A 144,179-nucleotide genomic window follows, 5' to 3' on the forward strand; every position below is an offset into this window, starting at 1 on the left:
AAAAAAATTAGTGGCTGAGACCTAGACAAACAATTTTTTAAACACTATGGCTATGGTGGACAGTTCTGGAAAACTCACAGGCGCACTGGATTTATGGTTTGTTGTTTACACCCTATGTGAAGAGGGTTGAGTTCTAAATTGTAGGTAAAGATGTTAAAAAGGTTAAATTGGGCAACAATGTGGGAGAACAAATTAAAAGGTGGTGCTTCTCCTCAGCCCTTCCCTTTGGTTAGCACAATTGCAAAATGCGGATGACTTCGTCATCTTCCAGAATGCCACCTCTCTGTGAGTATTTGTATTTCTGGAACATTCACCCCAAGCAGTATGATTGTATTTTCCCCCTAGTGTTAATTCAAGGTTGTTTAGGAAGCCAAAGTGTACTTTCTCTCTCTCTCTCTCTCTCTCTCTCTCTCTCTCTCTCTCTCTCTCTCTCTCTCTCTCTCTCTCTCTCTCTCTCTTTCTCTCTCTCTCTTTCTCCCTCTCTCTCGACTTTGTGGGGTGAGCAGAGATGTTTTCAAATAGGGGTGCTGTTCCTTTAAATTCTGAAAGTAAACTTGGCTCAGGGAAGGCCAGCAGCTCAAGGTCCAGCCCCTAGAAAAGAGAATAGCTACAGATTGTCCATCCTCAGTCTGTGGAAGGGGCCAGCTGTGCCAGCTGGGTTGTGCCAGGCTCCTGGCAAGCATGGAAGTAAAGCTTGGGACTGCCTTGCTGGCCTTGTGGCTCAGCCTGGCTCAGCCAGCTTTTGCCCGCAGGAAGCTCCTAGTGTTTCTACTGGATGGTTTTCGCTCAGACTATATCAGTGATGAGGCCCTGGAATCCTTGCCTGGCTTCAAAGAGATCGTGAGCAGGGGAGTAAAAGTGGATTACTTGACGCCCGACTTTCCTAGTCTCTCCTACCCCAATTACTACACCTTAATGACTGGTGAGTACTGGCCCCGCTTCTTGGAGTTGAGGCTAGAACCAAGCAGGGAACATGGGAGACAAACTAGCATGGGAGATTTACCTGTTTCGGTTTCCATAATTCCTCAGGACTCTAAAACAGGCCCGCCCCCCCCCCCCCCGCCCCCCACGTACTCCAGTTGTATTGTTTCCCAATATTTCTCACAAGGTCCTCTTTCAGATTCTTAGTATGGAGAAGAGAGAACTATAGCAATGGATGATTGCTGATGCTTTTGCAAGTGATTGTTGACAAGTGACAAATCCTGGCTAACTCTATGTTGTGTAGCTTCAAGTATAAAACATGGACCAGTGTCCACGTGATCACATCAAATTTCCCGTGTCTCTTTCTTCTGTGTTCCCCTATTGTCTTGGAGTGGTGCTCCTTGGTTTTTCAATGTAGTGGACTGTTACGGTTTCTCATGGGAGTCCTCAGATAGGAGGCTCCTTCCTGGAGGGCCAGGAGAGGAATTTTAGGCCACACCCTTTGGTGTTCATTCAGTAATGCTGTTTTCCCTTCTTTTGCTTATTTTGGAGTTCAGCAAAATGATGTAGAGATGAAAAGTACTGTGTAGTTCAGGTTCCCTATTTTCACTTCTAACCTCTATAAAGAGCAATCAGACAAAAACTAACAACAGGCTCTGAGTTCAAGCCCCAGGACTGACAAAAACCAAACAATAACAACAAAAAACAAACAATAACAACAACAAAAAGTCCTCTAACAAAACAAAGGAAAGTCCAGCTAACCATGCTACATGCTTTGGGGTAAGTGGACTTGCCTAGGAATGCCCTTCACCTGGAATTACTGCAACTGGAACCACAAGCCTCCAGCCTGGTCCTCCAGCCTGCCCCTTCTCTGTGCAATTATATATGCACATTGTGTGGCCCACACAATGGGATTCCCAGCTTTTGGTGTGCTTTTCACTCACCTTTATAAGAGCCAGCAGGAGACTCAAAGAATTTAGCAAGGTATCCAGTTTAGCAAGGCTATTCCAGTTCACTGTTATTGAGGGTTATGCAGGCCTTAACTATGTGTTCTGAGGCCAGGGAGAACTTTGTCAATTATGTTAGCAAATCAGGCATGAGAACTCTGGTATCTCATTACAGATAGCTCCAGAACACCAAAGCTAAAAGAGTCTGAAAAAATAGACTGATCTCTTCACCTGTGTGCTCTGAGCACAAGGAGAGCCTAATAGATGATAGGAACAGGAAAAAAAAAGATGAGAATTCTGAAATCTCTTACTTCATGTATGGGTACTGTAGACAGGTACACATAAAAATGTTCTTAACTGATGTTCAACATTACAGGAAGAGATAGTTGTGTTGCTCTTGGAGGAAGAGGGGGGTAAAAAGGCAGAATGCACACAAACATCACATATATTATTTATTTATTGTTCCCCAACAGACAAAAAACTCCCAGTATCTAAGATAAACAGAATTAACAAAAGCGTCTCTGGTCCTTGCTTGGCATGCCTCTCCCTTGCAGGGAAGCAGTTTGTAGGCTGCTAGGCCACACATAGAAGTTATTGTATGGTCCAGCCTGACTTCAGCTCTTTACAGCAAGTTTCACACACATGGATTACCCCCTCTCCGCTTGTCCTCCAGGGCCTTGCTGGGAGACACAATTCATAAACTGCCACGTGCAGCTTTCTCAATAACAGTGGAAAATGAACAAAATCTATTTTAGAAAGACTCTAGTAAATTAAAACAAAACAAAACAAGACGGGGTGGGGGAGGACCCTTATAAGCTCCACAGAGGCTCCCAGTCAGTGACATGGTCTTTTGTTTGTCAGATCCACATTCCCAACACTGGCACAAAGCCTCTGCCACACTGAGACACACTTACTTTTCAGGCAATGGGTGTTTTCATTTCTGGCCTTCTGATGGGGAGAAGGTCCAGCTCCATTGAATTTCACCCTTACTTTCAAACTGAGACTGGCTATAAAAATCTCCATACACATTATTTCTGTAGATCTTGTAAATGCAAAATATATGATGTGATTCGAAAGTTCTGTTTGGGATACAAGTTGACCTTTCCACTTTTTGTAGAAGCAATACTACATACAAGACCTGTCTAGCAATGCTCATGTTTATGTACAAATGTCTTCGGGTGTGATTTGTGTATATCTGCTGAGCAAATACACAATTCAGGGGCAGAATTTGGAGGCTTTGGAAGTTACCTCACTTCTGCTGTCCTAGACCTGACTCAGCGATCAATTTGAACTGTTTTCTTCAATCACCCTGCTTATTTTCCACCTGATGTTGAAAAATGATTTTTTTCTTAAGTAAAAAAACTATAATTCCATTGAGAATGATACTTAAACTATTGGTTTAAACATTTGAGCATTTTATGAACCATCCAGATCTTTTGGGTTCTAAAAGAGAGAGGCTGTTTTAGGATTTCTCGTCATGCACAAGAGAATGCATTACCATCTCACTTCATTATATGAAGTATTGTATGAAAGACATAAAGCCCTTGATATTCTTCCTCTTTACATCATCAGGTTACTGGGTGGGGAGGTGCTTGGAGTCCACACAACTTACTTGGGCATCGGTCTTTGCAGGAAAGACTTCAGCAGGCCTTTGTCTTGCATTTGGCCTCTGTTTCCTCAGCTGTAAAATAAAGTGAGATGAACTGCAAGATCTGAATCAGGCAGAGGTTGCAGGGTCTGTCAGATGCAGACATAAAGTAAGCAATGCAGAGAAAATTACAAATGCTTCCAGGTGCTGGTGGCTCACGCCTGTAATCCTAGCTATTCAGGAGGCTGAGATCTGAGGATCCCAGCTGGAAGCCAGAGCAGGCAGGAAAGTCTGTGAGATTTTTTTTTTTCATTTAACAAGTTCTTATGTTTATTTATTTATTTTTTAGTGTGTGTATTTTCTTTTTTTTTAATTGTGAAAATACTGTACAGAGGAGTTACAATTACATGGACAAGATAATGAGTACATTTCTTATCAAACATTGTAGCCTCCTCCTTTGTTTCCCCTTCCCATCCCTTCCCATCCTCCCCGCCCCCCGGCCCCCCCCTCAGGAAAGTTGTAAAGTTCGTTTTCAACATAATGACTTGTACATCTCATTGTTGCAATGGGTCCACCTGAATCCCTATTTAAACAATTTGTTTTTCCCCTTCCCCTCCATAAATTATACCGACATCAAATACAGTGAGGGAGGGACATACAAAGCAACAAAGAAATAATCTTATAAATGTGTTAGTCTGTGAGATATTTTTTAATCTCCAATTCACTACCAGTAAGCCAGAAGTCTTGCTGCAACTCAAAGTGGTAGATTGCTAGCCTTGAGCAATAGAGCTCAGGGACAGTGTCCAGGCTCTGAGTTCAAGCCCTATGACCACCAAAAAAAAAGTTAGAGAATTACGAATGTTAGGTAGGACTTCTTGCTCTTTCTTATAGGTTAGATGTGGTTTGTGCCTCAAGAATCCATGTATTACAGGATTGGTCCTTGATGTTGAGAAACAGTGTGGGTCCTAGTGGGAGGTCTTTAGGTCATTGGGGGCTCAGCCCAAATAAAAACAACTCTCATAGGGCTGCTAACTTCTTAGGAGAGTGAGCCTGAATTCTCTCTGGCTTCCTGTTTCAGGCTGTGATTTCTTCCTTCCACACGCATTCCACCATGACAACTTTCTGCCATCAAGCCTTTGCCCAAGACCAAACCAAAAGAATTACTTAATCTGGGACTTTCAGCTTCCAGAAATGTGCCACTTTTCTTTATGAAGTTACCCAGCCTTAGATATTTTTCTATAGCAACAGACAAACACACTACTCTGAGAGGCCATTGTGTAGAAATTAAGCAAATGTCTAAAACTCCTTAGAGAAGGAGAATTTCATAGGGAAGTCATGTGGTTGAGTGGTGAGAAATTCAGCAGTCATATTTGTAAGGAGTCTTGGAAAACCTCTAGCCCAGTCACTGACATGAATACACTATGGCAGAATTGTTTGGTTTTCAAAAATGTGTTTATAAAGCTAGGAACTGGTAGCTCATGACTGTAATCCTATCTACTCAGGAGGCTGAGATTTGAGGCTCACGGTTCAAAGCCAGCCCAGGCAAGAAAACTCTGAGATTCTTATCTCCAAATAACCACAAAAAGACAGAAGTGGAGCTGTGGCTCAAGTGGTAGAGAGCCAGCCTTGAGCAAAACTTCTCAGGGACAGTGCCCAGACCCTGAGTTCAAGCCCCAGTACCAGCACAAAAATAAAGTGTTTGCTGTATTAAAAAAAAATTCCATGAATTTGATCAAGAATGTCAATCCAACAATTAATTGCTGGGAGCACTGATTTCAAGCCAGTAAAATGGTTTAAATTTTGAAAGCTCACCTTTTTACCCAAGGAGTTTACATTCAAGTTAAGGGAGAAAGACTCTCAGAGAACGGGTACTCAGTAATAAGTTAAAATGAATGACAAGGGCTGGGAAGGTGGCTCAGTGGTAGAGCGCTTGCCTTGCATGCCTGAGGCCCTGGGTTCGATTCCTCAGCACCACATAAGCAAAAAGAAAAAAGCCGGAAGTAGCACTGTGGCTTAAGTGGTAGAGTGCTAGCCTTGAGCTGAAGAGCTGAGGGACAGCGCCCAGGCCCAGAGTTCAAGCCCCACAACCGGACCCCCCCCCCAAAAAAAAGAATGACAAGGTGTGAGGAGCAGAATTGTGCCTTGCGCTCTTCCCCATCTCTAGTTGACATTTTCAATACCTAGTCAGGATGTAGCTGTACTTGTAGATAAGATCTTTAAAGAGAAGATTCATATAAGGTTGTTACAGTGGACTTTATTCCAATATAACTGTTTGTAGAAGGAAAGAAGAGACTCCAGGGTTATCTGTGCCCAGAGAAAGGCCAAGTTTTGAGTTATAACACAGTAAGAAGAGGCCATCTGCTAACCAAGAAGAGAGGCCTCAGAAGAAACTAAGTCAGTCAACACATTCACCTTGGACTTTTAGCTTCCAGATGCTGAAAACAAAATTTCTGTTGTTTAAGTCATTCAACCTGTGGTTGTTTGTTATGGCAACCCAAGCTAACTCAAGCAAATAATAGTTGCCTAATACACTATAGAAAACAGAGGAAAGGAGAATGACCTTCCAGTTGGAGTAGCATGAGGAAGCATTTTGAAGATGGGATCTGAGCTAGGGTAGCCATGAGCATGAAATCACTAGCTATTTTTTTTTAACGCATAAGCTTTCTGAAGAGCTGTTTGTAAATAAACTTAAGGTTAGTTGGTATACAACAATAGTTTAAATGCCATTGAAATGCTGTCTTACTTTATCTTACTGTGGACCTTTGTGAAAAACTAGTCTCTTTTTGAGGATGAACCTACATTGGAAGGAAAATAATGATTTATTCAATCCAGATCATGGTTAAGAGAACATACTACATATGTTTTAAGGCAGCATAAATTAGTTTTGTTTTGCTAAGGCTGATGGCAACATTTGTTTGTAATTCTTGCATATTTCTTGCTAAGAAATTGGAGAAAGTGACCCAGAAATGCCCCAAGTAGCAGGGAAGCCGTTGTAGAGCTTTGTTTTCTGTTTGTGCCAGTACTGGGCCTTGAACTCAGAGCCTGAATGTTGATTCTTTAGTTCTTTTGTCATTTTATCACTTGAGCCACACCTCCACTTCGGTTTTTTGATAGATAATTGGAGATAAGAATCTCACTGACTTTCCTGCCTGTGTTAGCTTTCAGTCATGATTCTCAGGTCTCAGCTTTCTTAGTAGCTAGAATTACAGGCATGGCTGCTGGTACCTGGCTACAGTGTAGAATTGTCTCTTTACTGCCCCAATCTACAGGACATGAAAATATGCTGAAATTTGGTATGTATTATCATCTTAACACTTAAAATTAGTAAGTAAAGTGCTATGAGGTTGTATGTTTGCTTCTGAGCACTCAGAATGCCAGCAACAACTGAGACAGGAGGACCAGCTTCAGAGGCCAGGTTTTCAGCCCTAGAGCAGGGCCTTGGCCCTGAGTCTCGAGGCAGCTAGGAAGTCATGCATGGGACTGAGACCCAGGCCAGACATCTTCCAGAACCGGCTCAGGAGGCAGCCTAAGAAATAATGGCTCTTCATTAATCCTCTGTGAGTTTCAAAGCAAACACCAGGATGTGAATGGCTTAGAATTCCTGTTTGTGCCAGTGCATTTCCCATTTCATGTTCAGAAATTACGTGTGACACAAGTTCTTACCAGATATTAGTCTGACGTCACAGACTGCAAGGGGGAAAGGTATGCTTTCCTCTCACTTTAAAGAAAATGTCGGACTTAAATGAAAACCAGCCATCCCTAGAAGCAAAGGAAATCAACGTGGAAAAGACTTGAATGCTCACATGTTGAAAATAAACCCACATTCTCAGACCTTCTGTGGAATTCAGGCTCCACAAGCCTCTACTCACCCACAGCGCCAGAGAGGAGAGAGACAGCGTTTCTGGTTCCTTCTCCTCTCAGTCTTCCAAATCAGCACTGACATATAGAGACATTCACCCTGAATGTCAGCTTCCTTAGGCTCCAATAAATGAGCTGTGTTTGGAATGCATACATCCTCTCTTCCCTTCTCTTGGGTACCAATTCCAATTTGCACTGCTTTCATAGGTGACCTTCTAATGGTCTGCAGTCCATCCTCAACTTCCATATCCTTGCCCATGGTCAGCATAGGGTACAGTTTAGACTCCTCCATTTTGATTTCCTTGTTGGGTTCTGAGACTCAATCCCTATTCTCCATTTCCTCTTAGTTCATTGACCCCCCCCCCCACCTTCCTTGCTTCCTTCTGGTGGTCTGCCTCATCTTATTTTTCTGTCTGTATCAGGACTTGAACTTGGGCCCTCAAAGTTATTTGGCTTTTTTTTGTTCGGCTGGTGTGCTACCATTTGAGTTATACCTTACTTAAATTTTGTCACTTATTTTCCTAGTACGCCTAATAACATCCACATTCCTACTTAAAAACCACAGTCTCTGTAATGAGCCTTGATGAAGCTGCCTGAAGAAACAAGCTGGTTGGTGATGTCTAAGGCAATAGAAGTCATAAAGAGCTCAAACCAGCACGCTCTGAGGGAAAAAAAGATGTGCTGAAACATCTAGAAAAACCAAGTCTTTGGGCACATCATTATTGAAACTCCCATCAACCAACTTCTCCCCACTGAAGTGCCACTGTTCAAAAAGTATGTTGCTTTTGGCTTCCGCGGTGATGAGGAATTCTTATTATATGGAATTTTACTTCTAGGCGCTTGGTCCCTAAAGGAAATAGTGGTTAAAGTAGAAGGTAAAGCTTTAAAACGTGGTGAAAGTTTTTCATTACTGTAACAGTGAACCCCTTTCCAGAAAGTTCTTCCACACAGAGCCCTTGCAGTCTACCCACTATGGCCAATTTCATCCTACTCTTTCCAAAGCTTCTGGGAATTAGCTTGGACCCTACTGCTCTCAGAACCTGCTTCCTCATGGATGCTGTGCCAAAAATGGGTTAAAGCCATTTAAAATTAATTTGGAGGGAGCCTGACTCAGCACGTGAACATTTCTTTCAGACTCTTTAAACAACACCTACTCAGGTTTCGGCGTCCCCTTCTGTGAATACAACTATTGTGTCCACAGTTCAGCCAGGTGGGGACTTGGGGCAGGTCAGGGCTTCCTGCACGTCTTGTGTTAAGCACTTGGCTCTGGCTGGAGACTTTGCTTGATCTTAATCAACTCCTGTCTTCAGCCCAAGAAGAAAAACAATCCACCAGCCTGAGTCTTGAAGAAGTGATACAATATCATAAATGGATTTGTGGCTCGGAATACTGCACATAGTTCATTCTTGGAGGAAGCCATTTCCCTCAGTGTCTTCGGGAGGAAGTGCTCCTGTGCTTGCTTAGTCTAAGGCAGGGTGTGTGGGGTCATTTGAGAACATAAACAAGTGTCTGCCACAAAGTGACCCAACCTGTGCTTTGTGGGTCATCAGTGGGTTGGGCCAGGCAGGTCCCACTTTGGTGATAGGTAACTTTGTCCACAAATCCCAGAGTGCATAGTCGGTGTTCACTGGTGAACTAGAAAGGACCTGAGATGAGGAAGCAGGGAACCTGATTATATCATGATCAGCTAGGACTTTGCATAAGTGATACTGTCTTTCTAGTCCTGAGTTCTTGTTGCTTTAAAATGCATGATTGGACTGGATAGGGGGAAGCTGGGGGTTAATTTTTCCCTAGAGAGTGTGACATGTGTGCTGGAGATGCACCGGGTATTGAGGATCCAGTTGTGAGGGGATTGTTAGGAGGAAGCAGAAGGGGAGAATAAGCAAAAGCCCTCTCCCCCCCTTCCCATGACTTTATCTCTTATCCGGGAGGATCATTTGTTAGGGTGACCTACTTCTCACATTTGACCCCACAAAGATGCCAGTGGTACAGGACAAGGACTGTGGCCTGAAGAAGGTTGATGGGGGGAGTGCAGGTCTGATCCCCATGTTTCTAGATGTGGTGATCAAGACATGCATTGAGTTTGCCCAAGAAGCTTCTGGGCCTCAGCTTCTTCTTTGAGATTCTACAAATCAAATCAAAGAAGTTAAGCAGGCATACTGTATAGCACATGTAGTTTTCCCTGAAAGCTTTATCTGTATATAAATATGTTAAGCTTTGGATTTCATGATTGAAGGCAAAATCCTTCAACAAATAACCGGTTTGGGAGGCAAACCTCCGCTACTATGTTCTGCAATCTGTGGGTCTGGCGTGGGATGGGCTGCCCAGTCTCTTCATCCCTCCCTCTACCCTTGCAACTCAGACTAATGAAAAAATGGCAAAGGATGACTCTTCAGAAGTGCTATGTGAACGTGGACACCCTCTTACTTCGCTGGGGGTTGTTTTTCTCCTATCAAAAGTAGATGGCCTGCAAGATACCCTATCACTGAGTTTAGCAAAGAGAAAGGTGTGAGCTTGAGGTCAGCAGAGGCAGCCTCTCTTCCACCCTCTGGGTAGCCAGACTTTGCTATAAGACAAGAAGCACTGAGCAGCTCCTGACATTCCCTGGTTCAGAGGCATCAAGACCCAGCAGAAGATTTATGCCAATTGGAGGCAAGCAAATATGCCTTTAAAAACGCATACAAAATTAGGAATCTTGGTGACTGTTTGAACAATATCTTTTTTGAACAATATCTGTCTTTTGGAACAGTCTGAAATATTAAATTGAAAACATATCTATATCCAAAGCAGACTTGGGGTGGGGAAAGCAGTTCTGGGTTTGAACTCAAGGCCTTGTGCTTTGTAGGCTGGTTCGAAGCCAGCCCAGGCAAGGAAGCCCACAGGACTTTTATCTCTAATTAACCACCAGAAAACTGGAAGTGGCACTGTGGTTCAAAGTGGTAGAGCACTAGCTTTGGGCATAAATGTTCAGGGACAGCAGTCAGGCCCTGAGTTCAAGCCCCACAACTGAGAAAAATAATAGCTTTTGAAAAAGATGTTTCTCTGCCTAGTGGGGATACAGAAACGTTTTGTGTCTTAGTTGGTCTGTATTGAAGACTGCTGAACAGCAACAAGACAGAGCTCAGGAGAGCGTGGCTAAGACTGCCATCAGCCCTTGGACACCACTACCACCCTTCTGAAGAGAAAGAGAATCTACAAAACTCCATCTTGTGTGCAGCCTCTGAAGGGCTTCCATCTTCCAATGGGCTTCTGGAGCTACCCTGGCAGGCTAGACGAGTCTACATAGTAACTACCCTGGTATTGGCTCAGCTCCTTCAAAGACATCAGAAGGGGATGGGAAATGGCCATATCTGAATCTTAAGCTTGTTCAAAAGCTTTGATTGGTTGGTTACATTTTCCTGGCTTGGTGCCAGTCACTAGACATCTATCTGACCTCTTGGAGGAAGGTTTAAATTATGTATTTTTCTAAATAGATTCTGCAGTTTTGTTGCTGAGGCCCAACTCTGTGGGTTGAAATTATCCTTTTTATTTTCTTCTACTAAACAATCCAGTGCACTCATCTGTTTTGACACTGGATTCTGTATTCCTCTGGTCACACTCCCTAGACCTTTAGATTCTCTCTCACATCTTCACAGTGGCTATCCTTCTCTTCCCTAGGACCCAAAGCAACACCAGCCCAGTGTTCTGTCTGTCATCTCAAACTTTCTACCACTCCAGGGTCTCCCTGGTTTTTGCTGGATGCTGTGGGTGGATCAGCTGTCAGTTTGCAGTTACTCCCAGTCTGGCCCTTTCCCCTGCAGTTGGCCTTCCCCCAAACCATGATATCCTTTTCTGAACATATCTGTGGGGAACTCTCATAGTCCATTGTTCCATGCATTTGTCTGTGTAATATATGACACTCAAACTACAGGAATGAGCTTGGGAATACATAATACAATCCATTCTACTCCTGTCCAGTTGCCCCCAAAGACATCCAGAATTACAAAATGTAAAAAGCAGAAAATACTTTGGGCATGCTAATGTATTTTTCTCATTGAGAAAAACCTGACACCCAGGTCTGAGATTCAGATCCAAGAGCTAGCTTAGGTCTGCCTCTGTGAGCAGGTATGATGCCCAAGAATTCTTTCCCAGAGTTTCTAATCTGTTTGACAGACTGGCTCCTTCACTTAAGCTCTCAACTTTTGCTCTGCCTCTTTTCTCATTTCCATACACAGCTCCCAGAATATGCAAGTACAAATGGAGATGAAATTCAAAGCAGTGTGTGTGTGTGTGTGTGTGTGTGTGTGTGTGTGTGTGTGTGTGTGTATTGTGTAGATTTCATCAAAGGTCTGGTCAGAGCTGGGCACCAGTGGCTCATGCCTATAATCCTAGCTACTCAGGAGGGTGAGGTCTGAAGATCACAGCCTGGGTAAGAAAGTCCATGAAATTTTTATCTCCAGTTAACTACCCAATAACCAGAAATGATGCTGTGGCTCAAAGTGGTAGAGCACTAGCCTTGAGCACAAAAACTTAGAGACAGTGCCCAGGCCCTGAGTTCAAACCCCAGGACCAGAACAACAAAAGAAGGAGGTCAGGGAAGAGATGGAACCACCGCCTAGAAGGTTGTAAATAGTGTTCTTAGCCCCCCGTCCCTCCCTCCTCGTGCGATGGATAATAATAATAGCTGAAAGCTGGGCTGTAATTTCTCTCACTCCTTACATAACCTCACCAAGTTCCAATGGAACAGATGAGAACTCACTCCCAATCTGTGTCCTAACATCTTGCTAAAAGCTGGAAGGATGTAACGAAAGCAAATGTGACTTAATTTACCCAATTCCCAACCACCTGTTCTTTTACTCTTTTGTATTCTGTGTTTTGAAAATCCACCCCAGCAGTGGATTTGCAGTGGCCATCAGCCTTATTCTTAACCTTCATCCAAGGCCAGATGTGAAATTCCCAATAGGACTAGACTTTAATAATGACCTCTCCCTCTCCTGCTCCCTCCTCTGTTTCTATTGGAGGCCTTCCTAGAGCCCTCAGTACTACCCTTTGCTGATACTACCTATTACCTCAGGAGCCATCTCCTCCTTCTGCCCCCAAACAGCCCAAGCCAGCCAGCTTCTTACCACATACCTTGCTCTTTGAATCCAAAGTAAGACGTCCTTCTTGCAGGAGGCTTTGACCAATAGATTTGCAGAGTTGATGAATGTTTTACTTTATTTATTTGTTCATGCCATTATCATTTTCTTTCTGAGCCATAGATATTGCTAGTTAATTCCATCACCATATAGAGTGGAGATGTGTTGATACAGTTGATTCGTTTATAAATTTAACCCCTTGAAGGTTGTACTGGCCATCTACTATGTAAGCATGATTGCCAATATAATGAGGACATAGTCTCTATTTCAGACAAGTTTTGGATTAAGTTGGAATAATTAAATATATGTTGAAAAAATATGACCAAAAGACACAGGGGAAGCAGAGATAATTTCTGAGAGTCTGGTGTGTGGGGAAGGTTTGCTGAGTTTCGGTAAGTCCAGGAGGATTTGAACAGATTGAAACCTGAGGGAAAGACCTTGCAGGTGGATCACAAAACACAAGCCAAGGGACAGAGATGGGAAAAATTCAGACCAGATCTGGTCTTAACACCATTACTCTCCCAGCTCTAAGCAGTGTAGGTTTGAGGATCAAGAGATTGGCTGCTTCAATCTAGGATGAAAAGGCTTCGAGTTTAAGTCCCCAGTGCCAGAACAAACCCGAGGTAAAGAATTTGCTAGACCCCCGTGGAGAGGAAACTGGGGCACTGATTGGATTTGGAGAATTAGAAAAACATCTCAGGATCAGATAAGAATTCCAGCTGGTCTGAAGGTAATGTCAATGAATCACTCTGTGTATAAATTAGATCCAAGTTCACAAACTGGGCACATAAGAAATACATTTTACGTATCTCATATCTACAAATACCTATGACTGATTCTGGAAAACATTTTGCTAGGTGAAACAAGCCAGACATTTTGTATCAAACAGATACTGTATGACTCTATTTATATGCAATTGCCTAGAATGGTCAAATTCACAGAGGCCAAAGGGAGAGCTCTGAGTGCCAGGATTACGGGGGAGACTGGATGGAGAGCTGGCATTTTGTGGGCTCACAGAGTTTGGGGTGGGGTAATAAAATGTTCTGGAAGTGGTCAGCAAGCATGCTGAAACGGCAGTGGGAATATACAAAGTCACTAAAATGTGTACCTCACGTGGTGAACCTGGTAACTGTATGTATATGTCACCACAATGGAAACATTAACCTCTCTAGTGAGATGTGTAGTGACATTTTACTGTGGTTTGTGTTTGTGTTTCCCTAATGACAAATGGTGTTCACAATCTTTCCATGTGTTTTCTGGCAAGCTGGTAACTTCTTTGGAGAAAGGTCTCTTTAAAAACCCTTTTGCTTGTTTTTAAAATGGATTTTTTATTGTTGGTCGGTTGTGGGGCTTGAACTCAGGGTCTGGGTGCTGTCCTGAGCTTCTTTTGTTCAAGGCGAATGCTCTACCACTTGAACCTCAGCACCACTTCTGGCTTTTTCTGTTCATGTGGAAGGGAATGAGGAATGGAACCAAGGTTTCATGTGTGCTAGGCAAGCACTCTATCACTAAGCCATTCCCAGCCTCTTGTAGGAGTTCTTTAGATATTCTAAGTTTAAATTCTTAATGCGATATATGATTTGGAATCTGGGCTGTGGTTAGTCTTTTGACTTTCTTGATGGAGTATCTGGAAATACCAAAGCACTTAATGTTACTGAAGTCTATTTATCATTTTGTTCTATTAGCACTTGCACTGTGTCTGTCATATCTGAGAAATAATTGCCTAACTCATCATCCTAAAAACTTATCCATAGTTTTCTTCTAAAAGTTTCAGACTTTTAGGAGGTGTGTGTGTGTGTGTGTGTGTGTGTGTGTGTGTGTGTGTGTGTGTGTTTGTGTATAGTGTGATGTAGTATCACAGCACCATTTGTTCAAAATACTATTCTATTTCCATGGATGAAAACATACATACTTATCTATTTCAACTGCATATATAAATGTTAGTTTCTTCTTGGGTTCTCAATTTTATTCCACTGCTTTATGTTCTCATATAGATATAGATAATGTGTCCATGTATATATTTTTCCTTTTCTTGTGCAAGAATTGTATTGTCATGAATAATACAGTTCTGTAGTGAGTATTGAAATTAGGACATATGAGTTCCCCAACTTATTTTTCTGTGAGATTGCTTTGGCTATGCTGAGTTGATGATATCCTCAGAGGAAATTTAGCATAAGCTCTTTGATTTATGCAAAAGAGCTGAAATTTTGGTAGGGATTGTGTTGAATCTGTAGTTTAGGAGAAACATTACTATCTTAATGATATTAACTCTTCCGATCCTTGCATATGGGATGTCATTCGGTTCATCTCAGTTTTAATTTCCATGCATAATTCTTGCATTTTATTAAATAATTCCAAATATTTTCTTCTTAGAGTTATGAACGGAACAAGTTTTCTAATGTCATTTTTACAGTATGTAAAACACAACTGATTATCTTGTGTTTTGTTACCTTAATTTTTAATTAACTCTAATATTTTAATGGATTTCTTAGGATTGCCTAAATACAAGAATATACACAAACCTATTTCCTCCAAGTAACAACTTCTTCCTTTCTAATCTTGATGCCTTCAGTTGATCTATATAATCTTCTTAGCAGCTATGGGAGATCTTCCTAGGATCTGTGTGAAGATATTTTACAGATGGGCGAATTTAACTCTTGAGAGGTTAAGTACCTTTTGAGATCATTTGCCAGGAGGTGAGTGAACTGGGTTCAGAACAGAGAACTCTGTCACTGTGTCCCTGCGTTTTACCACACCACCTCTGGCTGGCTGACAGAATGAGAAGACAATGGATGGTCTATATTTCTGCAACAGTCCTACTGTCTTCCTTTGTTACATGAAGCCAGCTTCAGTCAAGCAGGGAGCAGAAAGTTCACTTCCCAAATGTCTACCACACTTTGTTCCATGCTCAGTGTGAGGCACATTCACACGTAACCCTCCCAAAGGCCTGTACGGCAGTCACAATAGTCAAGTCACCAATGAGGGAAACAAGGCTGGAAGATATTCAATCAGTGAAAGAACTGTGGCAAGTATGAAATCCTGTGCTTCTTCTAAGTCATCATGCTACCTTTTCCTGATTCCAGGAAAGTGATTCTCGGGGCAGCATAGTCCTGTGTATTCAACTCAGCATTTATCCCACAGACAGTGATCTTGTAGCTGTATCACGCACAGAGCACACGCCTGCACACAGATCCCCAGCGTGCATGAGTCCCTGCCTTTCCAGGCTTCCTCCAGACTAAGAAGCCTCATGGATAACTATTTTTTAAACCCTCCTTTGTGTGCCTCAATGGACAATGTGAACAATAAGTGCCTCTGGAGTTGAGGACAAAGGAGAGAATTCAACCTTAGACACTCAGCCTCTTATTTCAAATGGTGGAGGCTGCACAGTTCTGAGGAGTGTGAACACAAGTGGTTTTTTGATAAGTCACATCTGGGATCCTGCCCTAGACCACCAAGATGCAACTCTGAGCTAGCTGCGTCTAATCACACTTGGTTATGGAGCAGGCATGTGGAGCGCAGGGAGTCTGAGTGGATCTAGGACAGCACCCAATGAGGGGAGGGTTGACTCCGCCCATATCCCCTCCCCCAACCTGCCTCAAGCTCTCTGCAGCTTAACAGAGGTCTTTCCTTTTGTTTGATTTACTTGTAACTTTACATCCTAAATATCCAATTTCCTTCTTAGCTATTCTCTGCTCCATCCTCCCCCCACCTCTGCCTGCGGCCCCCCTTCCCCCCCCACCGTCCCCCTTAGCAGAAAGCTACATGCCAGCTTCCTGTCAAATGGATGATGATCTCTTTAGTGTGACAGCACATGAAAACTCTAATAAGATGACAAAGCTCACCACAGATACAGCTCTATCATTTTTAGAGGTGATACACACACACACACACACACACACACACACACACACACACACACACACACACACCTTTACATACTTGAGGTAATAAGCACATTTCCTTCCTTTTCCATAGTATCATCTGTTTCCTCATTTTCTCCCGTTCCTCCCTCCCATCTCTGCCCACGAGTTGCATGGTTCACTTTCATCAGTGTCCAGTGCAGCCAGTGGGCTCTGCTGCTGTACTTTTTCACCTATTTTCCATTGATTCTGTGCCCCCCTTCCCTCAGATGCACATGTGTATTCATCATATATGAGGTAAAGAATAGAGTCATCTGAAAATGAAAAGAGAAATTAAGAAAAAGTCCTTTGTTTCCAAGTTTGTTTCAGTATGTATCTTATTCCATATACATATGAAGAGGTACTTGGGTATTACCACTTGATGATTTTCTCCTAAGACTATCTTCTTTTGGTCTCCCTGCATGTGAGTGTTCAGAATCCTGTATAATTTGTCATATCTTGTGTTTTAAATCTAACTTCTACATATCAGGGAGAACATGTGCCATTTGTCTCTCTGATCTTGGCTTACCTCTCTCAATATGATTTGTTCTAGTTCTATCTGTTTCCCTGCAAATGACATCATTTTTATCCTTTCTAATAGCTGGGTAAAATTCCATTGTATATAGGTACCAAAGTTTTTGGATCCATTCATCTATTGTGGGGCATCTGGGTTGTCTCCATATTTTGGCTATTGTGAATAGTGCGGCAGTGAACATGGGTGCGCAAGCGTCCTTGGAATATCCTGGTTTACAATACAGCTTTGTCATTTTCTTTGTCCTCTTTTCCCAATGGCCAGTCTATACTCAACCCAGGATATGTTCTGGGATCACAAAGCAGAAATCGGTCTAATTATGTATTTTATAAATGCAGGTATGATAAGAGGCAAATAGGCAGCAAAGACCGGTGACTGGTACCAGTATTCTGGTGTCTTAAAACCACTTCTTGCATTTCACTCAAGAGATTTTAGGTTTTGGAGTTTAAGCCATTCATCACCAAAAGTCTGGAAAAGTCCTCAGAAATGTCAGCTCCCTGAGGTGTCTCGGTGTGAGGTAGAAGGGCTTCTGATTTAACGCTGCTCTTACTTCCAGGTGGCTTCGTGGTCATCGGGAGAATATGAACCTTTAATAACATGAAATAAAAAGTCAGTGCATCTGCCAGAATAAGATTGCCTTGTATTTTACGTAGCCATAGTTTATATTCTCTCAGCTCATTGCCAAATCCTCATCCTTCTTATACATCCCCTTCCTAACATTCACATGTGGATCATAAGCTTTGGCCTGGCTCTTCTCTGTCTCTTGATATTCCTGAGAGGAGAGTCTTGCTAGAAACATGGGTCTGGTCTGGGTTATGAAGATAACTCAGACTTGGTTTCTTGAGATGAACCTATTCTTGATTCAGTTTTCCCTTCCCTTTCCTTCCCTCCCTCCCTCTCTCCCTCCCTCTCTCCCTCCCTTCCTCCCCCCTCCCTCCTCCCTTCTTCCCTCCCTCCTTCCTTCCTTCCTTCCCTCCTTCCCTCCCTCCCTCCCTCCCTCCCTCTTTCCTTCCTTCCTTCCTTCCTTCCTTCCTTCCATCCTTCCTTCCTTCTGTCCTTCCTCCTTTCCTTTCTCCTTCCCTACCTCCCTTCCTCTCTTCTTTCCTCCTCCTCTTCCTCCTCCTCCTCTTCTTCCTCCTCCTCCTCTTCCTTCTCCTCTCTCTTCCTATCAATATTGGGGTTTGTACTCCAAGCCTCATTTTTTTGCTAAGAAGGCAATCTACCACTGAACCACGCCTCAAGCCCTTTTTACTTCAATTATTTTTCAGACAAAGTTTCAAGTTTTTCCAGGGGCCAGCCTTAAACTGTGATGCTTGTACTTTCACCTCTTGAATAGCTAGGATTACTGGCTTTCCACACCATACCCAGCCCTTCAATTTCTCTTCTAAAATACCCAAGGGAGTAAAGACTTTATGGAATGAGTTCAGATGCTTCTGCAAGGTCTTTAGTTTCTGCTCTTTTGCTATCTTGTCATCTGTTTCCACTGAAAATCTTCTGACCTTTTCTCATGGGCACAGAAAGGCAAGGTTTCTATCTGATACCATGGCCCTGTCCACTGCTATTCCACGGAACTGAACTGGGAACTTGGTTTAGTATAGCACAAGCAGGCCCATGTTTGTACCTCAATTCAGTTTTCATGTACGTCCTTCTTCTAGTGGCCTGGCTTGAAGTGGGATTTGAAGGGGGCTGGCTAGAAACCTAGGCCAGATATTTCTGTTTAAAATCACATCTTTCACTCCCAATTTCCCTGAGAAGCAAAGTTGAAGTTGGGGGGTGGAGGGCTATCTAATGGGTTCCATCCCCCTCTGTGTGCAATAGAATACCTCTCACTTAGAGCTGTGGCATTGAAGTGAGGGCATCCCCTGTGTAAACATGAGGAACTGTTTATTACATCAACGCCAAGCCACCTCCCAGCTCAGCCCTGCTCACTCAGCATGGGAAGCTAGCTGCTCAGCCCCACAGCAGCCTCAGACCAAGCGGCCACTCCAGCGGGGAGCCAGGGGAGAATGGCAGGTACTCAGTCACCTCCTCCCTCATTTTGTTCCTTTAGCAATCTTCCACGATCTGTCTGCTTCCCCTAGTGTCCTCAAGGCCAGACTGACTGCGCCATGGGAATCCGAACCGCTTCTATTGCAAAAAAGACACAAGTAAAATGCAACTCTAGCTGTCTCCATGGGACCAGGCGACTGACAATCCCACGTGTGGATGTATGAAGCCTTTATTATGAAAGATCTTGCCTTGTGCCATGGGCAAGGCATTTTTTTCAGTCTTTTCAAGCTAAACTCTCCCTAACTTTTTCAGACCTCCAGCGTGATTTGGCACCAGTGTTTACTCTGACTTGCTCTACCTCTTCCATGCGATGCTACTTGCACAGACATGGAGGTGATGTTGAGTAACCACTAACAAACACAAAGTGGCCAGACAGTGGCATTCCTTTCTGGAAGCTTCTAGTCTGTGCTGACCTATGACGCAAGTGGCACACAGAACTTCAGGTTCTATAGCTTGAAACATACACCCAGGACAATACTTATTGGGTTGAGATTTTAAGGAGAATGTTTGCTCTCCCAAGTCTTGGAATTTACCACACTGAAGGCAGCCTTTGATAATATTTTCTTGAGGAGACACCACTAGGAAAGGCTTAAGATGCAATGTAAACTGAGATTTGACTTCTAGAATTGAAACATAAACACAAGAATAAAAACAAAGCACCCTTGGGTTTCTCCGGCCATGGTCATGTTACAGTCTTTTCTGGGATGGTGCTCTGTCAGACCTGCTTCTTTACACTTAGCTGGACTGTACTATAAATGACTTTCTATGACTCTAGTATCCAATAATCTTACTTTCAGAAAAGTGTTTAATGTCTTGTTCACTGCTGGACCCCAGTTCCTAAATGAATTGTGACTCCTTCATTCATTTGTTAGACAACCATCTCAGAGTGCTTGCTGCAGACATAATGACTAGTCATCATTCATGCTTTTTAAAATAATCTATTGCCCTTGGGCACTGGTGGCTCACTCTTGTAATCCAAGCTCCTCGGGAGGCTGAGATTTGAGGATCAAGGTTCAAAGCCAGCCTGGACAGGAAAACCTGTGAGAACCTTATCTCCAATGAACTAGCAAAAAGCCAGAAATGAAAGTGTGACTCAAGGGGTAGAGCTCCAGCCTTGAGTGAAAAAAGCCATGTGAAAGTCTGAAGCCTTGGGTTCACAACCTAAGGCTGGCCATAAATACATGAATAAATAACTAAAATATTTGCCTTCTGTAGGACTTGAAGAGAACCAAGAAGAGCCAAGTTTCTACACTTCTGAAAGTAGTTATTTGCTCTGATACTGTTGTGCAATGCTATAGACAAATAAATGAATAAAAATCCAAGGCGGGGGCAATGCATCTTATGATGCATTGAGTTGGGAAAGATGAAACTCATGAACAATGATAGCACAGTGCCATGTTTTAGAGGGCGTCTGGAAATGCCTTCCTCGTAAGATGAGCTTTGCGTAGAGCCGGATGAAACTGAGGTGCTGGCACGTGGGTGACTAAGGCCAGTGTGTCTCACAGAGTGGACGACAGTGCAGAGGCTTCCAGAATATTGACAAAACAGCCAGGAGCCAGCACGGCTACGGCAGAAAGGAGGGCTTGGAGGTCTGAGGTCTTAGGGTGATCTTGTGTTGGGGGAGCACTGTTAATTACTACTCGCCGGAGGCGGTCACAAAGATGGCTTGACTTGCTGAACCTGACTGAGCATAGGCAAGAAGTCCAGAGAGGGTCTAGCACAGATCCTCTTCCTCTGAGGAGTCACTTTGGCTGGAGGACTCCATCCACCTGGTTGAAATGTCCTTAGAATTATAGAGGTCCTTTTCCCCCAGGCCTTTCCCTTCCCACCTCCTTAACAAATGTATATCTTCTCAAATGCAGGCTTTTGCTGCCTACTCTTGATTCCCCTCCTTTATCGATAGCAAGTGTAATACATGTATTATGGGTCTCATCTTGTCTTGATGCATTTTTCTCAAAAGACTTGATCTTGTCCTTCCTTGTAAGTTATGCTGCAAATTTTCATACATATGTACATGCATGCATGTACATATGAAACCAAAGGTTTCACCAGGCTAGGCAACCACTCTACCACTTGAACTACACCCTATTCCACCCCACTCTCTGATATTGCTTCCCAGTAGAAGTAGGAGAAAATACATTGGTTGACAACTAGCCATCGATGCCTTAGAACAGATTTCTCTGTGTGTTTAGTAATTTGTTAGCTTAACTTAGTCTGTGGGAAATCTGGGGATTTTCCTTGAGTGAAATCTTCATTTGCGTTCTCCAAGTTGTGTTTTCTTTTTCTGCACTTTTTTTTTTTTAGTTCATCACAATATTTTAATTTCAATGAAGGTCTGATTTTTTTTTTTTTTTTTTTGTCGGCCGTGGGGCTTGAACTCTGGGCCTGGGCACTGTCCCTCAGCTCTTCAGCTCAAGGTGAGCGCTCTACCACTTGAGCTACAGCGCCATTTCCGGTTTTCTGGTGGTTTATTGGAGATAGGAGTCTCACGGTCTCTCCTGCCCGGGCTGGCTTTGAACCGCGATCCTCAGATCTCAGCCTCCTGAGTAGCTAGGATTACAGGCGTGAGCCACCAGCGCCCGGCTGAAGGTCTGATTTTTAATATCTCAAATTCCGTTTCTTTCCAAATCCTTTCTGATTATTTTTGATACTCTCCCAATCTACACTAATCTCGATTCTTTTATTTTTAACATATTATAAAATTTATTATACATTTTTTTTTTGTCAGTCGTGGGGCCTGAACTCCGGGCCTGGGCACTGCCCCTCAGCTCTTCAGCTCAAGGCTAGCTCTCTACCACTTGAGCCATAGCTCCACTTCCAGCTTTTTCTGCTTATGTGGTGCTGAGGAATCGAACCCAGGGCCTTACGCATGCAAGGCAAGCACTCTACTACTGAGCCACCTTCCCAGACCTATTATACATTCTTGGTATCATCATTTCAAACTGTAAAGCCCTTGGTGTTGCATAATGTGGTTTATTGTGTCTGCTGACACTCGCAATGATAGGATTCGTTAAAGGTGACGTGTACAGCTTTACACTTAACTCTCAAAACTTAATGGCTAAACACTGAACATTTTCTCACTTTTATAATGTCAAGTTGGTGGACTGAGGTGTGCTTGATCCATGTGGTCCTTCAGGGATCTTGGCTGATGAACACAGAGTCATATAAATGCTCTGAGCATCAACATCCTGCTAGTAGACAAGGGACAGAGGATGCCTGTGTGCCTTAGGGGAGGATTGGGTACTGGGCCAAGAAATGCAAATGATATACACTCTGCCTTTTTTCCATTGGCCAGATTCAGCTCAAGGTTCCACCTTCACAGAAAGGTGGGAAATGTGATGGCCAACTGAGCAGTTGCTTCACTACAGAAGAGACAATTACTACTTATAGAAGGAAACAAGAGACACTGACTGAGAACTAGGCATATGTATCTCATGACATGTCTCTGAGTATCCGGTAATTCTTTTATATCTTATACTTGGTTGAGCTTAGTCTGTAGGAAATCTGAGAACATTTCTTGAGGGAATATTCATTTACTTTCTCCAAGAAAGAAGGAATACTACTAAGGATTACAACTAGCAATCTTTTAAAATCTCATGTATGTGCATTTATTCAGGATGGAGCTTTGCTATGAAATCCCCTCATGAGTATTTAGTCTGCCAGGTTCTACAGTAGTGTTGTTAATTGTGTGTGTCATTGGTGGAAAGTATTTCATTGGCTATACAACAGGTGACAAGTGTGTTTTTGTTTTTTGTTTTGGTTTAAGACAAGGTGTTGCTATGGCTGGCTTTGCACTTGCCGTCCTCCTACCTCTGTCTCCAAAGTGTTGGGATTAGCTCACAGAACTGGGGCACAATTGTTAACAGAGAGTTACTCCTCTGTTCTGTGTTCATACTATATCTCTAACATTGCATTTAATGTTTGTATTCATAAAACCACTTTTGAATTTTTAAACCAAAAGAAAATTTGACAATACTGAGGGCCCTGTGCTTGCCAGACAGATATTCTATCATTTGAGCCACACTCTCAGCCCTTTTAGAGGTGTTAATTTATTTTATTATATTATATATGTATATATTTTTTGATGTAGATCCTGGGGCTTGAACTCTGGGCCTGGCTACTGTTCCTGAGTTTCTTTTGCTCAAGCCTAGCACTCTCCTACTTCAGCCACTTATTGTTTTTTTGGGGGGTTGGTGGTGGTAGTGGTAGTTTTTAGTGGAGATAAGAGTCTCACAGACTTTTCTGCCTGGGCTGGCTTCAAATTGTGATCCTCAGATCTCAGCCTCCTGAGATTTGGATTACAGGGGTGAGCCACCAGCGCCCAGCTTCCTTTTTGAGTTTTAATTTCTTTATTGAATAGGGCTTGCATTCAAATTAGGGTGAGCAGGGACTGCAATCATCCTATTTATGCTTCCCATCCTAGCTCGAATGGCAGGTGTATACTCCTAGGTCCAGCTTTTTCTGTTAAGATTTGGTCTCATTAACTGCCTTTTGCATGGGCTGACCTGGGAATAACATTCCTTTCCATCTCAGCCTTCCATCCTCCAAAACAGAGGAGAGCCACTATAGGTGATAGGAGACTGAGGGACATGACAAAAGACAACATGTGGGTTTTATTTGAAAGCTGACCCAAGGAGCATAACTGTGTAGAGGCGCTGTCTCTGAGGGTCTGGGAAAAGTGAGCACAGAATGTTGTGGGATGACATTAAGGAATTCATGCTGTGGACAGTTGATAGCAAAGGTGTGCTCTTGTTTTTCGTTGTTCTTGTTTTTGTTTCATGGCAAAGTCCTTCAGTGTTGGAAGTAGGCACAGATGTATTTGTGATTACAGGGTGATATGCACATGGATGGAAACATATTAACTGAGCTATTATATATCTGTATATGGATAAATGTGCAGAGGGGAATTCAAATGGTCTAGCTTCTTTGAACAACTAACTCACAGACTAACAAAATGAATACCAGGTGGAATGAACGCTTGAGGTGTGTGGGATACCAAGAAAAGAGGGGGAGGCAATAGAGAAAGAAAGGGGAGGGAGAGAATGAAGTCATAATATTCAGGGCATATCCTCTGAAAGTAGAAAAGTTGAAGGAATGAGTTAGGGAGGATGGGGAGAAAGCTGAGGAGGGTGAATATAGATCGAGATGCATTATCTCATAAACTGCCATGTTGAATTGGAACCCTTTGTCCAGTGAATTGAGAACATAAAAATATAACTTTGTTTTTGTCAGGCATGGGGCTTGACCTCTAGGCCTGGGTACTGTCCCTCAGCTCTTCAGCTCAAGGCTAATGCTCTACCACTTGAGCCACAGTACTACTTCCAGCCTTTTCTGTTTATGTGGTGTGGAGGAATCAAACCCAGGGCCTCATACCTGTGAGACAAGCACTCTACCACTGAGCCACCTTCCCAGCAAAAATATAACTTTTTAAAACATTGAGTAGAAAAAAGATGTATCTAGGATTTACAACAACAGGCCAGTGTGGGGAGAAAGACATATGAAACCAGAGTAGGGTATTGTTGATCATATTCATCGTGGTTTTGTACACTTGAAAATAGCTATAAAATAAAGAATTTGTAAGCTGTGTCAAAGCTTCAGGAGATTGAAGTTAGGCTGCTGGCACATCTGATATAGATGAATGTGTGAGATTTTCCTTGGGAAAGTGAGCTTTGGAGACAGACCCAAACTAGGCTGGTTAGACCTGGTCTTCAGAAGCCATGCACAGTTGAGGGGCAGGGCCATGGTTTTCAATGATTCTAATTGGCCCCTCAATCACAGGGTCCAGCCCAGGCACTATGAACTCAGAAGGAGGAGGGAAGAGCAGGTAGAAGATGTTAGCTACAGGCTAACATTTTTTTTGTGATGGTTACAGGCAGATGAGCCCAGGAAATGAGAAAGGACGTAGGTGAAAGAAAGCCAATGATTTTGGGAGGAGAGAAGGCACCAATGGCTTTCACCCACGGGATCCTTCTCTCCTTCCCATTGCCTTCCTCTGCCTCCCCAATAGCCAGAGTTTCTTTCCAAGGCCAGTGTCTATATTGGGGAATACAAATGCAGAGTTCTGACCCACCCAGCCAAGACCCTGGCATAATTTTCACTGTGCCAGTGTGGTAAGGCCCCTTTCTTGGCTCAGTTTGGCATGGGTTATTGAAGTGGAAGAATGTAGATGTGGAATTAGGACATGAGAGTCCAGAGTTAAGTCTGGACAGGGCCATGGGTCCTCATTTCTCAAGGGAAGCTTCATTTGCTGTAGTAACTAAGTAGGACGAGCTTGGTCCTTCTTCTCCTGGTGTCATGGCATGGTTAGCTCAGAGGTTCCTGTGGATACTTTGGAGCCCTCGAAACCAGAGTTGGGAGGAATGAGGGCTGACACAGCTAGCTGGGCTCCTGGTCAGGACTCTTGGGAAAGGCTGCTAGTGGTGGAGATTATTTTAACTACCAGTAGAGGGCAGTAATGGGCCAAGTATTCCCTAGACTCTAGGCAACTTCTTTGTTAGCCCCTCTCTGAATGCCTTGGTCAATTTCCCAGTCCAGTCTACAAGCTCTGCAATCTTTCTAGTTTACTTGGTCCTGGAAAGAAAGAAGCAGATTCTATTAGTATTGCTGCTTTGCCCTTCTTTCTAGGGATGTGAAGGTTTGCATCAGAAGATGGTGTGTAAATACCATGTAAGAAATACTTGGGGCTAGCCATATCCCTCTCCAGGAGCCATCAAAAAGGACGTATTTGATAAGATTGTCCTTTGAGGAGAATCTAGGTGCTTGTGTGTATTTAGCACCAATCTACCATGACCCAGATGCTGTGTTAAGGTATTAGCTACCTCAAATCATTTATTCTTCCCAGAACATATAGTGGTATTCGTTTTTCAAATGAGGAGCCAGAGCTGGAGGTATTGCTCAGTGGCAGCTCACATGCTTAGCATGTGCAGAGCCCTGGATTCCATCCCCAACACTGCAAATAAAAGAAAAAGGAAAAAGAGAACTTCTCAAATAAGGAAATGAAGGGTCAATAAAACTTAGTGGATTGCTAGTAAGGCCACATCTTTCCCATAGGCTTGAATTCTTGTCAACTCTCAGCCTGCCTGATGCTTCTAATTTGAACTCAAAAAGCTTCTCTTGCCTGATGGTGTCTACTGCTTGTACTGGAAAACTATCAATACATCAAGAAGATATTTCTCACACCTAACCAATTGACGAGTTGCTCATTTGGGTTACTCTTTTCTCCCTCAGGCAAATTGTCTCTCAACACCTTTTATTATATACAAAGAACACCCAAGAAGAGTGATAAACACAAACCATTAAGCAAAGCACATTTCTACTCAAGTTCATTTCTCTACCTGGTGGCAGCTGGTGATTGTTGATTGGTTAATTCCCCCATCATGAGAGGCTGGGTTTACTTCTTTTTGTGCACATCTCCCATGAACTCAGGCAGGCTAGTATCCTATCTACCCTACACAGTCTAGTGGCCATAAACAAAACCAATCATATGGACAAATGAATTTTCTTAAAAATATGTATGATGCAGCAGTAATTGGAGTTCTAAATGATCTTCCAGATTATGTGTTTATAAGGTGTTTTTTCTTCTACTTGTTTCTTACTTCAACAACCTCCCCCAACCAAAAGGAGTTTTGATTCTTTGCCTGTTCACACCAGATCAAGCAATTGAACTTACTGTGAGTTCACTCCTAAATAACTGGTATTGAGAATTCTTATCAATTCCTAGCATGAATGAGTGGTCCAGTAATAGTGTGGTATCTGGCTTCCATTTTTTTAGAGACCACCCCATTATCCATTTCAGGTTTTTAAATTTTTTTATTGTAGAAATACTGTACAGAGGGGTTACAGTTACATGAACAAGGTAATGAATACATTTCCTATCAAGCATTGTTACCTCCTCCTTTGTTTTCTCCCTACCATCCTTTTCCTCCCAACCTCCCCAGCTCCTCCCTCCCATCCCAAAGTTGTAAAGTTTGTTTTCAACATAGTGTCTTGTACATCTCATGGTTACAATGGGTCAACCTGTATCCTTATTTCAGTATTTTGTTATTTCCCTTCCCCTCCCCAAATTAGAAAAAATGTATACCCAAGATGCAGGGCACCAAGATAAAATACAGTGAAAACAAGCATTTTACACCGTGGGGAAGAACAGACAAAAGAAACAAAAAAAAATCACATAGTACATTTTAAATATGTTAAAAACAATAGGGAGCAAGAAAAAACCAGTTGTGTCCCTGTCTTGGTGTTCATTTCACTTCCAGGTTTTTTAATAATTGAAAAGCTTGATGGGGAAAAGTGGCTTGAGTTGAAACCCTAACTCTGCCTTTTGTTTCATTGAATTAAATGCCGCCATTCCTTCTTGCTCCTATCCGGCACTTGAGGAACACTTGAAGTTCTGTCTTGGTGTGAGGACTCCCGTCCTGGAAGAATTCATTGTGGAATGGGAATGGTTGGGACTTATTTTCTGCCCATTGCCACCTCTGATCCTCTGAAGAATTTGGTCAGCCTGATGCTCTCGGGTGAGAGGAGGTTGGGCCAACTTGGAGATGGATACTTATCAAGGAAGGGGCCCAGGAGGAGAGGTGTGGGCTGAATTTCACATGCTGAGATAGCCATTCTCCAAATAAGAAACCTCTTCCTCCAAACATCCATCGTGTTTGGAGATATCCTGAAAAGAACTCAGTAAAAATCAGAGCACGACTCTAAAGAAACACTATTAAACAATATTTAGTAATTAATGCAGCTATTTTCCCAGCTCTTTGCACAGAGGTGAAGAGAGGTCAAATTGTCTGGAAACTTCTTTGAGCTTTTCCTTTTACTTTCTTTCAGTGTTAGAGATGATACCTAGGTCCTCACGCATATTAGGCAAGTGCTCTGCTACTAAGTCACCCTCAGTCCTTCTTTGAGTGTTTCAATCAAAGCTCCAAAACTTTTGTTTTTATTTCTCTTACTGTGTTCTAATCGTTAAGGAATTGTACCAAGCTAGTAGGAACAGCAGAAAAAGTGAACAGTACATTTTCTTTAGTCAAGTGACCTCAAAACTAGGAGCAACAATGTCTGCTATCAAAAATCTCCTGCACCCCACCCTCACTCCCTTAGCTAGGCACTGTTGGCTCACATCTTCACTACTTAAGTGGCTAAGATCTGAGGATCAAAGTTCAAAGCCAGCCCAGGGAAGAAAAGTCTGAGTTTCTCATCTTCAATTAAACAGCAAAAAGTTAGGATAGAGGTGTGGCTCAAGTGGTAGAGTGCCAGCCTTGAGCAGAAAAAGATAAGGGGCAGTGCCCAGACCCTGAGTTCAAGTTCTAGTACTGGTGCACATGCACACACACTCACTCACACACACACACACACACACACACACACACACAGATACACAGACACACAGACACACACAGATACACAGACACACAGACATCTTTAACTTTTTTTTTTTAAAGAAAATAATTTTAGGATTATTGTTGCTTCAATCCTTACACTTCATAGTATAATGAAAGCCTGTTACCTCAGCCTTGCAATATTTGTGACTCAGACACTAATCACGACTGTGTCTGCCGCGTATATTAGTAGTTGCTTTTAAAGATGTGTAAATTGTGGGCTGGGAAGGTGGCTCAGTGGTAGAGCACTTGCCTTGCATGAATGAGGCCCTGGGTTCGATTCCTCAGCACCACATAAGCAAAAAGAAAAAAAGCCGGAAGTGGCACTGTGGCTCAAGTGGTAGAGCACTAGCCATGAGCTGAAGAGCTGAGGGACAGCGCCCAGGCCCAGAGTTCAGGCCCCATGACCGGACCCCCCCCCCAAAAAAAAGATGTGTAAATTGTGAAACTTTTCTTTCTACGTGATTTTGCCAGTTTCATTTGAAACCCCTTCTTTAACATATCAAGATCTGTCAGTGAACAAGTGAAGAAAATAAAATCTATTTCTCAACAAAGATGACCTACAAACAATTTTTGATTTATTAAGTTAGATCTTTTGAGCCATACACTGTTAATTCTTCCACATTTCTTGGATGAAAAGTAGTGATTGGAAAGTTCCCTAATATAAACAGAATCTAACCTAATCCTTAGGCTCTCTAAACACTCACAAAAAACGTAGTCAGAGGAGACTAATTGCGTGAATGTTAGACTTACTTAACATCCTCAGGATGCCTGATTGTAGGTTGGATATATAGACTTCTTGGAGTCCTGACAATTTGAGGTGATGTATATGCACGCAGTCTCTAAATCGCACGCATTAATCTGCAATCCCAGAACTCAAACTTTTGGAGCCTCTTTCTCCAACACTTGGACTCTTTTCAGAGGAAAGGGAAACCTAAGATTACCGTCTCCTCTTCTGACAGCATCTCCTCCTTTGGAGGTATTTATGGCAATGCTTCGGAGCGCTAGTGAATTGCAAGAGATAAGAATAAGTTTGGCATTCTGGAGATCCAGAACCACTTCCATGGGGTTACTTTGCTGACCTCTGAGGTAATTGCTGATCCAAGGCTTAGCAGGCCTGGAGCAGGTGGGAGGAGCCAGCAAGTTGTGCTGGGTGAGTCAGACACTGGCTTTGCCCAGAGGCTCTGCCCCCTCACTAGCCGTGGCCCCTCCTGGTGATGTCTGTCATTACAGACACAATTAAATCCTAGTGTACTATGTTACTTTCCTATATACATACTGATGAGATACTTTAGTTTATAAACTAGGCATAGTGAAAGATCAACAACAATAAGTAATAAAATAGAACAACATAATTTTACAAGGCCAATGTGGCCTTTGGTGTGCTCTCTCTCTCTCTCTCTCTTTCTGTGTGTGTGTGTGTGTGTGTGTGTGTGTGTGTGTGTTGTGCTCAGCCCTCTTCTTGTGAGGATGTAGGATGTGTAATGCCTAGGTGATGTTTGGAGTGAAGTGAAGGATACAGCATGGTGATATATAAGGAGGGTACTGTACACCATCTTCACAGATCCTTAGGAAGTTGTTTTGAGTCATCTGATGAAACTCCCACCATCTGCCAAATCATCCCTTTGTCCATTGGCACAGTGCTGTATATGCTATGTGCTTGCTAGTCACTTGTAGTGTCTCATTGATCAGAGACATGGTCACTGTATCTCAGTGTGGTGTTCACCTATTGAAGCTCCTGAAGAGGAAAGCAAACAGTGTTTAAGCTATTCCTTGCTAAGTCCTTTCCTAGGACAGAATGCCTCTTCATTCTCAATGCTTCTCATGTTTTAAATTAAAATATGCTCACACATGGTCCCTTTACAATTTTCTTCATTTTCCTATATAGTTTTAACTGGATAGAAGAGAATCTTTAATATCTTGACCAAATTCAAATGGTCCTAGAACAATAACCTTTTCTTAAAAATATTACTGATGATAAAGATAGCTCTCCGTGGTTTCAGTTTGTGTGGCTATTTTTATGGTCCTCTAAGGACTAGATCACTTCTAGAAAGCTTTCTTTAACTCATAATTCTGGAGTCTGGAAATTCTAAATGATAGGACTCTAGTGTCGAGAGGCAGAAAGGGAGAAGTCTTGTCACAGAAGGGGCCAAGCAGGTGGGCTGACGTCTTAGAGCTAACTTGTCTGAGGGGAACTAAATGACTCCCTTCCAAGGGCTGTATTACCTCCCACTGGGACCAACATTTTAAAGGTTACACTCCCCATCCCCACCCCCAACACTGCTACTCTGAAGACAGAGCATGCGTGTTGAGTGAACTGAAAACCAAAGACTAAACAAAGAAAGAAACGACAGAAGGAATGAACATTGAATGTTCAAAAAGAATGAGAAAAAGAAGAGTTAGTCACCGTAACCTTACAGATCTGATGGATAAAGAAAGACAAACTGTGCCTGGTACTTGGTGGAGCTGGTAAGGAGTTTTTTATTCAAGGGGAAGTCTCTCTGAAGGCGATGGGGACCCCCACAGTGGTATCTTGCATGGGGGAGAGAAATTGGACTCAACTGTAAGAACAGCAAGAATGAGTGGGGATTCTTAGCCAGAGAGCAGGTTGGGGGTCAGTAGATGAAAAATTACTAAGAATAAAGACCAGGGCGAAAGGGAATTGTAACTAGGCCAACTCACCGGAACTGTGGCTGAAGGCAGGCAGGACTGACAAGATATAAAGGAGGTTAGATACCAACGGGTGGAGAGTGTCCCTGAACCAACTTAATAGAATTCTGGCTCAGACTGGTCTCTGCTGGCCACAGAGAGAAACTCCAGGTCAAGTCCAGTTGTCCAGACTCCAATGAATCTGATTAGACTTAAGAAAAAACTCTCATTAAATGAGGTGCAGGAGAAGGCCTTTTCAATTACAGTCACAATGGAAATGTGCTCTATTTACTTCTGTGTTATGAAGGCTAGCCATTTTGGAGGCAGTGGAAACACATAATACCTCACAGTTTATGCAGCTGTGCTGACAGAATACACTCGGATAAGACCTTATGGAATATGACATGGAAATGTCACATCCCATTCCTTTTGTACAGCAGGTGTAGGTGTGGGAACTGTTCATGAGCTCTCTCTGAGAAAGACAAGCGTGGATGTGGATGTGAAAGCCCCACAAAGTCATCCTTTGAAGGGGAAGAACAGACGTGGACATTGTTTACATCAGATCTGAAAACCAGTTCAGATCTGTGGTGTGAAGAAGTCAGGAACATTGCTCCTACCATCTTGAGCAAATGTCCCAAATGACCAAACCATAGCAGAGCTCTGTTTAGAAAGCACATACTAGAGAAAGACTAAGAGGAGTTACAGACATATCAAAATAGATATGGGCCAGGCAGGAATATGAAAATGAACGCCAGTGGGCTGTAGAAATGAGTATATTGTTTTGTTCTGTTTATTTTTTTAGCCACCACTTTTACCCAAGATATAAAGAATGAGAGCAAGAGAGAACAAGAAAGAGAGAAAGGGAGAAAAAGAGAGAAAGAGAGTGAGAGAGGGGGTGGAGGGAGAGGGAGAGAGAGGGGGGGGGGAAATGAGTGTGAGGAGAGAAAGAGAAGATAGACAAGGAAAGTAAAGAGTTAAAGAACACGCACAGACTTCCAGTCTAACTATATTAATGGAAAGAAGCCCAGCTCAGCTAAGAGAGAAGATCCTGGACAGACAGGATGAGAAATATGTGTCTTCTTGCTGACTTCCAGAAAGGAAGCTCTTCCCAGAACAAACAATGTCTCTGAAGATTGGCGCAGTGTCTACTATTTAGCCTTTGAAGAAGACATCATCATAATTTCAACTGAAGGTCAACTTTCGAAATAGGAGTCTGAGTGACTTTCTTATTGAAAGAGCTCCACTCTATAAATTCAGAATATTTTCTCTTCCTCTCTCTCTCATCATATACATACTCATACACACAAATACACACACAAACTAGTCATCTACAGTTCTACAATTTACAGAAGGATCCTTATCATTTTTTTGCGGGGGGTCATGGGGCTTGAACTCAGGACTTGGGTACTGTTCTTAAAACCTAGGAAACAACAGAGGAGCAGAAGACAGTTTCACAACGCCATTTCTGGCTTTTTGGTGTTTGATGGGAGATCAGTCTGACAAGCTTTTCTTCCCCAGGGTAGCTTTGAACTGCAGTTCTTAGACATCAATCTCCTAAGTAGCTAAGGTTACAGGTGTGAGCCACCAGCATGCAACTGATACGTATATTTTTGGCCATTATTTTTGGTGGCTTTGTACTTCTTTGGATGTGGTATCTTGTGAAAACAATACTACATGGGGATTCTTTGTCTATTTTGTCTAAAAATGGTCCAAGCAGTTCAAATTTGAAAGCAGATCTTCCCTGTAGCTGAAAGCCAAAGACTAAACAAAGGAAGAAATGACAGAAGGAGTGAACATGGAAAATGTTCAAAAAGAATGAACAAAAAGAAGAGTCACCGTAACCTTATAGATTCGATGGACAGAGAAAGAAAAATCATGCCTGGCCCTTGGGGAAGCTGGTCAGGAATGTTTTATTCAAGGCTCTTGGTGAAGCTGGTCAGGAGTGTTTTATTCAAGGGGAGTCACCCTGAAGGTGATGGGGATCTTCACAGTGGGAACTTGCACTGGGGAGAGACACTGGACTCAACTACAAGAACAGCAAGGACAAGTATGACAATGATGATGGGATTGAGTATTTCTCCTTGTCATGGTCATACTTGTCATCCCTAGGCCTTCTGGTCCTTACCTGGTGATTCATTTAGAGGCTCTTTGGTCATTGACCTCTTTAGTCACCTCTTTCCAGTTTTTGTACTCTCCCTGAGTCTCTGTGCACACCAGGTCCATGTGAAATGCATTTCTTGCCCTTAGGAGGGCAGCCTGTCCAGGAGACTGTATCCAGTGCATTACCTTGCTGAGTGAAAGGGTCAGGAAAGCAGCATTATCAGGATGATAAAAGTTGTTTTTTTGTTTTTTTTTTCCCTAAGACTTTGAATAAAGGACTTTGAATAAAGGAAAGAGATAAAGACTTTTACTTATAAGAGCGGCTCCCTTAGTGTTACGTGATCAAATTTTCATAGGCAAAATAAGGTAATGTAGTTAGACCAAAAAGAAGTGTAGCCCTAAGGATGTTCTAACTAAATCATCAGCTAGAACATTCTATGTTCAGCAACATGGTGGTGCAGATGGGCATGAATGACATGATCAACCACTCAGCAATATAGTAGGTGAGATTCTCAAATTACAGCTGCAACCAGATTCCCTTCCTAGCCTTAGCCCTAGGTGGCCTATATCTTTGGGGCAGAAAATTGCCCAGGTGAGTATTAAATCACAAGCTACTTGAGGAATGGAATCATTTATTCAGATTTGAACCTCTGTGTTAATCACAGAACAAAGTGGATAGGGATGTGTGTGTGTGTGTGTGTGTGTGTGTGTGTTTAGTAAAAGTGAATTCAATTTCCTTTACCACTAGAGAAACTGTTAGATATTTTAATTTAATTTCATTTGTTAAATCTAAGTAGTACTCATGGAAAAGCTTCAACCAAGATAAAAACAAAACACTAGTCTTAACAGCTTTGAGTAAGAACTATTTTGTTTACCTCTTTGGGCTTTAAACTTAAACCATGGTTCATGGAATGCCTGGCTTTTGAAATATAATATTTTTTTTCCTTATGTTATTTTTGGTGCCCAAATCTTCCAAATTGTATTTCATAGTTTTTCTTTTGTTGTTGTTTAAAATGAAGTGTTGGAAGGTGTGGAGACAAGAAGAAACAGCAGTAAACAAACAACAACCACAACAACAAAGCCCCTTTGATTAAGCCTGGTTAGGGAGCCCAGCAAAGTGGTTTCATTCTGGTGCAAAATGACACACACTAAAATTGCAGCAATTTTTGATGTACTTGCCAAGGTTGGTGTTATTTTTACTTTAAAGATGTAACAGATTGCTCCATAATAAATAATTGAAGCCTAATGTTTCAAAAGGGTCCAAGGGTTTGGGTATTTTACTTCTGCCTTCTCTTCTGAGACTAAGCTGTGTCCAGCAGATCCACTCCTTGTTTCAATGCAACTCCATTTGGGTGATTGTTTTTCTGCAAAAGCGAATCTTTTTATTTTAAACCATCCTGTTCCAAATGTCATAGGTTCTATCATTATTCAGTACTGAAGCAATAACTGCACTTATCCAAGAAGGGGGAGAATGAACTTCAGAACAGCTGGATTTCTGAGCTCGTGGGAGAAAGTGTTTAGAGAAGGAGGTCTGGGGTGAGAATCTGTAATTTCCTTGCTGACTTGTATTTAGACCTAAAGCTAGGAACAGAAGGCTAAACTGTACAAGCTGTCCTCCGTGTTTAGCACAGTCCAGACTGGGCAGGTTAGCTTCATACCAAATGGCACTGTGAGGGTTGATTGGATTGTTGGCTTTTACGATTTAATCTAAGGAAGAAGTATCCAATACAAAAAAAAAAGAATTAAAGGTGTATTTCATGTTGTTCTAAGAATATCTTTTATAATCTGAAAATTAGTAAAAGGAACCCAACCATGAACTGACAGCTTTCCCCTCTCACTGATCTAGGCCGCCATTGTGAAGTTCATCAGATGATCGGGAATTACATGTGGGATCCCAGCACCAACAAGTCATTTGATATTGGTGTCAATAGAGACAGTCTGATGCCTCTCTGGTGGAATGGCTCAGAACCTCTGTGGATCACTTTGACCAAGGCCAGAAGGAAGGTCTACATGTACTACTGGCCAGGTGAGTTTGTTGGCCTCTGAGCTTCTCCACTCATTCAAATCTCCAAACACTATGGAATATGTGAGGAAAAGCAGTGGGATAGTCCTGCTGGAAGACCAAAGATCCCCAAAATGGGATCTTTATGTAACAACTACATCTTATGGGCCCATTTTTAATGATCTTTGTTTTGAAGTCTCTAACATCAGATCAGAAATAATACCATTTCCTGATTCCTCTGGTTCAAAAATACTGTTGTGATATATCCTGTTTTTTTTTCTGTGGTTCATGGGCAAAATTTTGGATATGTGAGAGATAATATGGAAAAGAGAATTCAAACTACTCACGTCATGGAAATTTGTTTAATGAAGTCCCTTATGCAAATCTTGTATACACGAGGTCATTAAGAAGTAGAATTCTTTTTCTTACTGTAATGAGGTAAGTAGTAAACTTACCCTATGCAACTGTATTGGCTCCTTTGAGAAGTTCATGGGATACTCTCATCCTGATTGAATTCCTTCAATCAGAAGGACTCAGTGCTAACAGAATAATCAATTTACCATTCTCCCCCCATTTCTGGGATTTACTCATTTGACAGGTATAAGCAATTTGACTTTTCCATGTGCATAGCTACAGGCACTTTCCCCCTAATTATTAAGGCTCTAATACTAATGATCATCATTGTTGACAAAGCTGTCAGGGGAGGGGGGATGGCTAGAAGAAATGAAAGGAAAAACCGAACAGCAGCCTGATAGGAGATAGGAAGCAGCAGCTGATGGGATCTCACTGGCTTGGCTGAAAGGGCAGCAACAGCTGAGAAAATCTTGAGGGCATGGTGGGTTATGGAATAGGGTAGCTGGCAGGGATGGGGGAGAGTGAAGAGAATGAATAAGCCAAGGCTGAGTCACAGATGGCTCACATGGACGGTTTGAGCCTTCAGCAGGAGTTTGGAGGATGCTGTCTGGAGATAGCCACCTGGAGAGTTGCTTAGGGCATGCCAGGGTGTGCCAGCCCAGAACATAGACAGATGGAGACCACAGTAAGCAGTCCTGTGGCCCGGCTGTGGCGAGGGTATGAAATCTGCCTCAGCGCCGCTACGGGCATCTGACAGGTGAGCTCAGGAAGGTAAGCGTAGGCTGTGTTAAGTCAGAAATGGGCAAGAACAGACACAGGCTTGTTCTACCAGCAGAGATACATTCAGTGGACATTTGGGATTGTGTCCACAGTGGTCACCTAGGCTGACATGAGAAGGTTTTGACTAAGGGAATCATTCAGGGGGCTTCCTTATCTCAAAGGAGGCTGTCTTTTATGGAGTTGGATGTTAGATGAAAGATGCAAATCTAATGACTTATACAGAGGGATGAAGCCTATTGGGGAACTCATTGACTAAGGCTAAAAAACTTAGCTGTGCTTTGTGGTTATTCTCAGAAGCATGAGGAGCATATGTGTATCAGAACAGGAAAGCACTAGATGGGGCACATGGCCTTAGAGATCAACCTTAAAACAAATTTAAATACCATTGAGACTATTATCATAACGAAATAGGGGCCACCTTCCACTGTATCTAATTCGTTCTATTTTATTTATCACAAACCACTATGTATCACCAAGTATCTAATAGATCTCAAAGCTATTTCACATGTAAAATATCTCATTGCTCTTCCAAAACAGCTCCTAAGGGCAAGAAAAGCCATTCACTTCCTTTGATTCACAGTTCAGCAGCTAATATGATGTGATAAAACTGTCCTGAAATCAGTTATCAGTTCTTCTACTAACAATTAGGAGGAAAGGAGCTAAAATGATAGCCTCCTCCAATTTCCTCAGTGACCTAAATGAAGATTAGATCAAGGTCTGGATGTGTTGAAGTTCTGGTAGAAACTGGATGACAAGTCTCTTGTTTCTTAGACTATGCCTAGTCCTTCAAGACTGGATTTCTCAGACAAAGCTCCTCTGAGAGTTGGCTCTCAGCTGCCCAGCTGTGCCTGGTAGCCTCTATTTCTCCTGCTGGGATTAATGGTCATTGCTGTCCTTTCTCTCTTGACTTTGGTCCCCTCTGGCCTCAGCCAATAGCCCAGTATGTGCTCATTTGTCTACATGATTAAGTGAAATGTAATGGCATTGCTTCTTAACATGACTTCATTTTAGTTTTCTTCTTCAATCCTCCTCTTCATTCTTTATTCCCCATGGGACACTGTGCAGACTCCTTGATGAGTCCTGGAAAGGTTCATTTCTCCAGTGAGCTGTGTTATGACAATCCAAGTCTCACCATTAAGTCAATATTTAGAAGTGCAATTTAGAAATGGCAGTAGTTCAAGTCTTCCTGTCAGGGCTAAAGCAACAGACTGACAAATTGAGCAGTGGTAAAGAGTTCAACCTGCCCCACCTCAGATCTTGAGACATTTCATGTCCTGTCCAATGGTACTATCAAATTGCAAAAGGAAAAATAGGTGCTTCAGCAAATGATTGCAGACTGTAAATCAGTCGGGAATTGGTGCCTAGTAGTGTTCTACAAAGGATTAAAGCTAAGGATGTCCGGGTATTGGTGGTTCGTGCCTGTAATCCTACTCAGCTATTCAGGAAACAGATCTGAGGACTGTGGTTCAAAGCCAGCCTGGGCAGGAAAGTCACTCCATTTGATCACAGAAAAATCTGGAAGTGGTGATGTGGCTCAAGTGATAGGGTGCTAGCCTTGAGAACAAAAAGGCTCAGAGACAGCCCCCAGGCCTTGAGCTCACAAGTCCTAGGGCTAGGAGAAAACACACACACACACACACACACACACACACACACACACACACACACACACACACACACACACACACACACACACACACACACACAAAGTGAAGTATGTGATGTTTGCAAACTTTATTCCTCTATCCCATTCCTTCAGCGAGATGTCAAAGAAATTTTCTTTGCAGATAAAATGAAATGATTCCAGTATCCACTTCATATTAAAGAGCAACTCAGCACTAAAGGATATCTTGAGGACTGAGGATCCAGGGACCTAGTCTTGGGAGGATGCTAACATGATGAGTGGAAAGAGTTTGCGCTCCTCACATGATCAGTGCTACTTTAGATGGTGGCAGTAGTTTTTAAGTTCATTCTGGCAGCTCTCACAAAACATCAAATATTAATTCCAATATGAATACCAAAATATTAATAAAAATGTAGTCACTTCTTAAAAACTCTGTGGTTAAGATTCTGGTATTCCAATTTTACATCTATCCTATATATTGCTGTATTACTCCTGACATCAAGTGGTCATATAAACTTGGCTGTGACCATTCATCAGCTTCTGGGATGGTATTGGCCATGAGTTGGAGCTTCTTCTACCTCTTTCCATCCTATGCAGGTTTTGGAGCAACACTAATACTTCCTATGCAGAGAAATATGTATGTCATTGGTCTTTACTCTCTCCCTTTTTGAAGTTGAGTTGGGAGGGAAATTGGCAACTCAATAGGCACTTAATTCAACTCCTACATGGCTTTAGCTGTTACAATCCATGTGATTCATTTGGGTAAGTGAAAGACATATTGATGATTGGTCAAAACCTCTAGATTATATACAACTTCTTCTTTCTTCCATAGTGGGTTATTGAAGCCAGTGTGGCAGGCTGACCTTGGATGCATACACCCCGCTGTAGTGCAAATCAGAAGTCCAGCATCTATCCCATAAGGGTGTGAGTTAAGATTAATGCTCAGCCATTGTCTTTATATACATGATTATCAAACATTTAGATAAAAGCTGGATTTTTAAAAACCTGGAATTGTTGGCACTGCAAATAAAAACAATCTGTTGTAGTCAATACATTTCTCAATAAGATCATTCATTTGGCATTGGACTTTGGGATTTATGTAATCTTAGCTCTGGAAGACACCTTAATGTTTGTACTTCTGGTCCTAACACTCTTGAATTAAGAGCCTGTTTAGGGAACTGACCAAAACTAGTCTCAGTGGTAGAGAGCTCGCTTAACATCTGTGAAACCCTGAGTTTTATCCCCAGCACCTCAAAAACAATACAGATCTCATTTCAAGAAAATTAAACCTAGGGCTGGGAAGGTGGCTCAGTGGTAGAGTGCTTGCCTTGTATGCATGAGGCCCTAGGTTCAGCAACACATAAGCAAAAAGAAAAAAGCTGTAAGTGGTACTGTGGCTTAAGTGGTAGAGCACTAGCCTTGAGCTGAAGAGCTGAGGGACAGCGCCCAGGCTCAGAGTTCAGGCCCCACAACCGGACCCCCCCCCCCAAAAAAAAGAAAATTAAACCCAAACATGCTACATTTACTGTACTCACGTATTACAATGATCAGGACTGCAAGAAATTTTTTGTTGTGGTAACATATTTATACCCATGATACCTAATTGATTTTATTTATCATAGAAAGTGAATGCATTAAAATTTTATCACCGTATCAGAGGAACCCTAAGTTGCTGCAATTACTGTTGTCCAGCCAGGCTAGGTCTGAGTCAGAATTTATTAAGACTCTTTGGGTAGAAAGCACATTGCATCATTTCCTTTGTCAGTAACTTTGGCAAGCTGTGCATCACTGGTGTTGTCTGTCTGTGTCAGCAAGAAAAAGATTACGAATTCACATTTCAAATGTGAGATTGTCTCTGAAGAAAAGAAAAAGATCTTCCCAAGCATTCTGCAAGATTTCTAGGCGACAACCATTTCTGTTACAGAGACACCAAGGAGGTGTTGACTCTGGATTGCTGCCCGAAGAAGCAATTGCTCCGGCATACAAAGTTTTCATAGCTTCCAACCACACCCAGTCTTCTTTTGCAAGATGGTACCATGGCCAAAAGTGCTCACAGTTTTTTCAGCAGCATGCATTGTGGTGATTGGAAGGTCTTGAAGGAAATCTGGGGATATACTTGTATGGCTTACAAATCATGGCAAATGAACTTCTTCATGAAACATCTTTGAAGAGTGTGATTTGAGGCTATGGGATAGACTCTCAGAAGATGACATAAGGAGAATGGGGAGAGAGGGGGAGAATGCATCAAAAATTCAATGCATATCTTACAAAATTAAGGAGCGTGAGGGAAGGTGTAGGTTGGGAGGGGTGGTTGAGAGTGTTTGAAGGGATGACATTGACCAAGCTGCACTGTATTTATAAACTGCTTTGTTGAGTGGCAACTCCTTTGTACAATGAAAGATAATACAAAATGAATTAAAAAGACAGCCATAAGCTAAAACAGATATGGGCTTTCTTCATCTTCCACCCTTATCCCTAAGAACATACCACTCAGTGAAGGAGACAGATAACAATCTAATACTTAATCCAAATGCATGTAAAAGCACAATTATGGAAAGTATAACAGTGAAAAGTGTACTTCACTATGACATCATCTAATGAGGGAGCTGTTGTGGCCTGAGAGGGTTGCTTGCCAAAGGTTTTCCTGGAGAAGGTCATGAGCTCATGCCCCAGAGGTTGGGTAAGGTGCCAGCAGGGATGACTAAAAAAGCAGCATGTGTTAATGTCCTTGAAAAGATGATAAGAAACATGGAATGTTCAAGCAAATGCAGGCAGAGATGAGGGGTGTGATGTGAGAGAGGCAGAGAGGCTGAGGAGTCAAGATGAAGAACGTGTAAGTTACATAAGGATGCCTCAAGAGGCTTAGAAGTCACTGGAAGATGTTTAAGCAAGAAGTGACAGCATCATAGTTCATGTCAGAAAGACTATCATGGCTGCAATGTGGAGAAGGAATGGAGGCATCGGAATGGATGGATGAGGAGTGGCTGGCTGGGCAACACATTATTGAGATGAGCGTAGCTTGGACTGCAGTAGTAGACTTGGTGAGAAACTGCTGATTGGAGACAAATTTAGGTATTAAAATTACCAGGATCTGGTGATGCATTGGATTTAGGATTAAGGGATTGGTAAATGATAGGCATGATATTTATTTTCTGGTTTTGGATGGATGATGATTTTCACTACCAGGTGATTAAAGAAATTGGAAGAGAAGCAATTAGGGGCAGAGGAGTATGAAGATTGAGTTGATTCAGTCATGAGGCACATAGAGAGCTGGAGATAAAAATAGGACTTGTTTAAGCCATGGATGTGGAGAAGTTGGATCGTGTGAGGAGAAGAGTCCTAAATACTCCCTTAAGGAAATCACATGTTTAAATAGCCAGATAAAGGAAGATGATTCTGTAACAGAACCAAAGAGAAGAGACTTGAGAGACAAGAGGAGGGATCAGGAGAAAGTAGAAAGTACAGTATATGGAAGTAGAATTATTTTTATCTGATAGCACAGGAAAGTTTCACTAGTTTAAATCTGGTGACACACACTATTATAGAAATAAAAGAATACAATGACTTCTTGAGGGGAGTGGGCACCCTTGTGTTAAATGTCAGTGAGCTTTGTGGTAACTATAAAGGGAGCATTAGATTTATTAGCTGTGACATTGCTGGTGAGCTCAGAACTTCATAGCTGTTAAATTTCTGTTTCACAAACTAGATTAAAGAAATATCCATAATAATAACTCCAGGATTTCCATTAGTATCCTTATGTTGCAATGAAGTCTTACCTTCAATAGAAGCAATGATAATTATACATCATGCTGTAGATGTTTAGAAGAAAGAAAAATAGAAATAATATATATCATGTAAATATATTTCTATATTTATATAAGTGTAATACCTAAATAATAAAATTTGCACAATGTTTTCTACAAAGGCAATTTTCAATGAAACAAGAAAAAATATGAAAAAAACTTTTGTTTATTTGTTTGTTTTGTTTTGTTCTAGCTAGTGAATCCCCTAAATCCCATTAAATATTTGTACATTCCAATGCTACACAGGACATCTCCCCTCAGGCAGGAAAGATAGCTAAAAAATAAGCATTTGTTACCCAATATGGATGATATTGTGAGTATGAGAGACATTATGATAGATTAGCTTCTATATATTGCAGATTTGTATAACATATTCTACAATATTTTTTATTTGCAATGAGCCATATACTTAGATTGTATATGCACCCTGTACCATATACCTATTATATACATTGTAACCCAGTGTTTAGTGTACATGTTGTAGTGATTCGTAGGAGTTACTGGGGCAGAGGAAAGTAACATTTGTTAAGATTCAGAGACAAGCTGGGATACTTCATATTTGTGAATGTACAAGGAGTAAGTCAGTCTCCGGCTAACCAACTGAGGCAGAAATTGGTCTACATAAAACTAGAAAAATGTCCAGACTTTTAAGTTTATCTCTGTGCTATGGAAAGGTACTTGTATTCAAGGGACAGTGGTTTGATCAATAGCTAAAACAAGCCTCAGAACCTTGGGTCTACGATGGGATAGTTGACTCTCCTTCAAATAATGATATAAGCACTCAGGTATCTTGTGGCTTAGCCATCATCAATGCATGACTTCCTTGGTCCCACAGAAGATGAAGGGCCTGAGAGATCACATGTGAAGGATTTTGTGAACTAGCACTGATCCACGTCACTTCTGCTCCCATTCTATTGGCTGGAACATTATACACGGCCACATCTAATCACCAGGAAGGATGAGAACCAGGTCTAAGAGGACACATATTTGGCAATTGGTTCGGTCTTAGGTGCCACAGAGGATTTACTGAAATGAATTATGACATCCTTAAGTGTATTCTGATAAATTATCCCATACCGTGAAGAGAACTATTCTGTTTCAGGATAGGCAGCAGTTGTGTACATAAAAATATAGAAAAGGATGGGACAAGATGCACACTGAAGTAGTAGCCACCGGGTACAATTTTAAAGGCTCATGTACTTTTTGCTTGTCTATATTTTTCTGACTTATCTTACAACTAGGATGTGTTGGTTTTATAGCAAAAAAAAAAAAAGTGATGCAGGTTGTTACCATTTTCTAAACATTTCTAAACCTCAATAGTCAACCCTTGAGACCGTGTGCATTTACATTGTGTTAGGTATAACTAATTATAAGTAATCAAAATAGGACATGAAGCATCCAGGAAGATGTGTGTGGTTCATACACAAATGCTATGCCATTTCCTATCAGGATGTAAGCCTGTGTCTTGGCATCCTCAGGGGTCCTCGAACAAATCCCCTGAGAATACCAAAGGGGCCACAGACATAGTATTTGTTTGATTACATTGTGTGTTGATGGAATTATTTTCAGGCGAATTGCTTTGTTTCAAGTTTATTTCAACTCACCTATGCAAACTATTTAGTATATTCTTGGGGGAGCGAGTTGATTCCCTTGGGTCTTCAATGAAGAACATCAAGACATGCTTGCAGAATATCTACAACGTGTTTTCCTACTGCCTTCAAGTGCCCTCAGCTTACCCAGTCATGCCTCCGGGCTCATGTGCTGGAGTGGCAGGAGACAGTAAGGACTCCTTTAGTGAAAGTGATTCTCTGAAAACAGTCAGCTGGTGACGCTGTTCACTGATGTAGTTATTCTGTGACCATGTTCTTGTGTAGCTTGTGTTCCAGACACATAAGGCTCAGACTGAATACGCCATAGCCTCACACCCTGAAGCATAGAACCTGCTGCTGCAGCCATGCCCGTGTGAAATGTGACTATATCACAGCAGGACACATACAGTGCAAATCGCCCTCGGAGGTTTAGTACATCTCTTCGCACTTTTGTTTGTTTGTTTGTTTGTTTTCCCCAGGGCTGAGAACCAAACCCAGGGCCTTGTGCGCACCAGGCGGGCGCCCTTCCACTGGGCTAAACCCCTAGCCTCTCTTTGCACTTTTGTAAGGTCACACTTTCCTATAATCAATTGAGTTCCTCATCCGGAATAGAAACCAAAATATTATTTAATTTAATATTGAAATAAAACGGAAAGAAGAAAACTGAAGAGGATGGAAAACAAGGGAAAGAAGAGAGAAAAGGCTGGGTACAGATGGCTCATGCCTGCAGTTCTAGCTACTGAGGAGGCAGAGATCTAAGAATTGCAGTTTTTCAGCCTAGGCAGAAGACTGGGAGACTTCTTATCTCTAATTAACCAGCAAAAAGCCAGAAGTAGTGGTGTGGCTTAATTGATAGAGCACTTGAGTGGAAAAGACAAGAGAGAGCAAATGGTCTTAGTTCAATTGCTAGTACTATCACATACAAAAAAAGAGGAGGAGGAAGGGGAGGAGGAGGAAACAAAGGACGAAGAGGAGGAAAAGGAAGAGGAGGAGAAAGAAGAGGAGTAAAGAGGAGGAGGAAGAGGGAGGAGGAGGAGGAGGAGGAGGAGGAGGAGGAGGAGGAGGAGGAGGAGGAGGAGGAGGAGGAGGAGGAGGAGGAGGAGGAGGAGGAGGAGAAGAAGAAGAAGAAGAAGAAGAAGAAGAAGAAGAAGAAGAAGAAGAAGAAGAAGAAGAAGAAGAAGAAGAAGAAGAAGAAGGAGAAGGAGAAGGAGGAGGAGAAGAACAGGAGGAGGAGGAGGAGGAGGAGGAGGAGGAGGAGGAGGAGGAGGAGGTAGGAGGAGGAGGAGGTAGGAGGAGGAGGAGGAGGAGGAAAGAGGAAAGGGAAGAACTTGTGAGTCCATGGAGGAGGGGAAGGTAGAGAAGGAAATAAGGAAGGCAGGAAGTAGGAAGAGGGAGTGGTCAGTATGTGGCGTTAATAGTTTCAAACTCCAGCCAAGAGGTTGCTGCAGGGTTCTGCAGGCTTACTCCCCTTCTCCTGATTGCTGCTCCAGGTCTCCCCTACAAAGCAGCCTTCAGCCTTGAAGCTCTGAGCCATCCTCTGCCACACCACTGGGTTTCACCCTCCACTTCCATGATACCTCTACTCTCACCTGACCTGAGCCAGAGATTTCAACAGGAACCGATGACACCATATCCCAGGCCTTGCAATATTTCATCACAGCAGGCCTCAGACCTTATAAACCAAAGGAAAAGCCACCTTGGGAATCTCAGCCTTTGTGTGCTGCAAGGCCAAGTGCCACCCACAGATCCGATAGCTTTTCAATGGGCTGATTTGAGGTTCCAGGCATTCTTCCAGGTTGGGAGCTTGTGGAGGGCCAAGGGTCATTTCTAGCAAAGGCTCTCTCTCACTCAAAGCAGATGCTGATGTGGAAGGCTCAGGAACTCAGTGAGGTGGCCCATCATCTTCATCTGCTTGAGAATAGACACTGGACTCTGACCTTCAGCGTCCCTGGAGCGCTCCAGTGAGAACTCCTCTTCCTGTCTGAGTATCTGCAGAGGTCTCAGTAAAAGACTTCTTTCTGCCTACCTGTCCCCCCCCCCCCCCAACTCACAGGATAGTGGAGGAAATGGAAGTTCAGTGTTTATACAACTAGGAAGTTTGTGAATTAGGCCACCATCCATGGCTGTCTGAGTCCAAATTCCACAGAAAGACATCTGCTGTGGCACCTGAGTTCTAGCTAAGTCCACAGAAGTCTTGGCACGGCTAGAATATCAGCAGCCTTCAAGACTTGAGTTGCCCAAAGGTGAAGAAACACATTTGAAGTTCCTATTTTCTGTATTAAATTAGTCATCAGAAGAGGATACAGGGTCTTGGGCTTTGGGTGATTGAAGGCAGCCCACATGGTCTAGATTCCTCCTAGGCCTCCACCTTACTCTTTGTTGGAACCAAATATCTCCGGGAACAAGAAGCAGGGCTGGTGGGCAGTGGTACCCAACCAGCCACTGCTGTGCCAGTGCTAAGTAGACCTGTGGGCTCCCTGCACATAATCCAACATTTTACAGGGATTTTGCTGTGGTGGGAGAGAGAGCTTTGCCCCCTCCCTTTCTAGTCCCCTGTTCTCCTAACACTCTGCTAGAGTCCTTGGGGGAGCTGTAGGAAAGAAATGGAGAGGAAAGAGGCAGAGCATGGGCTCTAATTCAACTTAGCCATTTAGTTAATGTAAGCACTGGGGACAGTCACTTAACCTCTCCATGGTCTCCTTTCATCACCTTTCCACAAAATCACAGATATGCACCTCGCAGGCTTGTTGAATGAAATAACGTAAGTGCTCAGTGGATCAGCTGGAATATATTGTCAATGGCTGTAATCTGCCCTCAATGGCTGGGAAGGTACTTTGGTTTGAGCCCATTTGATTAACTTTATATGGCAATCTGACCTCAAAAACAAAGCTGCAAAGTCATACCAAGAACTCAAAAATTTGTACAAGAGCTCAAAGTTGGCTGAGTAAATCTCAAGCCCTTTAGAGTGTCAGGAGAATTCTGAGGTAAGACATGAAGACCAGTGATGGACTGTAAAGGGGAGTTCCAGGGAAGAGAGGGATGGAGGCTCCAGGTACCAGCTCCATGGAGAAAGAAAAACAGATCGTGAATGTTTGATGTCTCAGGGTGCAGGTCCAGGAAGCAATGGACAAAGGCACTACACTGCCTAACATAGCAGAATTGACCTCCAAGAAGCTTACCTAAGGGATGCAGAAAGGAGACTAGAGGTACAGCACTCACCCACAGCCTCTTCCTGGCTCAGAACTGTTGACATGCCTAGAAACCAAAAGACTTCTCCTTACACATGGGATGAGACGTTTTAAGGCCTTGGAGTTCGCAGGCCAGAGCTCAGCAACCCAAGTAAGTTTTACTAGAAAAGGTTTGGCAGCCTCTTGCATACTCAGTAAATCCTGTGTGCTGTGATTAGAAGACCAGTTTAATGAATGACCTCTTCAGGGAAGGAGTTTTTTTGCCAAGGACTATCATGTGATACAGGAAGACACGCTGACATCCTTGGTGGTTTCTTCAAGCATATGTTTGGACCTGAAGATTTAGTAAGAGACATCTCAGAGCCACAATTCCAGGCGTGGTCCGAGGGTGGACTCGTGAACTGGAGATTTTTTTTTTCTGATCCAAAGATAATTAACAAAGACAGAATGAAATGAAAACTCTACCTTTGGCCTCATTCAGCAGACCTCAAAGCTGAGTGCGACATTCTCTCTTTCTCTCACCTTTGTTTCCTAGGATCCACTTTCTGTGCGTACTGGGTGATGTTCCACAGAGTTTCAAGACTCGGCTCTAACGGATGAGCTGCTTCTCATCTAATTTGTCCTTCCCACCTCATCGCTCTCTGTGTATAAGGCCAGTCTTCAGCATTGAGCTGCAGGCTAGCTCCCCTCCCTCCCTCACCCTTCTCTCTATCTGAGGAGAATCACTACCACAGTCCTGCTCACCCCATGAGCCAGGCTCACCCTGGGGAAAAGGCCTCGGAGATCAAAGGCCATCCTCCCCCCCCACCCCCCAGAGACTTGTTCCCACAAGCTCTGTGCCTCAGATGTAGTTTCCTGGAAAAGGTTACATGTTTCTATGAGAGTTAATTGGCTTAGCTGTTTTAATAAGCTCTCCTGAGACATGTATTCAACAGTTGCACACCTGTCTCCCATCACATAAAACACAACTCATAGGAGTTATTGTTACAAGATGTGTCGAAGTTGGCAAGCAGGAGACACATTTAGAAGGTGAGACCTGGCCTCTAGGAAATGGAAAGAAATGTGATTTTTTTTTTATGGTTTCAACTTGGTGGTCCTAAGAAAACAAGGCACATTAGGGAAACACTAGTCCCAGTAGAACCTTACCAGAGCTCAGAGATGTGATGGGTTGGCAAAGAGGGAGACCTAAGGACATTGCCTTCTCTCAGCCTCGACCCTTGTCAAAAGAATGGGATTCATGGAAGACGGCTGGCTGTGGACGTGAGATCTGGTTATTGCACAGAGATGCCCTATCTATGGGACATCAAACACAGTGTATTTGTCTTGATGCATTTTTCTCCATGGAAGTAAAGTCTTGTAGAAAAAGAATCTATTAAAATGATTTTCTGATGGGTAAAAATTGTCTGGAAGAAGAAATGCATTCAGGTATTCAGATTTCTTGCATGTTTGCACCAAGGTGTATGGGCACCATGATGAGTCTAGTTGGTTTGCCTTTATGCTCTCTCTCACTATATTTCCTACTATTTATTTATTGCCTTGTTGGAGAGCATAAGGTGGGAATAGCCGGTATGAAAGGTAGACTCTACAGTAATAAGTGGTAATTATGGACAATTCCTTTCCAAGCTCCCTGGGAATGATGAAGAACAGAATGGGGTAAAGAGAAAACATACCCTCACGGTTATCAGGAAGCCCAAATCTCATTCTCAGATTACCATTGTCTTCGTTGGCTTCAGAAACTCATGCTTCTCTGTGGTGTTGGGCTGATCTGTAATGCTCTCATTGGACCAAACTGCATGTTCTCTGTGAAGCCTTGGAAGTGGCCTGGAGGCAGGAGCCTAGAGGTTGAGCAATGCTCACCCACATTCATGTTCACAGGGGGAACGTGTGGCAAATCCAGAAAAGGAGCCCACAGACTACTGATTATAGAACAGCTCATGAATCCACAGCTCTACCCCCTCATTTCTACCCTGCTCATTTCTATCAGATAAAGACAAAACAAAACTAAATGCCCACACAAATCCATCAAGAATAATTAACTTTTCTATCTCTGAAACCAACAACTCCATTGACTTCACAGTCCATTACATCTCCAGGGTAATTTTTTGCTGGCCTTCTTTTGCCAGTCACTTATGCATGCTAGGTTGTAATGTTAATTATGAGATGAAAGGGTTTTCTTTTGAGAATCCACTTAGGAGAGACCAATAGAGCAGAAGTATACTTGCCTCAGTCTTTGTCTAGTTGTTTGCTCATTCTGTTCCTCATGGCAGTCCATCCCTTCCATCCAAATTAATGATGCCTACAGGACTTATATTCAGAACATCTCTCCTGGGTTAGGGTAGGATCATTGCTTGGTTAAGATAGGCTCATTGGCTCTTGCATCATCTGAATAAATAGTAAAGGATAATGCCCTATTGGCTTTGTATTGAAGTTTCTTTTTCTTTCAAGTTTGATGTTTTCTGGACATTACAGTTCCCATACAATGCACCTGCTTGGCATCTTTTCCTAACTGCAAAGTCTTCCAACTGAGATCTCAAGTATTTCCAAGAGCCAGGTGTGGGCGCTCACACCTGCAAACCTAGATACTTAGGAGGCTGAGATCTGAGGATCAAGGTTTGAAGTCAGCCTAGGGGCAACAAGTACAAGTGGAAATGTGGCTCAAATGGTAGAGCACCGGCCTGAGCAACAAAGCCAAGAAAGAGCATAAAGGCCTTGAGTTCAAGGCCTAGTACCAGCATAAAAAAAAAGATCTCCAAGAGCAAGAATGGTTTTTAGGGAATAGTTTAAAGGCTCCTAGCTTTCATATTTATTGCTAAAATAATCCTGACTGAAAGGTGCTGCTACATTCCTTTATATAAAAGAAGATGACTCTCATTCACCCATCTCACAAATATGCATTGCTTCTGTCATTCTGGCAGTATGTAAAAGCCCCCAGCACCAAACAGATGGCAAAAACCTTGGAAAAAATGAATAAACCTAGTGACAATGTAACAAAACTTTTAAAAAGGTAGCCTATAATGTTCACTTTTAAATTATTTAAGAAAAATTTAATTATCAGTTGAGATATTTCAAATTTTATTATAGGTTAACTAAGGGAATTTTGACATTCAAGGAATTAAATGATATTAGTAATTCTATTTTCATCAGCTTTCTTAGGACTTTTCTTTCCCCATTTTTGCTGGACTGGGGATTGAACCTAAGGCCTTAAGCATGCTAGGCAAATATGCTACCACTTGAATTATACTCCCAGCTCTGTGTTTTTATTTTGTTTTTGAGATAGGATCTCAATAACTTTGCTAAGGCTAGCTTCAAACTTATAATTCTCCTACCTTCATCTCTCAAATAATAGAGATTATAGGTGCATACCACCATGTCTAGCTTCTATTTAAGATATATTAAAATTGACTCTAGTCTTATCTCATTCTAAAGAGCTTTGTATTTGTCCATGGACACATGAATTAATTTTTAAAGAATATCTCTGTTCCTATCATTAATAGGCTAACTTCTAATAAAGCATAATTTTTACATGAAAAATTATTTGCCAAAACTTGGAGTTCTACTTGATATAGCAACAGGCTAAGCTATTTGAAGCTATATGTCTGTATTCATGTACATACGACAGAGATGTTGAAAGAGGTAGATTTGGCAGTCAGTAACACATCTGTAGTCCAGGCAAATGCTAACCTCAAAAGTAAGAGTTGAGAGGCTTAACTGAATACACTTTTGCCAGAATCATAGGCTAGGAAAAAAATAAAACATGGAGTTCAGGACCCTTCAAGAAGAAGAGAACTTGTAAACATTCCACACCTTCAATTGTGACAGTAAATGACATCATCCTAGAGATAAGAATGAGCTACATGTAGACAAGGGAGGGAAGCCTTCATAAAGACAAAACTGGGCTTTGAGACATCTTAATCCATGAATCCACTATGAGTGAAAGTGGTCTGTCCTCAATCTAAGTGACCACTATAAGCAAAGACTGCTTATAGTGATGGTAACAAGATATAGCTATTAAATGATAGCTAAAATTTTCAGAGAGAATAGGAAGTAACCCCAAATAGAAAGCAAGGCCTAACCTTTCCAAATCAAGAGAAACAAAGCAGACAATAGATTCAAATCTATGGGTACTTTGATATGAGACATTCAAGAAGTATGAAGAAAGAACTAAGGGAAAATGGAGACTTGCATTAGTAAATTAAAATCTTTCTTGGAACAAATTTCTAGGACTACCAGAGCTAGGATGAACAGAGCTATCCAGGCAAATGTGGAGGGACAAAGAGAATTAAAAGGCAGAAAAGCATACAAAACACATATGAAACACAGTGGAAAGACCATAGAAGAAGAGAAATGGAATGAGACAGAGTCAATATTTGAGAGAGAATAAGAATTCTAAAATTAACAGCTACATCAAAGCTAGTTTTATTAGCTAGGTGCTGGTGGCTCATGTCTGTAATCCTAGATACTCAGGAGGGTGAGATCTGAAGATCAGGGTTCAAAGGCAACCCAAGCAGAAAAGTCCATGAGACTCTTAGCTCCAATTAACTACCAGCAAACCAGAAGAGGAGGTGTAACTCAAAGTGGTCTTGAGCAAAAAGAGCTCAGGGACAGTGCACAGACCCTGAGTTCAAGACCCACAACTGACAAAAAAAATAAGTGCTATGAAACCCAAGAAAAAAATTATGAATTTTGAAGCTGTTAAAATGCAAAGATAATGCAAAAATCTTAAAAATAGCTAGAGAGAAAAGTATTCAAAAGGGCAATAAGAGTTACAGTGACGTTGTAACAGAACTATTGAGATCTAAAATACAATGGGATTGTACCAAAATGCTAAGAGGAAACAATTATCCACCTAAAACTATCCACTTATATCATGAAGAGGAAAGAGATGCAGGAAACAAAAAGCTGAAAATAATAGAAAATATGCTCAGAAAATCTCAAGGAAGTTATTTATGTCATGTAGGAACTTTTATTTTCTTTCCATCCATGTATCCCTCCCTCCCTCCCTCCCTTCCTCCCTTCCTTTCTCCCTTCCTCCCTTCCTTCCTTCCTTTTCTTCTTCCTTTCAGTACTGGAGATTGATTCCAGGGCCTCCTACTTGCAGGCAAGTTCTCTATCAATTGTGCTATGCCCCTAGACCTTTCATTTGCATTTTGTTTTTGAGATAAGTTCTTACTTTTTCTTGGTTTGCCTCACACTCATGATCCTCCTGTCTCCATCTGAATAGCTGGGATTATGTGCACTATTATGTCCCATTTATCAGTGTCATTTGTAGACCCCCGCCTCTCCTAATCCTTCTGCTCTTTTAACATGATGCCTTTTCATATTAATAGTTGTTACCTCACAATTTCAAGGTGGCTGCCACAGGTCCGGAGGTCATGTCTTCATTATCTGAATTCCAAACTGTAAAAGATGGAGCGACAGTGCCAATAGTACAACTTTATCTTTCATAAGGAAGCAAAGCTTTCCACCACAAGTTCTTCAGTAGATCTCAGTGGATACTAAGTTCAGTTCCTCAGTAGATCCCAGAACATGGCTACATGAGCATTCCTAGCCATAAGGAAATCTTGAGAATGAAAAGCTTATTGTTTCTGTAGTAATAAGAGATGGAGGATAAGTTCAGCATGGTTTTAGTTTAGTTCTCCACCCCACAAGTCTACTACACAAACCACTAAAAAATAAATCTTTCTTACCTTTTGTTGTACTTACTTTTCTTCTTTTGAGGACATAAATATGCACTAAATATTTACAAAAAGGAATTGCCTTTGGTGATATTATTTTAGTCTTTTTTTTCTACTTACAATATTATCTCAATACCTATAATTGGCATCATTTTCATCCCTTTGGGGTATTTTGCTCTATGTATGTGCCACAACCAAACTATACTGTAGTTTTTTAGACTATGTTCTCAGAAGTGTTTTGTTAGGCAAAGCATGTATATAATAAAAATTATCTTAATACTGCCTAACAACCTTATCCCAGGTTATGGTAGTGACACAAGAATCCACCCCAAGATGTGTGCCTCCTACAGCAGCCCCCACTCACCCAATTTTCCTTTCCATGATTTTAGTTTTCTGTGGTCAACTGCTGTTTGCAATAAATAATTCATAAGCTTTCAGTTATACACCATTCTCAGTCGTGCGATAAAAATCTTGTGCTGTCCTATTCTGGCTCACAGGAGACATGAACTACTTCTTTGTTTAATGCGTCCACACTGTGTATGACTCCTTCCTCCATCCTGCTGCTCGACTTCTGAGAATAAGAGAAGACTGGGGCAGAGAGACTGAACCCACTTATATCCGAATGCCCCTGGTTCATGTCAAAGCCATGGCTCAGAATTCTTGTGTTAAACTTGGTGATGTTTGCGCACTCATCTACTGGAATGTTAGGTCCAGTTTGTCTTTGTGTGCCACAGGATACCAAAATGCCTATTTCATAAATATCTCACAAATCAGATTCTACCAATGCTGGATTCCAAAATAGGCATGGTGTACTAGAGATTTAATAGGTTCTTTTGGTCATATTTCATTTATTTTAACTTTTTGTTATAAAGGTGATGTATAGAAGTGTTACAGTTATGTAATTCAGGTAAAGAATACATTTATTTTTGGACAATGCTACCCTTCCTTTCCTCTCTCCCAGTCAAGACTTCATAGTTTTGAAAAGTACATAGAAAACAATCCGTAAAGAAGGCATTTCTGTGTGTTCATTAATTTTTACTTTGTTTCCATTATCAAATTATTGCTGTTTCTGCCATGGGCCACCACTGTTGCACAGGGATGACATTTAAGATCCTCTGCTTCAAGGAGGCAAAAAGCATCATCTAGAAGTCATTTTTTGGTGTCAGTAATGATACTTGAACTCACAGCTTCCATATTCTCACTGGGCTTTTTTTATTCTTAGTTGATTCTCTGTCACTTGAGCCACCAAATCTCTAGTCTGGCATTTTGCTGGTTAATGGAAACAAAAGTCTGGGATTTGTCAGCCCAGTCTGATTTTGAACTGAGATTCTCAGATCCCCCAACATACACCGAGTTACTAGGATTATAGACACGAGCCATCAATGCTGGCTTACCAGTTTGTTTGTTTGTTTGTTTTATCAGTCATGGGGCCTGAACTCTGGGCCTGGGCGCTGTCCCTCAGCTCTTCAGCTCAAGGCTAGCCTCTACCACTTAAACCACAGCTCCACTTCCAGCTTTTTCTGCTTATGTGGTGCTAAGGAATCAAACCCAGGGCCTCATGCATGCAAGGCAAGCATTCTACTACTGAGCCACCTTCCCAGGCCTTACCAGTTCTTTTAGTTTGTGAAAATGAACATAAATTTATTTTGACTAATAATATCTGGTCTCTGAGGTCAGCTTCAAACCCTACCTTAAAGACTGGCACCAGAGTAACCATTTGCCTTCTGTTTCCTTCCTAGGCTGTGAGGTTGAGATTCTCGGGGTCAGACCTAAATACTGCTTGGAATATAAAAACGTCCCAACGGATATCAACTTTGCCAATGCTGTCAGTGATGCTCTAGACTCACTCAGGTAAGTGTCCCAAATCCTCGGTGATACTATTGCTCCCATTCCCAGAACCAATAATGGGAACTGAAGTGTGTTAATAGGCCCTGACATAGGTGAAATAAGGTCTTGTATAGTTGGTTTTTTTTTTATGGTGACTGTTGGCTAGTACTAGGGTATAAGTTTAAGGAAGTAATTTTACGCAGGGTACTCTTTAAAAGTGTTGAATCGAAAGGCAATTGCCAAGATTTTAGGATTTTTTTTGTGCTATTGGACAACAATGACATAAGTATCAACATTTTCCTTAATGATTTAGTAAGAAATTACATTTCTAAGACATTAGGATTAGGCAAAAAGGTGACATCTGTGAATAATGAATTTGGAGAAATTGCTGATTTTTACCCCTCCTTGGAGAGGTACAAGACATATTCACATATTACAACATGGAAGTTTTCTCTCTTCTCACATGGAACAATGGCACAGGATTTGAAAAATGAAGAAATTAATAATGCTGCTCTGAACAGCACACATGAATCTGTCAGAGAAACCGATTACAAAATAACTCAAGATAAAGTCTTAAGTGACTACCAGAAATCACTGGAAAAGGTAATAAAAAAGGCAGACCAGCTCAGCATGGTGGTTCATTTTTGTAATCTTAGATACTTCAAAGGCTAAGACCAGTAGTATCATGGTTTAAAGTCCAGAGGGGAAAAAAAAAAAGCTTTTGAATTTCCCCATCCAAACCAATAAACAGGAGTGGAGCCGCATGCCTGTCATCCCAGCCATGTGGGAGGCTGAGAGCAGGAAGATGGCGATTCTAGGCTATCCTGGGTAAAAAAGTTGGTAAGATGCTATCTCAACAGAAAAATCAGGTGTGCTGGTAGAGACCTGTCCTCTCAGCTACACAGCAGGAAGTGGAAAGCGGTTGGACCACAGTCCCGATGGGCCAAGGCAAACTATAAGAACCTATCTCAAAAAATAACCAGAGTAAAAGGGATTAGATTGCATGGCCCAAGTAGTAGAATATCTTCCTAGCTGATGCAAATCTCTCAATTCAAATGCTAGTACTACCATCAAAAACAAAGCAAAAGCAAACAAAAGACAACCAGCTGAAAACCTGCATGAGAGATTAGAGGCTGAGCATATTGCCAGGTCTCTATTTTCCAGGGTTGTACTTGAGGTCATCTTGGCTGCTGAATTCATTTCCTGGTGAAGTTGGAGTAGAAGACTCATAGTGATCTGAGTATAGACACCTGGGTAGGACCTTCATCCTCCAAAACATGGAGGATGGCTTGTAGCTGGTACAGGGAGAGCTAACCCATGCTAAACACAGTGGGCAGATCACTAGCCCTAGTCACATGAACTAGCCCTAACTGAGGTCACATGGCCATTGTGAATCCCATTTCACTTCCTTTATACTTCAAGATACAAGGTAAGTGGCAGCTGTCAAGGGAAAAAGGAAGCCTTGCTCCACTGACTCTAGAACACTCCATGTCTATGAAATAAAGGGCAGATTCCAGGAGAAATACTCTTTTTATTTTTTGTGCCAGTCCTGGGGCTTGAACTCAGAGCCTGGGTGCTGTCTCCGAGCTTCTTTTGCTCAAAGCTAGTGCTTTACCACTTGAGCCACAGCTCCACTTGGGGAATACTTTTTAAATGTTCCTTGTATGCTTATAAAATACATGTTCCATGTGATCTTGCCTCTTAGTTACACTCCCTTCCTTCCTCCCTCCCTTCCTCCCTCCCTTCCTTCCTTCCTTCCTTCCTTCCTTCCTTCCTTCCTTCCTTCCTTCCTTCCTTCCTTCCTTCCTTCCTTCCTTCCTTCCTCCCTTCCATCCTATTGCACTACTTGGACATCAACTCAAAGTCCCACCCTTGCTCAACTTTCTGGCTTGACCGGCACTTGAGCCATGCCTCCAACCTGGCATTTTGCTGATTATTTTGGAGATAGAGTCTTTTGGACTTTTCTGCCTGAGCTGACCTCAAACCCTAGTCCTCCAGATCTCAGCCTCCTTAGTAGCTAGGGTTACAGACTTGAGCCATTAGCTCCAGGCTTACATTGCTTTCTTTTTCTTGCCATATGACAGGAAAAAAGCATACAAGTGATGCACTAGAATATTGTGCTGCCATCTAGTTTGCACAAGCCAGACAGAATAGTACAACATGAACAGCAGATGCTCAGAGCTGGGAGTTTGGAATAACTCAATGTCTAACCAATGCTGTTTCCAACATATATACAATGTTACAGTTCTCTGCAGCCTACTGTATGCCAATAGGAAAGTTTGGAACTTAGTTGCCATACAAATACCATCAAATTACCCACCAATCTGTTGTCAGCATGATCTCTTTTCCATTCATCTTGTCTTGGAACTGAATGGACTCTTACAGCTACAGCAGAATAATTCACAGGTAGAAAGCAGGGGAGAAAGAAAGAAAGAAAGAAAGAAGGAAAGAAAGAAAGAAAGAAAGAAAGAAAGAAAGAAAGAAAGAAAGAAAGAAAGAAAGAAAAGAAGAAGGAAGGAATGGAGAGAAAGAAAGAAAGAAAGAAAGAGAGAGAGAAAGAGAGAGAGAAAGAAGGAAGGAAAGAAAAAAGGAAAGAGAAAAGAAAGAAAGAAAGAAAGAAAGAAAGAGCGAACTTACAGCCATGAGAATCTCCGGTCAACACAGGCTGAGATGCTTCCCACCGTACACATGCTTCAGGAACAGTGGAATGCTGGGGGAATAAATAAATGCTTGGCTCTACTTCCTCCTCAGAAATATTGCTATTTTGCACAGGGGGTTTTTTTGGTTTGGTTTTCCTTTACAAGCCACATGACAAGTAATAGAATGGCATCTTTATCTTGGTTATTGGGAGGGTTTGTGGTAGTTGTTGTCGTTGGTAGTGATGCATGTGCTCAGTAGCCAAGACATTGGTCTCTTTTAGAGAAAAAGGCTGAGACGGGTTGGAGATGTGGTCCCAGGCCATGTCTCAACATGGAGCTAGAGCCCTGCCGCCCAATCAGAACTATTCATGTTTACTTCCATGTACATGGCCATGAGCTCTGTGGATATCATTAATAGTACACAACAGGAGTACGGCCCTGGAGTTGGACAGTGAAGGCCTGGGCAGGACTGAGTCAGGCTGATGCAATTGCCTTAAGGGTCATGCACATTGACAAAGTTAATGGGGCCACCAGAAACAGCCCCTTTGAATAGTATGTGTGAAGAAGGAAGGCCTTCATCTCAAAAGCTAGATAGTACTTCAGATGAAAGAGGAAAGCCAAGAGGAAACTGAATAGGCCAGCTGTACTACTATGGCAGCAGTAAGATGTTTCCAGCCCTCCCACAAGGAAAAGTACTTTCTTCAACCAAACTTACCTTATCATATTTCTCATTACTTTCTTAAAAAACAAACTAAAAACTAGAGGTTGTGGGTCCATATTTGTTTTCTAACCTAAGCTCTTCTGAAGTTTAAGTCTTCTAGAGTTTTTAAGTCTAGTCCTCTTCAGGAGTGAAGTAAATATGACAAAGATGCACAGTCCAAGACAGGCTGACACAATCAAGAACTCTATCTGTGGCAGCTTGTGCTTGCAATGACGTGGCTCAAAGGAATCATTAGTTCTCATGGAAGGTGTGCCTAGGCAAAGTCCTGTAATTAGTTATCTTTCCATCAGATAGTCCTGAGTGAAGAAGCATGAAAAGAATTCCCTAGCCTACCTCCTGGTTTCTGTTCAGCTCTAGCTCAGATTCCTAGCTGGGATTTGAAGAGCCCTTAGGAGTTTCCACATCAATGTCCAAACTTGAGTACTCATTTCTTTAAGTCAGTACTATCTACCACGTGTACACATTTTTGCCAGGAGACTGGGACATGTGCATAATCTTTGATAGAAAGTAGGAGAGGCTGTTAACATCTTGGACATGGTGACCAATGTCTGTGATGCAAAGCACTGAGGAGACAGATAAAAATCAAAGTTTGAGGCCAGCGCAAGTAAAAATTTCTCAAGAACTTATCTCAACAGATAAGCTGAACTTGACGGCTCAGCTCTGTCATCCCAGCTACCTAGGAGACATAGAAAGAAAGACTGCAGTCCCAGGCTGGCCTTGAGGAAAAAATAAGACCCTAGCTGAAAACTAAAGCAAAATGGGTTAGGGGTGTGGTTCAAGTGGTAGAGTGCCTGGCTAGCAATCATGAAGACCTAGGTTCAAAAACTATTACTATCGAAACAAAAGAACAACAACAACAAAATCCTAAACATGGAGTCTTATCCAGGGACATTTCAACGGGGCCCACATAGGTCTGGAAATCATCCATATCTGGATAGGAAGGAATAACCCAGTACCCACGTTTGACCTGGGCATACCTTCCAATGCTCATAAAGCTTTTTAGAAACTGGTCAGATCTTTTTGAGATGCTACTTTGAACTTAGACCACTTTTCAGCACAGAGAAAAAAGAAGGGATGAGAACTGATGTTTTTAATACCACTATCGGTGGGCCTAAAGATTTTGTTTCCGTTCACCCATTTCTTTTCTCTCTCACCCACCCAATGACATAGATGCTACTCTTCCCATCTTACAGGAGAAGAAACTAACTGTCTGAAAGTTAAATACTGTGCCTTGGATCTCACAAGGTAGTGGGTTTGGGGTGGGGGACAGCACTCAGCAATTTCCAGAAGGGCCTAGTCCCTAGTCTTCTGGGCGTTGCTTGCCTGTGAAGCCATCAGTTCACCTACAAAGACTGTCTGCAGCAGTCAGACAGCGAGGGAAAATGGAGAGATACCTGTTTGGAATTGGCTTCTCTGGGAATATCCAGGGCCTGGGCTTTTGTAGAGCTGGGGTGAACTGGGGTCTCTAGAGCCTGCTCAATACCTAATGTAACCAGCAGCAGCCGCCCCTTATGCTGTCTGTCCTCTGCCCACCCCTGCTCCACACACAGGGACTCAACACTTAGCACCTTAGCCTGTGCTACTGTCCTATCTGACAAAAAAAGAGAGCTGTTTGTGATGCATGACTGGGGACCCATCCTCCCGGGGAACTCTGTTTTCAGGACTTTCGTGGCTCAGTGAGCAGGAAAAGATGCCTGCTAAAGCCACACTAAGCTATAAGTAGCTCCTGGGTGGTAAGGAAGGTGCTAGCTAGTGAGGCAGCCAGAGGACCCTGCCAGCCTCTTCCATCCTGGCCCAGAGTGTTGACCATGACGCCTCCTCACCAGTGGTTGGGAGCTGTGCGGCAGGACTGCAGGCACAGCTGTGGAACACAGCTCCAGAGGAATTCACTCATCATCCAGAACCTCTGTGGCTGCTGCGGGGTAAAGACTGGATGGATGATAAGTCAGCTGGGTCGACAGGGAACGTGGCTCAGCTGTCTTGGTCTGGGAACTTCCCTTTTCTGGACTACAAAAGGAGGGGTGAGAATGTAGTTTAGGCTCAGTTGAGCCTGGGTTCCTCTCATTCTTCCTTCTCCTGTGGCAGGAAGGAGAAAGAGAAGGCATTCCTTTCCCCTTCCTTCTCTTTTCCTGTGTAGCAAGCAAGCCCTCTGAAGACATCACCCCTCCAATGCCCAGTATAGGCACTGGGTAGTCTTTTTGGGTGGAGTAACTAAGATTTAGAGATTTTTCTTTGCCATTCATTTGAGACGTGTTTGTTAGTGAGAAGAAAGAATCGGAATCAAGATTTGTGCTGTTCTAACGCCCATCCAAAAGTAATTTTCAAGCTGGGTGTACAGGCATGTACCTATAGGAAGATCAAGAGCTTAAGGCCAGCCCTGGCAAAGTTATGGAGACTTTATCTCAAAAGAAAAGGACTGGGAGCTCAAGAGGTAAAGCATTTGCCTAGCATGCCCAAGGCCTTGAGTTAAATCCCTAATACCACTAAATAAACAAATAAAAACTATACTAAATAGGGGCTGGGAACGTGGCTCAGTGGTAGAGAGCTTGCCTTGCATGCATGAGGCCCTGGGTTCGATTCCTTAGCACCACATAAGCAAAAAGAAAAAAAGCCGGAAGTGGCTCAAGTGGTAGAGCGCTAGCCTTGAGCTGAAGAGCTGAGGGACAGCGCCCAGGCCCAGAGTTCAGGCCCCATGACCGGACCCCCCTCCCCCCAAAAAAAGCTATAGTAAATAAATGAGAGAGGAAGGGATAGAGAGAAAGGAAAGATGGAGGAAGGGAATGAAAGAAGGAATTTTTCAAAACAAAAGTTTCATCTTTTTATGGAATTATACCAAGGTCCAGGCTATTTTACTACTGGAGGAGTGGGGAGAGTGGCAGGCCTGGTTAGAAGAACATGAGAATCCACACCCAGTCTATGGAATGATGGAGCATGAGAGGACATGAGTATTGTTACAGAAAGAAATGCTTAATTGTACAGAGGATAATAAGACTATAATTTGGGTTCTGGGTGATGGTGTCTCAAGTCTGTAATACTAGTCAATCCTAGTTACTCAAGCGGTCGAGATCTGGGTATCATGGTTTGAAGCCAGCCTGATAAGGAAAGCCCATGAGATTCTCATCACTGATTAACTTAGCCAAGGACTGGCAGAAAAAGACTATAGTTTGGGGATTGCTTTCTCTATTAGGTCAAATACTTTTGATCTTATCAGGTTCCTAGCAGGTAGCACCTAAGTTTACAAAGTCTGAACGCTCATTGGTAGTTAGATCTGGCATCTTTTGAGCAAGCTTTACAGGCAGTGCTTGTATGGCACTGAAAAGACACAAATAATTTTAGGGCCTTTTTTTTTTTTTTTTTGTCGGTCGTGGGGCTTGAACTCTGGGCCTGGGCGTTGTCCCTCAGCTCTTCAGCTCAAGGCGAGTGCTCTACCACTTGAGCTACAGCGCCACTTCCGGTTTTCTGGTGGTTTATTGGAGATAGGAGACTCATGGTCTCTCCTGCCCGGGCTGGCTTTGAACCGAGATCATAAGATCTCAGCCTCCTGAGTAGCTAGGATTACAGGCATGAGCCACCAGCGCCCGGCATTAGGGCCTTATTTTTAAGTTTGGCTTTATGTTCTAGCATCGTTAGTATTCACGTAGTGCTGATTTATACAATATGTTACCTGACTAGGTGGCCATACTTCCAGCATTAGGCTTGTTTGTGGTGAAAACCTTGTTTAATACAAAGATGGCTTACCACATTGAGACCTCTTCAAAACAAGTCAATAGTAATTCCTTTAACTTGCTTCCCTTCTCTAATTCTTCTTCCTTCCCAACTCATTCCTGTAAGCAAATCCTGGGGTCTGAACTTAGCCTGGGTATTGTCCTTGAGCTTTTATGCTCAAGACTGGCTGGCACTCTACCACTTGAGCCACAGTTCCACTTCTGATTTTCTTTTTGGTGGTTAATTGGAGAATCTCATACACTTTTCTTGCCTGGGCTGGATGCAAACTACAATCCTCAGTTCTCAGCCACCTGAGTAGCTAGGATTATCGGAGCCACCAGTACCCAGTCATTATACACTTTTTATATTGCAAAGCAACCTGGAGAGAATCCTAAGGTGACGGGAGACATGGGTGGCCCTGAAGTCTCAGAGCCAATGGACACATGAAGCTTGCAGGGAACTGGGTAGATGGCCTCAGGCCCTTCTGGCTGGATCCTGGGCCTTAAAGCTGTCAATGGCCAATAGCAGCCCTCACAGCTTCCACTTACCTCTCCCGACCTGACCAAGCTGACCTGCGATGAAGACCAGGCCCTAGTGGGAAACAGCTGGCTACCAAAGATTTGTCTGCAAAACTCCCAACAGGCAAAAGCTCTTAGCTCTTGGAGACTTCGATCCTTTAACGAACCAATGAAACTTGAGTATAAAAACCTTTCACATGAGCAATCCCCAAATGGCCAGCCTTCCATACCAAGTGTTCCTGGCCTGTGGGGTTGACAGTTTCCCCAAACCCAGCTATGAGGTAAACTGGGATTCTTAACAGTGTTCTGATCTCATAGGGATTTATAAAATCAGCCGGGTGACAGCTACCTCATGGAGAAGGTTTAAAATGAAGAGCTCTTTCTGGTGCTGGTGGCTTATGTCTGTAATTCTCACCACTCAGGATGCCAAGATCTGAGGATTATAGTTGGAAGCTGGCCTGGGTAGACTCTTATCTCCAATTTACCACCAAAAAGACCTAAGTAGAGCTGTGGCTCAACTGGTAGGGTGCCAGCCCAGAGTAAAAAAGTCAAGTGAGAGCACAGGCCCTGAGTTCGAGCTTCAGTACTGGTGCGCACACACACACACACACACACACACACACACACACACACAATGAATAACATACAATAAGTGGACAGACTTAGAAATAGTCATCAGATTTTAATTGCACATTAAACCTTGTTTTTGAAGATGCCTCATTTTAGTAAGTCTCCACTGTGTGAAAGATAATTTTCCCCACAAATAAGCCAAGTGTGGACCCTGTTTAGACAGATGGTATAGTCCAAATCAGTATGTCTGAATGCCCCAGATGCTAAAACATGAAGGGGATTAACAGTAAGACTTACCTGCAGGACAGATTTTCTTTTTGTAGGCTTCCACCATGTTCAGAGACAGCAGTGGAGGGAATACCATGGGCCTCAAACAAGTCTTAGGCTGTGGATGAAAGTGAAATTACCTAATTCAAACTTTCCCCTACTGCCTACACACTGGTGGGACCCTAAAGTGACTTTTTGTGCTCAACTGAGCTAGAGATGCGGAGGGGATTTGGATTAGTCATTCACACATTAGCAAGTATGAATAATGCTAATATCATTGGTGAGAAACAACTGAATAGTAACCGAGGCCCATCTACACTGTGGAGGAGGGTGGTAATGGAGCTTGTTAGGAAAGGGTCAGTTTGTTTTGTTCTAAAAAGGGAACATTTGACTAACAATTTCACTTCACTTGAGATCAGTGCATTCTTACAACTGTTCCCAAAGAACCTGGTAGAACATGAGAGAAGATTCCAGGCAGAATGTACTTGAGAATTTGCCTTCTAGTTGAGAGGTTAGTGTAGAAGGCTTGGTTTAGGAGAGGGAAAGGTATTTGGCCTTTGGAGGTGAGAGGTTTGCATTTCCAGTTCTAGCTGCATTCTACAGATCTATGAGAATCCCTTCTAAAACATTCCAGAACCTTCACAGGTCTGTTTCTTCATCTACAGATCAGGACGCGCCCTTCAGTGAGGACAGAATCCACTGTAGCTCCCCACTCTGGAGACAGAGCCAACCCCCAGACGCAGAGTTCTGTGTATGGAGAAGTGAGGGACCCCATTTCCCTGTGACTCTTCACCCCATATCACACCCAGCTCTCTAGGGTTTGGGGGGAGTCTGTGAGGCAGTAGGGGACATGTCCACAGATCACTGAGGCTAAACAGACATTCCCCTTAGTGTGGGCTACCGAGTTCCTCTGAATCTAGGGGTTACATTCTAGACACCCCAGTTTGAATTCTTGCTCCTGCTTTAACAGCTCTGTAGTGCTAGCAATGGTCTTGAACCCTCTGAACTCTTTTAGGGTTGTTTTGATGATCCAACAAGAAAATGAATGTAACCGCCCCCCCCCCAACCCAAAACCCCACAGCACAGTGTTTGACTCACAGTAGCTACCATTTACAGAACACTTACTATTATTCATTCAGTTGATAGTTGCAGAGTTCCAGTGAGCCCAAGGCTGAACTAGAGCTGCAACACAAGAGAGAATGAATCACCCTTCCTAGGGAGAAAGAAGCTCACAATTTAACAGAGAGAAAAGGACACATAAGTGGGCAATTATGGCACAGCGTGGAAATTCAGAGCTCAGAAGTGAGCTTTGAATAGTCCTAAGAGCCTGTGGCCACCCAACCCAGTCTTGGAACACCAGAAGAAACTTCCTGGAAGAGGTAATATCTGCTCTAGACCTGCTATGGGAGAAAGCCTAGGCTGTGTGACTCTGATTATGTTGAGTTCTCTGAACAGCCATGAAGCTGCTCCCCTCCTTGTGGATGGCAAGATCAAAGGCCTTGCAAGCTCTGAGCGATAGTCTTTCATTCTTCATGTTTACAGTGCAAGGAAAACCATGCTCTGTGTGTGTGTGTGTGTGTGTGTGTGTTTGTGTGTGTGTGTGTGTGTGTGTGTGTGTGCGTGCGTGTTTAAAATACAGTTTTTCAGAAGAAATACAACAATCTGCCAAGAGTTTTATTGTCTCCTGGTACTGTGAAAAAGTAGCTTGAATTTCTTTTCTATTGCTTCATCTTTTGTCAATTCTTGTTATGTCATCCTCATCAAAGCCAGCACCAGCATTACCACCATCACCATCATCATCATCATCATCATCATCATCATCATCATCATCATCATCATCATCATCATCATCATTCTGGTCTCTTTCAGGTGCTTTGTGGGTAGGGTTTGGGCACAGCCTGACCTGGGAAGGGGAGTCACAGAGGTAGTGTGTGAGGACAGGGAGAACATTTTCCAGAGTCCTTCTCCCTCTTCAGTCTTCCAGCCTCCTACTCCCATTTATGTGACTAGCTTCCTTTAAGTCATTCTTAGCCAAGCACGGAGGGTTAAATAGCTTCGCTTTCTACCACTTACTGATGGATGGCCAAAAGGGGGAGTTTGAGGCTTTTGAAAGTGAGGTTACCACTGGAATCCATTCCATGTCCAAATTGGAATAGAACAAGTGTCCTGGTTTGTGTGCTGACGTTCGGCCTGAAGCACTAACTGCTATGCCCTCTACAAGCTTGTTGTGGGACTGCTCATGTCACTGCCAGACGGACCCATAATCTACTGCTGTATTTAGAGACGCCCTAAAAGTACAGAGTACTGTAACAGTTGCCTCAGCCGGGCACCGGTGGCTCACATCAGGATTATAATCCTTAGTTACACAGGAGGCTCAGATCTGAGGATCATGGTTCAAAGCCAACCTAGGTAGGAAAGTCCATCAGACTCTTACATTCAGTTATCCACCAGAAAACTGGAAGCGGCACTGTGACTCCAAGTGGCTCCTGCCTTGAACAAAACAGCTCAAGGTCAGCACCCAGGCCCTGAGTTCCAGCCCCACAACTGAAAAACAGCAAACCAAACCAATAAAACAAAACAACAACAAAACCACAGTTACCTCCTTCCCTGTTGCCTCCTTCCCCATTTTCTGATCTTCCAATGATAGTGAAGACATTACATTATTTACCTGGGCCTGTTAGCACACTTTCCAACTCTTAGAACATGATGAACACTGTCAGGTGGCCAGACTAAGGTGCCCAAGGTGCTTGGTACTAGTCACTCTACACTGGGTGTTCATCCACCTTGCTCATTTTTGAAGTTTTGAGTTTGGGCCTTGGTCTCCAGGACTGGGTTCGGGGCGGTGGGGGGGGGGTGTTATCTAGCACCTTTAGAAGGGCTGGTGGGTCAAGAGACCTCCCTCCCCTGTGCCCCTCTCCTTCTGCTTCTTCTAGGAGTGGCCGCGCGGACCTAGCAGCCATATACCACGAGCGCATTGATGTGGAAGGCCACCACTACGGCCCTTCGTCACCGCAGAGAAAGGATGCCCTCAAGGCTGTGGATACTGTCCTCAAGTACATGACCCAGTGGATCCAGGTGACCTAAAGCACAGACGGCTCCTTCCTGTCACCCTCTTCCTCTCCATCGCTGACTCCATTGCTCCTCTCAGCACCTCCCTTCTTACTGGGCCTTTTCTTCTCACACCACATCCTGAGGGTCCAAGAGACTCTTCATTCCACGGCAGGGGCCCGTGGGGTTGAGATGGCCTAGGTGTGCCTTATCGACCACATTGGCTGGACAGCCGACCCAGGTCTTTAAAAGCCCAGGAAGTCTGGTCATGCGCTGCCCGGGAACATGGAAGCCAGACCTGGGTTCTAGTTGAATGACTTTATAGCAAGTGTTTGTTTGTTCCTTTGGTTTTATTGTTTGTTTATTTTTCCCTAGCTTTAATTTTTAAATCTGTCTTGGGAGCCAGGGATCTGCCTCACATTACCACCTGAGTTTGTTGAAAGAGTAGAAGAAATAAAAACGGCAAGGGTGCTCTAAATGCTAAAGAGTGTGTGCTCTTGTGGTCAAGCTTTGAGGTGGGGGCTGTGCTGTCCCCTGCCCCTCTCTCAGATTCTTCTGTCATGACTTTGAAACGTCATTTTTTTTGTTGTTGGTGGTGGCAGTGAGACTTGAACTCAGGGCCTAAGCGCTGTTCATTAGCCTCTTTGTGCTCAAGGCTAGCACTTGAGCCACAGTGCCACTTCTGGCTTTTTGAGTGGCTATTGGCGATAAGAGTCTCATGGCGGCTTTTATGCCCAAGATGGCCTCAAACCACGATCCTCAGATCTCAGCCTGCTGAGTAGGTAGCATTACAGGCATGAGCCACTGGTGCCTGGCTTTTGAACCATCTTTTCAGGACAGATGGGTAGATCATTACGTTCAGAGCAAAGAAACTATCTTGGCACCGATGATTTCTGGCTAACATGATGTCTTAAGGAGACTTCCCGCTGGTGAGTAGTGACGTCTTCTGCCCGCCCCACAGGAGCGGGGCCTACAGGACCTCCTGAATGTCGTCATTTTCTCAGATCATGGGATGACGGACATCTTCTGGATGGACAAAGTGATTGAGCTGAGCAAGTACATCAGCCTGGATGACCTACAGCAAATGAAGGACCGAGGGCCAGTCGTGAGCTTGTGGCCAGCCCCTGGAAAGCACTCTGAGGCAAGAGACGCCATGATGGGAGGAGGGGCATCTGCATCAGCCTGTGTGTATCCTCTCCTGGGTCTTTTCCTGTAGCTTTAATGCTGCAATCTAGAGTCATGATAGGAGCGCTCATGATCACCTGGTTCCTCATTTGCTTACAAGAATTCACTCATGTCCCCCACTCTGTCTTTCTCTATAAAGATATCTGGCCCACTGAACTTTATGCAAATCAAAATGAGATAAAATATATACAAAGTCTAGATGTATTTCCCCCCACCCCCAGCCCAACATACACGTAAGGCCCCTATTAAAGTTCTCTTCTTTCATGATTGGCTTCAATATAACATCGAGGAAACAGGTGTTGATATAGAAACACAGAAAGTTCTTTCTGTGGGAGGGAACCACCACTCTGATCTGTTTTCACCAAAGGACTGAAGGTAATGAACAAGAAGCCTGTGTTCAATGGGGTAGCGTCTTTTCTCATAGCCAAACATGATAGGTTCAAATCCCAGCTCTACCAAATTGCTGGGAACTGGCCCCTCTGCTTCTCCTTGCAGAATTGTGGCCGTGTAGTAACAGCTGCCCTCTGGCTGCTATAAAATGAAGGCCCCCAGAAGCAAGGCAGGCCACTGGAAAGATTGTATGTCTCTTATTGAGACTATCACCATCAAAGGGAAAAGTTCCTGCTGGCTTTAGGACTATCACCTTAGCTACTTAGGAGGCTGAGATCTGAGGGTTATTGCTCTAAGCCAGGCCCAGCAAGAAAATCTATGAGACGCTTATCTCCAAGTAACCAACAAAATGCTGGAAGTGGAGCTGTGCCTTAAATGATTGAGTGCTATCCTTAAGCAAAAAAAAAAAAACACAACAAAACAAAACAAAACAAAAAGCTCATAGTGCTTAGGCCCTGAGTTCTAGCCCTAGGACCAACAAAAACAAAACCGGGTAGGGAGGGATCCCAAGTAGGTGTGGTTGAGTTCCCACAGTATGAGGAGGAGGACAAAACTTGACCTTGCCTCCAGGAACTCATCTACCCTGAGATGATTAGACTTCTACTTATCTTCTCTCAAAGTAGTAATTATAGCTGGCTGTATGCGGTAAACCACCCTGAGGACTGACTGCTTAGCTCTGAAGTTACCTCCTCACCTCCCCGTGCAGGTTGGCTAACTTCTGCCCTTGCTTAGCTGAAGCTGAACTGGCCAGGAGGCATCTGGGGGAGGTGAGGCTGCTGTTGGGGGAGGGTGGCCAGCCACAGGGAAGTCTGGAGGCTGCGGAGCTATGGTCTCTGTCCATCATCACAGCAGTGATGCAGTTGGCTCTGGAAAGCTGTTCTTAACCACGGAGCATGGGCAAAGGCCAGAATCCCATTGGCTTGGCCCTCCCTCCTCTCGCCCCCCTACCTGCCCTGTATAGTGTCTCTGTGGGGCTAACGACCAACAACGCCACTATTCCCAATCTTGCTCCACTCCTCAGGGGGAACTCCTTTTTTTCTTTGGCCTCATCGACAGAAAAGGAAGGTACTAAGTACGTTTGCACAGTAAACTCTCTAAATATAAAATTGGAAAGAACGTTTGCACAGGTTCTTGAGGACAAGTGGTGTCTTCCTGGCAAGGAAGAGGGTCTTTGTCTCCAGTTTGGCACTTAGGAAGGTGATATCTCCAGAGTGTTTGGCCATTGACAGCTTAGGAGTGGGGAAGAGCTTCTCCTCATGCAATGTTTAAGTCCGGCTTGGCCTACAGCCTACAGCGGTTGCTAGATCATTCAAAAGTAGGGGTTGTGCTTGGGTGATAGTTTGTCATGCAATGGACACAATACTTTGTAAGACCTGTCACCACGGCTTTTTGTTGCATGGGGTTCCTGGAGCTTCAACTCAGGGCATTGCTACCCTTGAGCATGAGCCTTTTTTGCTCAAGGCTAGCACTCTACCACATGAGCCACAGCAGCTTTCTGCTTTCCACTTCCAGCTTTCTGCTCGTTAATTGGAGATAAGAACCTCACACTTTCCTGTCTGGGCTGGCTTTGAACCTTGATCCTCTGATCTCAGACCTCTGAGTAGCTAGGATTACAAGCATAAGCCAGGCTTTCACAGGGTTTTGTAACTTCTCTAAAACCAGCCTGCCAATGCATCCTACTTTTTTTTTTTTTTTTTGAAGAAACCTGGTTCTATCAAATAGGATCCCTAACTTTTGGGGCTAAAAGAAGCTTTCCACTAGCCAGCCTAAAGACTATTTTTCTGGGTTGATAAACACAATTTTAAATCCCTGTAGCCCTAGAAATATATCCTAGTTTGGTTAAATGCTTGCAAGTCAACATTAGCTACTTGATTTTATTCATAGCCACAAATATTTAAGTTGCTGGTAGATATTAGAAGAATGTACAATGTTACATGTCTGTTATGAGATTAGCAATAAGAAGCAATTACTAGTGCTTGTAAGATTTTCATAGGCAAGAGACACTTTCCAGGATGAGTTAAAGTACACATACATCCTTTCTCTTTGATCATTGTGGTATTTAACATTAAGAAGACCAGTTGTTCATTTGCCTTTTTTTTTTGTCAGTCATGGGGCTTGAACTCTGGGCCTGGGCTCTGTCCCTCAGCTCTTCAGCTCAAAGCTAGAGCTCTACCACTTGAGCCACAGCGCCACTTCCTGTTTTCTGTGTGGTTTATTGGAAATAAGAATCTCACAGACTTTTCCTGCCCCGGCTGGCTTTGAACTGTGATTCTCAGATCTCAGTCTCCTGACTATCTAGGATTATAGGCAAGAGCCACTGGCCTCTGTCTCATATGCCTTTTAATTTAAATAGTAATAGAACATTACAAAACAAGAGGTCTTTATAATATGTTTCTTCATTATTGTGCATATACAAAAGAATTATTATAAGATATGTAGAGTATAAAAACTAATGTAGAAATCATCACTGAAGGTTCCCAAACCATTCAAGAAACAAGACATGAAAATTACCTGTGACATCTTCTCTGTCTCCTTCCCAGATCCTATCACCTTTTCTGCCCTGCCCAAGAAGATCCACTTTCCTAAATTTTATGGTACCATGTTTGTCATTCTCTTTATAGTTTTACAATATATATGATTTATTTTTGTCATGACTTGAACTTCCTATAACAGGAATAATCATCTTGTCTGTATTTTTCTGTAGCTTGCACTATTTTTCTTTAAACTAAGATCCCTAAATTTTTTTTTGTTGGTCATGAGGCTTGAACTCAGGACCTGAGTGCTATCCCTTGAGCTCTTTTTGCTCAAGGCTCTACTACTTTGAGCCATAGCTCCATTTCTGGTTTTCTGGGGGTTAATTGGAGATAAGAATCTCATGGACTTTCCTGCTTTGGTTGGCTTTGAACCACCATCCTTAGATCGCAGCCTCCTGAGTAGTTAGGATTATAGGCATGAGCCACCCGTGCCCCGTGTCTCTGAGATTCTTTCATGTATCTCTGTTGCTGTAATTCATTCATCTTCACTGTTGTATAGTATTCCATTAAACAACCATTTCAGTGATTATTTTACTCCTTTTACTGGGCTATACTTTATGTCACAGGGCACATATAAAGGAATTTATTTTTCAGTATTCTTAGAGGTTTCCTGCTTAGGTTAGAGGGTATGTAGATCTTTAAAACCAGCTTGATTTCCAAGTTATATAAAAGCTTTTCACTTTTATGTACTCAGATCTAGCAGATGTTTGATAATCTACTTCAAGTCTAATATTTATTCATTATATTTAAGAACTAGATTGCAAACCTGGTCGTCCTTGGTTGTCTTTGCAGATCTATAACAAACTCCGCACTGTGGAACACATGACGGTCTACAAGAAAGAAGCCATACCCAGCAGGTTCTATTATAAGAAAGGGAAATTTGTTTCCCCTCTGACTTTAGTGGCTGACAAAGGATGGTTCATAACTGAGGTAATTATAAAATGACTACCAATTTGCTCGTTACACAAATTTTGATCAAAAATCATTCCAAAGGCAAATAATAATTATTTAGCTTCTTTACACTCAAGAGATAAGTCCCATCTAGCTGTCATTCATTGTAGTGTTTCCCTCTTTCCAAAGACTGGGTCAGGTGACTTTACAGACACAAACAACAGACATGAACCCAGAGTCACGGTATAGACTTCATGGCTCCAACCCCAGTATTGTAATAAATGGGGCTTAACTCAATTATCTTGACTTCCAATAGAACCTGTTCAGTTTAAAGCGGAATAATTACTGTGAACCAAAGTAATTGCTTTAGGGCAATGGAAAAGCAAAAGAGAGGCCTGGCTTTGCTTTCACCTCTCAGAGAAATGTTTGACAAACAGAATACCGCAGATCCAGAGCCCTCGTCTGCCAGCTTGATTTTACAGAGGAGATTGTCTTGCATTTTTGGTCCAAACCCTGATTGTGTCATGCTTGAGTGATTTCAACAGCCTCATCCTTGTCTGCTTGAACTCAGAGTTCACCAGGCTCTTGAATCAGCTCAGGATGTGGGCCACCGTGGGAAGATTTCCCTTAGGGGGAATCCGTGGTAATACCATGTTTAGAATCATTCTTTAGGACAACATGGGTTCTCATAGATACAAGTCTGAAGGTGGATTGTGTTTAGATCTGACTACAGGGTAAGGCCAACGATGTTTAAGACCCAGAAATAGAGTGGGTGGTAATGAGAGGAATATCCATAAGGCTAATGAGTGCACGTACGGGGCTCTGTGTGTGAAAAATTGAGCTTCTAGACAGCAATTTCAGTTATTCATCAGGACTGAGTTTTTCCTATGTATTCAAGCTGTCACTCAGGACTTTGTGGACAACAAAGCAGATCTGGTTAGCCATGCTTGTTAGTACGTTATATAGGCCAGCTAGGTTATTCTATGATATAATCTAAAGAATGCTTGAAGATCAGAGGTGGAGAAAGGAAGATCATGAATCCTGAGCAGCCTGAACCACATAACAAGTTCCTGTCCCAAATGGTAGAGCACTTGCCAACCCCCCCCCCCCCGTGAGACCTGAGTTCAATTTCCAGTGCTGCCTAAAGAAATGGTCTCCAAGAGAGTCCATTCCCTTTAAATGCCAACTTTCTGCACCAATAGAATGTTTGCAGACTTCCCTTAATAAGAACCCTTAACTGAGTTTATTCCTTCTTTTAGAGAGCTGTCACAAGAAAAGGTAAAGAACCAGGAACTGGTGGCTTGTGCTTATAATCTAGTTACAAAGGAAGCTGCTCTCTGAGGATTGCATGGGCAAGAAAGTCTATGAAACCCTTATCATCCATTAACCAAGCAAAAGCCAGAAATAGTAGAATGGCTCAAGTGGTGGAGTGTCAGCTTTGAGTGAAAAAACAAAAACAAAAACAAAAACTCAGGACAGCACCCAGGCTTTGAGTTCAAGCCTCAGTATTGGCACAAAAGAAACAAAGAAAGAATGAAAGAAAAAAGAAAGACAAGGAAGCCATTTCATTTGTCACCTGGAATTGCGTTGGTGTCGAGAGGGACTTCTGGTGCCCAATCAGTGTCCAGAGCACTTCTGGTAGTTTAACATACAGGCTGGTTTAGCAACTGTTGTTAGTCCTTCCTCTGGCCTCCTTTCTAAGGACAGGCAGATATCTGAAGGTATTTGTGTTCTCCCAGGAATGGATAGGAAAACAAAACAAAACAAAATGTCACTGACAGAGGTCAAGCTTAAGCCTGTGCCACCAGCCAAGTGTGATTATTCTTCTAAGACTGGAAATGGGGTGTTTAGCTGATGTCCACCACCTCCCCTGCCTCCCTAAGGCCTGGCCACACCCTCTGGAAAGGCTTTCCATTGCTTCTTTCTGCAAGAGGATGAAAGCCACCCTCTTCGCTCTCCATGAGGCTGTGGAGCCTGCTTAAATTGGCTCATTGACACCTGACTTTTGTTCCCTGGTCCTCAGTTTGCCACATTGCCTCTCACTCTTCCAGAAGGTGTTTGTTAATGGGCTGGAGAAGAACTGTGGTGATCTAAGGACTCTCAAGAGATAAATCTGGGGCTGGGAAGGCGGCTTAGTGGTAGAGAGCTTGTCTAGCATGCATGAAGCCCTGGATTCGATTCCTCAGTACCACATACACAGAAAAAGCTCGAAGTGGCACTGTGGCTCAAGTGGTAGAGTGTTAGCCTTGAGCAAAAGAAGCTCAGGGACAGTGCCCAGGCCCTGAGTTCAAGCCCCAGGAGTAGCAAAGAAAAAGAGATGAATCTGGTGGTGCTAAATATCGTTTGCATATGTTATCATCAGGTACAACCCAACAACATGCAAATTAGGGAAACACTGTGATTCGTTTCCACCAGATTGGAATATACTCTTCCATCCTTATCCACCAAGACCAGCAATAATCCACCTATCAAACTCAGCCAAGCATTTGTTGAGAGCCTACTACATATACTGTGCTATGGGAGGTTGTAGCTGCACAGAGGGGAGACAGCTCCTTGCCTGAGGTATACAGCCTTGCGGAGGCAATAATACTGTTCACCCTTCGTTCCACCATTTTTGGTGCTTCCCGAACCCTCTCCAAATCAGATAAACTTACATACAAGACAAAAGATACAGAAATCAAACACAGAAAAAAGAAAAATAAACACAAAGAGTAAAAATGGAAAACCTCTTGCTTTCATTTCTTGGAGATCATTTCCATAAGCATCATTTTATATGATCATATGCACATAGCTATTGAGCCTTTGTGATCTCCTAAGACTATCCTCCTTTGGTTTCACTGTGTGAATTTTTACAGTCCTGTTTAACTTATCATGTCCAAGTGTAATTTCTTTTTTCTCATGCTTGGACCACTAAAACTTGAATGAGCTTCTCACAAAAGTGTTGCAGTGACATTTGCAAGTTATTTTACATTTTTAAGATAGTATTTCAGTAAAATTGTATTTTTAAATTTTAGTTCAGAGAGCAAGCATAGTGATAGTGGTCTTGAAGTCAGCACCCGAGTCTGCATTCATCCTTCATGGATATTATTCTCCCAGTGATCCTGAGTTCATGGAAACTCAGAGTGTTCCCTGTTCTGCTTGAGGCTACAAGGAGCAGCAAAAGTCAGGACCTGCATCCAAGTGTAACCATGATACTCCAAACACTTCATCAAAATGCTCCATGTGATGTCCCAGCAGGCGCCCCCTGCTGGCTCCTCATGGGATGGAAGGGTGTTTTAGCTCTTTCCGGCCAGCAGCATCTTCCTTTATTTTCTTTTATGTTCATGTCACACTGCAGAGACCTCTAGAGTTGCTCAGTAGCAACCTTGGCTTCTCTTTTTCTCTTCATCCCTTCAAGGTACTCTTTCCCAAGCATCAACATGAGTGGTTTTGCCTGTACTTGAACCAAAATGCTCATGTTTGTGAAACTCTGTCCTGTGCAAAACTTGTGTTGAGAAAGATAAAGGAAGACAGTACACCTTCCATCATCCCACAAATGTTCCACTTACAGAAGGATCCCTGAGATACCTTCTACCCTTAAAGTCCGACCTTTCCTTTGAAGACCAATTCAAATACCATTTCTTACTTGAAACACCTATCAAGTTCCTAATTTCCTCCATCTTGGGCTTTTCATTAGTCTCCAAATCATTCAACCTAGTGCTGTTTGTCTATTTGTCTGTTTTGGGACTGTCCACTCCTGGGGTGGAAATTTCTAGAAGGCAAATCTTTGGAATCTTGAGCTTTGACTCTCTCACAGAACTTCATATACTGTCGAATCTTGGCATGTTATTAGAAGTGTCTCCATACTTGTTAGCAAGTTGAGTGGAGTAATGAAAGCAGAGATGATTGATTTGGGGTTGCTTACTGATGGATTGTTTTACTCAGTGTTTGTAAATCAGTTACCAAGTAAGGAAAGTTAAGTCAAGCCTTCAATTTTGGCTCATTATTAGTTGCCCTGGATGTTTAAGGGGTTTAAGCCACAGGTGATAGTTCTCTTAGCTTCAATTAGCCCAAAGCTGAGGCCCTCAGGACAGGACATGTGAAATCTCTCCAGTCCCCTCCCAGCTTCAAGGACTAAATTCTGTGATGTCTCTTGAATAGTGTCTACCTTGTGCCCCTGAATTCCAAATAAGGAAGATTGGGCCAGACCCTGGTGACCAGAGCCTGGGGCATCTCTGTAGATCTATTCCTGTCTACATTGAAAGAAATGCAGCCAGTTTAGGCCCAAGCTTCTGCAGGAGGCCAATATTTTCTCCAGAGGAAAGATTTATTTTAAGAGCTGGCAAAGGATATGAAATGCCAGGCTCAATTCTAAAGCCTGTGGTTGAGTGGCAGTTAGGCCAAGACCCAAAATATTTGGGGAAATCAAGACAATCTGGCAAGCATGGCTTCTGAGTAGTAGTGGCAGCTATAGTGGTATTGTCTAGGCCTAACTAATTGAGCGTCAGGAAGTCAGATGTGGAGGGCTGGCAGGGGCTGGCTCTCTGTGGTGATTAGGTGGCCTGTGGAAGCTGTCTAGGGGCACATGTGTCCCCCTCCCCTTTGGCATGCTTCAGTACATTCAATTCTGGCAAAGGAGGAAAAGACAAAAAACAAAACAAAACAAAAAAAACAACCCTCTATCCACTTGGCGTTTCCTTCTAACACCTTGCTCTATTCTAAGGACTTCTGCTTCTCCTAATCCCTGCTGATTTTATTATCTAGAATTTTTCCATGTCAAGGATCAAGGTATATGTGGAAAGGGTCCAGCCAGAGGCCCAAGGATGAACAATTAAACTCTTTTCAGAACTGATTGGAGGGACATCGCTTTGTAGTAGAATGTGATAAACACTTATTTCTGATTCATAGCCATCATTTCCCAGGAGCTCCTACAGGTCCTGTAATAGGAACATTTAAAACAGCAATACTGCAACAGCCACACAACCATGGTTTATGACCAGAATCACTGTTTTACCTCGATTCTAGCTACAAAACCATGTAAGCCAGTCAAATGGCATCATTTCCTGGAAGATTTCACTGAAGCATCCACATAACTTGGTTGTTATTTTGGGGTATCTTTTTCAGTTTAGGATGAGCTTCCAAGTTTATTCTATTTTATTTCCAGAGCAATGGAATGGGCCTGTTAAAATCATGTCCTAGGACAAGGTAGTAGATTCCATTTTTATTAGGTGTCTAGTACATGTTAGTTTTCACTTTGTAGTTGTTTTAATGTGAGCAGATTTTTGTGGTGTCCTTCCTACACCAAGATCTGTTGAAATGCTTAAGGGAGGAAGGTAGAAACATGGTCCCTGGTCTCACATCTGTTCCTATGTGAGAAATTTCCCAAGACAGTCAATTTAAAAAGCAGAAAAGGAGCCGAGCACCAGTGGCTACTCAGGAGGCTGAGATCTGAGGGTCGCAATTCAAAGCCAGCCTGGGTTGGAAAATCCATGAGCCTCTTTATCTCCAACGAACCACCAGAAGACCAAAACGGGCATTATGGCTCAAAGTGGTAGACTGCTAGCCTTGAGTGAAAAGAGCTCAGGGCCAGTGTCCAGGCCAAGAGTGCAAGCCCCACAACTGACAAAAAGAAAAAAAAAAGCAGAAAAGTTTATTTTGGTTTATTGTTTCTGAATTTTTCATGGTTACCTAATTCTGTTGTTTGGAGCCCATGACAGCACAATAGAACATGGTAAGGGCACATGGCAGAAAAGACCTGCTAAACTCATGGTAGCTGGGGAACAAAGAAGGGAAGGGGTCCAATATACCAGGGCATGCCCCCCAAAGACCTAACTTTCTTCCCATCTTCTTTCTTTCTTTCTTTCTTTTTTTTTGGGGGGGGGTCCGGTCGTGGGGCCTGAACTCTGGGCCTGGGCGCTGTCCCTCAGCTCTTCAGCTCAAGGCTAGCGCTCTACCACTTGAGCCAGAGCGCCACTTCCGGCTTTTTGCTTTTTGCTTATGTGGTGCTGAGGAATCGAACTCAGGGCCTCAGGCATGCAAGGCAAGCGCTCTACCACTAAGCCACCTTCCCAGCCACTTTCTTCCCATCTTCTAAAGGTTTCACTTCCTAAAAGTTCCACCACCTCCCAGCAGTGCCACAAACTAAGCTTTCAACATACGGAGCTTTGAGGGGCACACCAGACCCAAATGATAGCAAAGAGAAATGATAACCCAAATACTTAACAGCCAGTACAATGAGGACAGAATGCCAGTTGTAAAAGGCTGCTGGGGATAACCTGGCTCTGGCCACACAAAGAGCTAGTAAACACGGATTCTGACCTCAGGATGCTAATCAGTAAAAATAGGGCATGTCTTCAGAAAAAGAAAATAATCATTCACCATGATGCTTGGTAGATTCTGTAGTACAGCTAGCTCCCAGAGATGTTTTCAACTCTGCATTCTGGGAGAGATTATTAAGAAGAAATCCCCTGCCTTCCTTGACCTCCAGCATGCAAATATCTAAGAACGGAGCTCGGGACAAGCTCAGGAGGGCTGCACAGTCAGGCATGAGAAACACCAGAGCGGACAGTAAGTGCTCTGGTTTTGAGATGGAGCCATCCTGGTGGCCTCTAGAGGAAGAAGAGCAGAAAGGATCCAATGAGACATAGCTGGAGGACCACACAAGACCTCAGAAAGAAAGAGAGTCACCTCTGGTCAGAAGAGAAACCACAAAATATAGACATCGACATCCTCAGCCACGCTGAGAGAAGTCAGTTTGGGGTACAGAACAGGAACTGGGGGCCAGTGGATCCACCCATAGCTCCTGACCCTTGGTCTTCTCAGAAGAATTTTTCTCTAAGGCTTAGAAATGATCTATCTCTAGCAAGGAGAAATAATAGTGAGCAGACGATAAATATGCACGCTACTGCATCCCCAAAACACAACGAGAAACAATACCATGAGAGTTTGCCAACACAGGTACCTCGCCCATGTGCAAACATAGAAGATAATAACTACAAACGATTGAGCTGTTTCATGCTTCCCTGATCTTCCACCTCCCCGCTCTTCCTGATCAGACGTCTCTAATTGCAGTCCTCTGTGCTGGGCTAAGCATCCTGAAATGGGGAGTTCAAAAGAAACCCTGGCATGCATGCGCTAGGCTTTTTGTTGGCTTTCTGATTTGTGGGTAAGAGGTGATGCTAAGGATGATTGAAATAAACCTTGAGTCTAGAAAGCATGACTCCTCATTCAGATGCATCTCCTTGGTATTTCAAATGAAAGCAGGCTGGCCTAGGCATCATCATGGTGGACTGGCAGGTAATTGAGAGCAGGCACCAAACTAAAAGAACCCGAGACCAAAACATCACAAGTCAGCCATTCTTCCTGCTGTTTCCTCATGTGCACCTCTCCATTATAGTTCCTCTCCCCTGGAAATGATTAGTGAGTTGCATGGTTCATCATGGAGGAAGGGGGTCATTGTTGCATGAGCAGGGCAGAGGTCCTGGGGGCTGCTGAACAGAGCACACTGCGTGAGGATCTTTGAATTCCTAAGATGTTGAATGCAGAATGACCAGTTTATTCTTGTTTGCCTGAGACTGTTTAGTTTGATGACTGATCAATGCATTATGTGCAGCCTTCTCTCTCTCTCTCTCTCTCTCTCTCTCTCTCTCTCTCTCTCTCTCTCTCTCTCTCTCTCTCTCTCTCTCTCTCTCTCTCTCTCTCTCTCTCTCCCTGCCCCCCCCCATTTCTCAATTTTAGCCAAATCTGGAGGGTCAAGGTACTGCTTCAGGGGGGTCACTAGGTGGCAGTAAGAGGCAGTCCATGGATTTGGAAGGGTCTGTGGGGTCTGCTACTCAACCAGCTGCCTGGGGACCTACAGGCTCAGGGCTCCTAATCTAGAGTCTCAACTTTCCCCTAAATGTGACCCTGTGAAGACACCTTGGGTAGATGATGTGGGCACAACGTGAAGATGTGAAAAGCCACTGGGAGGAGTCAAGGAAGAAGACTATCAGTGCACCATTTTGAAATTAAGACTGTGATTAACAACATCGTCCACCCTGTTTACCATCCCCAACAGTTTATTTTATTACTTAAAAAAAAATCAGTTAAGGAAAATTGGTTTTAGAGAGGAGATTTGTCATTTTAATAAAAACAAATGGATTTATCTGTGGCCAGATAGATTCCCAACCGGCTTTAGGGCTGAGGTTTGCATTGTTGGATATGTCTATGAAGTGACAAGTGTCTCTTTTTACACTATCATATTCTAATCAAGTACATTGTCTTCACTCCCTGGGTCCTGCCCTTTTCCCTCGGGGTACATACACACAATGTGATCCATAATTAGTCATGGATAATAAAAATAAAAAGTTCTCAGCCAGGCACCGGTGACTCGCACCTGTAATCCTAGCTACTCAGGAGGCTGAGATCTGAAGATTGCGGTTTGAAGCCAATCTAGGCAAAAAAGTCCTTGACACACTTAGCTCTAATTAACCACCAAAAAACCAAAAGTGGTAGCGTGCTAGCCATGAGCAAAAAAGCTCAGGGATAGTACCAGGCCCTGAGTTCAAGCCTAGGACTGGCACATGCACACACACACACACACACACACACACACACACACACACACACACACACACACACACAACCAAAAAAATGACAAAAAAAATGTTCTCCTTTGGGCTTCCAGAATCATTGCCTTGTAGACAAAGAGTGGAAAAAGTAACACATTAAGTTAGCTGACAAAGCTAAATTGGGATGTGCTATGATCCTCACCCTAGACAGAGGAAGAACAACAACTCCCCCCAAAAACCCAACCCCCCAAACCCAGTCTTAAAAGTTAGAAGGTTCATAAAGCGTGTCTGTGGAAAGCTACAAGCTACAGCTGGAGAAGGAGGGACCAGGGATGATGGAAAGTCAGGAAATGGAGAGTCAATGAAATAGTGCAATTTGGAAAGCAGAAATGCTAGGGGAGCAATTTATGGGGTGAGAGCGGATGGGTGTGCAGTGTGATATGACAGCTAAATAAGCAAGGGAAAGTTCAACCTCACCACCAGAGCCCCTCGCCTCACAGCTGGGAGCATGTGGTGACCAGACCACAGCCATTGATTGAGTGCCTACTGTGTGCCAGTTCTCAGCACACCGCCATGCTTTCCTCCCTTCACCTGCAAGGTGGCTACTGGCATCCCCAGATCCCACAAGGAAAACAAACAAACAAACTCAAGAGAGCTGACATAGCTTGCCAGAATCACAGAGATGGAAAGTGGCAAATTGAAATTTAACCTTATAGCCAATCCAATTGAAAAAAAAAACCTCATTTTTCCATGTTATATCTGACCCACACTCAGCAGGTGAAGAAACAGGGGACAGGAGGACAGTTCGCTGTCCAGTTCTACAGGGACCTCTGGCTACGGAGTGTTGAAGAGACACAAAGGTGGAGGAAGGCAGATTTAGGTTCCCATCTTAGCATTTTCTCTCATCAGCTGTGTGACTGTGAGAGGCCTACTAACTCTTTCTGTGCCATAGTGCTTTCAGTTACAAAGTGAAAGGAATATGTATTGTCCACACTGTAAAGTCGTGAGGATCAGGCCAGTGTTACAATGGACTCCCAGGAGATATATCAGTTCCTTAATACCTGCTACTACTTGTGAGTTTGTGACACAACCTTAAAACAGTGGTTTGTTGTCTTGAGTCCATGCATTCACCCAGAACAACTGATTCCACTTCTTACATCTGAAATACTTGTAATACGGAATCCTACGCTAGGCAGGAAGATCACTGGACTTTGGGGAGCTAATAGTCTACAAGGAATGGCTAGAGTGGTGTTCAATAGGCTGCAGCTTCCTGGGAGTCACACAACTTTCTTGAGGCTCTTGGTTTTGAAACAAGTGAGAATCCATAGCCTAAGAAAATGTAGTCCTTAAGTTGACAGGGAAGAGATGGTTCTGGAACCATCTGGTTCCCTCAACCATCTGGTCAAGGGAAATGAAGGCAGACTTGGCTAACAGGATTGAAAGCCCCATCTTTAAAGTGGTTGCATACTTGCAGGAGAGGAGACTGGTTCTTATTAGCTGCTCCCCAGGGTGAAGCCAGAAGTAAAGGAGTGTGGCGGGGGGGGGGGGGGGGGGGGGGGAGGGGAGGGTGAGTATATGGTGGAAGGGGTCCTGGACCAGTGGTGAGTGAACACTTGAGGCTTTGGTTGCTGTTAGTAACATGAGGTGATTAGAGCTGATGCTCTGTTTTCCAACAACATTTCTTCAATACCGGCTGGGTATCTTCCAACGCAATTCATTCCTGATATTAATACCTGGTGTCTGGAGTGTTAGGGTTTACTTAGAGGCTTAGTTAGAGCTAGCTTTAGTTAGAGTTAGGCTTAGAGTTTAGAGTAGGTTAAGGGGTTCAATGTCACAACACTGCCCCAAAGTCAGACACCAAGCATAAGTCCTGTGATTCCAGGCTTGTATCGAATTTGGCTACAAATTCAAGGAACCTCACCACCTCACAAATAATCCCCTGGAATGAAACATAGGATTCAGGAAAGGCCTGTACTTGTCATTGCAGTTATATTGTAAAGAACACAACGTGGGACCTGTCGGGTAGAAGAGATGCTCCTAGGAAAGCATGGAAGGAGAAGACACACAGCTTCCAGTCTCTGGAAGTTGCCTGAACTATGTTTTCTGGGGGTGGGGGGTGGGGTCTTAAGATGTTGTGTGAGTAATTAGATCTTTGGTCACATGATAAACTCAGAATTCAGTGCCTTTACCCTCCTTAATGGTTGGAGGATAAAAACGGAAAGTTCTAGCCTTCTATCCTCATCTATCCTGAAGCTATTCTAGTACCTTAACTCAATATCTCATTAGCATAAACTTGGAGTGGAGGGAGGCTCATTGTGAATGACAAAAGATGCTAATGGTTACAACTCAGAATTTAGTGCCTTTACCCTCCCTAATGTAAGAGGGTAGAACTGAAAGTTCTAGGGTTCTAACCTCAAAGTTTGTCCCCTGGGGCCCCAAACCCATTCGGAAACTATTCTTGTACCTTAACTCAGAGACATCTCATTAACATAAACTTGGTAAGAAGAAGGCTCATTGTGACTGACAAAAGATGCTATCAGGAAATTCCAAAGGTTTTAGGAGCTGTCTGGTCAGAACCAGGGACAAAGATCAAATTTATTTGATCTTTGATAACAGTGTTCACATCCCTTTGTAAGTGCATGTGTTGGTCTTGGGCTTGAACTCAGGGCTTGGAGTACCATCCCTTTGCTTTTTCCTTCAAGGCTCTACCACTTGAGCTATACCTCCACTTCTCGATTTTTGCTGGTTAATGAGTTAAGAGTATCTTTGAACTGCTATCTTCAGATCTTAGCCTGTGAGTACTTAGGATTTCAGGCAGGAGCCACCCATGCCCAGCTTAACTAGAGCTCTATAGCAGTTTAGGAGGCTGCCACCAAAGGTCAGAGCTACTTGGAATAGGAAGCTATCCAGCTGAGGTAGGATGCTGAGAAGGGAATCTCCACAATGAGGATGAGATGAGGAACACAGTTTGGACCAAAATGTTCACTCATCACAATTGTTGATAAGTAGTATCAAGTCATTCCATTGCTTGATTTCAGAATCGGGAGATGCTTCCATTTTGGATGAACAGCACTGGCAAGCGGGAAGGCTGGCAGCGTGGATGGCATGGATATGACAACGAGCTCATGGACATGAGGGGCATCTTCCTGGCCTTTGGACCTGGTAGGCAAGGAAATGACTAAATACTCTTGGTGTTCCAAGCAAGTATCTGTAATAGCAGCTAATAGAGCCAGTATAGGCTGAAGTGGTTTCTTTATAGACCCTCTTTATGAGCCAGACTGAGCAAACCCAGCTCCTTTCCATGAAACATCTTTCGCTGGCTTCCTTTCAAATGCTTCTTGGTTTTGGCAATTGCAACCACATACTTTTCCTTGTAAATTTTAAATCCTAAGTGCAGTGCAGAAAATGGAATCCACATGTCTGTGATTCATTTTTTTTACTTAATTCATCAAAACATTATTTCACAGCTATCTGATGGCCAGAAAAGCTTATCGGACACCAGGTTGCTGACAGCTGTGAGTTCTAAAGTTGATATGATTTCTTCACAGGGTCTGACTCTTACAGAGTCTCTCCCTGTCTAGATCACCCATCCCGGTGGGGTTCATTCAGTTTAAGGCTCAACCAGAAGCTAGGGTGTGTTCATGGGTAGACTCAGAAATGACCTTGAGATTGACTTTGAGAATGAGTCAGAGAGACTAGTAGAGATGTCTCGGATAAAAGCAAATTTACCAAGCCTTCCTTGATCTGATTATATTCCAAAGGGCTGGAAGAAGGGAATGCAAAGGACCTTTCTGATCATTTGATATATTGATAGGCCATTGTAAATTCACATGTTGGAAAGTTTTACCAAATATTCCAATAAACATTCTATTGAATACCATGTTCTTGCTAAAAGAAAAGAAAAAGGAGAGACAAGAATGGAAAAAAGAAAAGAACATCCAATAGCTAGCAAATATCTTTTGACTAGTTCAACTATTGTCTTACTACTCCCCCCTTCCTTTATGACTATAATCACCCTGCTTTCTGTTTTCCACATGCCTTTGCTGAATGTTGATCAGAACATGTCCATGCTACTCTTTCAGATGATAGGTTAGACACCCCACCCACCTGTCCGCTGCATTCTTCCCTCCAATGAATCCAGACCAAAGGCCTGTCAACTTACTCATTTCCTTTGGTCTGCCTTGGCTTACTCTACTCACCATAAAATAGCTGTGAAGGACCATGCATGAGTGTCTATTACTGCAAGTTCTGTGGATGCCTCTGGGAGTCTGAGCTTGGGGAATACATTGGTCCAAATCCCCTCCTATATGGAAAGCAAGTTCACAAGTTCCAAAGAGCAAGTACAGAGCATGAGCTGAGTTCAGGACATCGGCCTCAGCATTCAGAGGACATCTGAGTGGACATTAGATGCTGAAAGTCATCAGGCCCAGGTCAGGGTACAGCATTTCAAAGCCAGAGAAATTAGGAGTGGCGCTTTAAGGACCATGCTGAGGCCAACTATAGATTAGGTAGAAGGTATTCTGGGGCCATGGTCTTTCAATGGAAAACCTTAGTCACCAGGGTTTTTGTTTGTTTGTTTGTTTTCATTCAAAAGCCTCCCTTTTCCCCAGAAGTGGGAAGTAAGATCATGAACGCAGAGCAGTTGTCTGCTGAAGAGTGACTGTCAGCAGCAGTCTCAGGCATATTGGAAAGCCGAATCAACTCTAACCCCACACCAAAACTTTTAAATGGAGTGCCCCAAACAACATTAACTTAAAAGTTCAATTCAGTGGGGGAGATTCTGCCCATTAATGGAGGCCTCCATCATCTGCTCCTTTAAAACTAAAAGCCCTCAGTCTTTTACAGACTGAAAGACGACCCCTGATGAAAATGGACTGGGCTAATTGCAAAATGCTTCCAGCCAGATGCAGTCTTGAGAGTCTCCCACTACCCATCACGTTCCTGGCTCCAATTCTCATGAAAGATTAAACAGCTTTACACACCGACTGTTTACTCTGAAGAAAATTTAAGAGCGAGGCCTTTAATAGCCATCTAGCTGCACTTGGAGATAAAGGTGCTTCCTCCCTGATTAATTGTCTGAGCTTCTTGCTTAGAGAGAAAGCCGAGCATCCTTGCGCCTGCTCAGATACCAGCCTTCCAAGTCAGAAAGTCTGGGCCAGCAAAGAGAAAGAGAAGTCATTCTGAAGATAGCCTTTCTCTCTCTTTAGTTAATCCCAGTTTCTAATTCGAACAACCTAATCTTGCCCTGGAGAACTGTGCATTCCAGATAAGACAGCTGGAATGCAATTCCTGGAGCTGCGGTGAGCTGGAGCCTTCCTCTGAAAGCAGGTCAAGGTGGTCAAACTCCTTTCTTTAGGAACGTTATCTATCTACTGACCTATCTATCTACTGACCAATCTATCTATCTATCTATCTATCTATCTATCTATCTATCTATCTATCTATCTATCTATCTATCTATCTATCTATCTATCTATCTATCTATCTATCTATCTATCTATCTATCTATCTATCTATCTACTGACCTATCTATCTACTGACCTATCTATCTATCTATCTATCTATCTATCTATCTATCTATCTATCTATCTATCTATCTATCTATCTATCTATCTATCTATCTATCTATCTATCTATCTTCTGCTGCTTATCTAGCTTATATATTTACCTGAGCATTTGGGGGATTGAATCCAGAGCCTTAGACCTACGCAAGTGCTCTACTTAGCTACTTCCCCACCTTGGGAAATTCATTTTTAATAATCCAAAGAACTTAAGCCCATGGAATTAACTTGAACTTTCAATCCAGATTTTTTTTTTTTAAAAAAGTCATCTTGAACTAGTGACCTTTTGAAGATTCTCCCAAATGAAATTGAAGAATTTTCTGGAAAGCTTTGCTTCTAGCCTGGATCATCTTTACATTGGGCCCAAATTAATATTCCTGCAGAAGAGACAGCCATGAATGAACTAGTTGGAAAAGAAGAGTCAATTCTCCTTTGGACTCATGGACCCAGGAGTTAATTTTGTACTTCTAAAGCAAAACGACAGCAATCCTGTCCAACATTTTTGTCAGAAATGCCTGATCTCAGTTGTTTCTGGGAAAGGTTTAAAAACTGGATTAAAAAAAAAGATTGGGAAAGGACACTTTGCATGTCCTATCGCCCCCACCACACAGCAGTGGCAAAGCCATGGCCACATGTGGTAGGCAGAGTGGTTGTCACACCCTGGACCCATGGCAAGCCAACAGAGAGAGGAGTTGTTTCCATATCCCTGTGACAAACTTTCCATTGACTTCTCAAGATTTCCTCCTCTTCCTTCCCTTTTAGGTACTAGTACTAGGCTTGAACTCAGGGCCTGGACACTGTCTTTTGGCTTTTTCTTCCAAAGTTGGTGGTCTATCACTTGTGCCATACCTCCACTTCTGGCTTTTTGGCAATTAATTGGGAATAAAGTCTCTGAGACTTTTATGGTCAGGCTAGCCTCAAACTGGTGTCCTCCAGATCTCAGCCTCCTTAGTTGCTAGGATTATAGTCATGAGCTAGCAGCATCTGGCTCCTACAGAGACTTTTTGCACTGACCTTGGTTTACACTAAATTCTGCAACAAGCAAAACCTATCACTTAAGAATTTGCTCTGGATCTATGTGGTAATTTTGGAGCAAGTACAACTTGCTTCAATATGTGCAATTTCTGGACCAGAATTTGGTGTTGGCAATTCCAGAATATGTTGCTGTTACTGTTTGCATGCTTTAAAAATAAAGCATATGCAATCATTTTAGCAAAGCTTCTTTTTTTTCTTTTTCCTTCCTTCCTTCCTTCCTTCCTTCTTTCCTTCCTACTCTTCCCTCCCCCTCTTTCTTTGCCCTGGGGATCAAACTCAAGGCCTCTTGTTTTCTGCAAAGGTACTCTGCTATTTGAGCCACACCACAAATTCAGCAAATTTTTACCCAGGCTGGCCTGGACTATCACCCTCCTATTTATGCTTCACATAGCTGGCTGAGATGACAGGGTAACTAGCACACCCAGCTATTGAGTGAGATGAGGTCTCACTTTTTTCCCAAGCTTGTCTCATACTACAATTCTTCCCATCTCTGCTTCCAAAGTAGCTGAGAGTACAGGCATGAACCACACACTTAAAAAGCAATCTAAAAGTTTATTTTCTAAGACTGGACTTTGTAGCCCCCTAACTTCCTATTTCATTTACAATCTTAGATGTACTAAAATTAAAGGCCTTCCTGGGGTCTAAAAGCAAAGTTGCTAATGTGTGTTACTACATTCATATATTCATTGTTTAAGTGGACAAGCACTTTTTTGTGAGTACCTGATATGCCTAGCCATGGAGAAGGAGCAGGTGCACTCAATTAACAATTCCTCCAGCTGGCTTTTCAGAGTCACCTTCCTAACGATGCTGTGAAGAGCCAGTCCTGGCACAACCCAGCTCCTGGATTACTGCTTCAGGCTCTTCAGGATTTCTACTGTATGGGCTCTTAGATGAAGCTAGATTCTTGTCTCTATTAGATCTCTCAGGGCCTCCCTGGAATTCTTGACTCCATTATCAGTTTGCTCATTTTCCTTACGGCTACACTATTTTATCTGTCCCTGAAGGCTCCTCAGAAATGTGTAACTGATCTTCCAAATGTATTTAAAGAGTCATTGCCATGGCTGGTGAGCTCTCTTCCAGGAAAGTATACAACTTCACGTTCCATCATAACCTATAGCCTCACTGTGGCAGGAAGAGAGAGAAACATTCTTTTTTATATACGTTTGTTTTTATGTTTAAGTACTTGTACAGAGGAGGAACCATTAACCACAGTCGCATATAAATATAACAAATCTTTATCAGTGTCACCTCTTTGATCATTCTCTCCCAATCCTACCCTTTCTCTCAAATTTCATAAGTTTTGTAGAATATGCATTGAATTTTCTGACTGTATTTCCCCCTTTCTTCTCTTCATTTGTCTATCCCCTCTCATTGGAGAAACATTCTTGAGTTATTGTGGGTTCATAGCAGGAATTAGCATCCTATCTATTCATTGTAGCTAGCTAGATATTAGGTAAGAATACTGTTGAAGTGGGACATACAAAAACAGTCTTTTCTGATCATGTCAGATCTCCAGTGTTCTACGGAAGTGGAACAGCTTCAACTGGCCTTCTGGAAAGTTCTGTTGTCACAGAGAGTACTCAGGCACACAGAAAGTTTGCCTGTACACCTGTCTTTTAAAAAGTCTCATCTCCAGGAACCAGAGACAGCTTTACAGATACTCTTCCTTCCATATTCTCAGTAACTTGCTCCACGTATTGATCAAGCTGGCTTTCGAATGCCAAAGTTGTCTTCGGCTGGAGTGAAAGTCCTCCACATTGTGACCCAGTCCCTCTCTGCCGAGCTACAACCACATCAGCTTATTTGTTTTCCTTTTCTTTTCAGATTTCAAATCCAACTTCAGGGCTGCTCCAATCAGATCTGTGGATGTCTACAATGTCATGTGCAATGTGACAGGCATCACCCCACTGCCCAACAATGGGTCCTGGTCCAGGGTGGTATGCATGCTGAAGGGCCAGGTTAACTCATCAACATCTCTCCAGCTGAGCAGCTGTGCACTGGCCTTGATGCTCTTCTTATTGTTTGTATAACTGATCATACTGTGTGTCCCAAAACTTTGTCAGCAGAGTGTGCTTCAAAGGGGAACCATAGTCTCTGTGAATAATAGCTTCCTTAACACAATCAGGGCCATGTAAGTTATACATTTATCATTTGCTGTTCCTGCTTCTTTTTGTGTATATGTGCAAGTACTGGGGCTTGAACTTACACACTTGCTGAGCTTTGTCTCTCAAGGTTGGTATTCTACTACTTGAGCAGCATCTCTACTTCCATACTTTTTGCTGGTAAGTTGGAGAATGGAGAGCCTTTTGGATTTGCCTCTCCTGGCTGGCTTTGAACCATAATCCTCAGATCTCAGCTTCTTGAGCAGCTTGGATTATAGGAATGGGGCACAAGTGTCTGGCTTCCTATATCTTTAAGGGGGAAACAAAACAAAACAGACTTTGTGTTTCCTAGAAGCAAGAAATGTTAGCTTTTCATTTCTTGGGATGTGTATAATTTTCCCCATTCTTTTAAACATGCAGTTACTGAGAATGAACTACTGGTTTGCTCCTGGAGTAGCCAAACTTGGAAAGGATATCATCTTGGCTTTCCTGTCTGTCCTTTTTGAACAAAGTTTTCCCTCAGATCAGATCCAGGAGTCATTCTTGGGATCTTTGGCTGTAATCCTGCACTATCCCCTTCACTTTAGAGAAATAAGAAATACACAAGAAAACAGCCTCTGCTATCTGTTTGTGGCCCAGCTTGTGGAGCTTTTCATCTGATGCAGAGTTCAGAAACAAGATGTCCTAGCAGACATCAGCAAGCAACCAATAACAACAACAAAAAATCACTAAGGATTAGACAATTCATAGAACAAGGTGAAAGATTTGAGTCTTTCACTGGAGTCGGAGTGCATGATAATTTCCCTTGTCTCAAAGAGCTAAAAAGCTAACAATGGGTATGGATTTCTGGGAGACATCATTACAGCCTGTATAGTATGAAGCCCGATGAACGACAGGCATAGAACATTGATGGAGTGATGGATTGCTTGCCCACCCACCTGCGTGTATGACTGCTTTTTCAGACGCTGCCACTTCAATTCAGACCACAGGAACACTTGACATGTCAATACAGGTGGAGAAAAGGCTGGATGTCTTACTAAATGAGAATATGAGCTGGCAAACAGAAATCTGAGCTCATTGCTTACAATATGGTAATACATTAAGCCTAAGTTTTATGTACCAGTAATCTTAAAGTAATGCTTGCTTAACAGCTACAAAAGGATTTTCTGAGTGGCAGAATTCCATAGAAAATGGTGGGGATACTGAAAGGAGAGGTTGGGACAGAGTCAAATAGCATTGGCTATTTGGTTAGGAAAAATGTCAAGATGGTGGTCAAAGTGCCATCTCAGAGATTTAAGTTCTTTAAGAAGATCTTAGAAGAGCCACTAGCCTAAGGTGATATATTTTTTTTTTTTTAGCTAAGTTCTTAAGTTGGCTATAGAAGAGCATGCAAAATAAGGAATAACTGCTTCTCTTTGTCTCTCGTAGTAATACTGAGGTTTGAACTCAAACATTCTACCACTTCAGTCATACCTCCAGTCCTTTTTGCTTTTATAATATTTTCCATGCTTTTTGTCTATGCTTCTCACCTAGATAGGATGACAGGTGTGCAAACCACCACTTCGGGTAGTGGTTTAACTCATTAACTGTTTTCCTAGACTGTCCTCAAACCATGATCCTTTTGATCTCTGCCTTTTGAGTAGTTGGGCTTACAGGTGTGAACCATCAGGCCCACAGATACACACACACACACACACACACACACACACACACACACACACACACACACACATTTAATTTACATGGTTGGTTTTGATTTTTACTTTACTATACTACAGACATAATACACATTCAGTAGACTTTCACAATTGAACTTGTGCCTTTTCCTGATACCATCTCATGATACTTAGCAGTAAGCAGTGAGCTGTGGCTCCAGTCAGTCACTTGATTAGTGTTGCTAAGCTAATGAGGTTTAATAGGTTATGTGTGCTCAGTGCCTTTTTAACTTCATGACATTTTCTAATTACGATGGGTTAAGCAGGACATCACTTCATCCTAAGTCCAGAAACATTTGTACATGAGTCCCATTATTGCATTCTAAACAAGTCTACACTAAATGCAAGTGAGACTTGGTGTCAAGAAAAGACAAGGCATTGGGTGGGTCTCATCAGGACCAAGAAGACTTTACTTGGTGTTTATCTTGAAGGGAATAAAATAGAATATCAGCATTTACCCTGACTCAGGAAGTCTGAGAACTGTCTCCTTGATTTGAATCATGAGAGCAAAGGATCACTGCTCAAAAAATACTAAATTCACCTTCACAAAAGATGTCTAAGGAGTTATGTAATATGTTTTTAAAGCTCCAGCAAGACACTGAATCAAGTGGAAAGGAGGCAAATCAGCCTTTGTTGTGTGTCTGAAAGCAAATTAGTACTTCAGAACATTGGCACTGGTTGTTGGAATAGACATCTATTGTTCAGAGTTTTCTTTCTCCACAAAGGATGGGGTTTTGTGGAACTCTCTAGAGCCTACTTCCTTCCTTGTGAAGGAAGGATCCCTAAAAGATATCCGAGCAATTGAATTAAAAGCAGATCGTCAAATTCAGGACAGAATAAACATGTGCACACTCTTGCACTTCACTTTCTTGTGCTGTCTTTCCATGTTCTTTTACCATCCTAAATATCTTCAAGTTACATAGTAAAATTTCAGGTATTTTTCTGACAAGGTATAATTTTCCTTAGGTAATGTTAAATAAGTTAGTGAGAATAAGATAACAAAGCAATAATTAACACTGGTAAATAATAAAGAAAATTCAGACTCCAAATGATAAAAAGTTAAAAAAAAATGCTTTGCTGGCTGGGAAGGTTGCTCAGTGGTAGAATGCTTGCCTTGCATGCATGAGGCCTGTGGTTCAATTCCTCAGCACCACATAATAGAAAAAGCTGGAAGTGCTCTGTGGCTCAAGTGGTAGAACACTAGCCTTGAGCTGAAGAGCTGAGGCACAGTGCTCAGGCTCAGAGTTCAGGCCTCACAACTGACCAAAAAAAGAAAAAAAAAAAAAAGCTTTGCCTAAAATAGAGCACTCATTTAATGGCTTGTTTACTAACCATTCATTCATTTTTATTTTAAAGTTGCATACTATTTTCCCTAAATGTGTTTTGAATTCCATAGGCATAAATTCTGCTAGGATATCTTTTGCCTTGGGTTATTTTATTATGTTACTGTTGATTCCAGGAGGAAGAGCATTAGATGGGCCTTTCAAGGAGAAATGAAAGGAATGATCCTTAATGATAAGATGGACTATTTTTTCCTGCCAACATGCTTCATCTCCAGAATCTAATCAAATTAAGTTCACAAAACCCAAGCATAAACTAGAATAGACTCAGAAAACTCTTTCTAGCTTAGAAAACTTCTGAATTTTAAAGCCCTATCTTTTAAAGGGTTTTTTGACTGTGAACTTTCTGGACTCTTAGCTACCATCTGACTCACTTCCGAGGTTGCAGGTTCAGAGGATCTGATCAAAGTCTTCAGACAACACATTTGAGTCACGCTGATTCAAAAGTTTAGGTTTGCTCTAAGGACCACTGGAATCTGATTTGGTCTTGGAACATCAGAATCCCCTGAGAACTATTTCAAAACCAGCCAGTTTCTCCAGTGCCCACAGGACTGATATCAGGTAGTAATACCAGTTGAGTTGAGTTGAGCTCCCAGTGCTCTAAAACCAAAGTAGATCTGTTAGTCCTATTGATGGAGAGAGGAACCAAGAGAGGCCAACTTGGCTTCTCCCCGTCCCTTATTTAGTGCTTCTCCAACAGTGCTGTCAGCAAATGTGGACGATGTTCCAAACACACAGTGGTTTTATGACTTTTCTAACCAATTGTTTTGCATTTCTGTAAATATTAAGAGATTGCAAACGCTAATTGTGTTATATCTTTTTAAACAGTCTTGAATAGACCAAAGTCATATATACTATTTGCTAGAAGAATGGAAAAAGGTTGTTTTGGCAAACTGATCATAAAACATTGAAACTTGGTCTCAGGAATATACTACAGAAAATATGTTGCTTTGGAATCATAAAATAGCACCAAGTACAGTGTCTTAAATAGTTGATAATGCTCCTATTAGTATGTATTGAGTAGAAAAAGAATAAATGTCATTAGGAAGACTTGTTCAAACTCTCTTTGTACTTCTTCAAATTAAATACCGTTTTTTCACTTTTGGCTTGATATCTTTTGTTATTACCCAATTAACATTATAATTATACCTTAATTTGTGGACTATGAAAATTCTGCCCTAGGCTTATAAACTAGATGGAAAGAAGGAAGCAAAGAAGGAAGGAAGGAAGGAAGGAAGGAAGGAAGGAAGGAAGGAAGGAAGGAAGGAAGGAAGGAAAGGAGGGAGGGAGGAAGGAAGGAAAGGAGGGAGGGAGGGATAAGGAGAGGGAGGGAGGGAGGAAGGAAGGAAAGAAAGAAATTGTGTTTTAAGCACTTTAGGCATATTAAGCATTATAAATGCAATATCTTTGGGATTCAATTCAAATACTGTACAATTTCATTTATTGTAAAATTTTAATCCAGTGACTTCTTTGTATATTTACATTACATATACATTCCACAATCTCTTCTAGAACATTTTTGTCATCCCAACTCCTTACTCAATAATGCATGCAATCACTCCCCATGCCTCCTCCTAGACAGCCATTAAATGACTTTGTTTTAGATTTATCTATCCTGGATATTTTATAAAAATGGAATAATAACAGTATGCTCTTTGTGGATGGCTCATTTCACTTAGCAAAATAAGTTAAAGGTTACAGCATCGAATCCTTCCCCTATTCCCTTTATTTATGAATAACATTCCATTGTATAGGAATACTGTAGGATAGTTTTCCTATTGATGAATATTTTGTTTCTCTTACTTTGTAGATTATAATATGAACATTTGTGCACACATTGTTGTACTCATGTTTTTATTTCTCTTGGGAATATATTAGGAATTGAATTACTGAGGGACAACTTTATGTTAAATGTTTGAGCGACACTATTTTCCAACTTAGTGCACATAGTTTGCACTCTTACCAGTAATGTATGAGGGTTCCAGTTTCTCTTCATCCTTGCCAGCACCCGTTGTGATCTGTTTCTCTTGAACTACAGCCATCCCAAGGAGTGTGAAATGGTATCTTACTGTGATTTATTTGTACTTCCCTAATGATCAATTGTGTTAAACAGGGTTTTTTTCTTTTTTCTTTTTGTGCATCTTTGTAGGAGAAATGTCTGTTGGAATTCTTTGCCCATTTTAATTGGCTTGTCATTTTTACTATTGAACTATAATACTTTACACATTCTGTATCCAAGTCTCTTTCCCATTCTTTCTTAACTTCTTTAAATACATTCTTTGTGGCACAAAATTTTTATGATGAAGTCTAATTTTGATCAGTTGTGCTTTTCTTTTTGCTTGGTCTGAAACCAGGATTGGAAATCCATACCTGATGCTTTTGCTCATTGGCTAGTGCTCTACCAGCTGAGCCACACCTCCAACCCCAGTTGCATTTTTTGGATCATACCTAGGAATGCTTTCTTGAATCCAAGATCATTAAAGTTTCCAACTTTGATAATCAAACCCAGGACAAGACCTTACCCAGATTAGGCAAGTGTTATACCAAGCTACATTTCCCAGCCATCTTCTCTAATTCTGCTAAGAGTACTTTAGATTTAACTCTCATATTTAGGTCTACAATCCATTTTGAGTTTTTGTGTATGGTGTGAGGAAGGGAAATAATTTCATTCTTTTTCACCAGGAATCTAGTTCTTTTAGCATTGCTTATAGCAAAACACAGTTACTTTTGAGATAAATATGAAAGTCCCATTGGACAAAACACTTACTTTTTTTTATTTTTTTATTTTTTTTTTGGGTCCGGTCGTGGGGCCTGAACTCTGGGCCTGGGCACTGTCCCTCAGCTCTTCAGCTCAAGGCTAGTGCTCTACCACTTGAGCCACAGCGCCACTTCCGGCTTTTTTTCTTTTTGCTTATGTGGTGCTGAGGAATCGAACCCAGGGCCTTGAGCATGCAAGGCAAGCGCTCTACCACTGAGCCACCTTCCCAGCCCAAAACACTTACTTTTTAAAGATTCCAAACACTATAGAAATTGAATTTTTGTTTTCATTACTTTCCTAAAGATCCAAATCACTATAGAAGTTTGAACATTTATTCTCACACAACTACTGGGTGTGCTACTCTATCTATCTATCTATCTATCTATTTATCTATCTATCTATCTATCTATCTATCTATCTATCTATCTATCTATCTATCTATCTATCTATCTATCTATCTATCTATCTATCTATCTATCTATCTATCCTTAAGTAGTTGTAGAAAGGATTTCAATTCAGCAAGCCAATTTATGAGTACAGAGTGTCTTGGTCATTGTCACTCTTTCATCATTTTCTCTCCATACCCCCAATCTGGTGTGTAACTCTTAAAAAATCATCCCATAAATTTAGAGTGAAATGTCTTCTATAGAGGGAGGACACTAATGTCAATATGGGAAGTGGCTCAGACCACTAGAAACATGTACAAACCACCCTACCCGAAAGAGTCACCTCTTCTAGCTGGACCTGTATTGTTGGTCCCATTTAAACTATGATCCCTGGGACAGCCAGAATCCAAACACTATCCAACATTTGCCACTCAAATGCACTCTGGGAAAGCCCAGAGAAACCTTATGGTCTCTCTAGAGGACCCAATAACAGATTTCACATGGTCTTTCTCACCAGAATCCCAGGCAAAAGTGAAGTGCTCTCTTACACAATGACCTCTCATCACGTTTCCCTATTAAGTATTAAGGCCCAAGCTCACCCTCCCTCCTCTACCGAAGGGACATTTTAAAATTGCAACTCAGGTCAATGCATTGCCCTGCAAGTCTTCAGTGATTTCTCATTGTCCAAATTTAGCAGTTCCAGCATGGCTTACCAGGCTTGGCATACAATAAATAAATGCAACTTACTCGCATTTTACTGAAATTTCCTCTCATCTTTATCTACCTCTCTGCCTCACTTCTCTCCCCATTTTTTTTCCTTTTTGGAGGTGGTACTGAGGTTTGAACTCACAGCCTCACATTTGCTAGACAGGGTACTTGAGAGCCGAGCCATTCCTTCAGCCCTTTTATGCACTGGTTTGCTAGAAGCCATTGCAAGCCATTGCTTGATTCCATAAAATGACATTGTCCCTCCATTGTGCATATTTGTTTAACTCTTTGACAAAACATGATACATTTTATTTCCTCGCAAACTATCTTCTGCAATACTGAAGATCTTGGGTTCTCATGCTTGCTCAGCAAGCATCTGCTTGCTAAACATCACCAGCAACCCTCCACCCCGCCTTTTTGGCCTTTTATTTTTTTGATGTCTTGCTTTCTGCCTTGGCTGCCCTAAGCTCCAGTCCTCCTCTTTCCCCATGTCACTGGGGATGGCAGACACACATCACTCTCCAGTTATTTCTTTCCCCTGTAGTTGGGATAACAGGCAGCACTACAATGCCCAGGCAGGGACTGAGATAGAGTCTTGAAGTCTCATAAATATTTACATTTGGGCTGGCCTTGATGCTCAATCTTCCAGTCTCTCTGCCTACTAAGCAAGCAGCAATACTTAAACCCTTTTAAAGTCATGTCATTGTCAGAGAAATTTGTGTCAAACACAAACATTTCATTGATCTGAGTTCTGGCCTCCTTATATCAGGTCCTGGAAGACCACTGGTATGTTGTGAGTCATTAAATACTAGAAGGATGGATGCATATACATTTCAGAAAAAAAGTAATGAACTATAATTATTTGAAATTCTGGAGCTGCCTCTAGGACAACTGCTCCAGGTACAAAGAATCAAACTGGTTTAGAAGGAATTCAAACTGGTAGAAACAAAATAATAGCACATGTATACCCTTCATTTGGGGTCAAACCGTGTCACTTCCAGGCCCTATATCTGAATATACAGTATGTGAATGTGAGTTTCTTTGGAAATAGAAATGTTGCATGTGTGATCAAGTTGGGATGATCTTTCTGGATTAAGGTCCACCCTAAATCCTTAAAGGAAGGAGTCTTCTCTGGACTCATGGGGACCATGGTATTTCTAATACCTTGATTTCAGACTTCTGGCCTCTAGAACTAAGGGAGAATAAATTTTTGTTGTGTCAAGCTACCCAACTTGTGGTAATTTGTCACAGCAACTAGAGGAAATGAATGCATCTTCCCAGTTGCTACTTGAGTCAATTTAGCTCATCAGTGGGTTCTTGAGTTCTTCCTTCCTACCAGGTACCGGGCTATGTTCTGAGATGCACAGATGGAAAGACATATGGTTACTGTCCTCAGAAGCTCACACTTCAGTCACTGCATTCTTCTACATTTGAGCAGAATTGAATTTTCATTTCTGTGGGACTAAATGTTCTGGTTGCTAAGAGAAATGCATGGAGAGAACTTCAGTGAAAGCAGGAAGAACACAGTTAAGAAACCACCAGCTCATAATAGGGTGGGGGGAGGCAAGAAACTCAACCACTGTTTCCCAGTCAAGTCTGTCTGCTTCATCCCTCCATTCTGACTCTTGTGTATTTGATGTGTGACAGCCCTGTGTTAGCTCCACCTTGCCGGAATAATTCTCTCTCTGCAAAAGCAAAGATGATTGTCTTGCTTGCTTAGGGGGGAAAAACAATCCTTGCCTCTATAATTCCTTCAAAATTAGATTCCAAATTGTGTCTCCAACTCATTTTCTGTGGTTTGATTTCTCCCTACATCTCCCATATCAAATTGCACAGCTGAATTCCCAGGATGGGCCATTCTCAACTCTCTTGCATTGGCTTTAGGTCCTGGATATTCCTTTCCTTCCTTTCCTTCTTTCATGTCCTGGATTTTCTCCGTTCTCTTGTATTTTTATACTCTTTTATTATTATTCTTTTCATTACAATGCAAGTCACACTATATTCTAATAATTTGTTGTCTTCAACTAGGCTGCAAGTTAAACAGAATGTTGAAATAATGTTAATTCATTTGGGGAAAGTTTCCTTCCAGCAGTCAGCAAAGTTGATTTCAGATGGTCTCAAAATAGTTGGCAATTTCCATATAAGTTGAGTGTAGAATGAAAGTTACCAGAGCCTCGAGGTAGCGGTTGATGGGCAAAGCTTGATCAATGTATACTAAATTACAGTAAAATAGGAGGGAGAAGTTCTGATGATTATAGATAATAATGTATATTTCTAAAAGTTAGAAGAAAGGATGGGAGTTTCACCATAAAAATGACAAATAGATTTGTTGAATGGTAACCCCTTTGTACAACTTACTTAAAGATAATACAAATCGCTGGGCACTGGTAGCTCACACCTGTAATCCTAGCTACTTTGGAGGCTGAGATTTGAGGATCATTATTCAAAGACAGCCCAGGTGGGAAAGTGTGGGAGAATTTTTGTCTCCAATGAATCATCAAAAAAGCCAGAAGTGGAGCTGTGACTCAACTGGTAGCATGATATCCTTGAACAAAAGAGGCTCAGGGTCAGTGCCCAGGCCCTGAGCTCAAGCTCCAGGATTGGCACAAAACAAACAAAAATATAAGTTAAAAATAAAATAAATAATAAATACAATTAACAATAAATAAAATAAATAAAAAATGAATACATTAAGCTTAACCTAATGTAAACATTGCACAATGTATACATATGTTGAAACATTGCATGGTACTACTTCCTGTAATATGTGCAAGTCAGTCTTTTCTATATTAGCTTAACAGTAAAGAAAATAATTGGTAATTGTTGAGCCAATGAACAAAGGATCTAATGAATAAACAAAGTAAAATGGCTAGGCTGCTCTGGATGGAAGACAGTCTGAATCGGGACAGAGCTTCCTCATTGTAGCCATGGATTGGAAAAGCCAGATGTAGAAACTCTTTTGCAGAAAGTAGCAGGAGTTGAGTAATGACAAGCTGTGTGACATGAAATCCACAGGGCAAGGGTTTCTTTTCCAACATTTCAGCAGGCCCCCTCATTAGTCATGTAAAAGGAAGTGGAGTAACAGGGAGAAAGGAAGCAATGATAAATTAGCTCTATCTTCAACATATTTAATTCAGCTTTTCAACAAGACTCTGGTACAAGCTTGGACTGTCATCTTCCCTCTGCCTTAGAAGAAACAATGGAAAGGATCCCAGAGTCCTGAACACCCCCAACTTAGCATATGGAGCAAAGGAAGAATCCCTATCACCATCTTACTGCTTTTACACTCCCCCACCCCCCCACCCTGCCTTGCTGGTTTGCCTTCAATTCCTTTCAGCAGCAGGAAGAGTGAGGATCTCTGCTTTGTACCTCTCTTGGCTCCTCTGCCTCACAGCTGGTTAGGAAAGTCTGATCGCAAGGCAATGCCAGCCAGAAGGGCAGAGCAGACTTTTCTACTCCACATCCAAGGACACAGTACTCAGAGCAGCCCACAGTTGGAAAGGAATGGCAGAGAAAGAGAGGGTAGGGAAGCGGGGGCAGGGGGGAAGGGGGGAAGGAGGGGAGATGAGACATGAAAGACGTTGTTACCTTTTAACTAAGAGGGCAATTTTGGGAGCTTTTCATAGACCAGCCTGTTTTGACAAAATAAGAGGGATGTTAGGACAAAGGTTCTTCATAATTTCCATGTGTAATACATGAATACATTCTGGAACAATGTGATACGCTCTACTGAAAAAAATGCCACATTCTGTACATGGTGTACTAAATGTCATAGAGTTGATGGTAAAAAATAAGGCTGACTAGAAGTATGACTAGAGTTAGTTTGCTGTAAGGAAATGTAAAAGAGATGGTGGCATGTGAATTAGCTTTGAATTCTGAGCTCAGGAGGAAGAGCAATTGGCCACAAACCAAGAGCCATGCAAGGTTAGAGATGTCCATAGTTGGGAGAAAGCCCAAATGTTCACTTACATTTTTTTCTTAAAATATAGTTTGACAAGATTCTGTGAAGGTGATGATAGCAGAATGGTGTTTTAAAGCTTTCCAAATCCTACATTAAAAACACTGGACAGAAAAATTAACAATTCATGGACAAACTATCTCCAAGAATTCCAGGACACTACTGGAGCTTTTATAACTCAGGACAAACTACCTAGTCATAAGGTGTGCACTGTGTCAGTCAGTGTATGTAGGGGAAGAAGGAGCAAAAGCCAGAGGGAATTTGATCAGGAACAAAAGAATCTCAAAATGGCCAGTGTGTATTCACTGGGAAGTAGGAGGGTGAATTTGAAGACAATTGAAATTGAAGGGCCTGTTGACCAATCCAACAGAGAGTAAGTGCAAAGACCCTGAATAAACTCTAAAGGCTGGGATGGTTTACCTATTTAACCCTTGAAACTGATCAGCCAAGGTGGCCCCAAATCAAAGCTTATGCTAAGAGGCAAATCAAAATACAGCAAGAGACAAAGGAATCAGGTGACACAGTAGCTCATGCCTCAAACTTTAGCAACTTAGTAGGTTCAAAGTTTGAAGCTGGCACCAGACCCCCCAACTCTGCTCTCCAAAAAAAAAAAAAAAAAGAAAAAGAAAGAAAAAAAGTTTGAAGTTACCTCTGGTAGAAAAGTTTTATTATGGAATCTCCATCATAAAGCTAGGCTGGAATCATTGGCTTAGCTGGTAGAAAGCCAGCCATGAACAAGCAAGCTGAATAAGCATGAGGCCTTGAGTTCAAGCTATGCATTCAAACAAGATGTTCTAAAAGCAGAAGGCTTTCCCCAAACTGTATCAGTAAATATAGAAAAGTTAATTTTGAAAAAAAAATTACCAAGTATTTTAAGTCAAATGCTATCCTAAGACAACATTTAAAAAGGAAACAGAGCAAAAAAGAAATCCTACAGACACTGAAAGTGTGCCAGGAAGACCTGCTCAGAAAACTTACTATTTCAGGATGAGGTAAAGTGCATTTTAAAAATACTGTACATGATGGGAAAGAACAACATAAATCAAATAAGAACTCAGAAAGGCTTGAATCCAAGAAAGAATGAGAGATACAAAAAACTATTTCAGATATGAAGTCTACACCAGATGGAAAACAAGAATCAATAATCACAACAGATAATGTCTTAGGAGAAATAAAAAGGGAAGGGTAGTACAAATTTGGAAATGAAACGTAAATTTAATGAGAAGTAAATTTAGACAGATTAAAAGATTCAAAAGAAAATGACAAATACAGAAGACCAGAAACAATATAATCTAACATACAGATATTAGGAACCTAACAGAAATAGAACAAATATTAAAGCTATTGTGTATGTGTGTGTGTGTGAGAGAGAGAGAGAGAAAGAGAGAAAGAGAGTTGCTTTCAAGTGTTACTTTAAGCTTAGCACTGAAAAAAATATATGTGCAGTAGTTTGAACACTCAGTTTCTTCAAATCTCTAGACTGAATGCACACACCCAAATTTAATTTATAAATTTTCTGGCAATTTCATCTCACTACACAAGTTCCTAGCTATTACAATAATTTGTGTAGAATTATTTTCAGAATGATCAAGAATAAGGATTGTTCTTTGTTAAGTCACAGTTATCTATAGCTTAACAGTGTATGCACAGGCAGGATACACTAGAGCACAAGTACGATGGTTGAAATATGGCCCTGTAAGGAAAGTGCATCTTTGACAGGGGTGGCAATATCATCCAGAAATTCAAGGGTCACAGACACTAATCACATACAAAACTCAGGTAGAAGATGACATGAATATTTTATAAAAGTAATATAGAAATGTCTATGTATACAAGTTCAATCTACCTAAAGATATTGTGATGTTCTTCCAGACTGAAGGAAGAGAGTCATCAGCTATTGGCACAGATCACAATCCTCAGTGGGATGTTACTAGTTTAGATCTCACAGTCAAGATTCTCAGAAGTCAAGCTATATCATCATATATGCTTAGAGATATTTTTGAGTACGTGTGTCTACCAGAAGCACTGTGTCTACTGATGTCTAGAAGAAGTTCGTTGTAGTGGTTTTCATGTACATAGGATTGTCAAAATGCATGCTCTCATGTTGCAAATTAATTTTGCCCCATAAAGTATTCACATCTAGAGGAGACAGATGGCCCAGACAGCAGATACTCCTTTTAGGTGGTCACTGACCTCTAATATTATTGTAGTCACATTGATCCTTGGAAACTTGCAGTCATTTACCTCTGGATTATACCTACTGGGACAAGAACAAATATGTCTTAGCAAGTCATTGTGAGCCTAACATTCTGATGGATACTGACATATGAACTCTGGGCCCAGGTACTGTCCCTGAGCTCTTCAGCTCAAGCTGAGCACTCTACCACTTGAACCACAGCACCAGTTCTGGTTTTTTAGTGGTTGATTGGAAATAAGAGTCTTATGGACTTTCCTGCCTGGGCTGGCTTTGAGCTATAGTCTTTAGATCTCAGCCTCCTGAGTAGCTAGGATTATAGGCGTGAGCCACCAGCACCCAGCTGATATAGATATATATTCACATCCTCAGTTCTCAATGTCTTTTTCAGATCAAATTTTACCTGATGGATGTGTAAATTTACAATACAGAACATTTTGGCATCAAAAAATTTTGTTCCTTAGAGTGGTCAGCTCTAATTCAGGAAAATTATTAACCCTATAGACTGTTTTATTTCCTAATCTATCCAGAAAATATGATCCTCAAAAGTATTTGAGGATTAGCGCCAGAGGAAGAGCTAGGAACTAAAGAAAGCAAGGGAATGTTTGCTGAGATTGGAAAGAAAATAATACTTGACACTATGCATTGAAAAAATACACCATGTACTTGAGAATATCAACCTCAATAACAAATACCAAAAGCAAAATACACTGCATTTAAGACAAAGAAAAATTATTTGAACATCCAAGCAAAAATAGAAACTGGTTCACAACGAAAAGATTTTTCGAACACAGTGCTTTATGGCAGAAGAAAATGGACTAATACATTTGAAATAACAATGGAAAGAACGTGAGAGCTAAGTATTTTATAGCCAGTTGAACTGGCTTTCTCAAATATGAAAGGTACACATGAGTCTTTGCTGATGAGATTTTCTATTTTCTAGCTTTTTCCATTCAAAAGATTTAGAAACAATTATATCTCCATTAGCATTCCTGGTGACCAGGTTGTGGTCTTTAAAATATCACTTTCCTCCATATGAAACCAGGACTTGTTGAAGAAAAGGCTGATCTTGAGTCATTAGTCATTTTAAATCTGCTCTTTAAAAAAATAAAGTAAGGAAAAAGCTAAAGAAAACATACCAAAAGAGTTGTGGTTGTGTCTAGGGGTGGTAGGATTGTAAGTGATTTAAAACTTCTTTATATTTCCTATATTTTAATATTTTCTACTGTGATGAGCTTTAAAATAAAAAGACAAAGAATAAAATATGTTATGAAAACATAGCATATAAAAAAAAGAAAGTGTATTTTCTTGTGTGCTGGTCCTGGGGTTTGAACTCAGGGCCTGGATGTCCCTAGACATTTTTGCTTAGGGCTAGCACTCTACTCCTTGAGCTACATTTTCACTTCCAGCTTTTTGCTATTTAATAGAGATATGAATTGTATGGACTTTCTTGCCTGGGCTGGCTTGGAACCATGATCTTCAGATCACAACCTCCTGAGTAGCTAGAATCACAGGCATTAGCCACCGGCACCTGGCTAATAAAGTATCTTTTGAAAGAGATCATCAGGTAGCCAAGCAGCAATTAGAAATGTTTTGTAGAGGACTCTTTTTCTGAGGTAGGGATCTCTCTTAAGTGATTATAGGCAGACAAGGCATTTGGCATAAGTCAAGAAGTTACAACCCAGCATTTCCTGGGTGAAATAGAAAGCTGTCCCTGACTGTTCTGTCCCAGCCAGAAAGCTGCAGCCCTGAGTGACTAATTCCCTGTGGCTCTGCTAGGGAGCAGGGACCATAGGAGGACAGGACATCATCTCTCACTCCGAGTCATTTGGCTCCAGAGAACTGGAAGCTACAAATACCATTCCAGAAGACACAGTATTCCAAACAAGTGTGAAATGCAAGAACATGCTTCCCATAGGAAGTCCCGCTGTGAAGCTGAAGAGTAATGTGATCTCTTTACCTGAGCAGGAAACAGACAATGCACTGCACTTTCAGATTTTTTTGTTTGTTTGTTTGATTGTTGTTGTTTTCACCAGAGGTACCTCCAAGTGGGCTTCAATGACCACAGCAGATTCCAATGGAAGTGAAGCTTGACTACCCAGCACAGCTGTAATATCAACTATTCAAGATGGTGGTTCAAGACCAACCCAAGCAAAAAGGTTAGTAAGACACTCTCATGTCAATCAGTAAGCTGGGCATGGTGGCTTGTGCTGTAATGCTACATATCCAGAAGGCATAAGTAGATGATTGGGGTCCATGGCTGAACTGGGTAAAACTATGAGACTTTATCTAAAAAATAGCCAAAAGATAAAAGGGCTGTGAAAATGGCTCAAGTGGTAAAATGCCTACGTAGTAGAATGCAAGGCCTTCCGTTCAAACCTTAATACTACACAATGTGTGGTGTGTGTGTGTGTGTGTGTGTGTGTGTGTGTGTGTGTGTGTGTGTGTGTGTGTGTGTGTATGTGAGTGAGAGGGGGGTGGGAGAGGGAGAGAGAGACAGAGAGAGTCAGACAGAGAGAAAGCAACTAGACAGGGAGCAACTTAACCCTTTACATTGGACCCAAATTTTCTTCCTAAACCAATTCCCAGTTGCCTCAATTTCTCTCTTGCAAAATGAAGACAGTCTCAGAACGTTATCTATCCTTCAGGGGTGCAATAAAGATTAATGAGAATATGTTTATAAATACCCTAAAAGCCCCTGAGAAAAAAAAGCGGTTGTATAAGTGTGAGGTGTTGTGTATGGAGAGCTATCTTGGCATATACAAAAATAGAGGAAAAGAGTTCAAAAGGAGAATTTTAATCTTAAAAATATAGCTCAGAGTGGTTTCTCGGTTGTTCTGGGTGTTATCTAGGTCTCTGCAAGCAACTGACTGAAAGCCAGACAATTATAGAATGTAGGACAGGGGCCGGTCAGCAGCCTCCTCAGAAGGCTCAGTGTGCTTCATATATATGTGAATGTGGTTGTCTGTCACTGGAAGCTGAGTGAAGGCCTGAATGAGTAGATCCAGGAGTTCCTGAAGAAGTCATGAAGTTGTCCATTGAGTGTTCTCCAGCATGCATGCAATCGCCTGGTGATGTAGATGTAAGGTGTATTTCCAGGTCTCACCACCAGAAATGATCAATGGATGGCCTGGAATTCTGCCCGGGAATGTGCATAGTGACAAATGGACTCTTACTTAGACCAGACTTTGAGAAGTAGTTGTTTAAACTTTACAGTCTGAAGGGTTGTAGGAAGCAGAATCATTCTCCCAAGGCAGAAAAGAGCAGGGTTTGCCCAGATTCTAACTCTGGTTCTAAATTTTGCATTAGAACAGATAGTGGAAAATTGGTACCAGAAGACAGGGAAAGCAAAATCTCCTTGGTAGGCTCCATGATACTACTCCACATTGTCACATATGTCTCCAGAGTAACACATGCAAACTGTGTCTCTGCTGTTAGATGAAGTAAATAGTCTAGATTCAAGTGTTCCAAGACAGAAGTGATAGCCATAAGCAGCTATTGAGCTCCTCAAATACGGCTAGTTGGATCTGAGATTGAATGTAATATCATATATTTTCTTTATATTTTTATATCAATCATATGTGGAAATGATATTTTTGGAAATTTTGTATTAAATAAGATATATTAACATTGATTTCATTCAATTCTTTTGCCTTTTCTAAATGAATCTACCTGAAAGTTGGAAATTGCTTATGTGACTTGGGTTATATGTCTATTGGCTGTTACTGTTCAAGATCAATATGTTATTTGGATCTTAGTTTACAAAGTCCCTTGATCTTGATCTTCCATCTGGATCACCTTGGAGTGACAAGAACCCTTTCTTCATTGCTGTCATAGCCAGTGGCCTAATTATTATGGCACAGAGGGGGCGGGGAGCAGGAAGGTCTTTCCCAGCTCATTCATCAGTTCAGAAAGCCAGACAACTAAATGTAAATAATCCTACAATACTGAGGAGTCAGAGGCAGAAGTTCATTAAAAAATTGAAAAGATAATAAAAATCTAACCCCATGCAAAGCAGATATGTCAGTGTCCTACTTCATCCTGCTCCCAATGCAGAAAGGTTGAGTGGGAAGGGCTGCAAAGAATCAGTACCGCATGTTCCAGATACAGCAACAGCAAATTTGAGCCATCTCCTTTGATTTTCCCAGAGGAGGCCTTGTGCCCGATAGAAACTTCCCCAGTCCTATCTGCAGTGACTTTAAAATACATTTTTAAAAATATTTCTTCAAGTTAAAGTAAGTTATTACATTATTATTCAACTTCTTTTTTACCGCTGGCCCAGATACCAAGAACGAAAACATTAGCAAAGTTCTTTTTAAATGACAGAACAAGCAGAGATAAATTTGTAGGTTATTTGAGAGCATGACGAATTTTACACCTAGAGAAAAGTGTAAGAAAAGAAGGTTCTCACCTTGTTAACTAAGCTGGAACTGAAAATAAAGATTCAGATGTGTTCTGATTTCTTGGATGCTTTGCTGCTCTACTAGGGTGGCCTAAAATTCTAAAAAGATTTTACAGCACTTAGTAGCCTCCATTTTTCTGCTGTGATCATTTGTCCCTTTCTCCCATGAATTCTGATCTAGAAATTCCTAATGCACACCCACAATAACATTAACAAGCCCTCTGCTTAAATATTTTTTATTAATTTTTTTTATTGTGATTAAGTGATTATATAAATGTCACAACTTTCATAGTATTGTGGGATAGTGATACTTAACGTCACAAACACATTCTAACCTTCATGAGGCCAATTGTCATTATCGTGGTCTATAAAATTTGTGAATTTTATGAGCTTTGACCATGCAACTATTTCTTCCACATCGGGTGATATGTACATTTCTTTCCTTTTGCTTAGTGTCAGCTGTTCCCGCTGTCCCTCTCATTCCCTCCCTTCCATCACTGCCCTTGAATTGCTTAGTTCATTTTCATCAATGTCCAGTGCAGCTGATGGGTCCCTGTTGTATGTTTTCCCCTGTTTCCCTTTGTTTCTGTGTCCTCCTCCTAGTTTCCCTCAGATGTGCGCATATATACCATATAGGCAGTCAGCAGCATGGGGTCATTTAGTAATGATACAACAAGATGAGTGGATGTCCTTTGTTTCTTTTTGGGGGGGGATCCGGTCGTGGGGCCTGAACTCTGGGCCTGGGCGCTGTCCCTCAGCTCTTCAGCTCAAGGCTAGCGCTCTACCACTTGAGCCACAGTGCCACCTCCGTCCTTTTTCTTTTTGCTTATGTGGTGCTGAGGAATCTAACTCAGGGCCTCATGCATGCAAGGCAAGTGCTCTACCACTGAGCCACCTTCCCAGCCCCTGTCCTTTGTTTCTTGAGTCTTGTTTACTTTGTCGTATCTCTTTACGTTTTGGATTTAACACCCACTTATCAGGGAGATCATGTGCCAGTTGACTCTTTGCTATTGGCTTACCTCACTCAAAATGATTTGTTCTAGTTCTATCCGTTTCCCTGCGAATGCCATTATTTTGTTCTTTCTAATGGCTGTATAATATTCCATTGTATATAGGTACCACAGTTTTTGGATCCATTCATCTGTAGTGGGGCATCTGGATTGTTTCCATATCTTGGCTTTTTTTTTTTTTTTTTTTTTTTTTTTTACCGGTCATGGGGCTTGAACTCTGGGCCTGGGCGCTGTCCTTCAGCTCTTCAGCTCAAGGCTAGCGCTCTACCACTTGAGCTACAGGGCCACTTCCGGTTTTCTAGGGGTTTATTGGAGATAGGAGTCTCATGGTCTTTCCTGCCCGGGCTGGCTTTGAACTGCAATTCTCAGATCTCAGCCTCTTTAGTAGCTAGGATTACAGGCATGAGCCACCGGCGCCCGGCCCATATCTTGGCTATTGTGAACAGTGCTGCAATGAACATGGAGGTGCATGTTACCTTGTATCCTGGTTCCTGTTGCTCAGGATAGATGCCTAGGAGTGGTATGGCTGGGTCATAGGGGAGAACCTCCAGACTGCTTGCCAAAGTGGTAGTATTAGTGTACATTCCCACCATCAGCTGAAATCTTGATATATTCATGCCTATGTCTTAGATGATTTTTTTTTTGGGGGGGGGAGTGTCCACTCGTGGGCCTGAATTCTGGGCTTGGGCTCAGCTCTTCAGCTCAAGGCTAGCGCTCTACCACTCAAGCCACAGTGCCACTTCCAGCTTTTTTTTTTTTTTTTCCTGCTTATGTGGTGCTGAGGAATCAAACTCTCATGCATACAAGGCAAGTGCTCTACCACTGAGCCACCTTCCCAGTCCTGTGGCCATGGCCATTTCATTTGGTGACCTAAGTTGTCATCTTTGTTCATTAGCAAGAGATGTGATTTATGATGAAAAACATACAATTTTTCATATGCTTAGTTCACAGCATCTTGTACAGTCCTGGCTTCAGGTATGACCTCATTCACCCAACAGAGGAAATTATGCCAGACTAGAAATTAATGTGAAATCACAAAAAGTAGCATATTACTTCCTCTTACCCAAAGCTGATACCTCTGAATATAGAATCCAAGAAGACTTACAGTCACTTACTCCTCTGCACTGACTTATCCTAAGCCGAATGTGGCTGTCCAGTTTAAGCAGTAGTCTATGAGAAAAATCATAGACATGCTTCCTAGTCCTATACTCTGGGTGGCAATGAGTTATTCCTCAGTCATGAAAGTCAGGGGTCAAAGAGTCTCCCCCATTCCACCATTTTTGTTTTACTTATTGTGGATTTTCTGACAGGAAATGGGAATTCAGTTGATAATTACCAGGCATACAGATAAGGTTTCCTCATTAAAGCCTCATAAAACCATGAAAATAAATCACTGCAAGTGGAGAGAGAAAGAAAATCTTCTGTTTAGACTTTTCCATGACCACTTAAGCCAATTATTATTTTTTTTTCTCTTCAAGGCAGAGATTTTATTTTCAGCTAGTGTAGGGTCTGATAATCAGAGGAAAGAATTTAAAGACCTCACAGAACTTTTCTGATTTCAAGTTAATGGCCTGGTATGTCAAGGACATGCTAAGCCTGGCAGAATAAATTATGAAACTGCAGCTGAAGAAACACAGTAGAGGAAGCCCACATTGTACATGTCTGCAGATACGATAGAAACCAAAAGAAATACTATAGTTTTCAGAAAATTGAAGGGGTCCATTTGGCCTGTTTCAGAAATCAAAGCTGTTTAGAGGCCCAGGAACACTGACAGTCCTAGACACTGAGAGACACAGCTAGAAATTGAAGCAGACCCCTTTCCCGCCTCTTTTGCTAGAAGGGTTCCTTCCTTTTCTGAGCATGGGATCCCTTGTATGATTTGGTTTCAATGTTCTCCATGTGTTTCCTAATTCAGACACAGTTCAGGAGCTTTCCAGTTTTTCTAATCAAATTTCTCTGGTCCCAGGTTCTAGTTTCCCTTAGCATTCTCCAAAATTGTATTCATGCCTCAATACATTAAGCTAACCATCGCCTTCAGGTTATACTTTCAGGTTCCAGGAAAGTCTCAATTAGAGTGCTACGGCCTTTTTCCCAATGGAGACCACCCACGTCTGTCTCATCAGACTGCCAAGCTAGAAGAAGGAAAGAAACATATTGTAAAGCCATTAAATAATCTCAGACATCAATGAATCCAGAATACTCAAAAGGAAGTGTTTTGAATGAAGACAGCTAAAGCAGATTATTGGGAGGGAAGATGACCAACTGTCCAGATTGGTCCTGGATGGAGCAATTTCCATGTGGTGAGACTTTCAGTGCTAGAACTGGACAACAATGGACAAGTTGATTATCTTACTGGTGGAGTAGAGACAGTAAGTCAAGCCCAGAGTAACACTCATCTCATTCCTTCCTAAAAGACTGAAGCAATGACTGCAAAGTACCCAAACATAAGGAGGATTACAGTGCAGCCATTTCTTTGCCTCAGTAGGAAGTAGAAAAGGAAAATGAGGCATGAGGCTGGAGCCAAAAGGATTCATCTGCTTCATGTTTCTCTGGCTGTAAATGTGTCACTCACTGGAAAGGAACAGTTTGATTTTAACCATTCATAAAGATCAGCTGCACAGCCCTGATAGGCCAGCATACGCTGCACAAGGGATCACAGTGGGGAGGACCCATCAGGATGTTGTTCTCTGTCTTCTGCAGAAAATACACTTTACGTTGTGCTATCTGTACACATATGCTGTCCAGTCCATTCCAGATCATCATTAACCTGTGCTTTCAAAAGAGTGAGAAAATAGCCTTCCTCAGACCCAAACTTCCCAGTCTAAAACTAGCTGCCAGGTACGTCCTTTTTCCCTTCTTCTCTCTTGCTGTCCATTTCTGCTTTTGCTAGTGCTCTAGTTAAACTTCTAGGTGGATGCAGAGAGGAGAGTAGACATTTAAAAACAGACCTCAGCTTTTGAAGCTCACAGCTCAGCCAGGGGTTTGTTTCCCGTGTGTGTGTGTGTGTGTGTGTGTGTGTGTGTGTGTGTGTGTGTGTGTGTGTGTGTGTGTGTGTGTGTGTGTGTGTGTGTGTGTTGGTCTTAAGGCTTGAACTCAGGGCCTGAACACTGTCCTTGAGCTTTTTTTGCTCTAAGCTAAGGCACTACCACAGCTCCACTTCTGGCTTTTTGGTGGTTAATTTCCTGCCCGAGCTGGCTTCAAATCACGATTCTTAGATCTCAGCCTTCTGAGCAGCTAAGGTACAGGTTTGAGTTACCAGTACCAGACATCCATATAACTGTTTAATAGAACATACAACATGATGAAATTTCCTACTACCCAACCACCTTAAGTATTACTTATAATACCAAACACAATATAAATGCTATATGAATAGTTGTTGTCCTAGATTCTTAACAGATGATGACAAGAAAAGGCAAGTCCACATGTTCAACACAGAAGCAACTGTTCCCCAAACATTTTTGTATTGTGCAACTACTGTACAGAGGGGTTACAATTACATGGGCAAGATAATGAGTACATTTCTTATCAAGCATTGTTGCCTCCTCCTTTGTTTCCCCTTCCCATCCCTTCCCATCCTTACCCCACTCCCTGACCCAATCCTCCTCCCCCCACAAACATTTTTTAATCCAGGGTTGATTGAATCTGTGCATGCAGAAAGTTAGGCTCAGAAAGCTGACTATAAATAAAGTATGCCATCAGAAGGCTCTGAAAACAACCACAAGTAGAAAAGTGCTAGGAAGTATTTTAGACTTAAAATGGTAGTAATGTATAGACATAGAGAAAGGAAATAAGGAGACTTTAGCCTTTTATATTATTATAATTTAAAATGTAAAATTATTAATATAGCTTTCTTCTAATGAATGATAGTGTCTTAACAGGTTGTTGTCTTTTAGATGCATTTGAGACTTCCATTCATTTACCCAACAAACATAGTTAAAGGCAGGTTACAATGGCAATGGAAATACAGAGATAAGAACCCCAGAGTGTGCTCTGAAATCACTTAATCAAGGAGTACAGGAAGTGAGTTGATAATTATAGTAGATTGGGATTAAAGATGCTGTGAGAATAGGAAGGAAAAGGATCAAATCCTTGGATAGAAGTTAAGGAACGTTTCCAGGAGACAAGACTCTACGGTTGCGCCCAAAAGACCCTCAACCAAGTAATATCCAGAGTCTGGAAGTGGGTAACATGGAAAATAAATGCAGACTCTGGCACAACTAGTTCCTTCCAGAACCTCAGATGGCTCTGTTAGGTTTTTTGCAAATCTGCATATTCAACCTTTCAAAGAGAGCCTTAAGATGGATTTATACCCAGATTTGAATCCCAGCTCTGATAATTTTTAGCTATGAGAGAAACTGCTTCCCATGTATGCAGCCTCTACCTCCTACAGGCACATGTATATTGGTATACCTGTTAAAAGTTTTCCCATTTCCAAGTCTTGTGAACTAGTATTACATCAGCATTATATATTGGTTTGGGGACTATTTTAATTGATAATAAATGCCCAAAATGTAAAACTTTGACCAAAGGCTCACCCATTTTAATACAAAATGGGGATTAAGGGAATTTAGGCTTTATGTTTTTTTTTTTCCCTAATACAAGTCCCTAAAGAACATATACCAAAGTGTTCGAGAACTTCACCCAAACAGACTTTAAAAAATTATGTGCAATTAAGTTGTTAGACATAATTATATTACATAATTGTTAGGTCTGTTTTCTTGAGCTTATAACGTACATGGAAAATAAATATCTTGAGGAAAGAAATCCCTACTGATTATTGAAGGCCTATACATGCAAACAAGATGGTGCTGTTAAGAGGTAACTTGGAACTCCAAGAAAGTACTTGATATTTTTATATGCTTATAGCAAATTGATGTTTTAACTGTAGTTTTATAGACTGTATTAATTTCATATGTTAAAGCAAATTGTTTTGAATGTATAACTATTTGAGTTTATGAAAGCATGTATACACTGTTCTAAAAGTCATATGTTTCAATTTGTATATAATATTAATATGTGACTTTTGGTTTAAAAAACAGTTTTCCCACCTCTCACCTGAGAACCAAGAGGTACAAACAGTAGGCAAGGATAACAGGTTCATAGTCAACCGACAAAGCACCTTTCTATACGTGAGTTTCCAATACAGTGGAAAGCTTGACCTATGTCCTTCTTAATCTTCAAGACTTTCTTGGGAGAACTTAGCTTTGTGAGCTTTTCAAAGTCTAGTCCTGGGATCAGTACCCTTTGTTGATAATGGGTTTATCAAAAACCAATGTAGAGAATTATACGTTCCATTTTTTAATTTATCCTTAATTTTGACAGTATGCATTCCTCCTTTGGGGAAGAGGCATATGGTATTACATATCTGAAATGATTATAGGAGTAGATGAATTTTTATAATAGTAACAGGAGATTTAGGGTGCTTTCTCCTGTTAAAATTATAAATGTTATCATTTCTGTCAAGCTCTTGGATTTTATTTTAGCTGCTATTAGTTGAGTGAAATCTTCAAGTTTGGGGAACATTGCATTGGTCATTCTAAAACTAAAGATTATTTGTCAGTTGTCTTTCTGTCCCCGATCAGAAGCAGTGGAGTATACCTCTAGTTAAGTCCTGAGGGACTAGGATTGCATTCTCATGGGTGTCTGCCATGGTAGCCTCTGCTGTAGTAACAAATGAAGTCCAACATCTCAAATAATTTTTTTAAATACACAATTATTTTAAAATTTCATATTGCACATCCAAAATGGGTCCATAGAGGGCTGTAGTCTACATGGTGACTGGGTACCCAGACTGATGGTGATTCTACAACCTTGTAGCCATTTTCTGAAACTGCAGCTCACAAAGACCCCTGAAGACACAATAAGACATGGAAAAGACTGTAGAACATAGAGCAGCTTTCATGGCTAGGCCTTGAAGCAACAGTTTTATGTGTATCCATATCCCTTGGGAAAGGACTTAGTTAGGCCCAGGCTAATAGTAAAGGGCTGGGAAATGGACATAGACTATTGTTAGCAATCACTAAATGTTCTTGCCATACTTGAACTACAGATAAATTGAACAGGTAGAGAAAGACAAGACTGAAAAGCGTTTTGATAGCCAAGTTAAAGGGTTAGCATGTTATCTTATAGGTGTCAAAGGGCGTGAGGAAAGCACCAACGTTAAAATGTCCTAGTTCAGAAAAATTGAAGTATGAAGACCAAGTATGAAGGCTCTACAATGAGGGAGCCCAGGAAGAGATGGAAAAACAATCTTGGCATTTGGTAATAAGATCTGCGTGTGTGTGTAACAGGAGAAGAGTGAGATGTCGGATGAACATTAAATTTGCAGTGGAAGATTAATTACATGGAAAGTCAGGATTGGAAATCCAGATTTGAGAGGTAACATTTGAAACCATGAAAACCTGCCAAGGGAGAGAGAAGAGAGATCCACCCGAAGTGGCAAATGCAACTGATTGAGAAAGAAACCAGCCAATCACTCAAGGGAGGCCCATGTTGGGACAACATAATTTAGATTTTTGACATTCTGTTTTTCTGAAGATTTCCTGTGCAACTTTGGAGTGAAAAATTAAAAAAACCTCAAATCAGTCAGAATGTTATTTCTGGATAAATTTGGGACTTGCTATATTTGGAATCAATTTTCTAAATCTCTTAGGCCACCTATCTCCTGTCTTCTAGGTAGCCACTTACTAAAGGCCAGTTTTGCAAAATATGAGCTTCTGGGTGTGAGTCAGTAGTAACCTATTCAGAATATGGATGAATAAGAGTTCACCTACAACTGTTTTTTGATAAACACTGAGAATGTATGCTAAAGAGACAGAACAAAGAGCTTTTGCCTTGGTGTATGAAGGGTGACTTCTTATTAAAAACACAAGTGTTTGACTTTATATTTGACAGCCTTGATCCGTGGGTCACTGTAGTAATCTCCCATATCAACATTGTGATAAACATAAGTCATCAAAAAAACCTGGAGTAGCAGAGTATGGTGTTGAAAGTAACTGGCTTTACATTTCATCAGATTAAGTTGCAGAACATGGCACTACCACCCATAAGTAACTCTGGGCATGAGGCTGAGAGTCCAGTGCCTGTTTTCTGTCCTGTGCTATGTCAGTGATGATGTTCACCATGTATGGCTGCCACACTATTGAAAGAGATAAGCAGCAAAGTGGTTGTACTCTGCTGCATCTTAGTGTGTCCTCCACAGGTAAAGGGCTCCCCTCACGAAACCTTCTTATGGACAAAAAGCAGTGAAGCTCAAATGTTTCTATGTTGGGCCAGGGGCTCAGCACAGTCAAAATCAACTTCACACTATCTTGACCCACTGAGGCTCCTGATGCATGGAGACAGGAACAGTGTTTTGAGTGGTCACACCACACATGCAGACATTTGTGATGAGGACAATGGAAAACCGAGACAGAAAGTCAGTAGTGACACAGCCAGGTTTCCTTGAGAAAGGTCAGAAAACAATTTTCTTCTACACATGTCACTGTTGGTGCCCTGCAATGAGGCTCACCATTTGGGGATTTTACCATTCCAAGATGTCCATTAAATAACCATCTTTCCCCACTGGTTCTACTTATTCAAAGACTCTATTTGCCTTTAGTCTCCTTGCATTGCCTCTGCTGTTCTTCATGCACTATTCAGAAAGGGTTGCAAGCACTGTACTTGAGGCAATTCATTTATAAATAGGAAAAGGTTATTTAGTTCATGGGTCTGGAGATTCTAATCCAAGTTTGGATGGTTTGGATGGTTCTATCATTTGGGGCCTTTTGAGAGGGTAGCACATTATGACCAGAACATGTGGTATTGCAAACCACTTACATTATTAATTAGGAAGCAAAGAGAGAAGAAAGGAAGAGATAGGTCCACATAATCCCTTTCAATGACAGCTCTTCAATAACCTAAGAACCTCCCATAAGGCTCTATCTCCCCGTAGCAACCCCAGGGAACTAGGTATCACCTAGTGGACACTCATCCAAACAATATTACCTTCTTATTCGTGTGCAAAGCACACTCATTAGCCAAGAATTGCAGTAATATGCCTCATTTTGGTGATGACAGTGTTGGGGCAATCAATTTTTTTCTGATGCTGTGGGATCTGAAAGAAAACCTGAACTATTCAGGTCTTCATATATTCCTCTACTTAAGAACATTACTTTGGAATCAGAAATTTTCTGAAGGTGGGAGTTTTTCTGTGCTATAGAAGAGTAGTAGTTATATCATTTCATGAAATGAGCAAAATCACCTTAGGATTTTGAAAACTGTTTTCTGTTCTACCAGTGTCCATTGGGCTCTATATTCTGTGATATAGGTCCAAAAGAGACATTTGGTTGTTTTTTTTCAGTGTCAAGGGTCAAAATATGCTATTTAAATTTTCATTCAAATCTGAGCTTAAAAACCTCTCTATTTCAACCAAACTGATAGGAGTCAAGGACTAAGACATGATTTCAGAAAGGAATGTGGGGTCAATTGTGTGGTGCCTTGATTGGAGAGTCAATAGACCTCAGCCTTGACAGGCAAGTGTTCAAGAAACGTATTTATAAGCATGGCATGGTAAATAGGCAAGCACAGAATGCAGAGTAAGAGATAAGAGCAGATAAGTAAGCAAGGACTGGTAATATTGAAAGCAACAGCTCATGTGGATGCAAGGTTGATAGAAACAAGGCTAGAGAGACACACAGGATGCTATATCTAGGAACAAGTGATAATCACTCTTTCACCAAGATACAACATCCCCTAACCCAGTTATCTTCTCCATGCTCTGTCTTCTTTGCTGACCAAACAATCAATTGATTGCTTATTTAACTTTTCAGGTGAAATTCCAATTGGAAGAGGGGATGGAGCGTGAGTATATTGCTTCCTGAAAAAAGAATCAGTCTGTGGAAATCACTGCAAAAGGTTGACAGAGACATTTACAGAATCAGCACTCCCTAAATCTGTTATTTCTTCAAAGTTTCTTTCCACATTGCATCCAGCATCCCTATTGACTTTAAACCAACTTGGAACCTTGGGAAACAATTTGAAGGAAGATAAGTAACAACCACCAAACCTGACTCTAAGCTTCAAACTGTTCTTTCAACATTTTGTACATCTGATTTCCTTCATAGCATAATCTTTCTTTCATTTTTCTTTTTCTTTTTCTTTTTTCTTTTTGGTTATTGTTGTTGTCAATCATGGGGCTTGAACTCTGGACCTGGGTGCTAACCCTGAGTTCTTCAGCTCAAGGCTAGTGCTCTACCACTTGGGCCACAGTACCACTTCTGGTTTTCTGGTGATTAATTGGAGATAAGAGTCTCATGGAAAAAAAAAAAGAGTCTCATGGACTTTCCTACCTGGGTTAGCTTTGAACTGCAATCCTCAGATCTCAGCATCCTGAGTAGCTAGGATCACAGGTGTGAGCCACTAGCACCCAGCCGTAGCATAATCTTTCTTATTTCAATTTAACATCTCGGTTGCTATTCACTGTTCAAAAATCATATGAAATAAACATTCCAGTAGATACAGCAGGATATTAGCTTGGGCTACACTGAGTCTTGGTAGAATTGCTTCGTTTCTCTCCAGCTTTCTAACCACTGTAGACTTTGTGGTGGGTACCACATTAGACAAAAGCACAAGCAGAATGCAAACATTATTGTCCATGAATGTGAAGGGTAATATTCAAAAACTCACTGATGTGGCCTGCAGTGAGACAGTCATATTAATTACCTTGCTGCTAGCATAGCAAAAGACCAAAATGGCCGACACAATGAGGATGTCAAACTGTCATTTTTAAACTTGACACCTGGGCTGGAAATGCTAGGAATCTCTGACACTTACAATTAAATGCCTAAGATTATGAAACACAAGTTCAGACAGAACTAATTTAGACATTATTGTCGAGACTCATGGAGGAGCAGTCATAATTTAGGAAGGAAAAAAAAAAGAACTTAAAATGGCAAAAAAAACAAAAAACAAAACAAAAAACCCATTGAGGGGCCTTCCTCATTTAGAAACTGAGCTAAAAGTCAAACACATTTGGTTTATTTAAATTTTCTTAAAAGACACAGAGATGAAAAGACATGTATGATTAAGAAGTGGTTTTGCACTGTTTCCATAAAAGAGTTACTATTTCTACAGAGAAGGACAAAAAGTTCAATCCTCATTTCCTTTCCCTACTTAGGTTTTGGAGAAGAACAAAGAATTTGCCTCTCACTGAAGTCATCTGTTGGTTTTGTCTTATGCCCACGTTGTCATTTTTTTCCCACACAGAATAAAGTTGAGACAGAGAAGGATGAAAATATAGGTAGATCATGAAATTTCCAGACTAGCAGGAAAGCAAGATCAATGTGAGGACACACTCAAGAAGCATTACCAGAGATTTCTTCATCATCACTTAAAATAGCAAAACCAAGAGAAGGTAAAATTCAGACACTGACTCCACAATATCCTACTCAGCCAATACAAAGTTCTTACCCCATTTCCAATAGATTTTCAACTACTTGAAATATTAGATTTGAAATATTAATCTTCGGATAAGGAGTAGCCTCAGTAGTTTTAAACAAGACTGATGTAAACAAAAGCTAAGGGAAGGAGAAAGAAGAGGACTATAAGAAAATTGCCTGTGAGCATAATGAAAAACTAACGTGGGGCCAAAATCTGATAAATTTTCTTCAAAAACACGCAGGCATTAAGTCATAAAGTTGAATTTTCAGTTCAGTAGCACAAGTTTGGACTATGGCAAGTTCAGGCCCATTAAGAACATGGGTGTGACAAAACCAAACCAAACCAAAACAAATGCTGATAGAGAGGAGAGCAGAGGAGAGCTGAGCACAGATTTGTTTGGCACCTTCACACCTGCTGACACCTTCATAAAGGCGAAGGGAAATAAACAAGTTGAAGGACAGAGGGAGAGGAGAGAGGCCAACCTTGCTTTGGAAAGTTTTACCCACAAACTCCCAACAAGGAAAGAAAGAGAGTTTCCACATGCTCTCAGAGAGGGCACTTCCTTTCAGAAAAGGGGAAACCTGATTCTGGAACCCAAGGACACATACAGGTGGGAATGTTGGTAGTGTGAGGCTGGCTATTTGCCCACCAAAAAAACATTAAAATTGAGTTGCTCCTTGTTTTCCAAATTTCTGTGACCACTTTAAAGACATGGATGCTGGGTTTCAGTCCTCAGATTACCAGCTCAAATATAACTACAGAAGATGCCAGGGGCATAATTGTAAAGCAGGCAACCTCAGTTTCTTGGGTGGCCCCATTTTTCTCTGTGCGAGAGATTTTTTTTGGGGGGGGTCGGTCTAGGGCTGGACCTGGGTGCTGACCCTGAGCTTTTCAGCTCTTGAGCCACAGTGCCACTTCTGGTTTTCTGGTGGTTTATTGGAGATAAGAGTCTCATGGACTTACCTGCCTGGGCTGGCTTTGAACCGCCATTCTCAGATCTCAACCTCCTGAAGAGCTAGAATTACAGGTGTGAGCCACCGATGCCCAGCTAGTGTGAGATTTTTTTTTTTAAAGGCTGTTTCTTTCTTCTACCTCTGAATTTGTTGCGGTCTATAGGTGACACGTGGAATTGTGCTTGTGATTCTCCTGAGTGTAGGACATGCCCTCTGACACACATGATGTATCCCTAGGTGTGGAGGATAGTTGTGTGTTCATGCTGGGTTCACAGCTCCTCTCTGAGGGATCATTGAAGAAAGTCATTTGTGGGAGGTCAGTTATAAGGGAAGGGACCCCATCTTTCAAATGTAGACCTGGAATCTGGAGGGGGAAGAGTCTTAGAACAGACATTCTCTAGGCCTTGACCTTGATAGCTGAGTATATCTGCTAAGGACAAGCCAATAGCTGGAATTCAAGAACCAAGACAAAGTATTAAAATAACAAATTAGATAACTTGATCCCTCTGTACATCACCTTTACAATAACACTAAAAATTTAAAAGGGAAAGAAAAGGCTGAAGAAGCCAGTTGATACAAATGGAGGGATCTAAAATAAAAAGTAAACAATCCAAATGAACAATAACAAATAACCTAACCCATGAATGGGCAAATGAATATTTAACTCATTTCTCCAATGAAAAAGTAAAATGGCCAAGTACATCTCATTGTTCCAATGGGTCAACCTGAATCCCTATTTAAGCATTTTGTTTTTTCCCTTCCCCTCCCCAAATTAGAGAATTGTATATACAATGTGCAGGGCACCGACATCAAATACAGTGAAAACAGGGGTTATACTGTGGGAGAGGAACATACAAAGAAACAAAAAAATCACATGGCACATTATAAATAGCAAGAAAGAAAAAAAAAACCACTTGTGTCCATATCTTGGGGTTCTAATAAATACATGAGAGAATGTCCAACATCCTTAACCATCAAGAAAAAGAAACTCCACCATACCCCAGTCAGAATGGCCATCATCAAGAAAACTACAGCAAGCTAGGTGCCGGTGGCTCATACCTGCAATTCTAGCTACTCAGGCTGATATCTGAGGATTACAGCTGAGTGACAGCCTATGCAGAAAAGTCCCCATGAAACTCTTTATCTCCAATCAACTACTCAAAAACCAGAAGTGGAGCTGTGACTCAAAGTGGTAGAGTGCTAGCTTGAGCAAAAAAGAGCTTAGGGACAGTGCTTACATCTTGAATTTAAGCCCCATGACCAACAAAAAGAAGAAAGAAAGAAAGGGGGGAAAAAAAGAAAATAGCAGAAAGTTCTGCTGAGGATGTGAGAATGTAAATTCCTGTAAGTCCAGCCACTAGAGAAATCAATATGGAAATTCCACACGCCAAAAAAATTTAAAATAGCCAGACACCAGTAGCTAATATCTGTAATCCTAGCTACTCAGGAGACTGAGAACAGAAGATCACTGATTTGAAGCCAACCTAAGCAGACAAATACACAAGATTTTTACTTAAACAACCAGTAAAAATCTGGAATTGGAGGCATAGCTCAAGTGGTAGAGCAGCAGCCGAGTGTCATGAAGTAGAAGAACCCAGATGATGCTAGGACCATGGTGAACAGAGTCTATTGGATCTTCTCAACACAGAAATTCTACTTCTTAACACATTCTTTTTCCTAACTTTGACTCTGGGTTTGGGGTTCTGGTTCTCGGCTCTGGAATCGACTTGCAGTCCAAGCTCTTTCCCCCTGCCTGTTTATAAAATCTGCTCCTGGGTTTAAAAAGTCCACATCTATTGATTTAGCAAACACGTGCTAAAGGTTGGCAGGGCACCAGGCTCCAGGCATATTTTGGAACTATAGGATGGAGCCCCAGAGCTGGGAATGTGGTGTAGTGGTAGAGTGCTTGCCTAGCATGCATGAGGCCCTGGGTTCAATTCCTTGGTACCACATGAACAAACAAAAATACATAAATGAAAACTTATAAAAACATTTTTAAAAAGATGGAACCTTATTTGAGTCTCTAGAACTAGACTCTGTAGTGGCAATGTTTTTCCTTCCTAGTCCTATTCTAAGCTTGATGTCTCTTGCTCTCTGGCTGTGAATGAAAATGTGTTTTTTCCCTTCCATTGAAGACTATCTGGTATCACCCAGCCAATAGCTGAGGGCCGATTCTGTGCCCTTAGATCTTCATAAAGCCATTGTGAGGTGTGGTTCCCAGCTGACCACTTTGGCTGCTATGCTGATCAGATGATAGGTCAGGCACATCATCAAGCGACTACAGCTAATTACTTGTGAGTAATTAACAGGCATAAACTTGCTGCACCAAGTGGCCAGGCCCTTTGCTGCACCGGGTTAAATCTCCTGCCAGCTGGCTTAACAATATCATGCCCAGCAACAAATTTTACACAGACAGTAGATTTACATAGACAGATACCAAGTATATTAAATTACAACGAGTTCCCTAGCCTTTGTAAGATAATGATGCTGAGAAAGCCTGACTTTGTAAGGGGTCCTGTTAAAAAGTCATGTATGCCAGTACTATCTCTGAAAAAGCAATACCCAGACAGGAAGAAGAAAAAAAGGCAGAACATGAAAACACAAAAGTATCATCATTAAAGATATACATCAAAAGACAGGATACTTCATTGTTATGTGGGGAAAGTTTAAATGTCTGAGCCTTTTGTAAGCGTCTCTCTCTCTGCATATCAGTGCCCTTCCATCCTTGGGATCCATGCCCACGACTTAGCACATTTCAGTGCTTACAAACTGCAGAGAAACTCTAAAAGCACTAGCTGCCTTTAACATTCCAAAATAAACCAACCACATGATCACAATAAATTTGTGCTTAGTAATTATTGATCATTGATAGGGTTATCATGTAAAATACCACAGACTGGGTGACATGAAAAACAGAAGTATATTTTTTTCCTTTTCCACAGCTCTGCAAGGCCAGAACTTTGGAATGAGGTGTAGGAAAGCTTGTTTCTTCAGGAGGCCTTTCTTCTTGGCTTGGAGATGGCTGTCTTCTCCCTGTGTCTTTCCACGCTCTTCCTTTTCTCTGTATCCCCATCTCCTCTTTTTATATGAACATTGGTCCTTTTGGATTAGGGACCACGAGAGGTAAAATGACCTCATCTTACTTTAATTTTTTTACAGACACAATCTCCAACTATCATCACAAGTAACAATTACAGTTCTGCCCATAACTATAAGACATAAATAAAAATATATAAAATGTATTATATCAATATGACTGTTAAATTTAGAATTAACACATATTTTATTTATCTAAAATGGTGTGTAGATTACTTCTCACTTTCTAAGAATTCCTAGATGCTCTCAGCGACGACTAAAACAGTTTACTCAATTGAAATTGATTATTGGCAGACACCTCTTCACAGATACAATTTACATTTGTGGCCATACAATTTACATTTGTGGCCCATGTTTTTGTTTTGTTTTGTTTTGTTTATTTTTGGGGTCATTGGGCTTGAACTCTGGGCTTGGGCGCTGTCCCTCAGCAATTCAGCTCAAGGCTAGTCCTCTACCACTTGAGCCACAGCACCACTTCGGGTTTGTGAGTGGTTTATTGGAGATAAGAGTCTCACGGACTTTCCTGCCCCAGCTGGCTTTGAACCATGACCCTCAGATCTCAGCCTCCTGAGTAGCTAGAATTACAAGTGTGAGCCACCAGCACCCTGTTGGCCCATGGTTTTCTTTTAAACTCTACACTTGTGTCATCTGACTGCTTGTTTAACCTTGACTGTGTAACTTCCCCTTGAACTGCAGCAGGTACACACTTCACTCTACCTGTAACTTTTCTTCTTTTCTGACCATGGCACTATCATTCACCCAGGATAAAAATTGTAGGGCCTAAGTCTGGATCCTGTTATCTCACAACAAAATCCAATAGGTGACAAACTCCTTTTGGCTCTGTCTTTGAAATGCAGTCAGATGTGGGCACCACCACTGCATCTAGGGTACTAGTCACTATTACTTCTTACATTCAAGTCACTATTATCTCTTGCCCATTACTGCTGCTTTCCTAAGAGTCTCTCTGTTCCTGTCCTTGTCCTTTGACAGTCTAGCATCAAAATGGCAACCAGAGCAGTCCTGTTGAACATGAACTAGACCATGCCAAATCCCATAATACTTTTCCATTTCTCTCAGAATAAAAACCAAGGCCCCACTGTTGGTGGGAATGTAGACAAATACCGGGCTGGGAAGGTGGCTCAGTGGTAGAGCGCTTGCCTTGCAATGCATGAGGCCCTGGGTTCGATTTCTCAGCACCACATAAGCAAAAAGAAAAAAGCCGGAAGTGGCACTATGGCTCAGGTGGTAGAGTGCTAGCCTTGAGCTGAAGAGCTGAGGGACAGCGCCCAGGCCCAGAGTTCAGGTCCCACAACTGGACCCCCCCCCCTCAAAAGAAAGACAAATACTGTACAACCATTCTGGATAGCAGTCTGGAGGTTCCTTAAGCATAGATCTTCCCTATGACCCATCCATACCAGTCCTAGACATCTACCCAAATGATCACAAACCAGAATACCATAAAGACACTTGCACAGCCATGTGCATTGCTGCATTAGTCACAATAGCAAGTTGTGGAAACAGCCCATATGGCCTAGAATAATGAGTGGATCAAAAAATCTGGTACTTATTCACAATGGAATAGCTATTAGAAAGAATAATATGTTATTTGCAGAGAAATGGATGGACCTAGAACAAATGTTGTTAAGTGAGGTAAGCCAAGCTCAGAGAGACAAATGTCACATGTTTTCTCTCATATGCAGAAACTAGATCTAAATACACCAGGATATAATAAATTACACAGGACTCTAGACATTCACACACAGTTAGACCAAAGGAAGATACTCAGGAGAAGAATGGAAAGGCACAATGCCTATATGTACCTAATCATAGAAAGTAATATTTATACCAGCACAACTATGTTTATCGTAGCATTATTCACCATAGCTAAGATAGGGAACCAACCCAGATACCCCTCAGTAGATGACTGGATCAAGAAAATGTGTGATACACACACACACACACACGCACACACACAAACACACACACACACACACAAACACACAATGGAATTCTATGCCTCCATCAGAAAGAATGACATTGCCTCATTTGTTAGGAAATGGAAAGACTTGTAAAAAATTATATTAAGTGAAGTAAGCCAGGCCCAAAGAAACATAGTCCCGTGGCTTCCCTTATTTGCAATAACTAGTATATGTCTAGGACAAACAGAAAAGGTCAAAAGCTATGTACATATGACCATATAAGATGATGTTAAGTGAAATGAACCCCAAGGCAGGGACACAAGTGTTTTTTTTTTCTTTCTTGCTATTGTTTTTAATGTATTTAAAATGTACCATGTGATTTTTTTGTTTCTCTTTATGTTCTTCCCACACAGTATAACCCCTGTTTTCACTGTATTTGAAGTCAATGCCCTGCATCTTGTATATACATTTTTCTAATTTGGGGAGGGGAAGGGAAATAACAAAATGCTGAAATAAGGATACAGGTTGACCCATTGTAACAATGAGATGTACAAGACACTATGTTGAAAACGAACTTTACAACCTGGGGGTGGGGTGGGGAGGGAGGAGTTGGGGAGGTGGGGAGGGAAGCGATGGTAGGGGAAAAAAAAGGAGGAGGTAACAATGCTCAAGAGGAAATGCACTCATTACCTTACTCATGTAACTGTAACTACTCCCTACACTAGTTTTACAATAAAAAAGTATTAAAAATTAAAAAATAAAAAAGTAATATTTATCAAAATGAACTTTAGGAAATGGAAATAAGTTTTTTTTCCTTTTCTGCTATTTTTGTATAATTTTCTTTTTGTCTTATTGGTTCATTTATCTATCTTTGGGAGTATAAGAGGAGGCAAGAAATCATGAGACAAAGGGTGAACAAATGCAGGGGAGGTACTCACTAGACACTATACTGAAAATGAAGTATACAACTGGCAGGTGGGTATGGGAGGGAAAAACTGGGAGAGAGCAGAGGAAGTGGTAACATTGTCCAAAAAGAAATGTACTGTTTACCTGACTTAAGTAGCTATAACCCTTCTGTGTATCCTTTATACTAACAATAAAAAAATCTTTAAAAGCAAGGCCCCAATTTGAGCCTTCGGAGCCTTCATTATCCTCCCTCTCAGACTCATCTCCTGCTCTCCCCTTTGCCAAATTATATGGGACTCCTTGCTGTGCGTTATGTGTTTTTCTATTTGCCCAGCATGTTCTGGCTATAGGATTCTCTTTGCTGGAAGCCCTTTTTCCCTGGATTTCAGCAAGGTTAATTCTTTGCTCTCTTTCAGCTCTCAGCTCAAATCTAAACTTGCCAGGCTGATCCTGACTATCATGTTGGATGCTGTAGTTGGTCCCTCTCCTTTCTGTAGGCATTCTCAATCTTGCTTTCCCTGGTTGGTGTTTCTCTCCTTCACAGACCACTAGTATAATGCTTTATAATTATGTTCATTCTTCCTGCTGCACCCACCCACCCTTTCCAGGCTCAGGAGAACTTTCCTGAGAAAGTCATGTTTTGTTCTGTAATATGTTTGCAGAGAATTTGAAGGTTGATAGTGTTAGAAGTCAGAATGCACAGTTGCTGGATGTTTTCTTCCTGTGGTTTCCAATACTTGGTTCTTCCTATAAAACTTGAACACCTCAAGTGGAAAAACGAACTTTACAACTTTGGTGAGGGGGGCAGAGGATCAGGTAGGAGGGGTGGGGAGGGGGTATGGGAAGGGATGGGAAGGGTAAACAAAGGAGGAGGCAACAATGCTTGATAAGAAATGTACTCATTACCTTGCCCATGTAATTGTAACCCCTCTGTACAGTATTTTCACAATAAAAAAAACTTGTACACCTCTTAATGAACTATCTTGTCATGTCCTAATGTTCATGCTGAACATCCCCCTTCTTCCTGTTTCCTTATCTTAACTACAACCAAGTCTTTTTCCTAAGAAAACATGTCTTTTGCCTAAGACCAGGTGTTTTCTGGGCAATTTTTATAAGAAAACAACTTTTTCACAAAATCTTCCAATGGGTGCCAGGCAGCTTTCCTCATCTGCACGGTGAAGTGCTAGTAGTAATGATCTCTTAGGATTTCTTGAGAATTAAAAGATTTAACTTATGCAGATTCTTTAGAAGAGTATCTGATACATAATAAAACTTTTCCAAATGTTGGCTAATTTTATTCTCAGTCTTAGAATATTACGAGAAAATTTTGCTGAACTTCAACTTATTACCATACTACTTTAATTTGGTTTTAACTGGTATTGACCAACATAACCAGAAATAAAAAAATAAAGAAATAATGAAATATGTGGACAGGCTTCCACCAAATTTGGAGTAATCTGACTTAAATATAGAATCAGGGGTATGACCAAAAATCACTTTGGTAAAATCCCAAAGGAAACTTCAAAATGATGGGCAGCTAATACGTATAATAGCGGAAGCCCAAAGACTCACCAATCCCCTCACAAAGTCTCATAGAACTGAAAATTAAGGAAAGCATGGTACAAATATTCACAGGCCCTGGGTGGAGAAAATTAATCATTTTAAACATGAACCCTGAGCTGCAAGTCCCAACATTCTGTATTCCTAATTGTGAGAACCACTCACTTTTCCTATGAAAGCTCTATCTGTACAGGTTGACTGCGGTCAACCCAATGAAAGAGAGAAGGGGTTTCCTATTTAGTATTTATGTTGTGTTATTTAGTTTCTCCAAAGAAACTCGAGAGAACAACATAGCCAGTAAAAATAAATTGGTATCTTCAGAGAAAAAAAAGTTAAATGATTCACTCAGATAAAGTCTTATGAGACTTGCTGAAATTTTATTAAGCATGGTCTTTTATGATATAAAGTCAACTCAGGAGTGGGAAAGATTTATAACAGACTTTTAAAATTGTAAGGGGCCTTAGAAATAATCGTTTACAGTTGAGAAAAATTAATGTTGGGAGTTCAATTCACAGTTAAAAATAAAAACATAACAGAACTTCTCTCCTTTGAGATATCACTATACTGTAAGGATAATGAAAGATTCATAATATGGATTAACCTACTGTGTCATTGAGATACAGAGTAGCCACCTGCTGATGAGTAATTTCAACAATATTCTGTAAGGCACAAAGCCAGTGAGGAAGTGGAGGCTGAAATATAGAAGGTGGAAAGAGGCAGTACAGAGATCACTAAGGGGAATGAGGAACAAAGGGACAGGTGACAGGTCCTACAAGGCGCCTCAGAACGTAGAGCTGGAGAGCTGTACTTTTGGTATGGCAAAAGTACAAGACTATAACCAAGTAGATTCTTCAAAGAGAAGTAAGCTAAGCAATTCTGGCCTGTTACATAGATGCTGTTATTTAAGACTTTCAAAATAAAAATAAAACCTGATCTAAGTATACAAAGACCCTGGTCTACTTTTAAAACTTTTTACTCTTGGCAAATTATGGACGTTTTAAGATACACACTCTACAATTAATTGAAGGTATGTTAATGATAACAAAAACATAAACAAAATAAATCAGGGAATAGTAGAGATTCACTCAAGGTAGGCCAAGGGACCTTCCACTGAGCAATCAACCCAGCCTAGAGAGGGCGAATGACACTTGAAGCCGAGGGTTCCCAGAAAACAAAGGCATAATAGGCTACTTGGGGTGTATAATAATGAAGGCAATATGAAATGCTAAGAATAATTATAATAAAAAATTGTAAACTCCAGGATAACTATAACAATCCATAGACAAAAAGCAATGTCATAATATGCTTTTTAAGTTTTGTTAGTATTTTGTTGCAAATATTTACATCTCTATTCATAATGGATAGTAGTCTGTACTTCAGTCTTCTCTTGAAATTTTTAGTTGGCTTTGATATCAAGGAAATGTTGATCTGACATAATGAGCTAAGAAGTATTATCTCTTTATATATTTTGGACCATTTTTGAGGCTATTAGTTTTTCTTTACATATTTGTAAAAACTCCCCAGTGAAGCCACTTAATTCCAAGTATTGCTTTTGCAGAGAATTCAATGTCTTTGTTTTAGGTCTGTTCAGATTATTTAAATTGTTTCTTGATTTACTTTTGTGTGTTTCCGGAAATATGCCTATCTCATTTACAGTATGGTATTGTTTTATAATTTTTTTAATAATTGCTTTATCCCAGAGAAGTAGTGATTTTGTCATTTCCTTTCTGTTTTTTTACTAGTTTGAGCTTCTCTTTTTTCTATTCCCAGATTAAGCAAAAATCATTACTTTTGTCCATCTTTCTATTTAAAAAAACTTGGTTTTATGGATTCTATTTTCTGTTTCATATATTTCTACTCTCATAATTATTTCCTTCTTTCTGCTAGCTTCATGGTTAATTTTCTCTTCCTTTTAGAGTTCCTTAAGATACAAAATTAGATTATTGATTTGAGGTCTCTCAGTTTTTAATGTAGATGTACAATATTTTTGCTACACAAATTTGTAAAGCTATACCTTTTATCTTTGATTCATTGTATATATTTGTTTAATTTCAATGTGTTTGCAAATTTTTTAGTTTTTCTTTTTATAAAAATCTTATTTCTGGTTTTATTCCACTGTAGTATATTTCCATTCATCTAATATTTATTGAGAGTTGTTTCATGGCCTACAGTACACTCTACCCTAGAGAATGTTCTTTATATACTTAAGAGGGAAATAGACACTGGGAATGTGGCATAGTGGTAGATTGCTTGCCTAGGATGCATGAAGCACTGGGTTCCATTCCTCAGTACCACATAAAAACAGAAAAAGCTGGAAGTAGTTCTGTGGCTCAAGTGGTAGAGCACTAGCCTTGAGCACAGAGAGCCTCAGGGATAGAGCCCAGGCCCTAAGTTCAAGTCCCAGGACCAGCAGAAGAAGAAGAACAAAAAGGAGGAGGAGGAAGAAAAGGAGGAGAACGAAGAAGAGGAGGAGGAGGAAAAGAAGGAGGAGGAGGAAGAAGAAAATAGATGCTGGTGTTGTTGGGTGTAATGTAATCCACCTATTTATGGTTCCCACATAGCAAGGATGACCAGCATCCACCACCACAACCAGCTATTGATTGAGATAGGAACTCATGTTTGTGCTTAGTCTAGCTTCCAACCATAACTCTCAGAAGCTCCTAAGAAGTTAAGATTACAGGTGTGAGACACAGGCACCTGATTAGAAAAGCTGTTTTAAGTGTGCCAGACAGAGCTCAGAGAGTGCTGTGAACATGACTTTTCTGATGAATCTATTAGAGGATGAGCTTAATTCAACCAAAACTTGCCAGGGACATGTCTGGTAAAAGGGTTGATGTCAGCATTTCAAAATTAATGTAGATGCAATGCTAAAATAAAATAAAGTCACAGGATAATACATACACGTGTTTTGGCAAAGTGAAAATAATCCAACTAAGAAAGTATGAAAAATTTTTTTAAAAGAACTAGAGTAAGACTGTTGGAGAGATAGTAAATGAGAGTTTAGAGGTATCAGGAAAAGCTGTCATGTCAGAGGGTAAGAAACAGTAGGAGGATTAAAGTCCCTAAACTTGTGTCAATAAAAGGTAACTACTGGAATGAACATCCAAGCCCTCCTAAAAGTCCCTCAAGTGAATAAAGATCAGATGCAATATGGATAATATAAAATTACAAGATAAAGTGACAAAATTGAGATCAAGTATCGGATATATATTAATAACATGAATTCACTTACCTTATCTATTGAAAGAAAAATTTCTAATTGCTTATAGACAAAACCCAACTCCTGTTTTTTTGTTTTTGTTTTTGCTTTGGCACCACGGCTTGAATTCAGGGGCCTCATGTTTACTAGCTTGCTTGGTTTGCTTTCTTATGGCTGGTACTTAACTACTATTTGAGCTAAGCTTTCAGCTATGCTGGTTAATTAACCACACTGGTTAACTGAAGATGAAGTTTCACAAACTTCCCTGCCTAGGCTGGTTTTGAATTTGTATCCTCAGGTCTTAGCCTGCAAAATAGATAGGGTTACAGGTGTGAGTCACTAGCATCCAGCTGAAGCCCACATTTAAACATATAGTTCCAAAAAAGGCTAAATGATGAGAACATTGTAAGAAGGGACACATGACAAACTGAGAGAAGAATTTAAGTTAAACATCACAGTTAGATTGAGGGGGGGAAATCATATGGAAAAATGACCAAAAGAGACAAGATTCACACATGTTTTGGCATGTATCAAAACTTCTTTGGAAGATAGAAGGATATTCTGTTACATATAGCACATTTTACTTCTCCGTTCATTTAGTAATGAATTATTGGGCTGCTTCTGCATCTTAGCTATTGTGAGTAAATGTTCTATGAACATACATGTTTTCAATTCTTTTGAAGTTAGTGCCATTTTATCTATGTGGACACATACAGGTACGGGTAATGATTCCAAGAATGGATCCACTATTACAGAAAGATGATATATATAGACTGATGCCTGACAGTTTCTGAGGCATAAATAACTCACAAGAGTAGAATACTCACAAGCCCAGGAGGCTTGCCTTACACACACACACACACACACACACACACACACACACACACACACACACACACACACACACACACACACACACACACACACCCTCAATGGCTTTATGCCATCTTCTGGAACTAGCCCTAAAAGGACTGCCTCAGTCATTATGGCCTCGCTTTGGTGAGCCCTGAATGTGGGGAAAGAAATCCTCCCACGGGGCAACGTCCAACATGCAGGGAACTGCCTATAAGAAGAGATGGGCTGAACTAAGGTCCTGTATTGATCAGAATGGCTAACTGTTGCCATATGGTCAGAGATCATGTCGTAACTAATCTATACTATGTATAAAAGTCTGATTTTATTTAAAACTCTGCATATGTTTATTGAGTTTATTCCATCTGTTTGGACACACATATGTACAGGTAGAGATTTCAACCAGGAACCAAATCATTATAGAAAATCCTTGTGATATACACAAGACAATGCATAAATAAGTCACAAGAATAGAATGCTGTAAAATTATCAACTTGAAAAATTGAAACTGTGCACCCATAATAGGTATTTTCCTAGGTTTTACTTTCTAGTGATTGTATATTGTTTTAATAATCGGGGGGGGGGGATGTTAAAAAGAAACTTCCTTATGGCTTGGCATCATAGAAACATGTTCAGTATGAATCTTTGGCATTTCTATTGCCAGGACGTCTGTCTCCTGAAAGCAATGTTGTAGTTTGTGGACACATTCTATTATGATCCAAGTTTCATACCAAAGACAATGGAATCATGATCTGTATGCATTAGCTATGGCTAATTCAATGGAATGTAAAATAGAGGCTTTCTGCTGATCTAGGAGGACTTGGTCATGTCACTAGTGATAATGGCTTTGGGTGACACTGGCTGTGAGCACTACTGTGCACTAGCCATGTGGCTGTGAGAAACAAATTCCTCCACGTCCAAACTTATTTGAAAATTTGAGATGCCAACTTCCTCATGCTGCCCTTGTGGTGTGATCAAAATGACTAAAAGTGGTAATGGAAGCCAGCCATCTTCCTGCGCTGAGCTCATGGCAAGAATTCCACATGCATTCCCTGCTTCTAACTTCTGGAAAGCTGATCCCTTTCCTGGGGCAAAAGAAGGGAGTGAAAAGTGTCCATTTACTTTTTGCTCCACTATAAGCAGTCCTTGATTGGGTGACATGAGGTCATCGCATAAGGTGGCTAAGTAAAAGAGAGGGTCATCAGTAGTCCTCATAAGCTCCACCTTTCTCCCTCAGAGTCCTAGTTCCCCTGCATGATTACCACCAAATATGGGTGAAGATGAATCTCCAGTTATGTCTAAAATTCCTTGGATGGGATCCCACAGAATTGGAAAGCAGACTTCACTGTAAGATGAAGCAAGGTTTCCGTAGCCACAGGCACCCAGGAAGAGTTCCACAAGAGCAGTGCACCTTCTCCTCTCTTTCTCCCCACCTCCATCCTTCTCTCCTTCCCTCCCCCCTTCTCTCTTTTTGGTCTCTATCTCCTCCCCTCTCCACATTCACACCCATCCATGCTCTTCTCCCATTCCACATCACGAGGTGTCTTGGATCTGGAGGCTACAGCCAGCACGGGCTGCAGTAGCATGCAGGGTTCAGTGATATCCTGTGGAGAGTAAGAAATCAGCCATACTTACTGACAACATGCCATGGCCCATATGCAGTAGACTAAGACAAATTTGGATCTGCAGCCTGACCTCACTATCTTCCTTGCTTTGTACCTTAAGGGCCATGTGCCCTAATCCCAGGAACCCTGTCTGTGAAGTTGGGATATGAATTCATCATACAGGACATTATCGCTAATTGATGAAAGGTGCCTAGCACAGGAATGGAGAATTGAGGCAGGTTTTATTATTGTTAGTCATCTTCCCTGACACAGCTGGAGATTCTGGAATTTTCCAGGGAGCTCTATTATTAAGTCAAGGAGGGATCAATCTCAGAAGCTCATAGAATTAAAGGAGGATTCTAGGAGAATTATAGCCATAAGGAAGGCTGGGGGCGGGGGGAGAGTGGACCATTGTCCCAGAGTTCTTCTCAGTCCACAGGCTTCGGTGCAATCCTGTGGATACCCAAGTTTGTCCTATTTCCATACAAAGAAAGTCGTTCAATCCTCAGAGCCAGTGGTAGTTACTAAAATATGGAGTGAGTTCTTCCACAAAATGAGAAAAATCACAAAAAATCAATCTTCCAAGCCTCTGAATCCTTTAGAAAAGAAAGGAGAGAGGAAGAAGAAAGAAGGAGGAGGGGAGGGAGGGGTGTGAGGGAGGGAAAGAGGGAGAGATAGAGCCAAGAGAAGAGTGCTTAATTCCTTCTTGTTGGTCTCTCTGATGTCATCTGTTATGTCTGGGAATGACAGCCCTGCAGAAGCATCAGCGATCCATCATGTGCCTTCTGCTACACCAGAGCAAGAATTTTTTTTGTATTAATCTAACATGGAGGCATTCTATGAAGCCTACCAAAGGGAGGCTTTTCTACTTCATTCTGCTAGATGAGATTCCTGGGCAAAATTTCCATACAGTGTCAAGATGCTGTTGTAGGGAGGACTCCAGAAACAGAAAACAAGCCTAGTCATTGTTTGAACATGCCCTCAAACTACTAACATTCAAGACCTTTTACCAGTTTATTCAGCTACACGAAGAGTGATGGTAGCATTTTTTAGACTCACACCTGAGATTCTCTTGTATAGATACTGATTGCTAATAGTTTGACAACCGTCAGGAATAGGGAAGACTGGCATAACATTTTAACTTCTGGCAAAAAGCAGTTAGTTTAAGTAGAAAGTCAGTCTAGAACTGACATTGAACTTACTACCACGGTTTGATTGTTTTGAACCCACCTAAGTCAGAGCAGGTGTTGGAGGAAGACCTCAAAATAATTTCTGTGAAGGCCAAGGAGCTTGCAAGTTCAGCGTGTCAGTGCCATGGATAAACAGATGATGAACAGGCCAAAGTGAACTCCACATAATTACTAACAACAGTAACATTGGTTCCCAGTGTATACAGAAAAAACGATGGGTTTGTTTCAAAAAGCAGCTGCAATAGATGATCTTTCTTTTTCAATAGCTGAAGAAAAAGAAATATTTATAAGATTTCTTACAAAGCCACCATTTGTTTATTGCCAGGAAATTGATTCAACTGTTATTTTAAATTAAAAGGTCTGGGGAGGGGAGATCTTTAGCTTTAATGTGTTAAAAAAGCATAACTATTTATTGGGGGGGGGGAGAGACTCAAAACTCTCATTTGATTGAAGCTGATGACATATATTCAGTATTAACCTTTAATGGTGAAAGTAGAAGATTCCTCCTAATCTATACATTTTCCCCTAATATTCTTTTATTACAGACACTTTTTGGTTCAGTCCAAGTGTACTGCACTACAAGACAAAACAGTGGAAAGAAATATTTTTAAGCTCTGTGAGATCCTATAGAGTTTTAATTTCTGCTGACTGTTCTAATCAAAACATAGGAGGTCTTACTGGAGGGGGAAGAGCTTCTTGTGGTTTAGAGCCTCTGGACTTCACTATTTTCATTTGTTTTTTGATAACCACATTCTCACAAAGAGCTACCACTAATAAGCTGATGCACCCTAAACAAATGGCAGGCAAATGGTCACCTCAAAAGAAAGATGTCTGCTAATCAAACACCGGCGAAATCCTAGGTACTCAGGAGGTTTTTCATACAAGTAGAAACAATTTTGAATTTGAATATGCTGTTTCGGGTTGCAGAGGCAAAAAAAAGTGTGTCAGTACCAGTTACTTTCTCAAAATATTTATTTGGAGGTGCAGAAGTCAAGAAATTCTTTATCATAATATGATCATTATTAATATTTTTTTTTGGTCCGGTTGTGGGGCCTGAACTCTGGGCCTGGGCACTGTCCCTCAGCCCTTCAGCTCAAGGCTAGTGCTCTACCACTTGAGCCACAGCACCACTTCCAGCTTTTTTCTTTTTGCTTATGTGGTGCTGAGGAATTGAACCCAGGGCCTCAGGCATGCAAGGCAAGCGCTCTACCACTGAGCCAACTTCCCAGCCCCGATCATTATTAATATTTAATTGAAGCGCGATGCCCTACTTGATAACCTGTAGGTAGAATAATCTTGTAAATTGCCCAAAAGAGTGCAAATTGTAAATGAATAGATAGAATTCCAAAAGTACCCAAATGAACAAAGTTAAAAGTGAATTAGAAAACATTAACAGTTAGCAAGGGTAAACCTGGACACAATAAATTACAAAGGGTGATTTGACTACATATTTTATCTTAAACACATGTAGCATGTGTGATTTAGCAATTCTAATTCCAAGACACATTTGGATTTATTCCAGGATGTTTGTTGCAGACTAACAATTCAACATCAGGAAAACGTTTAAAGAAAAAAACTTACAATGAGAAACAGAAGATAAATGACTCAGGGAAGGCACCACTATGCAGCCATCTAGAGTAATGTGGAAAGAGAAGGAGTATTTCAAGGCATGAGAAATGTTTGAAAAACTGGGGGAAGGGCTGACTTCAAAGTGTTTGAATAATATGTTCCCAGTTTATTTATATATATGTACACACATACATACATGCATTCATATGTATACATATACATATATAAGCATATACTTATAGTCATAAGAAATATAGTTTGCTGAAATATTAATTATAATCATCTTTGGTTGATATATTGATGATTCATTCTTGTTGACCTCTTTATGTCATCCTATAGTTTTCAGATTTCCTATAATAAACTATTTCAAATTTTAAATAATGTTACTATCAGCCAAGTATAAGAAACAGATCACACATTATAAGAGTTAGTTTCTCTTACCTAATGTATGTAGTTTTCAAGGCTCTTGTACAATCTTATAGAAAGCCTCTAGAGTTTTAGAAGGCAGATCCACTCACGTTTGGTAACCTCAGTGGTTCACTGGGTGATGTTGGCTGCCAACTCCCATAGTTGGTGAGCTGTTGGATAGTTCTGGACCCCAAATCTGCAAGTGCACTTTCTCATGGCATGGAGCATTGTGTACCCTGTGGCATCTCTGCTTTTCTTTTTTTTTGGGGGGGGGTCCGGTCATGGGGCCTGAACTCTGGGCCTGGGCGCTGTCCCTCAGCTTTTCAGCTCAAGGCTAGCGCTCTACCACTTGAGCCACTTCCGGCGTTTTTTCTTTTTGCTTATATGGTGCTAAGGAATCGAACCCAGGACCTCAGGCATGCAAGGCAAATGCTCTACCACTGAGCCACCTTCCCAGCCCTGCATCTCTGCTTTTCTTTTTTTTGTTTGTTTTTTTTGATTTTTTTTTTTTTTTTGTCGGTCGTGGGGCTTGAACTCTGGGCCTGGGCGCTGTCCCTCAGCTCTTCAGCTCAAGGCGAGCGCTCTACCACTTGAGCTACAGCACCACTTCCGGTTTTCTGGTGGTTTATTGGAGATAAGAGTCTCACGGTCTCTCCTGCCCGGGCTGGCTTTGAACCGCGATCCTCAGATCTCAGCCTCCTGAGTAGCTAGGATTACAGGCGTGAGCCACCAGCGCCCGGCTCATCTCTGCTTTTCTATGCATGGGTTGACCTTCCCTTCTGGAATCCCTGAGAAAACAATGGTCATATCTCCAAATGTGTGCCCTAGAACCTAAATAACATTGAGCAGCCAGGAGGAAAGTGCTGAACATCTGTTACTTAAAATATCCATGGTAAATTTGGGTGCTGATGGCTCATGCCAAGTAATACTAGCTACTTAGAAGGCTGAGATCTGAGGATCACAGTTCAAAGCCAGCCTGGGCAGGAAAATCCATGAGACTCATCTCCAATTAGCCACCAAAAAGCCAGAAGTAAAGCTGTGGGAGAGCACTAGCCTTCAGCAATAAAGCTCAGGAACAGCACTCAGGTGCTGAGTTCAAGTCAAAGAACCAGGATATGCACACAAAAAATATCCATTGTAATAAAATTTATATCTGCATATTACAATATATGGAGGCATACTCATGACTTTTCTGTAGATTTGATGGCCTTCCTCAAACAGTCATTATTAATTTCTGAATTTATTACTCAGTGTACAGGTTGAACATACCTATTCTGAAAATCCAAATTACTTGACACTTCTGGTCTTAAGCATTTAGAAAAATGGATACTCAACCTGTATGCTGCATTTAAACCTCATTTCTTTAATTTTGCTAAACCTAGTCTTCTACAACAATGCTTTAAACTTTTTAAAATGTATCTTCCACAATAGGGTACCTTTTGGAGATGTTGTTATTATTATTTTTTTTGGATCCGGTCGTGGGGCCTGAACTCTGGGCTTGGGCGCTGTCCCTCAGCTCTTCAGCTCAAAGCTAGCACTCTACCACTTGAGCCACAGCACCACTTCCGGCTTTTTTCTTTTTGCGTATGTGGTGCTGAGGAATCGAACCCAGGGCCTTAGGCATGCAAGGCAAGTGCTCTGCCACTGAGCCAACTTCCCAGCCCTGGAGATGTTATTTTTAAAGTCTGTGATTTTGATATATTAAACAATGGTTAAGAATAAGCAGCTGGGCACTTGTGGCTCATACCTGTCATCCTAGCTACTGAGGGAGCTGAGGTCTTAGGATCATAGTTCAAAGCCAACCTAAGCAGGAAACTCCATGACTCTTTTATCTCCAATAAATCATCAGAAAACCAGAAGTGGTACTGTGGCTCAAAGTGGCAGAGGAGTAGCCTTGAGCAAAAGAGCTCAGGGACAGTGCCCAGGCCCTATGAACAACAACAACAACATAATAATGAGTATAGCTTTAACAAGCACTCACTAGATTTCTGAATCCCTTGGCTTCAGAGGAGAAATGAGTTGTGAAAATCATTTGACAATAAATGTTTAAGTACTAAAGTAGAGAAAGAACAAGCTAGGTACCGTGTGGCATACACATGTTTTCCACTTACTTGGGAGGCTGGGGCAGGAAGATCACTAAGCCAAAAGGCCAGCTTGGACAACATAGGGAAGCCATATATCAGAAAGAAAAAAAAAAGTCCTCCAACAGGACATGAGGGTTTACATAGGTTAGAACTGATTCATATATCTTCCTTGTACAATACATTTAACTCTGGAGCCTCGATGAAGAAATGACATTTTCTATCAGTCCTAGCTTTTCCCCTTTCTACCCTAACTCATGGTAAGAAATGCTTTCTTGTACTTCAGGAAAACTGAGAGAAGAGTTTGTTCAGGATAACAGGAAGCATATCAATATGCAACTCAGACAAATCAATAGAGCTTTCTCTATACAAGAAAAAAAATCTGTCTGCCTTCCTTAGAGGGGAAATAATCAAGACTTATGTGGAGAAAGGAAGGAGTTAGCCAACCAGAAGTCCGTGCCACTTAAGAACAAAGAAAGATACACGTAAGCCACCATTTGTGGCTATCGTTTTGTTTACTGTTTTTTTTTTGTTGTTTCGTAAATATTTTACTTGTCTCTAAGTGGTTTTCTGACTTTAAAATAAATGGCTTATTGAAGAAAAATTGGAGTCTATAGACAATAAAATCAAGAGGTGTGTTTTCATGGGGACACAATGTTTAAGAGGTGTAGATTTTAAAGTTCTTCATTTGTCCCATAAAGCCTCACTCCTTGTGGGAACCTGACATCATAATCATTTAGTTCATTCTGATCTGCACACGAACCCCAGTGCAATAACTATTGTCTCAATCAAACCTGAGCTACTTCATATTAACAATCCCAAGCCCAGTACTTCAGGTAAATGGGAGCATTAACAGATTTCTCTTATGGCAGCAAGAGGCAAGTATAGGCAGAGAGGCGGCCTTTTAATTTTCTTAAGAAAACTAACCTGAGAATTTAGGGGTAATAGCAAGTAATTTATAGCTGAACTCTGGCAAAACTCTAAAAATAGTCTTGTGAGGAATAACAATAGTTGGAAAAACTGTCATATAAAGGCATGGGGGAAAATGGTTATCAAGAAATCAATTTCAAGGACTTGTTTGAAAAGTGTGTAATGAAAGGAGAGAAATGAGAACACTAAAGTGAAAAATTAGCTGGAGGCAAAAATCCTACTGATGCAAAAAGAGAGAGAGAAAGAGCAAGAGGTCAGGGGAAGAAAGGACAAGAAACAGAAAGAAAAACATGGCTAAGATAAGAAGGGAAACACTTAAGAGAGAGAAAATAATTTTTTGTTATACTTTTATGGAAAGTTTTCATAAACATTAGTCAGCTGTCTCTAGATTTAAGAGATGGTTAAAAGGAAACACATTGTGACCGTGGTCATAAGAACTCCAACTACTTGGGCTGGGAAGGTGGCTCAGTGGTAGAGCGCTTGCCTTGCATGCCTGAGGCCCTGGGTTCGATTCCTCAGCACCACATAAGCAAAAAGAAAAAAGCCGGAAGTGGCGCTGTGGCTCAAGTGGTAGAGCGCTAGCCTTGAGCTGAAGAGCTGAGGGACAGCGCCCAGGCTCAGAGTTCAGGCCCCACGACCGGACCCCCCCCCAAAAAAAAAAGAACTCCAACTACTCTAGAATTCCCCCACTCCCACCCACTCCCAGCTACAGTCCTGCAGAGCTCACAGACAAATGATCTACACATTCCACTGAGTAAGGCTTCAGCCTTCAGTGCCCTGCTGGTTAGGTGGGAACTTTCCCCTTCATCTCTTAATATTTGTTGTAACATTTCAAAAACCATTGCTTCATCCCGGGTATTCTTGGTTGGTAAGAAAGACATGTAGCACATATAGCCACATGGTAGCTCACGCCTGTAATCCTAGCTAGTCAGGAGGCTGAGGTCTGAGGATCGAGGTTCAAAGCTGGCCTAGTCAGAGAAATTTGTGTGACCTAAAGACTCTTATCTTCAATTAACCAGCAAAAAAGCCAGAAGCAGAGATGTGGCTCAAGTGGTAAGAGTGCCAGCCTTTGAGTAAAATATATACTTGGTCAATAACATACCAGTACTGGTTCATTAATAGTGAATAATCTGCCATCACATATCAAAAGAAACTAGGTATAAGTCACATAACAACTTTCAGTGCTGTCTTTACAATTCTATATGTCTACTACTCTAACAAAATAAAAGGTTTATTTTAAAAACTCAGTGAAAGCATTCACTCTTGAAAACTGAAAACTGCGCATGGCTCAAATCCTTAAACATATCTTTTTAGAGTACTGGTAGTTCTATCAATTGACTAGACAAGTCAATTGCAAAAGGTGTGTGAGTGTGTGTATGTGTGTGTGTGTGTGTGTGTGTGTACTTGGTGCTGGTTCTTGGCTTGAACTCAGGGCTTTGGCACTTTCCTTGTGCTTTTTTGCTCACTACCAGTGTTCTACTGTTTGAGCCACAGCTCCATTTCTATTTGTGATTAATTGGAGATTAATCTCATGGACTTCCTCATTTGGGCTGGCTTTCAATTGTGATCTCAGCCATGTGATTAGCTAGATTACAGATGCAAACCACCAGCACCCAGGTATCTTTTATGAAATCATTATGTCTATTTGACCCACTTCTTATAGGGGGTTTTACATGTCCCCAAATACCCACTAAATTCCTTTGTAAAGACAGAGGGAGACACAGAAGGGCCATGGCTATGGAAGGGGTACCTTCTGTTTCCATTTCCCAGGGAACCTCAAAACTTGCCTAGTCTCATATTGATTCGTGGCCATTCAACAAAGACATCTTCACATGAACTGTCTTCAAATCACACATGAAGAGTAAAAGAGGGAAAAGGAAAAAATACTGGTCTTCTTCAACACATGGAGATTGGTTATTTGTTATTTATTTCACTTGTCACAACTTGTGTTGTGTAGAGCAAACCTACAGATGGCTTAATATAAGGACCACTGAGCTGTTATTTAACCTTAAAGGTTAAATATATTGAGTAAAGACTGGGAGGTGCTGCATTAAAGCATGTTTAAAAGGCTGAAATAATTTCCTAAGATATATTCTCAACAGCCAGTCCTCAGTAGCTCATGCCTAGAATCCCAGCTACTCAGGAGATGAGCTCAGAGGATTGTGGTTCAAAGCCTGCCCTGGTAGACAAATCTGAGAGACTATTATCTCCAATCAACCATCAAAAAGCTGGAGTGGAGGAATGGTACAACTGGTAGAGCATTATCCTTGAGCAAAAGGTCCTGAGTTCAAGTACTGACAAAAAGAAAAGAAAAATATATTTTCAACATATCTTTAAAGGTAGTCACAGAGAACTCAAAGAATACCCTTATGCACGCCATCTTTTGTTCCACTCCCACTTGATGACTAAGAATGCAGAGACAAGCTTGGTTGGGAGGGGAGAGGGGAGGCTCACACCTGTAATCCTACTCAGGAGGCTGAGATCTGAGGATCATGGTTCAAAGCCAGCCTGGGCAGGAAAGTCCATGAGACTTTCATCTCCAATCAGAAAACCAGAAGTGGCACTGTGGCTCAAGTGGTAGAGAACTAGCCTTGAGCTGAAGAGCTGAGGGACAGCACCCAGGCCCAGAGTTCAAGCCCCACGACCGACAAAAAAATAAGAATTAAAAAATGCAGGGACACAAATATGGATGGATGGGTGAAAAACAATTCCCTACTCTTGGAGAGTTAAAATGCAAATCATGTCTTGAGCAATTTCACAAAATGTGAAATGTATCTTCATTTTAAAAAATCTTTGTTCTACTATAATTATCCATGTATCATACCTATCCATCCATCCATCTAACTGTCTATCATGCATACCTGCAAGTTTCCTGTTATTTATCAAGTCTCTGATGACTTATAGACGTGTTGGAGACCAAAAGGCCTTTAATAGAAAGGTATGTGGAAATAGGATCAGGGGAAGGTAATGATCTATGGACCCTGAGGGGTATAAGTCAATACAAAGATTTAAATACTAGTGATGGGGGTGTGTGTGGGGAGATGGAGGAGAAAATGAGGAGGTGACACTTAAAAAAGAAATGTACACTAGCTATTGCAAATAAGGGAAACCATGGGACCTATGTTTCTTTGGGTCTGGCTTACTTCACAGTGTAATTTTTTCCAAGTCTTTCCATTTCCTAACCAAACAAGAAGAAAAGGCCAAAAGCTATCCACTTATGACCATATAAGATGGTACTAAGTGACATGAACCCCAAGATACACCAGAGAGTTTATCTTTGTTGCTGTTGTTCTTAATGTACTTATGATGTACTATGTAATTTCTTTTGTTTCTTTTATGTGTTCTTCCCCTATGGTATAACCCCTGTTTTCACTGTAATTGATTCTGGAACCTGAATCTTGTATATACATTTTTTCTAATTTGGGGAGGGGAAGGGAAATAACAAAATGCTGAAACATGGATACAGGCTGACCCACTGTAACAATGAGATGTACAAGACACTATGTTAAAAAAGAACTCTAGAACTTGGTCGGGGGAGGGGCAGGGGAGTTGGGGAGGTGGGGAGGGAAGGGATGGCAGGGGGAAAATAAAGGAAGGGGTAACAAGGCTCAAGAGGAAATGTACTCATTACCTTCTCATGCAACTGTAACCTCTCTGTACAATATCTTTACAATAAAAAAATTAAAAAATGTACTCATTACCTTACTTATGTAACTGTAACCCCTCTGAATAGCACTCTTACAATAAAATTTAAATTAAAAAATACTAGTAATCAATAATTGTGACCACGAATGAGTTCAAATATTAATAGTACTAGTAAAGTAAAACAAATCCAAAGAAAAGAGAAAAAAAGTGCCTGGAACTTTACGTTAGAGAGAAGTAACCCAGGCTCAATTGTGCACGTTTGTAATCCCTGGCTACTCAGGAGATGGAGGCAGAAAGACCTTGAGTTAGAGGCCAGCCAGGGAAAAGTGAGTCAGATCTTTTCTCCAAAAGACATAATTCAAGTGGTAGAGTGCTGGCCTAGCATGTGCTATGTGCTGTGTTCAATCCCCTAAAAATAAAATAAAATAAGCGACCAGGGAGGAACTTACTTGATAAAATTTGGAGTGTTTAAGTAATCTATATAAATGGTCATCCAGTCAAGCCCATGGGGGCTGAGATATAGGATTTCCATCCCATTCTAGCAGTAGACAACACTCCCAAGGCTGTAAATCTGATCAAAAAGGAAAGAATTTGTTCTGTATCCAATATCAGCAGCTCAGCTTTGCCCTTTGGATTTCAAACTAAGTTTTCTTTGGCCTTACTTTTCTTATTTGACCTACTGTCCCACTCACACCTAAGGGTCTCACTTCCATTCTTTGGAGAAGACTGACCATAAAATGCTATAAAACGCTACCCAGCTGAGCCTGAGCACAGGTGGCCTGATTTTCCTTAAGGTTTCCATGTGGGGCAAATGTGCTGTTTGCACCACACACTTCTTCCATGTGTTCAAGATGACCTGTGTCTGGAGCCATCAAGCCCGAAAACAGAACTGTCAGTAAATCCAAGTACTCTCACAGCAGGCCTAAGATCTTACAATTAAATAACGTATGGAAGTCAGGTGAATAACTCTTTTTATTATTCAGCAGTTCTCCATTTCACAGCTGCAAACAGAGTAGAAGGTAAATATTGAGTACTTTGCTAGGATTTTCTTTAGGAAGGGGGAAAAAATTCCACCACTCTAAACACTTAAAAATAAGTTAAAACCATACCATTTCCTTTGGAAAGAAAAGATTTTTATGAACTGTGACCATTCTCTCAAAGGAGTCAGAAACCTGCTTTCCATCCTCTGTTAAGTCACCACATTTCCTCTGGGCGTCCAGTTCACTGGATCATTCTGAAAAGAACACACAATGCCCTTCCTTTTACTGTAACAGCTGTGGTTCTACAGTAAACCTCACAATGTATTTCTTCAGACCTGAAAATGGGAGCATATATCCTGATAGTTTAAAATAGGTAGACAAACTTATGCAAACAAGTAAGACTTGTTCTTCAAAGGACAAGATCACTGTTTAAAACGATTTTTAGAAGTCTGTTTTGGAAATTAATTCTATAAGAAAATAAGGTTCAACTATACAGTCCTATCGTGTGTTAAAATAAAAACTGTGGTTTCTTAAGCCTAGTCAAACAGTTGACAGCAAATCACTTTGAGTTTGAAAAGACAAAGGAAGAGGATCAAGAGTGTCCAGTTGTCTCTTGGTACTTCCAAGGAATTGGTTTCACAGATACCAAAGCTTGGAGATGCTAAAATCCTTAATGTAAAACCATGTAATATTTGCATACAACTTACTCGTATCTCAAGATGATACAGTTCAAATCAGCTCTAAGGTTATTTATGCCAACAGCAATGTAAATGCCTGAAAATAATTATTAGACTGTTTTGTGGAGAATAAATGACAAGGAAAAAGGTATACATGTTCAATGCACACTCTTTAGAAGATATTTTCAATCCACAGTTTGCTGGAGGAATTAGGGACCTGTGAGCAGAGAGGGCTGACTGTATAGTAGATTCTGAAGCAGATTAAACATGGAGGTGTTCCAAATTTAGGCAAGTGTTTCATCAGAATGTGTGAGCCATCTCTGTGTTTGCCTGTAAACACACACATTCAGCTAGGGATAAAAGTTGTGATTATTACTATTTAGCCAAACTAACCATGCTACTTTATGATTTCATATAGAAAACCCAATTATATGCCTCTTGAACTCTGGTTCTGTTTCAAGTACAGTTTAAAAAATATGACTCAACATTCCTGGTATTTCAATGGTTTTGACCTGAAATTTCAATTTTTAATAGTGCTAACTCCAAAGCTCAAATAATAAAAGAATGCACAACAGAGATTTATTATGGAATCACATGAATTAAGGGAATTAACTGATCGCACGTGAAATAGTCTCAAGTAACAAAAAAATCCACTTAGACATATAACCAAATGTTATTTAATATCTTAAAAAGTAACACAATCCAAAATGGATATTTCACACAACACTACATAAACAACATGAACACAATATTACCATATGGAGGGACTTTCAAATATAGACTTACAAAAATCCCTGTCCTTTTTTTTTCTTTTAAGTTATTATACTAAGCATGACAAGTAATCTTCATTTACAATATGGTACACTGACACGATAAAAACCATGTTACAAATGTGCTGTTATAAATCAGTAACATTAGGGAAGACATTTCATGAACTGTAATTATTTCATATGAAATACTATACAATATAAACAGAACATCCATCTTGGATGACCTTTACAGCAACCAGAGACCAAGTAATTTATTTATTTATTTTTTCAGTGCAAACACATTTTATTCAAGGCAGTCTTGGCTGCAAAACTCCTTTCTAACATACAGTAAACCCCACTTGCACTTCTTAATTCATTTACCCTAATGCAATAGTCACATTCAGTCACTCAGAGAAAGATACCTGCAGAATTATGATCCTTTTAAACTGGACTTTTCAATTTAATTCTCTTCCAAAAAAGTATCTATGTCACTGCTCTAAGGACTTTAATTTGTAGTTATTGATACTTACATGAAAGTGATCCTAGGGCAGCTCTGTTCCTAACCAGCACTGCAGAGTTTTCTGCCCTTGCAGTGTGGAAAGTGTGGTGTAGGGATCTCATTGGGTGATGGGAAGGAAGCAGGGAGGGTGGCTTTCTGATGAAAGGAAGGGGTGGGGTTGTTGAGTGCACACTAGATGATTAACTTGCTGCAAGTGCAAAGGATTGGTATCAATGGAGAGCTCAGGTCTCAGATTTGGCACCTCTTTTTGGCGGGAGCCAGGAAACAGTACCAAAATCAGCCTTTGGACTAGGAGATAGGGAGCTGCACACAGGGCTAGCCAAACATCTACCTTCCGGGCCCATGGCTGTCTCACTTGGAAGTAAGTATTCCATTGTTGGCATGGTGTATGTGTGTTCACATATGGCGCCAGCAATTAGCTATTAAAGCCCTATAACAGATCACATACAATTGTAAGAAGGTTTAATGCCCTCTTGAGCTTTGTAGAATTCTGAATCTTGTAAATTGTCAACTGTAAGTCATAGAACAACTCTAAAAACACAGGATTGTGTGTTAGAGGAGTGGTCACTGGGGAATCTCTCTTAGGGATAGCGCTGCAAAAACAAACAAAAAAAAGAGCAAAGATTAACTCATTCAGGGAGATTCTAATGTCTGCATGAATATTTGACAATAAAATATTTCATGTATGTTATGAAATGTCTCCTAAATAAAAGTCTTGTGAGAAGACACTGAATATATCCTTAATACTCTAAAACCTTCTGTAAAAGGGATAGGGTGACAGTTTATCCTTATTTTACTTGGCAAAGTTTAGATGGATAGTAATCTCCTTCCTGCCCATAGTTTACTAATGCAAAAAAAAAAAAAAAAGACAACCACAAAAC

General features: G+C 41.4%; 2 protein-coding genes across 5 annotated transcripts in view; one reads left to right on the forward strand and one right to left on the reverse strand.

Annotated features, from left to right (window-relative positions):
* The first annotated feature begins 681 nt into the window (after window positions 1–681).
* On the forward strand, window positions 682–91,703 carry Enpp6 (ectonucleotide pyrophosphatase/phosphodiesterase 6). The gene is made up of 8 exons (XM_070015983.1): window positions 682–922; window positions 34,878–35,057; window positions 53,786–53,897; window positions 65,227–65,368; window positions 66,303–66,482; window positions 70,243–70,380; window positions 81,908–82,031; window positions 87,290–91,703. Exons 1-8 carry the CDS (start codon window positions 682–684, stop codon window positions 87,493–87,495), a joined length of 1,323 nt encoding a protein of 440 aa, XP_069872084.1. The 3' UTR covers window positions 87,496–91,703.
* Window positions 91,704–141,449: 49,746 nt separating this feature from the next.
* Stox2 (storkhead box 2) overlaps window positions 141,450–144,179 on the reverse strand; it is a 209,716-nt gene continuing 206,986 nt past the window's right edge. For all 4 annotated transcript variants that reach the window (XM_070016419.1, XM_070016417.1, XM_070016418.1 and 1 more), the window contains one exon: window positions 141,450–144,179. This exon is cut by the window's right edge and continues 5,001 nt beyond it. The gene's annotated coding sequence lies outside the window, so the exon portion shown is untranslated.

The sequence above is a fragment of the Dipodomys merriami genome, unplaced genomic scaffold, assembly GCF_024711535.1.
Source record: "Dipodomys merriami isolate MVZ:Mamm:240054 unplaced genomic scaffold, mDipMer1.0.p SCAF_12, whole genome shotgun sequence".
NCBI classification, from domain to species: Eukaryota; Metazoa; Chordata; class Mammalia; order Rodentia; family Heteromyidae; genus Dipodomys; species Dipodomys merriami.

Excerpts from the sequence above, each read along its gene's own strand:
- Enpp6 (XM_070015983.1), top strand. The coding sequence starts at position 682 with ATGGAAGTAAAGCTTGGGACTGCCTTGCTGGCCTTGTGGCTCAGCCTG. Across the intron at positions 923-34,877 it reads TTACTACACCTTAATGACTG|GCCGCCATTGTGAAGTTCAT; the intron begins GTGAGTACTGGC and ends TCACTGATCTAG. Across the intron at positions 53,898-65,226 it reads GATGCTCTAGACTCACTCAG|GAGTGGCCGCGCGGACCTAG; the intron begins GTAAGTGTCCCA and ends TGCTTCTTCTAG.